Genomic DNA, 121,896 nt, shown 5'->3' on the forward strand with positions numbered 1-121,896 from the left:
GACATATTCCCAAATAAAAGGGACCAGGGGCCCCACAGAGACTGGCTGCTGCCAGGACTGGAGCTGACAATCCAACCTCCCTCCAACAACTTGCAGCAGAGAACAAGAGCACATTATAGGGTTAATGGAGGGGTGCTGAGGTTCAGGGGCCAGAATGGAGGGATGGCCATGACCACATGTGGAGCAGTTAGAGCATCAAGAAGCACAGTGACTGAAACTGTAAGGAAAACACTGATTTAATAAATATAAATTAAATCATTGTGGAGAAGGGGAGAGAGAGAGAGAGAGAGAGAGAGAGAGGATTTGCTACTATTGGATTTCGTTGTTATATGCAATGACCACATGTCTGCATTTGCTGGGCCTTCCTGATCTATGTCCGTAATAATTAATAGTGCTTCGTTTCACTTTTCTGAATATTTGAAAAAATATCATAAAAAGTTGGAAAAACAAAAGACTTAAGAGATGAAATAACCAGATGTAAAGCAAAAGTGCTGATGTGGATAGAACAGCTAAAAAGCACATTTGGAGAAACAATTTGGAAAATTTGCATCTGTGCTGAATACTAGAAGATATTAAAAATTGTTACTAACTTGAGGTGTGATAATGCTATATTGGCTAAATAGTAGGATTTCCTAATTTTTTAAGATGGTTTCTAAAGTGTTTTATGGTATAATGTCATAATGTGTGCAATTTACCATAAAAGAGTTCAGCATAAATGTGAAACAATAAACTTGTGAACATAAGGACATGTATTTGTATTTCCTTGATTTACATAAATAAATTCTTGAAAGGATGTACAGAAAATAATAATGGTGACTACCTATGGTAGTTCATTTTATTTTCTTTTTTTTTTTTTTTTTTTAATTAAATTTATTGGGGTGACAATTGTTAGTAAAATTACATAGATTTCAGGTGTACAATTCTGTATTACATCATCTATAAATCCCATTGTGTGTTCATCACCCAGAGTCAGTTCTTCCATCACCATATATTCAATCATTTTATTTTCCATGAGGGGACTGAGGGGGTGGAAAAAGAAAAGATGGAAAGTTTCAAAGATATGCCTGTATATACATTTTTTAATTCAATAAAGTAAATATCTTTACTATCTAAAAACTTCAGTCTTTAACAGATAAGGAATAAGAAAATAAAATAAATCTTTAGGTGCCTAAATGATTTCATTATAAGGGTAATTGAAATAATATATTTCTAATTTTGTTCCCTATAGAAAAATATATTTTTTTAGGGGGTCCACAGAATATTTATAAAAATTGATTATGCATCAGACCACATATAAAACATATAAAACCCCACTGAATTTCAAAAGGCAGAAATTGTGCAGGCCAAATATTTTGACCACAGTGAAATAAAATTAATCTGTGTTCAAAGACAGATTTATATCCGTAAAAGCTTTTATTATTAAATAAGAAGAAATGAAAATAAATGAAAGTATTCAGTCCAGGAATTTAATATAAGGAAAACAAAGCAGGAGGAAGGAAGTAATTTCTAAAAAAGAAAATTCATGGCAAAAATAGAATAAAACCAGATTTGATATACACATCCAATAGCTCATACTTTGAGAAATAAAAACTAATTAAAATGCCAAACATCTGGCAATCTCTTCAAGGAAAATGAGAAAATATACATATACAAAATAAGGAATGAGAAAATAGCTAGATAGAAGATTAAATTAATAAGATGGTAACCGTGTCATAATAAAGATGGTTAACTCTGATAACAATTTGAAAATCTTGCAGAAATGGATGATTTTTTTAGGGAATGCTAATTTTCCAAAGCCTATTGAAGACTAAGTATATATACCATCTAAATGTATAATGATTATGGAAAAAAAATTGAAGCATTTTTTTATCAAAGCATTATTCCCCAAAAAGGTGCCAAGCCCAGACATTCCGGGCTAAGTTCTTTCCAACTTTCAAGGAACAGATAATTACCATGCTATCTATGTAAACTGCTCTGGAGCAGAGGAAATTACAGGAAGCTTCCCAGTTCGTTTTACAAAGCCAGCACAATTCTGATCCCTAAACCTGACAAAAGTAGCACAAAAAAGATAATGACAGGCTATGAATAGACTTATTAAAATTCTAAATAAAATACTAGCAATTGCATACCACGTCTATATTAAAATGAGAATAGTTCATGATCAAGTAAAATTATTCAAGGAGCACAAGGATATTTTAATATATCCCATTAATAGATTTTTTAAAACCATGTGATCATCTAAAAAGATATCTGAAAAAAATACAACATCTATGCTTAGGTGAAAAAAAAGAGAGAAAAAACAGGAAAAATAATCTTTAGGGAAGCAGAATCCGAAGGTTACTTCACTCATAATGTGTCATCACTTAGACTTTCTCAAATTTTAGCCAACAAATCACTTACATTACGATTGGCTGTGTGTTTGTTTAAAACGTAGACATATAGTCTTTTCTGTTAAATTATTGCGACAACAATGCTGTGTAACAAACCTCCCCAAGACTCAGTGGCTTAAACCATAAATGTTTATTTAGTCTGTGATCTGTGCATGGGCTGTTGAGGGAGGTGCTTCCTCTGACTGTGGCAGGGTTCTCTAGGTCTAGGGCTCAGTGGCCAGAGAGGGGCAGTGACTGGGGCCCTAGAGCTCTGCTCTACACCCCTCCTCCTGTTCCTGGGGCCAGTACCTGGCCTGGGCAGCTTTGCATGGTGATGGCAGAGAAGCAAGAGACAAATACCAGCACAAAGTCCCCTTTCAGGCCTCCACTGACATTGCATCTTCTAATATCTCATTAGCCAGAGCAAGTCACTCGGGTAAGCCCAGTGTGAAGGGACTGGCAAAGCATCCCCCGAGAAGTGCCCTTCAAATTCCAACGGCAAAGGGATAGACAAAGGGGTGAAGAATCAGGCCATATCTGTATTTTCCAAATTTCCTACAATTATCATGTCACTTTTGCAGTCCTTTTTATGAAAAGAATATAGATCACGGATTTGAGAAATCTTAAGTATTTGCCTCTGCAAGAGAGACCCCAACACAGGCCTGATCTTGGGCAGCATGGTCTAATGCCCAGCAGGAGGTAGGGAATTTGAGAATGAATGTGGGGTGTTTTGTTTATCAAAAGGGGAAAGGGACAAGAAAGAAGAATTATGCGTGTGCTCAGATCAGAGGTGTGGGACAGCTTGGGTGGCTGCTTAGAGAAGGATTTTTCAAACTGTAGTTTGCAATTCATTATTGGATTAAGACAACAATTTAGTGGGCTATTAAAAACTTTTTTTTAATGAAGTAGAATAGACTAGAAAATATCAGAGTTGCTTGCAGAGCGGATGGAAGTATGCGGGTGGAATATGTACCATGTGGCAATGTAAAATGTCTTTCTTCTCTGGAAGACTTTCTGTAGAGGAGCGTTAAACGTAAGCTCTAGAAAAGGAGACAAAAGGGCACACGTTGGCTGTGCCAGGGAAGATGTGGACAGCATGACCATGTGTCCTAAATTAAACCTGGTGGAATGATAAAAAACACTTTAGTGTTTCAGTTCGGTCAATAATGATATAGTCACCCTAGCGATAGGTGGGTCCAGGCAGCTTTATCAGGGCCTAAGTGCCCAGAGACAGGGGTAGACTCCTCAAAGCTTTCCCCAGATGGAAGCCCCCAGAGCAGCAGACAGGCCGGGATACTGGTCAGTCTGATGTGTCATCATGGCCAGGCTCTGGTCCCAGTGATTTAAACAAACACTAAACTAGGTGTTGCTGGGGAGGTACTTTACAGATGTGCTTTATGTCTATAATAAACTGACTTTGAGTAAAGTAGATAATGTGGGTGGGTCTCATCCAATCAGCTGAAGGCCTTAAGAGCAAACACTGAGGTTTCCCCAAGATGAAGGAACTCTGCCTCAAAATTATAGCATCAAATCCTGCCTGAGTTTGCCTTGGGGATTGCATACTTGTCAGCCCCATTAAGCAACCCAATTCCTTAAAATAAGAGTATATCCATATCTATGACTCTATTTATCCATCTATAGCTATCTATATAGCTTTGTCTCTGTATATCTTATCTTATCTATCTATATCTGTTTAAATATCTACATCTATATTTATTTCCCATTGGTTCTGTTTCTTTGGAGAACCTGGCTGATACAATGGCTGAGAACCAGAACCGAGGCATCAACTAGAAGAATGTCCAATCATACAGGGAACTGAGTTGAGAGACTCAGCTCAGGTCTGACTGTGTGAAGGGCTGGATTAATTAGACTAGATAGTGGTCATGGGATTCATTAGACAAGATAATGGTCATTAGACCAGATAATGGTCATAGCTAAGGAAAAGTCCTTGGATGAGATAGACACACCAATGGCCAGGCCTACAGCTACTGTTTAACTCTTACAGAGTTAATGGAACTAACAAGGTACAGTGCTGGGTGAGAAAACTCATGGTTTACTTCATGGTTTATTATGGTTTGTATTGTACTCTGCTATTCTCTCATATTACAGTCACAATGTTAAAAAAGCCTGGGTGAACTATATGTGAGAAATAAGGAGTGATAGATAGAGAAACAGAATCAATAGGCAATGGATGGATGGATGGATGGATGGATGGATGGATGGATGGATGGATAGATAGATAGATAGATGATAGATATTAACAGATATAGACAGATAGATCTATATCCATATATCTATATGATATATGGAGAGAGAGAGAGAGAGAAATGGCAGAAATCCTTCCTCTTTGGGAAACCTCCATGTTTGCTCTTAAGGCCTTCAGCTGATTGCATAAGACCCACCCACATCATTGAGGCTATTCTGCTTTACTTAAAGTCAACGCATTGTAAGTGTTAATCACATCTACAAAATATCTTTACCGCAATATCTAAACTGGTGTTTGACCAAACAACCACCATAGCCTAGCCAAGTTGACACATACATGTAACCATCTCAAAGTCACATAGCTTTGGATGCAGGCAGACCTGGAATGTGTGCACCCAAGCTATGTAACCTGGGCCAGAGCCACTTCTATAAGCTTCAGTTATCCTACTTTTAAAGTAAAAATAAGAAAAATTACATAGAACACCTACTGAAAGAATTGAGTACCTGCTCAATAAGTGGTAGATTTTGTTATTTTGCCCCATTGACCACACTGGGGGATGGCAAATGCTGGTGAAAGATGAGAAAACAGGGACAAGCTGTGAACCTGGTATTCCAGCTCTGGAGGAAACCATTTTCTCTTATAACTCAAGGTGGTGGCAGCACAGACTTCCGGTTTGGAAGATGGGACTCCCACTGAGATGTGCCCCTGGGACCTGTCCCACTTTGTCACAATTCCACAAGCTACTAAACAAGTGCCCGATTACCATCTGAGGTCACCGGCCTCTGCCAGCAAAAGAAGGCTGGCTCTCAATGGAGTCAGTTAAGGCCGCGGGTTGCTCTCCCTTTTGGTACCCCTCTCCCAGCACTCTCACACACAGCCTTGTTGTTATTACCTCATATGCCTGGCAGGAAAGAGTCCTGTTTAAACCCTAATTCCTTTCTAGGAACAACCAGTTGACTGAAACGCAGTGTTTTCCTAGGAAAGTAGGTCTACCGAGCAGATCCTATTACAGCACATCCAGGTCAACGTGAATGAAAACCAAAACAATTCATAAAGCAAATAAAAACTAAAATTCTGCTGCTTTAACTCCCTTGACTAGCATCAAAACACAGGTACTGATGAATTCCTCGGGTGACGCACAGGCTATACGCCTAGAGTGTTATGATGTGTTACTTAAGTCATAGCTGACTGTGTGCCAGGGCTGCAATCGTTAGAGCAAACAAGTCAGCATTAAATTTCTTTGCCGTTATGTAACTGCTTTTACTTAAAGGATTACTTGTACTCATACAAGAATGAGCCATCTACCTTCTTAAAGTACCGAGGCTGTTTCCCGAACTACAGACATACATAGATAGACTTCATATGTACACGTTCGCTCCTTTAATTGATGACAGAAATGGGAAACTAACTTCCCTTTGTGACCACATTCAAAGGCTTCCCTTTGCTTTTAGCTTTCTGGATATTTCATTTGATTATAGAGTAATTCTGAGCCCCTAATAATATCATCAATCAGCAAGATAAAAGGGATAACTATGAAATTGTATGGAGGACTCATTTCAGTGCCCTGACACAGATCTTTCCTCTTCTAGTGAGTTGAAAACAATTCTTGAAAAAACATTTCAAAAAGAAACGTTTTTTTCCCCCCAGAGATTTCAAACAGGATGTTATTACTGCTGGTTCTATTACATTAGAAAACCTTTATTAAAACCACCTTTCTCTGGACTTTTAAATAGAGAGGCATGTAGCAAATTCGGCAAGCACAAAAATACTTGTGTAATGCCAAACAGAAATACATGTGCATTTGTAACATAAAGCAAGCTGTTGTGTTTTTAAAATTCTGGCCTCTTCCTGTACCTTGTTCTCTTGGCTTCATGGAAAAATAAGCTTTTAATCAAATTGAGATTTATCACCAAACTTTGGAATTCATGTAACAAAAGGGAGATTGACTCACCATTAATCAGATAATTTCCACCTTACATTCTTTGTGATTCAGGATCCAAATTTGCTTTATTAAAGCCTACATTTGCTAGTTTGATGGCCAACAAGGACAAACCTAATTAACTAATTTATAAATCAGGATTTCAGACTGTGTAACATGGTTCTTATTAAGCTGAGTGCAGCTATAGAGCAAGCTGGGTATGTGCTCTGAGACGTTGCCTTAATTTATTCATTTATTTTTCAACATTTGTCACTTGTGTTGTGCACATAGCCCGGCCCTTAATGAGTTGCCATTATACTGAGTTAACCTAGTGGATCAGTTATCAGTTATCTAAATGCTGAGTAACAAAAACCTATTGAATTACACAAATAAATGCTTATTTAACTCACAATTCCATGGACTTCAGCAGACGTGGACTTCTCTGGGCTAATCTGTGCTGGGCACACTCTGTGTCTCATGTGTGGTCAGTCTAGAGAATTCTGCTGATGTTGACTATACGTACCACATGTCTGGGGGTCAGCTGCGGGTTGGCTGACCTAGAATGGTCTCAATCATGATGACCATGATGGTAACACATCTCTGCTCCATATGTTCTGACTCCTTTGGAAGACCAGCTCAGACATGTTTTCATGGCCATGGCACAGCAGCCAGGACAAGAGCAGCTCTAACTGCTCAAATGGTTTTCAGGCCTCAGCTTACATCATGTTGCTGCCAAGGGAAGTCACATGGTCAACTGAGAATAAAAGTGGCAGGGGTTTGCAAGGTGAATTGGCAAAAGGCTTGGAAATAAGGAGGAGAGGAGAACTGGAGCCATTTCTATGATCCACCACACTCGGTGCATGAAGACATGCTTAAGTGAAGAACAAAGCAATATCCAGGCTCAGAGAAACAAGAGATAGAGAACTCTCTGAGTATCAGAGAAGGCTTCCTGGTGGAGGTCACAGAGTCAGACACACATTGTCATATCACAGATGCCATCCTGGGCACTGCTCTCACTCTGAAATAATAAACTGCAGGACGCCCAAAGTCATGCCTCACTCACACTGCACATGGCCTTGGCTTTGTGGGCCTCCCCACCTCCCTGCTCAGTGTTCTTCCTGTCTCTCACCAACCTCTGTGCCCTCAACTGCCTCTCTTCCTTCCTGTCCCTCTGTAGCACATGAGAAGCAAAATTCCAGCTCCGGGTAGATATAACAACCTGCCTCCTGGAGAAAACCCCTAAAATGGGCATGTTGGAGCCGTGAATTATTGTTCCTCTCCAACTTCAGCTTGACGCTCAACCATATTTAATAAACTCTTTACTTATAGGTGGTCCATTCCCTGCCTGCCTCAAGTGATGGTTGCAAACTTTCACTCAACATGGCAAGCTCCCCTTCGTCCCCTAACCACCCCCTTATTCATCTTCTAGACAGGTTTGGAAAAGTGGGGCAGTCTGTCAGCTCCTATAAATTCCTACCCACTGCCTACAAAATTTAGTGGCGTTCCCTCCTTCCTCTTGTCCACCCTTCCCTCCTTCTTCCCTTCCCTTCTTACTTCTGCTTTCCACCTTCCTTTCCCCCTGCCTCATCTCCACTCTCAGAAGCTCAAACCCTTTCCATTTTCAAGGACAACTCTTTTAGCCTCCTGTATCTTCAGAGAGGTTGGTTCATCAATTACCCCATTTCTCTCCTCTATCATCAATTTCATCTTTTATTACCTCTCTCTCCCTTCCCCCCAATCTATGAACTACCTCTCCTGTTAAAAAAATAAATAAATAAATAAATAAACCACAAAAAACAAATAAAGCCCCCATGGACTCAGTGCCTGCTCTCTAGCTACTGCTGTCTTTTTCCTTCTCTCAGCCAAGTGCATTAAAAACCAGTCTACATTTTCTTTCCACTTGCTCACTTCCCGTTCACTCTTCAAGCCCTATAATCTGGTGCACATCATTGAAACTCCTGTTGCAAAGGTCACCAATGACCTCATTATTCCCAAATCCAAGGGATGGCTTTCCATTCTTATCTGTCTGGTCATGTCTGCCGCCTTTAATCCAGGGTACTTAAAATTTCCCTTCTGCTTGAAAACCCAGTCTCCTTCCAATTCACTTTTTCCTCTCATCCCCTCCCTGATTGTTCTTTTCCTGGCTCTTCTGGGATCCCTCTCTGCTGACCCTTTCACTTTTGCAGTTCCCCAGAGAATTCCCTCCACAGCAGACTGTTTTTCCACATTGTTTATGCCTTTCACGGTCAATTGCACATATTTGTAGGCGTGTACTGTCATTTATGTATGGTTGACATTCACGTTGCTATTTCTAGCTCTAAATGCTTCCAAGAGCCATAACTCTATCTCTTCCACTGTGGCTTCCTACGTAGACACCACTGCCTCTAGGTGTGTCACACACCATGTGTGCACAGCTGAATGCTTCATCTCAATTCGAAGCTTCTCTCTTCTTCCTCTTCCTACTTAGCTTCCTTCTCTTGCTGCTTTTTGGCCTCCTTCTTTCCTTTTCTGCAGACATATCTAAAATGCAAATCCCATGTTCCTCTTTTAATGAATATAATTCCTCTTTCAACGAATACAATTTCATTTCTAAATGGCATGGTTTTTGAATGAAGAAGAAATTTCAATGATTTTGAAAGTGAATCTTCTATCATTGAAATCTTCCATACATCTCTCTAAAGAAATGAATTCCTCATCACTGTTATCATGATTAACTGTCTATGCATCCTGTGCCATGTGTTGCATGAGAACCAGTTAAGGTAAGTCTATTTTCTGTTCACTATAAGCTTATGATGAAAGTGAGACAAACTCATTGCAACTGTATGTAAAATTTAAATGACTATAACATCAACATAAATGGAAAGATTTTCATTATATAATCATTTTTGTGTTATAATTTCCTGTATGGGCAAAAGTATAGGTGAAATTTTATGTTTAGGATTTGTAGCCTCAGCACAGAGAGAGGAAACATTGTTTTTCTGTCATGGGGTCTTAAAGATTTTGAGTAGGTGTGATGGACAGACCCCAAGCTGATGCCCAAGGACCCTGACTTCTGCTCCACACCCTTGTATAATCTCCTCCCCCATTGTGGGCAGCACCTATGATGTGATTCTAACTAATGAGCATGGTAAGGGTGATGGGCTGTTACTCCTGTGATCATTCAATGTTTGTTATTTTCCATCATATAGGACACTGGGACCAGGGATTCTCCTTCTTGGCTGCTCAAGTAGGTAGCCATTTTGTGAGAGGCCTGCATGGCAGGAATTGTGACTGATCTCTCAGTCCTTTAGCTGCAAGGAACTGAATTCTCCTAACAAACAGTGAACTTGGAAGAGACCTTCAAATTTCACATGAAGTTGCAGCCCTGGTCTACATTTTGATTTTAGTTGTGTGAGTTGCTAAACTTTGAGCAGAGACACTGTTAGGTCATGCCCAGATAGATACATTAGGTTGGTGCAAAAGTAATTGCAGTTTAAAAGTTTAAAAATAATTGCAAAAACCGCAATTACCTTTGCATCAAAGGTAATTGCATACATCTATGCATACAGAAATCCATAATCTGTAGTGCAGACTAGCAGACTAAAAACTCAGACAGGGTTTCTATACTGCAGTCTTGAGGCAGAATTCTGCCTTCTCTGGGAAACTTCAGTTTTCACTCCCAACACCTTCAACTGTTTGGATGAGGCTCACATGATAGAGAGTAATCTCTTTTACTTAAAGTTAACTGATATTAAATGCTAGCCACATCTACAAAATACCTCCACAGAAATACCTAGGTTAGTGTTTGATTGAATAATGGTACTATAGGCTACCCAAGTTACCACATTAAATTAACCATCACAACTATAGACAAATGTCAATTCCAAATTGATAAAAGATTTAAAAGCAAAATACCAATCAAAAAATAATTGTAACAAAACAAGTTAAAGACTTTTTTCTTGATTTTTCAATGGGGAAGTCTATCTAACTATGACTTAAACATCAAGGAAACAATTAATTAATTGACCCGACTACAATTTATAAAAGTTTGTGTGGAAAACTCATGCCTTCTTACTCCACAAAACTGCATATGCAAAGACAGACGTCACTTTTGAAATAAATATTTGAGATTTGTATTAGACAAGGCTAATTTTATAAATATATAAAAAGCTCCCACAAGTCAGCGGGAAGAAAGATCAAGAGCACAATGCAGAAATGGAAAAACAATAAGAACAGAGTTTATAGAAAAGAATGAGATTGTAATGAAGATGATCAAAATACACTCGAGTCTATGCATTAAAAAATGGAAACTAAATTTACAGTGAGAAACCATGATTTTTTTTTTTTAATTATAAGATTAGCAAAGATTTAAAACTTTGATGTCACAATGTGCTGGGAGAAACAGCAACTTTCATGTATGGCAGGTGGCAATGTGAGTGAGGACAATCCTGAGGTGACATGCCACTATCTATTAAAATAATCAAAGCATAAGCCCTCTGACACTGTCAGGATTTTTTCTACAAATACAGTCGCACAATGTGATGCTTTCCACAGTCAAGTTCTGGGGAACTGTAGAGGAAGGAATGGGGAGATGGGTAGGGATTCTATTTCATACTTCTAGACCTCCTGGCACCAAGAAGAACGTCAATCCTCATTTTCTCCAGGAGAGTGAACAGTAACGATCACTGAGAGAACCACAAAATATGTCACCCCATTGCATTTTCCAAATGGCCCTCCATAGACACAAATGTCACCAATCATTTCTGATCTGTCTCACAGCATGATCCCCATCGATTCTCAGTTCTCTCTGTCAGCCTCTTCTCTGACCCTGAACCCGATTTTCTAGTTGTGCTTCAAATGACCTCAGTGAAATGGCGACAGTGTCTGTGATCACATTGGGCTTTCTTTACACAAAGACACTTGTGGGTTGAATTGTGTCCCTCAAAAAGATATGTTCAAGTTCTAGGTACTGGTTCCTGGGAATGTGACTTTGCAGATGTAGTTAGTTAAGATGAGGTCATACTGAAGTAGGGTGACCCTAATCTAATATGACTGGTGTCCTTCTAAGAAGAACGCAAAGATAGAGAGGAAAAGACCATATGATGGGAGGGGTAGAGGATAGAGTGATGCATCTATAAGCCTACAAACACCAAGGTTTGCTGGCAACACCAGAAGCTGAAGAAGGCAAGGAAGGAGTCTACCTGGAGTCTAGAGGGAGCAGTGCCATACAGACACCTTGATTTTGACTTCCAGCCTCCAGAACTGTGAGAAAATATGTTACTTTTGTTTTAAGCCTCCCAGTTTGTGGTGTTTTGTTACAGCAGCTCCAGGAAACTAATCTCTACTCAAAGGAGAGAACTAAACTGCTGTGATGAATAAATTAATGCCTTCTGTGTCAGAGATTTGAGCACCTCTGAGAGGTCTAGCCACAACCAGAGCTTATCTCATCTCTCCCTCAGACCCTTTACTCAACCCCAACTCTAAAGACGGAGTCCAGGGTTGGAGAGGGAAGGAACAACTGTGTGAGGAGGAAACGCTGCTTCTGCTCTTTCCATCTCCAGACTGTGCACCCACCCACACGGCTTCTGCCTGAATCATTATCATTCTTTATAACTGTCCACTTCTTCACCTCAGCAAGCCGTTAAATAGGTTGGCACCATATTTAACAATAATAAAGGAAATATGGCAGCTCTATTTTCAGCTTAATATGATGGGTCTCAGGAAAATATATACATTTTTTTTCTTTTTTTTTAGTGTCACCATTCCTTGTATTCCGACACAAATAAAGAAGTTTTGGGGTTTGTTTTTTTTCCCTAAGATGGTTACTAAACCCTGGTCAATGCAGAGAAGGATCATATATCAATACATTGTACTTAGTCTCGTTTATCATCTGCTCTAAACACTTAAACACAAGTGTCTCCAATGCTTCAAAAAATTTACTCTTGCTTACATTCCCTAGAAGGGAGTAGTCTATAACTTTAATTCCACATACAATATCCTACAGATGTTTCCAGGACATAATTTTAAAATATTACACTTCCTGTATGAAACCTTATTCACAGTCAGCTATCACACCTTAAAAGTGAAAGATGTTTATGCACATGCATTTGATAACCAGGAAATTAAGTAATACTGTGAGGAATCTGGGTGCCTAAGAAGAGTATAAAGTATTTTCAAAAGTGAAAAAGAGCCTTGGATAACATAACCGTAATACATGGAGTCATTCCATCAGCACACACTCCTCAAAGGAGCAGTCGCAAATTAGAGGATATTTTCCCACCTTCTGTCACTTTCCTGTGCTCTCTACACTGGCTTTAGAAGAAACTGAATGTCTCAAATCCTTTATATTCCACATTCACACCTAATGGTTCAAAAAGAGGCAGAGGATATCTAAGAAGGGGAAAACAGAGTGTTTCACCCCCCACCACCTCAATGCTGGGGAGGCTGATGTGTTCAGGACGTGAGAGTGCCACAGACAAGAGGATCTCACCAAACTCACTGGGCCACGCTCATCCTAGGACTAAAGAGGCAAAAGGAGAATTACAGAGACAAGACCTTAATTAGTGACAGAAATGAAGTGGGCTTTCTCCTCAAGGCTTTAAAAAAACGTAAGTTTTTGAGTCAACTATCCTGAATGCCATCTTTACTCCAAGGTTTTCGAAAATGGAGTTTCTTTCAATTCATCTATGTTGCATGTCAAATATTGAAAGGCCAGGCCCCATGGCTAGGTAAGCAGAGAGCTGAGGCTCTTATCTGGATAATTCAGAAGAGAAAATAAAAACCTCCTTTGCTCCAAATTGCCACAATCATTTAGAAGCAAGAGTAAGGTGTTGTCTGAAATAGCCAGGAAATTGACACGTATTTCCTTCTCCCATTTGCCAGTAAAGATCTGGCGAGACGGGGCCCCTGCAGTCAGTTTTTCATTCTGGATTAAAATAGAACAAATTGACACTAATAGAGGACTGTCTGGGAATGAAGGAAGACGTTGTCTTCTTTGAAGTTGATGGGAAGCAGAGTTCAATAATTGAAACAGCAGAGCTTTGACTCGACCGTCTCTGCTGTTTTGTCAATAAGCAAAGGAAGCACGTGTGCACTTAATCATTTTTTAAAGTATTATTTTGAAGTGCATTATAATCTTTTCTTATCAATGTGTATATTTCTATCACCGTCTCTTCCAATATGGTCCTTCCAAAATGTTATACGTGTGGGTTAATAGTAAACTTTTCTCTGTGATTAGGTTTTCTTCCACTGATCAATCTCTCTGGGTCACTGAGGGTGCTTCCTTCACATAACACAGCCGAGAACTCCTCTCAAAGGTACTTTTTGTTTGTTTTAATTTTCTCATTTGAGTTGTTTCTCCTTAAAACTAAACAGCCCTTGTTATAAATAATACCTTCCATAAAAGGATATTGAAAAATGGTATCACTGACTGCAGCTTAAAATACTAAGAACAGAGATACATCATACAGATTTAGACAAAAATATGAAAAGGTGTCTGGCTGTAAATCGATTTTATAATGTGGCTCTCGGGCCTCTTCGATCAGAAAGAAGCTGAGGTACCAGGTTATCACATACAGCAGGTTGTCACATGGATTCAATTAATCTGATGTGCTCTTTGTCTACACTGCATGCTAAGTGGGCAACAAAGCTATTCTTGTATTCTTGGGACACATGATAAACCTGGGGGGCCATCACATTGTCATGGGTGGGGGGGACAGGGATTCCTACCACGTACGGAAGAAACTCTCATTTATTTTGATATCCAAAACTCAATGGGGGCTGACCCCAGGCAGGAAAGATACACATAAGAGGTGGGTGGTGGAAAGGAGTGGGGTGAGGGCCCTCAGGACAGATTCCAAGAAAAAACAGTGGCCTCCCCCGCTGTGGGAACTCACTGCAGTTCTCCTTTACAAAGAGATGAGGTGAGAAAAAGGAAATGACCAGAAGCTGAAAGTGACTTTAAAATGAGAAGACAAAAACTACTGTTTATAAAGGAAACAATGCCATACTAAAATTACTGATTAATTTTTCTGAAAACATGAATGAAATGTTGGAGCTCACTGCATTGCGCATTTAAGCACAAAGCAAGTCACGCTCGTAAACAAAGAAATTCACTGCACTCCTGATTTTTTTCGTTCACAACTGTATTTGGATCCAGCTCCCAGCACTAACTAAGGAAGCAGCTGGAAAAGCTAGTCAGTAGCAGAGAGCATACCCAGTTGGGCTTTTGGGGGCCATTATGTTACTCTAGAAAAAGAATTTCAAACATGAAGGTGCATTTCCAAATTTACTTAAGCTTGTTTTCTGATATTCTCCTACTGCAAGAGCTAATGCAGCACCGACTAGGCCTTCCTGCTCTATTCTCACCAAGGAGCTCGGGCCTGTGCTGAAAGTTATTTCATCCAGCTTACTGGAATATTTGAGGAACCATCAAAACATAACTCCAAGGGCTTTACGCTGGCCCTGCTGACATGCCTGACATTTCAAATCACAGAACTATAAAAGTCTAAAAGTCATTCTGCAAAGGTGTCAACCAGCTGCGGAAATGTGTGTCCCCCCAGTCGTGTCATTCTTTATTTGATCAGAGATGAAAGCAGCCAGTTTTCAAATGAAAGTGCATTAAAACATCTGATTCCTGGGACATATTAAAGACTGCAGAGTCTAGCAGAGATCAAGGTGAAAGATATAACCAGCCAAGAAGGGGAAAACACTTTGTTTTAGAGGAAAATTCAAGAACAAAATGAATCTGGTGCTGCCTATACAAATCTACTGTGCCGTTTCCAGAGCAGCGAAATACTGTATAATCCCAGGGTTGCAGTGATAAAGAGAACTTAGAGATCATTTTGCTTAAGCCTCTTCTTTACATATTGGAAATATGGCATCCAAAAAGCAAGGGACATAGGCTGTAGATCTTTTAAAAAATACATACATAGGGGAAAAATTAGAAAATGAAAGTTTCTACTTGTCTTGCTCTGAAATACATGTTGTTGTGTCTTTTTTTAATTGTTTCTTTAATGTGTGAGACCCCCTTTTTAGAACCCTTTGATTTGTAATCATTTTGGATACTCAGAAAATCGTTGATATCTGAAGTAACTGTGAATTTACTACTACATCATTAATCTACACAGTGTTCCAGACTTAAAGTTCTTATTTGTGTTTCTCAGTAATTAAAAAGAATGGCTTTCCCTGGTGCATGATTTTAAAATCAATATGTTTTAAAACTCCTAAATAAACAGTTTGGAAGCCCAGATCTGCTTGTGCGATTTAGATACTCAAAGTGCAACTTTTTTTCATGTTATAAAAATGAAAAATTTCCAAGATAACCTATGTATGATTTAGTCATGTCAAATGGGAAGGAATGAAAAGAAAAGGCTTCTTGGGCACATAATACCCAAAAACAATGTTTTTCTACCTGGAACCATTGACATATTGGGTCAGATAAATTACTACTAGATGCCAGTAGCACCCCGTCCTTCTAGTGTGACAACTCAGAATATCCCCAGACATTACCAAAGAAGTGTTCCTTGGTAGCAAGGGGTGAAATCAACCCTGGTTAAAGAATCACTGCCCTCTAGAAACGAATATCTTGAAATTGATGCATTTAAAGTAAGAATTGAAGTGGCAATTTTGAACTATACAGCGTCAGTCATAGGGATCTCATTTCAATTGAAGACTTGGAGTACAAAATTGTAGGCATGATCACTCTATGAGAGAGTGGTGTTATGGTGATTCAATCCTGGAGAACATGTACACTAATAATAAAATATGGATAATAATTGAGTCTCTAACACTCTACCTGAACAGTGTCATTTAATCCTACCAATGGTTCTTTAAGGGGGTAGTATTTTTATCCCCACTTTTCAGATGAGGAATAGCAGTCTTAAAGAAGGCACAAACAACTTCTCACACAGCTAGGAAGTTGGAGATGTAGAACCCAGATTCAAGTCTAATGAACCCTCAGTTCTTTTGTCTTCCCCACCAACTCACTGTCATCTCTAGGTCTCATTGGTGGCCTTCTGGGAGGTCATTAAAAAGAAATTTCTGACTTAATTGCTCTAAATTATGTTGTTTTGTTGTTATTTTGACCAGCAACAATGATCCAGTCTGTTTTTGTTTTACTGCTGACTCTGTGACTCTAGGGAATTTGAATGTTTTAGCAATTATCATATGGATAAAAGCAATATGAAACAGTCTTCAGGTTGACAAGTAGGATGGCTCCATTTACACAGGTCACAAATAGCATCTCTCTAGAACTTCCCCAAATCATTCATTCCAACCACTTCTGCCATGGACAACTGCTATTTTCAAAGGTATGTTTAAAATATTCTTTCTTTTTCACTTTTATTCAAAATGGAAAAGAAATCTAATGCTGGTAAAGTTAGACTTAGATTCCTGAATCACCAAGGCATCCATAGGACATATTCTTTAAATAAAATCTCAGCAAACTGGCAGCATCCAACCCCAAACAGCCTAATGGCTATGAGGAAATCTGAGCATCTGGCAGTTCAGATCCATAACCAGCTTTCAATGGGGCCTCATGACTGATGAATAAACATTAACATTATAAATGAATATCAATAAATATTATGTGTGGGTGATTAATCATATGACAACAAAAATAATTGCAGGGGCACATGTCTAGATCAGACAAATGTTTGGAACTGAAAATAATAAAATATGCCTTGCCTATTAGAAACTGTAGAAACAAAATTTATGTAAAATCTTTCTCTTCTATCTTTTTCATTAATATTCTAGAAATTATGGAGGAGCAGAGTGGTAGACGAAAAAAGTAAAAATACCAAATGCTAACCACATAATAGAAATTAATCAATGAATGTGACTAAAAGGTCACATGACTAAGTCCTAAAACTGGTCATTACTTTAAAAATATTTTTAGGTACATTTTCTGTACCACATAGTGCTTGACACTGAGATGGAAGTGAACGAGTCAAATATGGTCCTTGTACTCATGAAACTGATAATTCAGTGAGACATACAGTCAGTAAACAAGTTAAGTAAGTGAATTTTTGAAACATGAAACTGTGGCAAGTGTTATGGAGGGAACAAAGAATGACTATAATAAAGGCTAATGGTGGTGGTACGTTTCATGATACAGCCAGGAATAACCTTTCAGGAAGTGAGAGTTAAGATCCAAGATGGCAGAGCAGATAAACACTGTGCCTGCTTCCTTCTGTGAACACATTAAAATCACAACTAGATTATAGAACAATCAACCTGGGGAACCATCTGAAGTCTAACTAAACAGAAATTTTATAACTAAGGATATAAAAGAAGCCAAGCTTGGGAGGAGGGGCAGAGACGCAGAGCAGGCCCCACACCGGCATGTGGTGGATGAGAATCAGGAGGGACATCTCAGCTGCAGAGGTTTCCCCTGGAGTAGCGACGGACCCCAGCCCCACACTGACCTCCTCAGCCCAGAGTACTGGTGCCAAGCAGAGGAGTCCTCACACCATGTGGCTGTGAAAAACAGTGGGGTTTCCAACCATCCAGGTGGGATAAAAGGCTGCAGGAAACCCAGGCATCCCCTTAAACAGCCCGCGGACAGACTCCTTTGCTCGCAGACACTCACCTGGGACTCCAGCGATGGGACAGTGACTCGGGGGTCGTCCAAGGCATCTGGGGAGCAGACTGAGGTATGTGGCTGCAAAGCAAGAGCTGGAGGACGGTTGCCATTTTCTGTGTGGGGTCCTGCTTCCCTGCAGCTAGCAGGCAGGCACCATTATTTCCTGTGTTGAGCCTGCCCTCTACGTTTACGGCCAAAGCTGAATCTGATTGGCCTGGTGAGCTCTGCAGCTCCATTCTGCTGACTCACTGGGACCCCACCCCACCCAGCTCCCTCAATGCCAGAGGCACTTTCTCATAAGCAGCCAGCCCCGCCCTCATTGCACTCTTTCTTGGAAAACTATCAGAGTTTGTGGAACCCAGGTGGGCAACAACTGGCCTCAGTGTGCTCTGAGACTTTTGCAGAGGAGCTCCAGCCTCAGCACTAGCACCAAACCAGAATTTACATTAGCCTGGTAACCACAACTCTTCCCACTCTAGTGAATCCCTGAGACCCTGCCTAACCCAACTTGTGTACTGAACAAGGTTTTATCAGCGTGGAACCTTACGGAAGCAAGCAGGTTACAGCTGGCTTAGGGGTGTCCTGGCTTTTTGCAGAGCTACCCCAGGTCTGGCAGTGGTGGCAGACATCCTTGGTTTGCAGTATGGCTTCGCCCATGCACCTCCAGATTCAGCATAAGCAGTGAACAACTGCGGATCTTTTTGTAGCTCCTATCAGGTAGTCCCCAGCTGATCACAGGCAGTGAGGGACCTGGGCCTGCACTGGAGCTCCTCCCAAGAGGCCCCAGAATCAACACACTTGGAGGCTGGCTTCAGACCACAGCACAGCACCACCCAATTAGCCCCACAAGTGGCCAGAAGGTATTGGCACAAAATATTCAACATGATGAAGAGCAAGGACATACACCCAAGATTACTCTGCCCAGCAAGGCTATCATTTAAAGCAAAGGACAGATAAAGAGCTTCCCAGACAGAAAAAGCTAGAAGAGTTCATCACCACCAAACCAGTATTACAAGTAATCTTAGAGGGATTTCTTTAAGGCAGGAAAAAAAATCAAAATTATGAATAATAAAATGGCAATAGCTACATATCTATCAACAATTATTTTCAATGTAAATGAATTAAATGCTCCAATCAAAAGATATAGGAGGGATGAATGGATAAGAAAACAAAACCTTTACATAGGCTGCCTGCAAGAGACTCATTTCAGGTTGAAAGGCACACAGAGACAGAAAGTAAACGGATAGAAAAAGATATTTCATGAAAATGGAAATGAAAAGAAAAAAAAAGCTGTGGTAGTAGTAGCAATACTTATATTATACCAGACAAAATAGACTTTAAAACAAAGGCTATAACAAGAGACAAAGAAGGAACCAGTAATCCCACTTGTGGATATTATCTGAAGAAACCCCAATTGCTACTTCGAGGGAATGTGTGCATCCATATGTTCATTGCAGCATTGTTTCCAATAGCCAAGATGTGGAGGCAGCCAGGGTGTCCGTTGATGGAAAAACAGATAAAGAGGAGGTGGTACATATATACAATGGGATACTGCTCGGCCATAGAAGTTATTGGGTTCTTGTCTTCTGCGGTGGCATGAATGGACCTGGAGGGTGTTGTGCTGAGTGGAGTACGTCAGACAGAGAAAGACAGATGCAATGTGATTTTTGCTTATATGTTAAATCTAAAGAACAAATAAATAAACAAAACAGAAACTCATAGATATAGAAAACATTTTGATGGTTGCCAGATGGAAGGGGTATTTGAGGTGTGGTTGAAAAAAGGGGAAGGAATTAAGAAGTACAAATTGGGGGTGGCCAGATGGCTCAGTTGGTTAGAGTGCAAGCTCTTAACAGGGTTGCCAGTTTGATTCCCACATGGGCCAGTGAGCTGCGCCCTCCACAACTAGATTGAAGACAACGAGCTACCGCTGAGCTTCTGGAGGGGCCGCCAGATGGCTCAGTTGGTTAGTGCACGGGCTCTCCACAAGGTTGCTGGTTCAATTCCCACTACGGGATGGTGGTCTGTGCCCCCTGCAACTAAAGATTGAAAACGGTGACTGGACTTGGAGCTGAGCTGCACCCTCCACAACTAGATTGAAGAACAATGACTTGGAGCTGATGGGCCCTGGAGAAACACACCGTTCCCCAATATTCCCCAATAAAATTTATAAAAAAAGATTTTTTTAAAATAATCTGTTACAAGGCTGTTACAAAGAAGAAAGTAGTTATAGGGATATGGATTACAGCAGAAGGATTACAGTCAATAATATTGTAATAACTATGTATGGTGTCAGAGGGGTACTAGATTTGTTGGGGTGATAGATGGGAGGGGTTTGCGGGTAGGGTGAAAAAGATGAAGGGATTAAGAAGTACAAATTGGTAGTTACAAAATAGTCATGGGGATGTAAAGTACAGCCTAGGGAATAGAGTCAATAATATGGCAATAACCACATATAGTGCCGGGTGGGTACTAGACTAATCAGAGGGATCACTTCTTGAAGTACATAAATATCTAACTACTATGCTGTACACCTGAAATTAATATAAAATAATATTGAAAAAAAATAAATAAATAACAGAAAACAAAGAAACATTTTTTCAAAACTGAGAGTGTAGGCTTTGAGTCCATTGGGAAATGAACAGACTCACCTGTGAGGTAGTCCAGGCTGGAACCCTGCAGAGTGCTAACACTGAGCAACTGCAGCGGGAAAGAGGAGCTGAATGAGGAGACAAGAAAGAGTGGGGCGTGAGTTAGGAGAAAAACCCCGAGTGCAGTCTTGCACAAGTCAAGCCACAAAACAACATGTCCTGTTTATTCAACAATATTTTTTGCACACCTATAAAGTCAGGCACTTTTTAAACTGTTGTGATACAATGGTCAACAAGACAGACAGGTTCCTGCCTCCTGGAGTTTCCTCTCTAGGGAGAACTTATGTTCCAAAATGTGTGATTGGTTTGTGTTGAATGATTCTGAGATACGAGGCAAAAGAGGACACAAAAGTATTGTTTGGAGTTCGCTACATGGAGGCCCCTGGTGATGCTGACGCAAGCACATCCAGATTTGTATCTCAATCAGTGGCCAAGTAGTGAGGTGATGCAGGCAATATATGTGGATGGGTCTTTTGACAAATTTAGCTATGTGAGCGGTGTGCACAGGTGAGCAGGTCTAAAGAGTAGGTGATGTGGGGCCATGCAAGTATTTATTTAAAGACAGCAGACCCTAGAGCACATGGAAATGCTGATGGAAATGATTCCATGAAGAAAGAGAAATGAACACAGACAGAAAGGACCAAACCATAGCAACATTCCTCTGAGAGGGTGAATGTGGGTGAAGTCCAGATCATCCTTAAAGAGATGGGCTCCTGCTAGGGAGGAAAACAGGAATAAAGAGAGAATGGGTTGATGCAGGTGGATTTATCACTGCAGAGCTGGGAGGATGAGTGTGTTCTCACCTGATGGCTTCTGACATCCTGGTGAAGTGTGAGAGCAGATCGACCGTCAGAGCAAGAGACAGAAAAGAGGACGTAAGAGAATCAACATGGGAGACATCAAACAGGCATCAGGAAAAGTGGAAAAACATTTTCTAAACACAGAGCAAGCCAGTTGTGACTGGCCATTTGAAGGTTTGTCATTGTGAATCCAGAGTAAGTCCAGGTGCCTGGTTGTGTCATTTTCTCCCATCGTGTTTGCCACTTGAGTGGGAGTGGACAATGGCGGGAGTCATACAAAGTTGGTGTGTGCTGGGTGAGTGCGGCCATGGAAGAGAGGCAGGAAAGTCCCAGAAGTCAATGGAATTTGTAAGGGCTCACTTATAAAAGTGAACCATGCAAGATAAAGGGACAAGATAGGAAGGTAAAGAAAGAACTGGGTGCTAGACAGGAAGCCAAGACTCTGTAGGGCTCCATCAGATTCTAAAGCAGAAACTCCGTCTGTCTCTGAAGGGTTTGACCACACTTTGCCCACGACTCCGGTGGTTACTTACTATTCTGTGCCCATGAGTGTATTGCCCAACAGGGATGATCTCAGGTGTCTAGCTGACTTGTTTCTGCTTGATGCCCCACTCTCATTTTTGTTATCTTGGAATCATCCTACCTTTGAAAGGCAGGCAGGGTTGATGGCTTCCTATTAAGCATGACTGGAGACACTGCCTGCAAATTACCTCCAAACAAGCACACTATCTAATTTACCTGGATTAGTACTTGTTATGTACCATCTAAAACATGAACAATTTAGCTGCAATAAGGCATCTGTTTCCTTGAAGAAAACATACATTAGGATGCTGAGAATATGGTACGTGACTGAGAAAAAAGAGAGTGCTATAGCTGAGAGGAAGAGATTCAATTCAGTTTGTTTGGGGAGACGAGGCCAGGAGAGTATGTCTCTGAACAGCCTGAGTGGAACAGCACTGTAAATAAGGCCAGTAGCAAGGGGGCATGAAAGAATGGATTCCACCAACTTCTTTCATCTTGCAGCTTTGATTGGGTTGACCCCCCCCCCAATGAAAACTGCTATTTTTCCAAAGCTGCTCTAAAACTGCCACCCAAATGGAAATACTATGTTTCAACATGGCAGAAACTAAGTTCTAAGACTGACATAATGTTCCTGGAAAGTCAGCAATGCTTTCCTAAATGATCTCTTTTATCCTCCTATATGTTCATTTGCAAATAATTAAATGCACACACGCACACACGCACACACACATACACATATGATAGCAACTCAAGGAATATTAATGTCATCGCCAATGAAAGTAATTCACAGGAGGAAATTAAAAGAACCCAATAAGACCCGGGGCTGGGGTGTGGGTGGGGGGTGGGAAATCTAACAGATTTAATCAGGAGAATATTCTCCAGGTCCTCTTACAAACACCCTTGGTGCCGCTCCCCGCACCCCCAAAAAAAGTGGCAGAAACGGGACAATTCAAATGGATGTGGGAAGGGGGTGACAGATACACAAGATGAAGTAGGGATGCATCTGAACAGAACTAGTAGCCCCAGCAGCATGGAAATGAGAGATTCAAACCTAAACAAGAGTTGTGCCCAGCGCAGAGGAGCAGCACAAGAGGGAGTAATTGAATCTGTCCACGGCTGTATTGCAGGGAAACTACAAGTCTCCCAGGCAGATCCCGTGACATCAGGCATCTTATTGGAGTTAATTACAGGCTCCTCTCTATTGCCATTGTGCGTGTCTGATACAGAGTCAGGATTCTGGAGCTGTGACAAGCCATTGGCAACGATTATTCACCTTGTAGATAGGCAAACCCATCTCGGCCTCCTGAGCAGACAGAACTGATCGTTCGTGTAATGCAGAAAGGGATTAGACAATTTGACTTCCCTATTAGAATACTTATCATGCTCAGTGATAGATGGGCTCTTGACACATTGATCATGGCAGCAAGCATTTAGCAATATTATGAATGCCTGTGTTTAGCGAGTAACTTTGTCCTTGAGATATTTATTAGCGCATGCTGTCGACAGCTTCATATTTGATCACCTAATCTACATGGGGAAAGAGAGATGCTGGGGCTCCCTTCTCCTTCAAACATACCCATCAAATGGTGGCGACATTAATGGAGTACCTACTATATCAGTTCTTCACATACATTTTTTCATTTGTCAATAAATGTTATACAGTGTCTTCTCTATGCTGAGCACTAGAGGGAGCCAGGAAGGAGGTAGGTAGGATCCCTGTCCTCAGTGGGCTTGAAGTCTAATCTGTTGGGCAGTCTGCTGACAAAGTCCTGTTCTTTTGACTACTCACTGCCACCTCTTGTGTACATGTAAGGCAGCATTGTTCAATAGAGCCTTCTGCCAGGACAGAAGTGTTCTGTCATTCTGCACTGTCCAATATGGTAGCCACAGGCTGCATGTGGCTATTGGGCACTTCAGCTGTGGCTACTGCAACTCAGAAATTACATTTTCCATGTTATTTCATTTTAAATTTAATTTAAATAGCCACACTGGCTAGTAGCTACTCTATTGAACAGTGTAGAGGGAGACTATTGACCCAAGATATTCTACCCACAGATAATAATTTTAAAGGCAGGGATATTCAGAAGATGGGGAGCTATGGCAACAGCTATTCAGTACCTGCGTGAGAAGTGAGCTGAGGGGAAGGCCTCCTCCACAGCACACTTGCTACTTCTCCCTACAAAACTGACATCATCATTCCCCTGAAATTAGACCATCATTTAATGTTTTAAAATGTCTCAGGCCTTTGAATCCCCAAGCACCATCTTTATTTTATTTTTAAAGTATATGTTTACTGCTTTGTAAGTAGTCCATGTCCATTATTTTTTAAAAAATAGAATATATATATAAAAGGGGGAGACAAAGCACCCATAATCCCATTATCTTGTCTAAACCTCTGTCAACATATTAAAGACATTTTCTGGCCATCTTCCTACAGTACGTATGCTTACTTACATACTCATGTTACCATCTCCATTTGTTTTTTAACTTTCTAAAAATTAGACTACTCTCAACTCTTCCAGGTCCTGCTTTTCTCAATTATCAGCAAGTCATGAATACCTTTCGAAACATATAATTATTTCAAATAGTTTTCCACTTTATAAAATGTATCTAGGAACATACATTTATTTTAAATTTTTACATAATGTTCTCTTTTCTTGGTGTACCTTAACCTATTTATTCAATTCCCTATTTGGGGAAAGTTGGGTTGCTTCTAATATTTTGCTATCACAAATAAGGGTGCAGTAACTTCTATGTTTATAGGCATTTGACTATTTTCTTTTGAAAAATTTTTCCAAATAAAATTCCTGAGTAAAAAAGGGATATTTTTAAGAATTTTAATTTTTATCACTAAGTTGTCCCCTAAAAAAAAAGGTATCAATTTATACTCAACTGCAGACAGCTAATCTGAAGGTGTTCCTTGCATCGCGCCTACATGTCTTTCTGTAATTTTTCCCCGCGTTTCTACTCTAAGACTCGCAATCAACTGGAACAAATCTCATAGCTCGTCAATCTGACAGGCTGTGACTGTTTGAAGACAGCTAGCACATCTCCCCAAAGTTTTATCTTTTTAGTCTAAATATTTCACATCCTTTAGACATTCCTCATATGAAATGGTTCTTAATCCAGTTTGTTCATGCCTCCATTAAAGTAGTGCCCGGATTCAAATACAACAAAATCTAGATAACTATAATTAGCATTTAATGAGTACTGACCTCCTGTGAGATCATATTCTAAATGCTTTTAATTTGCTTTGAATCTATGATCCTTGTCGTGGACTAAATTGTGTTACCTCAAAATTTATATGTATAGACCCTAACCACCAATGTGACTATACTTGGAGATGCGCCTTTAGTAGGCAGTTAAAGGTAAGCAAAGTCATAAGGGTGGGCCCTGAATCCATGGAATTAGTGTCCTTACAAGAAGAGACACCAGAGCTCCCTCTCCTTCTGCCATGTGGGCACAGTGAAAAGGTGGCCATGTGCCTGCCAGGAAGAGAGGTCTCATCAGGAACTAAGTTGACCGGCACCTTGATTTGGGTCTTCCAGCCTCCAAAATTGTAAGAAAATATGTTTCTGTTGTTAAAACTACCCAATCTAGTGTGTTTTGTTATGGCGTCCTGGGCAGACTAAAACAGCCCTTTAATGTTTAAAGCAATCTCAAAAGGTAGTTACTATTATAATTACCATTCAGCAGATGGGGAAACTGAGGAACAGAGGGGTTGAGTAAATGACTCAACTGTGTGTGAAGACACAGCTAGGAAGTAGTAGAGGTGGGATTTGAATCCAGGCAAACCAACTCAAGAACCCAAATTCTTAAATTCCATGCTGTGTATACTATCTCTTATCTCTAGACAAAATCTGTCTCGTCAAGATTAAATATGAGCATCTCCCTTGGTCTAAAGCTGATACCTTTATTAATGTAGCTGAAGTTGCGTTAGTCCTTTTAGCAACTACATCACATGATTAACATACTTAACATTTAGTCTGTTAAAACCTCTAAATTCTATTTCACATAAGCTTTAGTTAAGCCACGATTTTCCCATACCTGAAATGCAATTGGGATTTTTGTTAGCAAATGCACTTATCATAATTATATTCTATCCAATTATAGAATTGCCCCACATTTCAACACAATAAGACCTTTTGGGATACTGGTTCAAATCCCCCCTTAAGCTCTGTGCTACTCACAAATTAAGCCTGCTTTTTATAAAGCAAGGTGCCTTGTAACTTCTGAAATGCTATGCATATTTGTCATTGTTATTACATATTTTCATCTGAGTCATTGATTAATGTTTCCATCTCAGGGCCAACAGGGAACCCTGGAATATAAAACAGAAAACGTCCTTCTCCATAAGTGTTTTCTGCAACTTTTACAACTCATTCTCCCTTTTTAAAAATATTACAATTTTGTGTTCCCCACCTTTCTTTTCCTCCGTGAAATATTATTTTTTTCTTTAAAAGAGAAAACTCTTGCTATGTATGTGACATATGATGAATTCCACCATACTTGCATAACACACACTGCATAAAACAAAGATTTTATTGCTCTTTGCTTTCTATTTTTGCATTATGAAAACAGTATGTACATGTTTTGGTTTCCAAATATAACTACTCCATGCACCACCTCCGCCCTGAGATACCAATGTTGCAGCTTAAATGGGGAGTTTCCACCCTTCCTGCCTTCATGCCCCACCCCCACCACCCTGCTGGGCTACTGAGAACCACATTCCTCCTCAAGGTGAGCGAGCACTTTGGGTGAGATAAACACTTTCCTAGGCTGCATGTCATCGGCCCGTGCAGTGTACTGCTAGAATAATACGTGAGAGCTGTCAGCTTCCCTTCAAAATGCCCAGAACCTGACAGAGCTCTGAAGCGTGCTGATCGAGTGGAGTTGGGAAAAGTGGAGTTTGGACACTCTCTTTGGTACATTTGGGATCCTTCTGCTGTTACACTCTCCCTTTCTTTGTCCTCCAGAACCCTCTTGCAACATGCCCACCTCTAGAGCAAGCATGAGGCAGCCCTGTGAGAGAGTGAATCCACAGACAGTAAGGTAGAGGCAGGTGACCTCATGTACTCAGGTCGGCACACATGTACAGCCAAAGCCACAGGATTCCTCAGGGGATGCCTGGCCCTGTCCAGTCCAGGGTTCTGTGTCCTCCTCCGGTCTCAACCTTGGGGTCACATTCCTTCTTTGCTGTCCTCCAGGTTTTTAAGCGAGCAGAATTCTATTATCTCTGAGCCCCAAGTCCACCATTTTGGCTCTGCTGCCCACATCAAAGCCCTTACGTTACATTTCAGCAGATCCCCAGGGTCTGTCCCGTGGCTTTCCTGGCAAGTCTCTCTCTTCTGACATATGAATCTGATTTGGAGCCTTTGCTTAGTCTCCAAATAATATCTTCACATTAATTAATCCAACTCTTTCTTTTTCTTTAAAAGCTTTGAGCCAACGTTGGTTTCCAACAATCCAATCTCCATCACGACCCCCAAAAAGACAGCTCACATCCACCAGGCATAGACTGACTGGTAAGTGTTCATCCAAGGCGCACATTCTGTCCAGGAAGGCACGTCAATCGTGGGTTCCCCAAAGCATAAGGGGACATTGCTGATCCGCTACACATCATTGGATCCCACGTTGATGTGTATTTACAAATGCACATGCCATCTCTGCGAATCCTGACAGGCTGGAAGCACTTTTAAGAAACGTAAAGGTGACAAGCTACACACTGCCCTGCATGGTGGAGAGTCTTGATTTCAGAAGTCACCTCAGCATGTCCTCAGACGCATCCTATCGCCTGTGAGAGTGCATAGTCTTTCCCTAATGTCTCTCGCTCTGTTTTGGTGATTAGCCTTTTACTCTTATTGACTTTTATTGGTTGAGTTGTATCCCCTTTAAATTCATATATTGAAATCTGAACCTCAGTACCTCAGAATGTGACCATATTTGGACATAGAATCTTTCCAGAGGTGGTCAAGTTAAAATTAGGTCATTGGGACCTAATCCAATATGACTGATGTCCTTATAAGAAGAGGAAATTTGGACACAGATTGATGCATAGAGGAAACACAAGTAGAAGATGGCCATCTACCAGCCAAGGAGAGAGGCCTCAAAAAGAACCAACTCTGTCCACACTTTGATCTGGGACCTTCAGCCTCCAGAACTGTCAGAAAACAAATTCTGTTGTTTAAGCACCCCCATCTGTGGAACTTTGATGTGGCAGCCCAGCAAACTAATGCACCGATGATTTGTGAGCATATTTTTATCTGATGGTGTGATTCGACAGTATACATACTTTAATGCAGACTCTTACACATTCACAGCCCCCAGGCATTTACCAGTTTCAATAGTTACAGGTGGACCCAAGCCTGTTGTCACCTCAGGATCTTTGCTTGTGATCTGAACTTCTTGGTCGAAGAGGCCAAGTAGTTGCAATCTCCTTCACATAAGGATGCCCAGAAAGTGCCCTGGGTGGATGTTTCTCTCTCCTCTCTGCCAGGGAGCCCTCCTCTGACTCTCAGAGAAAAGCCATTTATAACAAAAGCAGGAGACGCAGTGTGATGACTCTTAAATAATGTGCTGGCTGAAAGTCTTTATTCTCTTGCTGCTGTAAGCCTTGTCCCCCAAGAAGAAACTGTGACACACATAAGGTTCAGAAGTAATGTGTTTGGAGGTGACAGGGATCTTGCTGAGTGGAGAAGATGGCCTCTGAGGCCAAGTCTCACAGCTAGAGTTTCCTCCAGCAGTTTTGTTCTGTGCCAGGAAAACATGGATCAATTCAGCCCTACAGTGTCACCTGCCAAGCCTCTGTCATAGGAACATGCAGAGGAAATCTCAGGCTCCCAGCATACGGTCTTATTTCTATATGGAAACTTTTCTTTTCTTTTTTTCCTCCTAAAAATGGTGGATTTTAAAAATCCAAACACTTATTTTCTCAGGAAAAAAATCAGAATGTTAGAAAGAGGTGGGTCCCTGGAAGCTGACTCCAGCATGGAATGTAGCCTGCAGATGTTTACAAGGCGCGCCCTGGGAACAGCACGGGCTGGGCAGGGAAAAGGGGAGCGGCCATGCCAGCGGTGCCGCAGCCTGGGCACCTGGGGCTCGCATGCCCTTCAGGGTGGATCGGAAGTCCTGCTTCCCCATCCTGCCACTATCCGTTATCAGGTGGATGTGGGCATCCCAGGAGGGCAGCAAAGGGTAGACAACCGAGGCCATCTGTCACCAGCACCCCTAGCAGCTGGGGCAGCAAGTGGTCGCTGACCAGGGCCTGGATAACACTTTACAGGGCTCCACACAGGGGAAACTAGCAGTGGATGATTTACATTACAAAGTGTTTACTGCAGGGTTTTTCTAAAAGGTGTAAGTTCTCAAAGTACTTTTCAAGCCTTTGTTCCCTCTGGTCCACAATACAATGAGAGGGAGCTGCCTGAGTGCTATGCCAACCAAGGGTCAGGATGGGGGCAAGAGGAAAAGTGAGAGGGCACCAGCAGCTGGGAGCAAACCCATTTTCTTCTGTTTTCACATATTAGGTTTTTTTTAATGGAGATATAATTGACATATACCATTACATTAATTTCAATTTTACAGCATAATAATTTGATATTTGTATGTATTTTGAAATGATCACCACAGTAAGTCTAGTTAACGTCCATCACCACCCGCAGCTACAATTTGTTTTCTCATGATGACAAGTTTTAGATCTATTTTCTTAGCAACTTTCAAATATACAGCACAGTATTATTGACTATACTCACCATGCTGTACATTACATCCCCAGGGCTTATTTATGTTATCACTGGAAGTTTGTACCTTTTGCATACTAGGTTTTGGTATAAAATTGTATTTGAAAAACAGGTTCCGTGGTTTTAAAAACATAGTTGAAGAACCACCAAGATTCATTTTATAAAAACGGAAACCAAAGCCCCAAGAATTGAGAAATGACTTCTCCAAGGTCAACAGTGACCCATCCAAGGTTGACGTGGACTTGAACCTGGGACTCATCTTCGGGCTCCATCCAGCACCAAGCAAGGGACCAGCAGAGCCTGAGCCTGGAGGCCTGGCCGCAGAGAAGAGGCTGGTTCAGGATGGGGGCATGGAAAAGAGGTGAGGCTACAAACAGGAAAGACAATGTGGGGGGCCTGGCACCCCTGCTCCCATCCTGGCTCCAAGGGTCATACCTGTGTTTTCATTCTCCCACCCCTTCTGACCCCACTAGCAAGGCGGCAGGAGCTACAGGTGGCAATGACAAAGACACATGGATGTTTTCCAGGCATAGACTGGGCCAATGCTAGTACAAATGTGTGCCTCTGGCCTTCATCTACATACTTTTCTTTGTGGCCTCACTGTTAATGCACCATCCCAAGCACACAGCACCCCCTTTTCTCCCAGGGTGCCCAGAGCCTCATCCTAATCTCTCCTCTGTCAGATAAAGACTGTGCCCCTGAAGTTATCTCTTTAACTTCACTCCACTTTTGAAGTTCCCTCTCTTTAGTCCCTACTTCTTATAAGCAAAATGCAAGTGCAAGACCTCTGATATCTAATTTCAGTGGAAACTGTAAAGACAGTTCAGATTTCTACAACACACACACACACACACACACACACACACACCCCAACTGCACTACATTTTTCAACTGGAAGTCCTTCCTGTGTCACACCAGGACTGACCTGCTGTCATGAGGTCAGCCCTATAACCACAGACTGCAGGGAAAGCCCTGTCTCAGGGCAAGAGCTAAGGTCCAAACAGGTGCAAGGCATAAAACATAAAACACCCAAGGTGTTTGAATCTTGGATGTTCCCAGAAGCATCAAAGTTATAAAAGCAAGCAGGCAAATAAACAAAGCAAAACCCTCTCAGTGATGCCAGAATCTGGGATGGAGGCGGGCAGCAGTTAACTCAGAACTCAGGAAATTTTCCTCAATTTACAAGTGTTTTCGCAGTATCTCCTTCCGGATGACATTTTTAGCAAAAGCAAAATGTGCTTATTTTTCTTTCCCCAGGGCTTTGATTGGGGGTAAGGGGAGATGAACTGAATCTGATTTAAAATTCTAAAGATATAAATATTGGGAAATGAATTAAGACATTAAGCATAGGGTTGTGACTAAAAATGCCCCTCCTTCAGGAAATGCCAAGATGCGGAGGGAGCAGCATATGTTAAATTTAGTAGATTGTTCTCAAGTTACAAAAATTGGGAAATTAATGAAGATGATACTGGTATGGAGGCTAAGATTTCTTGTACTTTGTCAATAAAAAGACAGCTTATGTAACTGAGTACTGGAGATTTTTACTATTCACAGCCAGAGCTTTTGTGCATGCGAGTATTTGAGAAGTGTTATCCCTGGCTGGGATGGGGATATTCAGATGGCTTTCCCATTTACACTTAGTCCAGCCATGGAAATGACGTGCATTCATCAGCTTGGGGCTGAGCAGAGATTAGACCACAGTTGTAAAAGTCGTAACAGTGTTACGCGTAGTTATAGGTAGGATTGATTGGCATACTGTCTTAAATATTCCTAAGTCAAGGAGACATTTGATTTCTTTAGTCCCTTTAGAATGATAAATTATATAAATTTTAAATTCAACTCCAAGAAAGTATGCAAGTATAATAGGTTGCTAGAGCTGCCATAACAAACACCACCAACTGGGCAGCTCAAACAGCAGAAACTTATTGTCTCCCAGTTCTGGAGGCTGGAAGTCCAAGATCAGTGTGTCAGCAGGGTTGGTTTCTTCTGAGGTTGTGAGGGAAAAACTGTTCCAGGCCTCTCCTAGCTTTTGGTGGTCTGCTGGCGAACTTCGGTGTTCCTTCCTTGACTTGTGGGAGCATCACCCCGATCTCTGCCTCCAGGTTCACATGGCATTCTCCCTGCATGCATCCACATTTCCTCTTTTATGGGGACATCAATCACATTGGGTTAGAGGCCCCCACCCTACTCCAGTGCGACCTCATCTTAATCTAGCTAATTATATCGGCCATGACCCTATTTCTAAGTAAGGTACTGGGAGTTAGTGCTTCAACATATGAATTTGGGGGGTGGGGGACACAATTCAACCCCTAATAGTAAGTAATCCTATAGAATAAACTAGCATAATTTTATTCTTACCTGGCATGAAAGTAACTATTTACAACCTAGAATCTATAGCTTCCAGTCCCATTGTCAATAAAACAGGAAATGGGACCTCCATTCTTTTGAGCATGTAACAAATTCTTAGAGAGGCTTACGATCATTCTTGCAGGAACAATTCTTTTGGAAATGATGTGTGGAGAGGTATAAGCAGAAAAGACTTCTTTTTAAAAAGGAACAGCTATCAGAAACATGTCTCCCTAGTCCAGCCTCTGAAAGCGAGCCAGGCCAATGAGGAGCTGTTCATCAACCACCAAGGGCTCTCGGGGTCCAAATGGAAGCTGTGGAAGCCAGGGCACTGGGGGTGTCTCTTCAATGGTTTTGAGGTTACCCTGCCTGGAATCTTGCTAGGCACATGGGGTTCAGGCTGCAGCTCTGCAGGAACTCAATCCTCTATTTCAATGACACACTTCTGTGCAGTTTTAGAATAGGGCCATCTGAATCTTTAAAGTTCTTTTTGACTTTTTAAATATATTTTCTGAACAAGTCTTGCTAACCCAGTAAATGCAAAATGTCAGAAGCTATTATTCAAAGTCTTGAAAATGCAGAACATCTCAGCTATAGGATATAGTGGTAAAGGCTTACGTGAGAAGGCAGTTAATTGAAAATGGAGGCTAATTGGAGCACATTTTATGATATGATGCCGTATGAAATTATCATCTCATTCAGAAAACAATATGAAAATATAACGCAGGGTAATAAAATTATTTTGCACAGAATCTCAAGATAAATATTTGCTAAATTTTTTCATTTCAAGGAAGTCATTGGCAATTTCTCTATAACAGGGAACCTAGTTAATCGACATCTTTCACTTTTAGATAGGGCACTTCCTTATTAAAGGAAACAAAGACGACAATAGATATTAGACTTTTTAAAAACTTTTATGCAAAAAAGTGGCTTATATTATATTATAGATGCTATAGTTTCTTTTCCTTTATACAAGGCCTTTTTATATTTGGTTTCCTCTCTTTTCATTTTGCTTTTTAATTTTTAAAATTGTTCTATATGCTTTCCTTTGCTTGGGTGGAGAACTGGAAGTCTGAGTTTGTGTGGAGCAAAACGAAAATAACAAAACCAGAAATAATCAGAAAAGTTCAAGATAAATGTGTTGGGGGGCACCCAGTTTCCGCTTGAAGATGTAAAGAGTGGGAACAAATATTGCTCTCACTATTATAGGAAGAGAAGTGTGACAAACTGGAAATGAATGACTTCTCATGAGCAAGTAACTGGGGTTACAGAGCAAACAACTAACCTGCAATCTGTGGAGAGAATGGCATCTGTTTAGGGAAACAAGACCCAAGTATTTGCTTACCTGGGGCAGAGACAATGGTGGAGCCATACGAGCCATGGCTATGGACTAAATTGTGTCCCTAAAACCCATATGCTGAAATTCTAACCACAAGTGTGATGGTATTTGGAGGTGGGGCATTTGGGAGATAATTAGGTTTAGATTTCCATGTGTCCATGGGAAAAGTCTGCAAAGAAACCAGCACTTGGGACCGATGAAATGATTCTGATATTCTTAAAATCACTCTAAGGTGTTTTGTTCATGTCATTATTGCCATTTACACTATTGAAAGCACACACCTTTCTTAATACTCAACAAGATGACTGACATTGTCCTAATTAGCCTTTTTTCTAGTAAGCTATAAGCACATTTAAAATAAAACTTCAAGTCCTTCTTCATTTAGCAGTTGGTGACCTAAAGAAGTTTGTTCTTTACTCATTCAACCAATACCGATTGAGATTTGGTTTTTGTAAGCAATACTGGGCCAAGCTGCTTATGGCATCATTTCTCGCACATTTAGATGTGGAATTTAGTCATGATTTGGCTATGTCAGCATTTAGGATGATTAAAACAAATATTGCTACTGTTTTGCTTTCCAACATGGCTGGAGTATATGACACATTATGCATATTTCAACGTAATTCCTTTAAGAAGCAACATGGGTAAAATTTAGTTCCATGTTGAAGGGCATCATCAACTCAATGATTCTATTAGTCAAAATGCCACTTTGCAGTCTCTCTGGTTTCTGCTATTCAGTTCTTTGGCTGAGGCAGAAGTCACAGATTTACCCTGCCTTTCAGCACTTTACTTCAGAAATACCTAGAGGCTGACACCTACGCCGTAGGGCCCATCTGTGAAACACGGGGCCATAGGTGGTATCACAGCACACTTTTATTTTAGTCCTCAGTAATAAGAGATATTTGGAGAGGCAAAGAGATGACCTATGGATGGTTGTGAGTATTTCAGCTGGCCCTACCTAAAGAGGCAGCTGAAAGAAATAGTGCCCGGGGATTGGCTTAAGTCCCAAAGCCATGAGACGAGAGCACTTGCTCATTTAGTGTAATCCCCAACTTGTCAACCAATACCTTACCCACATTGGCAGTAGAAGGAAAGCCAATTTTTTATGAAGAAAACGTGGGCAGAGGACAACAAGAGACTGTTCCATTCAGAGGCTTGAAAGGGACCAATCAGACAAGTCATTTAGCCTTCCCTTCTGAGTATGCCATCTCTTCTTCGGCTTCTCCATAGCTTGTCCTCCTAGATCTGATCAGCACTTCACCACCATGAGGATGGCGGGATGGATTTCCTCCACACTGTTTACACACAGAAAATATCAGTCAGAATTTTCTCAGTGAAAACCAAGTCCATCATATTACTCAGTTCTTCAAGGAATATTCCTGGGTTCCCACCACCTGCAAAAAGTATAAACTCCTGAGCTCAATTTCCAAGATCCTCCATAATCTAACTTCATTTCTCTATCACCCTCTTTTTCCAGCTAGCTATCAAATTTCTTTCAGGAAAGAAGACTTCTTCGATGGACTTCATTGGAAATCCCACATATGAGGATGGGTTTCTTTTTTTGGAGGAGGGTAATAATTTTCTTATTTTTCAATTACAGTTGGCATACAATGTTATATTAGTTTTAGGTGTTCAACACAGTGATTAGACATGAAGTGATCACCCTGGTAAATCTAGTACCCCTCTGACACCATACATAGTTATTATATTATTGACTATATTCCCTATGCTGTACTTTACATCTCTATGACTATTTTGTAACTACCAATTTGTACTTCTTAATCCCTTCAGCTTTTTCACACACACACCCCCAACTTCCGTCCTAGCTGGCAACCATCAAAATGTTCTCTGTATCTATGACTCTGTTTCTGCTTTGTTTGTTCATTTATTTTATTCTTTAGATTCCACATATAAGTGAGATCATATGGCAATTATCTTTCTCTGTCTGACTTACTCCATTAGCACAACACCCTCCAATTCCATCTACGTTGTCACAGATGGCAAGATTTCATTACTTTTTATGGCTGAGTAATATTCCATTGTATAAATATGCCACCTCTTCTTTACAAATTCATCCATTGATGAGCATCCAGGTTGCCTCCATATCTTAGCTGTTTGTAAATAATGCGGCAATAAACATATGGATTGTTTGAAATAGCATTTTGGGTTTCTTCAGATAAATAACCAGAAGTAGTATTACTGGGTCCTTCTTTGTCTCTTGTTAGAGCCTTTGTTTTAAAGTCTATTTTGTGTGGCATAAGTATTGCTACCTCAGCTTTTTTTTTTTTTTCCCCATGAAATATCTTTTTCCATCACTATACTTTCAGTCTCTGTGTGTCTTTCAAGCTAAAGTGGGGTTCTTTCTAAAAAGCCCTTTCAAGTGCAGGTTTGAGACAGAAGCCGAGTTCTATAACATAACCAACAATGTTCTAGTTTGGGTCTTGGTGCTGTCCAAGAGATTGAAATCTTATGCCAATGACTGATGTTGCTTCGTGAATCTTCTCAGAAGTCCCAGGATTAGTGAATTAGGACAGAAAGAAATCATATTACCATGTATATTTAGGAGCAGACTGTCCAGAGTCTAGAACATAGTGGCTTAAGGATCTTCTGTTTTGTTTGGTTCAATCATAATACATGTGCTATTAACAAAGTACTGTACCTTCTTGTCTGATGCTCAAACAATCCCTGAGAAGCTGGCAGAATACACACGATAGTCCTTATTTTGCAATGTGAAGACCGAGTCTCTGATTCTCCGTCATCTGACCAGTAGGAGACAGAATTCGGGTATCCTGTTCCAAACATAGCACAGATATGGGAAACAGGCAGGTGGAAAATCAGCTCTTTAAGATATATTACCAACACCCATTGCCATTTTTAAGAGCAAGGAAAGACTCCAGGAGACACTATTTAAAAGAGTGTGAATTGACTGCTTTTGTAAATATTTGTCACATAATCTCACTTTCATCCCCACCTCCAGATGAAGACTTGTTATTTTTGCTATTTTGCAACCATTTAAGGTTCTTCTGAAAATAATTTCTTTTTCTAGAATCTCAATTCCAGAAAAACTCCCTCTTCTTAATCTCAATTCATGAAATTTCCACTAGAGTTGACCTCAACCCCAATCCTTGGGGTGCAGTGGCTTGTAACGCATTCCTGCCCAATGAGCTCATTGTATCCCTCAGGCCATAGCGCCTGATTCGTGGATGGCCATGACCCATGCAGAGCAAACGAGACTTTTACTAGGACTGTTGAGAAAGGTGGAACTCTCTTTTCTCTGTGAGATTTGAATGTTGATGGAACTGGTGGTAGTCTTTTGCCATTTCATGAAGTCTGAAAATGAAGCTACCACTGTGGAGAATAGAGCCAAGAGGTGTCGAGAAGTTGCATCCCAATAACAGGATTTGGTCTCTGAATCCAGCCATATATAAAGTTAATGTTACCATAAACTAGTTTGTTATAAGAGACAATAATTTCCTTTGTTTTCTTTAATCCAGATCATTTTGAGTTTTTAGTCTCCTGCCAACTTTGATACAGATATTTTGGAAGGAACTACAGTAATACCTAAAGACAGGCATGCTCATCAACCAAAGATACCCCAGGATGACAGTGACAGTAACCTAGCCCACCACACCCAACACAGTTACCACCTCAGCCAATCCCCAAGCCCCAACCACCTGAAATTGGTCCTGCCAGAAAGGCCCCATGCAAAACTCACTATAAAATTCTCAAGGACTTGGAACATATGACTTTATTAAAACATGATTCACATAATTCAGATTCATGTTGGTTCTGAACGAATATATGATCATACAAAGATTGAATTCCCAAAAGTGTTTATTTGAAGAGGCAGAAACCAGAAAGTGGAATATTAAAAATAAAATGAGAGAAAAATGATAACTACTAAAGATCCCTGAAGTCATTTCCACATAAAAAACATTCCAAACCCAATCAAACTCTTTGGGAGAAGCTATTATATGAACAGTGATTTTACCGTGCTGCTTTTTATGATTCTATCTCTTAAGTTATTGTTTATTTATTGTATGGTTCTGTCTTGGTTTCAGGCACATAACAATGAAAACAGTTATTATATCTTAAATATGTGTGGATTGTTTCTAAGGTAACTCTGATTAAGGCTGAAGGCTTTAATTAAATGAACAATTAGCTTTGAGCATGGATGTTTACACAAAAAGAAAATAAGTTAATTAATTTGGATAATTATTTGCTGCTGTGAACATTAGCCTACCCTGGGCTTTGCATGGCACCAGGGGTATTGTGTAGTGCAGTTAAAGACTGAGTGGGGAAATGGCAGGGTCGGGATAGAGTTTCAATTGAGGGAGAGGCTCACGCTTCATTATTCCTAATTGAAAAGGCCTAGCCCGTAAGTTAGCAACCTTACTACCGTCTATCCTTCCCACATTGACATCTAACTCCCAACCTGCGGGCTGACCTGCCTCCTCTACTGCAGGCTTTCACCACTCCACCTCCCTCCATCTGCTGTCTTATTGTATTAGGTGCTGAATTTATGCTTAAGTAGGCAAGGAGAGAGAGAGAAAAAAAACACTGTGGATTTATTCACCAAAGGTAAAACAACATTGAGAAGTGAGGTGACACTTGTGTTTCTCTTCAAAAGACATTACTTACAGAGTGCTAACGTTGACTAGTTTTAAATTTTGCCAGTTCTGAAAGCAAGTAACTAATATAATTTCTTTTCTCCCATATTTGTAGATTAGAGCTTGCTATGTCATCTCTTTAAAAAGTTTACATTTTCTCAATCTATAACTTAGAAGGGAGGGTTTCAAAAAAGGACAGGAATGAAAATTGCAAAAGTAATTTGGACTAGACCATATCTTCCTACTCACATGCTCACATAAACATTTTTACATCCCGGTTTCCCTACAAGTAATGCTCTTAACCTAGTAGAGGCCAGGGAAGCTAATGAGGATTCAAAGTTGATTGCCTCATCGTAGGTTCTCAAATCTACTGAATGAATGAGAGAGAGGAATAAATGAGAAGAATGGTTGGATGGATGGGTTACAGACATAGTAAATAAACTGGAAGATTCCAGTATTCTGTGTCTCAACAATATACTGTTGGACAAATTATCAATATTTAGTATTACTCAAATAATATAAACAGGAATATTCAAGAGAGAATATGAGAAATGTTCTTGAAGAAATGCAATTAAAACAAAAAAAGTAATGTCATTTTCTCAAAATACAAACATTTAAAATAATAATAGTTGTCTATTTATTATCAATCAGTATGTGACAATCTCATATCTTAACCCTCAGCATACAAATTTACTCAAACTTCTCAAATGCAAATATAATTTGATCAATTAATCTCACTTTCATAGGAATTCATCCTATGAAATAGCTATTAAATACGGAAAACATTTAAGGCACAAAAATGTTCATTATAGATTCACAATAGCTATCTAATCTTTTCAAATGAGGATTAAGAGGAATGTATATTAATGTAGAAACACGCACATGATATGATATTAGGGGATTTTGTAAGCAGGATTTAATATGAGCAGAATTGTGTAGAAGAAACATTCATACAAAAAGAAGACTTCAACAAAACACACAAGGTATTTATGATAGCGTTTGCCTGTAGGTGGCAGGGCCATGTCTGATTTATTTTCCCCTTTTCTCTTTTCTAATTTTCAAATTTCTACACTATGTATGTATTACTTTTGCATGGGAAAATATTTTAATTTAGGGTTTTTGGCTTTTTATGCATGGATAATATCAAGAGCTTCCCAATATTCTCCTCTTCTATGCACTCTTTGGACATCTTCCACGTTGCAAATGATGTTAACTATTTACAACACAGATAACATTAGGTAATTCCCCCTAATTAATTAAGAAAATGCTGATGTCTCCCCATTGCTTATCCTACAATCTTCACTCTCCTTAGGCTAATATGGAAGGTCCTTCTCAGTGGGGCTCTGACCGTTAACAGATGAATTCCACTATAACCTACCAATTGTATAAACTAATGCTTCCTGCACTAATGATCCTAGTCAACATGTATTTGCCTTTTACCTCATTTCCCTGATTCATTTTATCCTCTTATCCCTGTGAAGTATTATTTTCATTCCAGTTCCCACTTCTTGAACCAAACCTCTGAGCTGTTGGGTGGCAACCCTCTCCCAAAGAGCAAATCATGGACACAACACAGGGCCATCTCATTCCAAACCAATCCATTCTACTGTCTCCATCATGGGTCTAGAATATGGTGTATACTTTTACTTCTATTTTCAGTATCTATTGTTTCCCTTCCAGGAATGCCCTTGTACTTTCTTTACTACTCAGCAAACCCCTACCTATTCTTCAAGGCGTGGGTCCAACTGCCTTCAGTATCATTGTGTCACCTTTTCAGATCACAAAATAAGCTACTCCTCCTTCATTATTGCACAGCACTTGGATTTTAAATCTATTTTATCACTCACTTTGGTAAATTTTTAAAGAAAGTTCTTTATCTTTCTTATTAGTTTGAGAGGGAGGGTTGATTTCTTATTTATTTTTTTCAGCACCCATTAGCTTCTTGTGATATAGACGACATTTGATAAATATTTGTTGAATTAATTCATTAAATAGGAGTTGGTCCAACTGCTCACTTTGCTTTTCTCTAGTGCTGTCATCATCTGCAAATATGTAACCTACCCACCTGAGTAGGAATGAAACAAACTTTAACATGAAAGCAATTTTTCTCAGTGCTTATTAATATTATTGACAATTCTATTAGCCTACATATTTCAGGGTAATTAAACACTTTGATAGTTCAGGGTAATTAAATACTTTCATATTTCAGAGTAATTAAATACCTTCTTTCTTTTAGAGGTCAAAATCAGACTCAAGATGAAAATTAGTGATGAATATCATGGATGTAAAGGAATTTATACCTCATGGCTGAGTGGAGACAAGATTTAAATCTGTACTTCCCCCACTTCTGTATTATAGGATGAGGTGTATTATTTGTGTCTGCAGGATAGGATTCTTTGTTCTGTCAGTGGCCTCCCAGGAGAAGGCTTAGAAAAGATGTTGTCTAGTCTCATTTAGACTGAAGGCACTCTACTGAGAGAAGGTGCTCCATGATCCAGGGGAGGTGAGCTTCTCTGAGAATAAAAACAAACTCAGGATACTGAAGGAGACAGGCATGGGATAGACAAGGTCTGCTGGGGCAATGCCGATCCTGCAAGAGGGGCAGGCAGGCTGTCTAACTCAAGGGAGAACATTCGTGGAAAGAGAGCATAACTTTGTTTCCCAGCTTTAGCTCTGGCACCAAAAAAATGATAATGCAATGAAGGCTGTCCTGAAAGAGCGGTCACCCTCAAAACTGGACAGGTATTCAGAGATCCACAAACAAGGGAATATGTTGACAAGAACCAGAGAAAAGCTCTTTCCAAATCTGGAAAAACCCAGTTGGAAATACTTTATTAGTAACTTACTTATTTATTTCTTTGTCTACAAAACAGAGTAAAAATGGATTAACTGTTTTTTTAGCAAATGAGGTCTTTACCTAGGGACTGGAGATCAAAGTTTCCATTTCTGGAAAAACCTTAACCTGAGGACCTAGAACTGAAAGTATTTGTCTAGATGAAGAAAACGTCCTCATTCTGATCCATGTTTCACAAAGTGGGAACCTGTGATGAAGGATCATATAGAACCTAAGAAGAAGGAAGAATTCTTCCTGAGACTCTAATTATTAAGTGAAACTTGCTGGAGGCCTTAGGACATGAAATGATTTCTTATTCTCTTTTTATGCTTCAGAGTCAAACGTTAGGAGGTAATTATAAATGTAGTGTATAGTACTATATTCACAACACAGTAATTTTCTTTCTCAAACCCACCCAGTGAATTGGAACTCATTTTCCATACTTCCCTGACATGTCACTCAAGCTTGGTTAGTCTCCACTCTTCTAATTCACATCCTGGGATCCTGCCCTTGAGTTCAGTCTGTTTTAATTCACATAAAAAGGAAATTTATTGATTAACTTCTGAGCTGATCAAACATGCCATTTTCAGGCAATTTGGGAAACTTCAAAAGTCCATGAGATTGACGCGTAAAGAAGCAATGGGAATACCTTCATCCTTTAAAGCACTTTTCTTCAAACCTTGTCCTTTGTATAAATACAAAAATGGTTTTACAAAAGGTATAAGTCTATTTGAATTATTTATATAGTAAAATAAAAACCTCATAATGTATAGTTACTTAACAGCTCTTATTTTAAAAATCATAGCAAACATAGATGCCATTACACTTAGGATCTTGTCCAAGTGGCTCATGGTGGGTAAATGTCAAATCCCCTTAAGGTTAGTATGGGACAGAGGATCTTGCCATCCTTCACCAGTTTATTTTTGTATTGTTTCTTAAAATGTAGGTAATAAATATGATGACTTATGCATGACATTCTATGACATATTTAATATATTTTTTGGCATCTAGTCTTACAAAAAGAGAGATAAATGTCCACCAAATTCTCCCACTTGAAAATAGAAAATCAGCAATAGGTGTCTCTGGGACTAAGAGAGACTGGGATTAACGATGAAGAAGCATTAGGGGACTTTCTGGGGTAGGAGAGGAAATAATCTAACGTAGCTGTAGTCATGTACCAAAAGTCAACACATACAGAGGGCGCCAAAAAATATATACAAGTGGACACTTTGGTCAACTGCTCAAGCAGTAGTTCGCTATAATCAGAAGTGCCTGGATGCTGATTGTAACCACTTTGAGCACCTCTTGTAATTGCAGAATTCAAACGTGACTTATATTCATATTTTGTTACCGGTATATATTGAGTATTACAATTTTAATACAGTTCTTCCTTCTTAAAATGTGTATACATTTTTTGGCACCCTCTGTGTATTAAAATTTGTGCATGTCACTGTATGTAAATTTCACATCAAAAGAAAAATCAGTAAACAAATATTGAACTTAATTGAAGTACAGAGGAAGGAATGTACTAAAATCTAAGATGAATTAGTGAATGGAGATTAGCTAGATAGATGATAGATAGATAGATAGATAGATAGATAGATAGATAGATAGATGTCAAAGAAAGTATAGTCTCATATTAGCGGCAGAATCTAGGTGGTATCTATATAGGTATTGACTAAAACACTTTCAACTTTACTATGTGTTTGAAAATTTTTATAATAAAATGTTGGAAAAGTTATCCCACTTCATCACACCAGGTTTGAACTTCAGTATGAGCTTCTTCTTAACACAGAAGCTCTGTCCATTGTACCCAAAACAAAATGTATTTATTGCCTAAGACATAATATGAAGTAAGTTTACAGAGCATAGGGATATGTTAGGCTCCAAGAATCATACGGCTGAGTGGAGACGAGATTTAAATCTGTACTTCTCCCTTTAAAAACAAACAACAAACTTTGTGTTTGCAATCTCCTACTGGAGTCTAAAATTTCCAATAATCTTTGTTTCCTGAATGCCAAAATACCCTCAGGGGGAAAACAGGCAAGGTTTACTTAACCACTTAGAGAGAAGTCCACTTGGTGGAATAACTAGCCCTGGGGTTTAGCAAACAAACAGCATTCCCACTCTGCTTGACTCACTCCAAGATATTTGTTCAAAGCATCACCCTGAGTAATGTAATTGGCCATATCACACACTTCAGTAGTTTTTCTACCCTGCATCATTTTTGTACAATAGCCTACTGAGAATTTCTTCCTGACAAATCACCTATTAGATCATACCCTGCCCACCTTCCTTCCACCTCATCTTCTCTCCTCAATGGCTCTGTCATTGACAATATGTGTTTGATGAGTAATTTCAATACAGTTTATATATTTATGGCTTCCTTCTCCAACTTGTTAACTAATTCATAAAATGGCTTCCAGTTAATTAAAGATGAAAGGGCTCCATCTAGCTGTTTGGGAAACAGGCGTGTATTCAAAGATGAAGGCAGGAAGGGAATACGTTTGTTCTCAATGCTCCTCCTTTTCTGATGATATCTGTGGGGAACAATAAACTTCAATCCCTTTCTTAAAGCAATAGGAAATGCAGACGTCTACGATCCGCAATAAGTAAATACTAACCCAAGGTATTCTAGAGTAAAATTTGGTAAACGTCCTGAACTTCTTCAGTGCGTCCCAAATTTCAATCATATTTATTCTCTTTCTCTCCCTCTAATCTATTTTAAAATGAGTATTTGGTATGCTCACCAAAATCTGCAAGGAAAAACAGATGCAAAGTTTGCAAATATTTGAGTTCAATTATACTAATTCCTGGTGACTATGTAAAAAGAGAATCAACACTACTTTGCAAAAGAATGTCAAAAGAACTTAGGTTGGTTTGTGCTGTCACTTTCCACAACTTGTTAGGTTACTCTCACCATTGTCAATTGGTAATCACCCCTGTGGGCTAGCTCCAGAAGGCCATAAATGAGCAACTGGGTGTGTTTGTTACAAGGTGCTATGGTAGACAACACAGAAGGCATATAATTGGATGTCCTGCCATTGCAGCGATTGGCTTCAAGTGCAGCTCTGATATGAAATTGACAGTCAGGGACTGGGGTGAAGAGCTGTGATTTCTCAAAGATGTCTTCTGTGGGCACAGAGGCTGCACTGAGGGAAGGAACATCAGCTGAAATGTCCCTGTGCTGCAGGAGGTGAGAGAAAAACAGAAAATTGGCTGGAACATCCCAGTGAGTTTGGAAAATGCTGACTTGAGTCATGTGACACGAGGCTGTTGGACTGTATCGTATCATTCTGTGTCTGGAAATGGTGTGAAGCAGGGACACATGCAGGCATTGGCACACATTCTAAATGTTGTCCTTGAAGGAGAAAAGTAGCTAGAGTCGCTGAGTGGAAATGCCTGTTCAGTAAAGGCTATTTTAGAAGAGGATTTGCAGAAGAGACGCCCAGGAGTTCTAAGAACTCAACATGCATGCTTTACGGCTGCCTCCAGGCACTCATTTCCAAAGAGCGTGGGGCCCAGGCTTCTCTCCAGCCTGGCAATGAGTTAGCTTTTCACCTGAGAAAAAGGTCAGGGTCACATCAGGCCATCTACTCAATGGCTAACAAGCAGCCACTGGGCTTCATTTCAATCATGTGCCCCACACCGGACCCCCTGTATTGTAGCAGTCAGCAGGTAGTGGGGGAACGTCCTACAGCTCCAGAGGAATTATAGAATAGCACAGACTAAGGAGAGAAAGTGAAAGGACACCAACTTGCAGTGGACTAGGAATTCAGATGTGGGAAAGCCATTGCAGGTGGCAGCAGGACTAAGTAAAATACAATTGATTAATTTTAATCAAAAAGTGCAACGAAATTTTACTTGCTTAAAACAATGATCCCAACTAAACACTCTTCTGTTTTTCTCTGCATGCTTGTCTTACAGCAATATTAGGCAGTTAATTCAGTGCGTGCCTCCCCATGCCACAGCACATGGAAGGGACATTGTAGAACAGTCGTTTCAAAGTTAGTTTCAGTGTAGATACATTACTTTGCTGCAGTGAGATAGCTTAGCTGAAGTATATTATTTGACAGATGAAGAAGCTGGGGTGTATGAGCTGACTGACTCGTCAAGGTTACTGTTGGTGACAGAATGAGAATCACAACCCTGATGAATTGGTTTGAGTGCCTTCTGAATCAATTCTGAACCAGTGTGCATGGGACACCTCCGACTTATCCCATTTGGGGGGTGAGGGAGTGGAGGTATTTATACTCCAGCTCCTGATAGTGATTGGTTTCGGGGTGATCTGGGGGTGGAGTGGTGGGGGAGCAGTGTCCCAGTACTTCCAACCTATTGTTAGAAGTTGTGGTTAGAAGTACTAGCTCTCACAGCCAGAAAACGCCCCAGGGCAAAGAGATGCAGGTGCTACCAGGTGGAAATTAAAGCATCATGTACTAAACTAATATGAGCCAAAGCAATCCAGGCAGGTATAACTCAACTCCAGTCTGTATTCCATTTTAATCGGTTAGAAATGTGTTACGGCCACAACAAAACCTGCCCCTTTTTTTTGTCCATACCACCTGAAAGGAGGAAGATCCTTTATTCCTCTAATCTACAGTGCACCTGCTTCTCCCCCACACCAAGCTTAGCTCTGATTGCCAGGAGCTCAGAAATACCTGTTTCCCATAAAGAGAGGATGTTGACTAACTCACAGCATCTCCTGAAATTTCCTAAACAATTAAAGGAAGGATAATCATATAGGGAGAACCAAAATGACTTTGGTTTCAGTGTTGTTATAAAATATTCAATTTCCAAATTCCCCAAATATGAGTTGGGGTGTGCGTGTACCATCAAGTACTATAAGAAAAACACACATTGATGCCCTTTTGCAGAACGTTCCATGGAAATTAAATCAGATAAGTCCCCAAGGGATCTGAGCCCTGGGTTCTGTTATTGTTGTTGGATACAGGAGGAGAGGGAGAAAATGTCCCCTAGACGCCAACGTTGTAAGGTCTTTTAGATCAGTCAGGTCCTGGGGTAAGATCTGTAAACATTTATGCAACGTCAAGTTCCCCAATGCTTAGTAGAAAGAAGAGGTGGCTATTGGGACAAGAAGTAGTATAAATCCTAGAGTTAAAGTGGAGAAAATGGTCCAGAATGATAGAAGAATGAGGGTTTTTTTAGGTCTTCCAAGCACATAGCAAGGGAGAAATGAAGACTTGAGAGGTTTCTAGGAGAAATTCGAGGACAGTTACTGAAAGGGAGGGATACGGCTGTGAACGTGAGGCAAAATGACCTCAAGATGCCATTTCAGAGAGAACTGTGTGTGGTGTTGACCATGGGCTGTGACCTTTGTGTAACGGAGATGTTGGAGGTGAGACAGCACACCCAGCACCTGGGATGAAAGCCTGAAGGAAAATGATGCCCAGGCTTTATAGAAAGAGCTGGCCCTCCCAGAGTCTCCGGTCTCATTCAGCAAAGTTTCAACCCATGTAAGTTCTCCTTCTCTCGGCCATGACAGAAAACTTGATTTCCAAGCTTAAGTTTGCATCTGCAGTAAGCTCTGACTCCCACATCCACATTCTTTCAAAATAGCTGCAAGTCCCAGAAGGGGAAAGACTAAGTGCTCAGAAATGATAACACGTAGGTTCAGGCTATTCAGTTCCCTGCACACTCAGATCTCTCAGATTCTGTACAATTTTACTACCGATCTGACAGGAAAAATAATGTTTGTCTGTGTCTATCATTCCTATAAAAGTATGACAGCACAGTTTCCCAAACAATTACCATTCGTACTGCATGTACAAAGTGGAGTATTAAGGCATCATATTTTTGTTCCTCCCAGCATCCATAAAATTCAAAAGCATATCATAACCAGCAAAGTGTTCTCTCCTATCATAATAATTCATTACATTATTAATAGGCTGGTGCTCTCTGTGCAACAAAATGCAGAACGCCAGTCCCCTACATAACACAATCTGAGTTCCCTCGGTCAGAGAATCAATCAATAATGGCAAACTGTCCTTTCTTTATATATCTGCCACAGTGAAGTGGGGCTTTATGGGTATAACACAGAAATTCCACTCATTTTTTCCCATCCAGGACAAAGTTTCCCAATTAGAATTTTCTATTTGTTTGAACACCAGAAGCAGCATTTGTGTGTGTGTGTGTGTGTGTGTGTGTGTGTGTGTGTGTGTGTGATTCTACTGTTGGTAAGAGACACAGAACTCATTCCATATCTGGAAAATGTTCTACAAAGACGAGTCTGTCATTTTCCTGAGCACACCATCTCTCCATTTGAAAAGCCCCATGGTCATCCCAACGGGAATACTTTCTTAATTGCCATGACAAGACTAGACAAAGTGATTTGGGCCTGAAATAGCTCAGAACAGGAATGTGAGGGCATGGAGGTCCCAGGTGAAGAATGAAAGTGTGTGTGGCCTCCAGTCCATCTCAAAGGCCCAGTGTGATGGTTGATTTTATGTGTCAATTTGGTTAGGCCATGGTACCCATATTTGACCAGAGACATCTGGATGTTCCTATGAAAGTATTTTTTACATGAAAGTAACATGTAAAATCAGAAGACTTTGAATAAAGCAAATTACTCTCCCTGATGTGGGTGGGCCTTATCCAGTCAGTTGAAGGCCTGAATAAAACAAAAAGACCGACCCTCTCCCAGCACAGCATCTTCTTGGACTGTGCATTTCTGTACATCAGCTAACTCCTAGTGAAGGTAGCCTGACCACTGAGTCAGGGCAGGGCCCAACTCATTGCAGTGGCTTCAGGAGATTACGAGGGGCCTGGGAAACAAGTCTGTAAGCAGATGCTCAGAGAAGCACGGTCCTGAGGGTGACCCTGCAGACAGCAGGTTCCCACAGCTGCCACCACAGAAGTCCACATGGGGTTTTCTAAGAGGAAGCAAATCACCGACATGGGAAGCGCCATAGTAATTGCCGACACTGACTGAATGCTGTGCATGGCTCAGGCATGATTTAAAGGCATTTACAGATCACACCTCATTGAATCTTCCCGACCCCCTCTGAGGCACATATTTATTAGGATGTCCACTTTACCTAAGAGAAAAGTGAAGCACAGAATGTTAAGTAACTTCCCCCAGGTCACAAGCAATGAAATGGAGCCCAGAGACCCCCACTCACAACCACCAGACCAATAATAGGTGATATTGGAGACCTAAGCAGGTAGTTGAAAACAGAACCACTTGTCAGAGAGTAGGGTTCAGACTCAGTGAACTCACAGACAGTGTCTGTGCTAAAGGAAGACCGGACCTCAGTACTAGGAGTGGTACAATAATAGAGAAACAAGAAAAGGCCCTGCCCCAGAAAGCCAACCCTCAGAGTTGAAGCCAAGAGAAGGCTGGACCTCGTGCTAGATTTAAGTCCCAGGATCCTAACTGTTAGCATTGAGACTTGGAGCAACTCTTAAAACCTCTGTGAGCTTCATCCGAATATCCAGGATCCTACTAACCACTCACATGGCTACTGTGAGGATTAAGTATGAACATTAAATGGTTCTGGGGAAAGTGGGTGCTCAAGATTGTGCCAGGAACAAAATACAAGGTGGTTATGATGACTGTGGCATGTAGTCACAGCCAGGCACACAGTGAACATCACTTGGCTGGATTTCACAACCACACTAAGAGTTCTCAGAGCACCTGAGGTCCAGTTGGCACTGGAGTCAGAATAGGGCAGAACTAGGGCGAGGTGAGGGAGCTGCCTGGATGGGCAAGTCCAGCGTCAGCACCAGAGAGCGGGCATCTCCTGAAATCTCGCTCCCAACACATCTCACTTCCCTCACTCTAACCTGGGTCCTGGACAGAATAGGCCTGGAGTGAGGCTGCGTCAGATGGGGAGGGAGGGTACCTTTAGGGAGGAACAATCTATAGAGAAAACAAACTGGAGAAACTGGACCGTGGGCTGATCCAAGGATTCCAACAAGCTTCCTGTGATTTGAGCTGATATATATGGTCAAAATAATTCAGTCATGCCTCAAAGTAGACTTTTTGGCTTAATCATTTGAGTGGTTATCTGTACTGTCTTAATAAATCAGCCAGCCATTCAGATTTATGCTACATTAATAGGTGGACTTGACCTATGAGTTGATCTATTGATATAATAAAGCACAGTATCTTAAAGAGAACATAAGAACAGCCTTTGAGACTTGGATTTCCGTATTATATGTTGACCTGTTGGGTAACTTGCTGACACAAATAAATCTTACATTCACAGGAAACCAATCTAAAATCCACTGATGAGTACAAAACAGACTGTAATTAGCATGCACAGTAAATATTTGTAGTTACATATCCATTAAACGTCACTAAGAAATTTGGTGCTTGAGCACAAACACTCTACACCACATTCTAAATTATTCCCACTCAACTTCCATAGCACTAAATCACTTTAAAACACAAGGAAGTTTTTACTACCAGGAAAATTTTACCAAGCTTTAGTTATAAAGGAGTTGAAATGTCTGAGGTAAATTGGGTTCTATAATGGAACAACTAATAGATCCTAAAATGAGATAGCATTGCCAATCCAAGCCATAATAGTTTCTATTGTAATCATCCTGGACATGCTCTGTAACACCTAATGACTCAACAGCTCCATACTGGCAGCACCTGAAGGAGACTTTCTCTCTGCCAGAAAGACTGTGTATTAAGTATTATGCGTATGTCTGGCCTGGCCAAGGAGATGATGACAAGCCTTTCCTCATTTTTGAGCAAATCAATTTCTTCGGTCTCTGTGTCACACACATACAGTTCACAGAAGCATTGTTTCAAGCCCTCTCTAAATAATTGCTATATGTTGTCTACCAATCCCTCAGCTTTCTGTCTCTAGTTTCTTCCTCCTCCCATCCATTTCCCAACCCCATCTTCGTAAGATAGAATAAATCTCCCATTCATATTCCAGCACCCACTCTTCTCGACTCACTGAAGATTCCCTCCCACAAAGTCTCACTTAGATGCAGTGGGTCCATGGGATATGGACATTGGATGACCCTCAAATGAAAATAAAATATCTCAACTGTATTTATTCCAAAAGGGGGCTTAGTGCCTGTAAGATCCATGTGCTCCTAAACATCTTCTTGTTCAGACACTGATTTTGCTTTTTAAGTCGTGCATAAGTATTATGCTTATTGAATGTAAAAATTTTAACGACATGGACCAAATAATTAGTATGAAATACATAAAGCCTCTGATTACACATGCCCTGCATCTAGCATGACAAATCAAATCACATGACAAATGGTTGGTTTACACAAGATTGCATAAAAATTGTTAATTTTATTTGTGATTTTTCTAAAATTTACTCTTGAATTTAATAGTGATGAGGTCATACCCAATATGGTTCTCAATGCCTTCTCATGTTACTCAACAAGCATTATTAGAGTTCAATGATATAGAAATGAGGGTCATTCAAATTAGTAGACCAAATAAGGTGAATATAACTTAGTTGCTAAGAATTCTTTCAATGACATATTCTAAATTTCTAATAAAAATTATAACAGTTCAAGACTGATGATATCAACTTTTATCACATTCATTTAAATTATTCTATTATATTAATAATTAGTTAAGAAATCATCACCATTAAATATGGTGAAGAAATTGAGAGTTGAATTATTCTAGCTAATCTTTAAATGCCTTTTCAGACACATACATGAAAACATACTTTAATTTCTTTTTAGTTTTATTTTTAAGAGCAAATATGGTAAGTTACAATACCTGCATTTTCCACTTCATAACTAACAAGGAATGCCACTTCATAGAACAAAAAAGGAATAATGAAGGCATAGTGAGAAGTCCCAGAACATCCTACTCAACAGCTAATATGCCAGCTACTATTAAGGAAAGAGCAAATGCATAACGGGTAGCACAGGACTCAAGAGTACTTTTTCCTTTCAGAAATAGTGGGTGGAAAGTTCCAGTGAAAAAATTACCAGGGTTACATTATACTGTAACATTTTGTTCTTCTAAGCAGTCTGTTTTAAAAGCATATTCTTATTCCAGGGCTCATTGCTCATGGAATTTCAGACTGATTTGCTGCTTCTCTTTATGCCTGAAATACAGGTAATATTTTGAATTTTTAAAATGCATTTCATTCCTGCATTTTGAGAGGAGGTATTGTATCAGAATCTTTTACACACTTAGTTAATGATCCATAATAAAATTCCATTATCATTCAGGTTTGTCCGTACTCAACTTTATAAACAACTGATAGAAATCTTCGTTAGTAAAAACCTGATACTGGCTTAGTCACTTATAATCCCTGATAAAGGAAGAAGTAGCTAGTCTCAGCCCACAAACAAGGAAATAAAGCTCTAGAAATCCCAAGAAGTATATATGCCATCTGATAGAAGCCATCCATCAACATGGTCTAATTGGGAATTTCTCCAAGGCCTCATGAGAGTTTGTATTCAAGCCTCTCCTTAAGGGCCATAGATCAAAAAGCTACTTGCCAGTTGTTTCCATTGTTAAGTTATTGTGCTTTATCTCCACTTTATTATTTATATGTCAACCCAATATGAGTGGTCTCTGAGGACTTCTGGAATTGGAATGTTGCTCAGAGTAGTGGAGATTGAGATAAAATGGAGATACAGCTACTTCTTACCATGGATGCCTTTGACCATCACTCATTTTCTGCTTCTGCCACCAGTTCAGGTTCTACCATACGGCTAAGATTTGTCCTAAAGATCAAGAGAATACGCCGTTGGTATCAGTTAGAGACCTTTCCTCTTTTAACATTCTGCTAACATTGTTTGAACAGGTTGTCATCCATGGACATCTCACCTTAATGGAGAAACAAAAGAATGAATATGTTTAGAAATGTGAGATAGGTATAAATTCAGAGGGATCTTAAACACGGCAGCACTTTACCAGTCAGTACAAAGACAGCTGTGAAAATCAGTTTATGAATTACTGAAGGGAAAACTGAAAGGTTCTTTTCTGATCTGAAAACCTTGTAACTACATTGTCATACGAACCTGGGACGTTTTTAAGGTAAATTTGGCAGTTTTGGTGGAGGCTGCTTGGTGATAGTCCCTGGTCCCAATTACATGGCTGACAATGGGAGGAAGACATTTAAGAAGTGAATTCAGTAATTCTGACAGAGAATTCAGTTCTGTTCATCCCCATGTGCTAGAAGGGGCTTCCACCCACTTCAGTTATGAGAATTAAAGGCGCAGTGAGTATAAGCTGCCCATCAAAGGACCAACACTCGCCTGGCAGAGGACATGCCAATTAGAAGATCCCTAGGTTCACTAAGGGATCTGGAACCATTTTCTTGATACGGTTTCTGGTACATCTAGAGCTGTTAATCGCTTGCTTTTGAAAAATAGTCATTTATTTCCATTTTTCCCCTAACCCTTTTATTGTTGTCCCTTAAGAATGCTGAAACTACCTTGATTTGTTGCATCCAAACCTCAAAATAATAGTAACCACACACTCATTTAGCTATTGCTCTGAGGCTGCAGATGTCAAGTCATGTGTATGGGGGCTCCGATTATACTCCTAATATAGAGGATACCTGTTTATAAGGCATCATTTAAAAGCTATTGCCACATCTGGACACCAACATCCTTACAGGCACATTTTTAGGAGCCTCAGAGTAGGTTTTCTATAAGCGAAGAAAAGATATGCTCAACTCTCGCAACACATCGAAGACGTGTGCCTTTAAAATCACTCAAGGATGTTTTCAACAATAGCAACAACAAAATTGCTTAGCAAGTCAGCAGGCAGGTGGTAAGAAGGCATTATGAAACCAATTCATTGGGAACCCACAAAGGACAGTTGAAAAGGAGGGTCTGGTCCAATCTTTAAACGAAAAAGAAATAGGTACTTCCTCTCTTCTCACCATGGATGTTTTATGCACTTGATGCTGATCTGTTTTGCAAAGGGTTCCAAGGTTTAAATTACTGCACTCCTCCTCCTCATCAGTACCCTTGCTTAAATCAATGGAAATGTAATCGATCTAAAATGGTTTATTCTCTTCAAAAGCTTGTATTCGTCTTGAATTGCTTTGAACCAGAAAATACCGTGAGGACAGACTGTCCCAATTTTATTCTTCATGTTCAGGAAACAAGCCATTTGAAGGAACAGTTGGGTTCCCCCCCACCCTAAGTAATAAAATATCAACATACTGAGGGAGGTAATGAAAAATGTGACTAACACTCTTTTACTATTAGGGCTATAACCTAGAGGATAATATTCCTGGGGTTATTTGCTTTAAAAGCGAAACACTGGTGTTTTCACAAAACTTAGTAATGGTATTAAAACCAAAAAAATATGTTACAATGCCAACTTAAAACCTATATGGGATAGAAGTGTTTGGGAGGGAGTGTACTTGCTTAAAATAAAGGTAGTTTGGGTCAATCTTTTTTGATCAGTAAAGACTGGAAAATCAGGAACATGATGAAGCCATGACATTCTCCTGATATTGACAATGAAAAGGAAATTACCACCAAGAAAGACCTGGAGAAGAACCAAAATATATCAACATGTCATGCGAGCATTGAGTTTTAATGTACACGGTTGACAATTAAGTCCACAAACTTGTTGCAACAATGTTGTTAACCTTTTTTGATATCAGAGGGATTGCTCATTACAAATTTGTACCAACTGGACAAACAGGTAACCAAGTTTACTATTTGGAAGTGCTAAACATGCATGAAAAGTTAGATGACCTGAACTTTTCACCAACAATTCATGGCTCTTGCATCATGACAATGCACCAGCTCACATGGCACTGTCTGTGAGGGAGTTTTTAGCCAGTAAACAAATAACTGTATTGGAACACCCTCCCTACTCACCTGATCTGGCCCCCAATGACTTCTTTCTTTACCCAAAGATAAAGGAACTATTGAAAGGAAGACATTTTGATAACATTCAGGACACCAGGGATAATATGATGACAGCTCTGATGGTGATTCCAGAAAAAGAGTTCCAAAATTGCTTTGAAGGGTGGACTAGGCACTGGCATCAGTGCATAGCTTCCCAAGGAGAACACTTCAAAGGTGACTGTAGTGATATTCAGCAATGGGGTATGTAGCACTTTTTCTAGGATGAGCTCGTGAACTTAATTGTCTGACCTCATATGCAACAAGTTTATTTAGATAGCAATAACGATCACTCCTCCAAGACTAACAGCCAATGGGTTAAAACATTGTTATGCTTGGAAGTGAACTGGCGTTGGAATTCTCCAAGAAACCTCAGGCTAAAACACCATGTTTTTGTCTCTCAGCACGTGGCTCCTCCAATAGACAACATTTTTCTCAGGCAGTATAGTAGAAGCACATTCAAAAGTTCTGACTGTGGATGATATAATCTCCCACTCCACCAGCAGCACTCTGTAGCAGGTATGTCCTGAATCTCTGATCTATGGTGGCCCATAAGTAGTGGAAAATAGAATTGTTAATCCATAATATGAGTCACTAAATGATGATAGTGCAAAATTCTTTTTCAATCCTTCCTGTGGTTAAACTGATGAGGCAAGTCACAAACAAGTTACCAAAATGTCTTCTCTTCTTGAATTTTTAGCCACAACTTGAAACATTTTGTGTAGCCCTCTTAATGCAGATAACAAATTCTGATGTTTGGAGTCCTTGAAATCCCCTCCCTCTATTTCATATTTTTAGTGCAAAATGAACACATCTCAGTAGAATCCGTGACAAATTTGAGCCCATAGTAATGGATCAGGAACACATTTTTTAAGGGATTAAATGTAGTCTTCTTTACAACATAAAGCATTCTATCAGCTTAAAGCAGAGAATGTTAAAGGGGAAGAAACCAAATCTCATTGCAACTTTCCTTCCCCTGGTCAGAACTTGCTGGCCCTTTTTCCCAAGTGTCTGCTTGAGGATTTCCTTCCCATAAATAACCTTCTATAGGGCTTGGCGAGTAAGATTACTTGTTCCCTCATTTTAAAAAGGATTAAAATTAAACCTAATCCTCATTTTCATCACTGTATTCAAGACACAGGATTGTTCTTTTTTTTCTACTTTGGTGTTTAGGAGAGCTGAATTGAAGATGACAATCACATACCCATGAATAGTGCCTGAAGGAATATTGCATTTCTTGATTCCTGATGGAGCACCAACCAGCCCTGTTCACAGCTCCCAAAAGGCCACATCATTTGGCCTATTGTAGCGCGCTCTTAGCAGTGTACACTGCTCAAGATATTATGTGAATAACAAATTGACTCTGTGTTGCTTTCCATCAGGACCACACTACAATGGAGAATCTACAACATTTTGGAAATAATACACTGTTTTCCTCACTCAGTGCCATAATCTCTTAGAGGATTAAAGAGGATAAAAATAAGCATAGGTGGCCCCACCTATGACCTCATTTATCTTCATAACAAACTTATGAGATAAATCTAAAAGGCTTGAGAAAAATTAAAAGGCAGCTCTTATTTCTACCCAAAGAATATCCACTATCATCAGGGTAAGCTTTGGAAACTCAAAGTAATAGTAAAAAATGTTGAAAACTCTAACTGGTTGGGATAAACACGCGTCTGTGAAACAATGACCTGGGAAGACAGTTCTAATGTGTAATCATGCAACTGACTGAAATGGGAACCTGCTTTATGATCTTGGCAAATTTGATCCAAAAAAACAAAGTGATATTTTTTGGATTACTAGATGAATGAATGAGCATTTAAATTACTTTAGTAAAATAATATATGTAAAAGTGCTGTGTAAACTATTTTAATAACTAGCTCGTAAATTATACTTATTGTTATAAAAGCTATTTTGTAGAATATTTTAATGCACTTTTATTCTAGAAACTACCAAGGACAGACTGGATGGGGATCTTTCTTAAGGATGGTGGTAAGAACAGTCACCAGTTTTCCTTCTAGCACCCTTTTCCCCATGCCAATATTTGACAGTCTCTTTTTATTATTTTCTCTGAATCTCATCTTCTCTTGTTGCCAACAGAGCCATAAAAATTGTCTCATAATCTTTCCATTCTTCCAGCATGTTGGTCTCTTTCTTCCCATAGACCCTTCACCTTGCTCTTCCCTCTGTCTGGAGTGCTTTTCCTCCAGACTTTTCCATGCCTGGCCATGTATTGTTGTAAATTTCTCAGCCTAAATGTCACCATCTCTGCCCAATCCTGCCTAAAGTCACCACACCCACCCCACAGTCCCAGAAATCCTCTCTTGTACCCCAGTGCTTCCCTTCCTCTTCTTGGTCACAGTTCTTGGAACTTGAAATCATCTTACTTTGTTTCTGCTTCTCCCTACTACATCTTAGCTCCACAATTGTGGGCAGGAGCTTCATCTAGTTTGTATCCCCAAATCCCACAACAGCGCTTGGCACAGTGGAAATGCTCAACAATTATTTATTGGATGAATAAATACATTCTGAACTCCAAAGCTAGTGATCTATTCCCTGCACCACACCCACCCCCCAAATAAGATTTTTCTGACTCTGTATCACGCCTCTCTCAGCTAATAAGAAGCTGCCTACATACAAAAGCTTGTCTCATCTTGGGTCTCAACCACCCCTCTTGTCTTCCTGTATCTCATATGGTCACTGTCTCTTTTATGTCCCAGGAGTATGATGGGAAATGAAATCGAGAGATGTATACTGTAATTGAAAAATAGATTAATATGAAAAGTAGCCCAACATGGCTTACAGACATTTTACCAGAAAAGCTTCACCCTTTCACTTTGCTTCCTAACCTATGAAACAGATCGATATTTCACACTGAAAAAATAAGGCAGAGAACTTGGATTCCCTAAAGTGAGTTTTCCATCTGCTGTTCTATTTATTGGGGTAAGCTGGCCCAGGCTCTCAGGACAGAGAACGAGACCCCTGTTTTGGTTACAGGGCTCTTTGCTTGCTGGGAGGGCTGCCTCTGACAGTGAGTGAGCACAGACTCAGAAACACCTGTTAGACCCTTGTGAGGTGGTCCCTTTCAACATGACGTCAGTCGCACTTTAAACGATTCAAACAGAAGGGCTCCAGCTGGTCATGAGCTATAGGACGCCGTTATTAGGATGTGAGTCATATAAATATAGATGTGTACATAACATAAAGATAGATCCCTCTTACAGCACACTCGAGCTGTATTCTCTGCACAGGGTAAAGAGCTCACTCATTTTAGTAAAAAAGGATTTTGCCCCCAGGATGAGCAACTTTTTTGCAGTTTTAATTACAATTGCAAAGGAAAAGATTTCAAATGAAAAGTTTAAAAAAAAAAGAAAACCACCATCATTTTGTAGGAAACAATGAAATTTAAGGTTAGTGTGTGGTAGCATTCTATGTTTTTCATCCTGTTTTTCTGTTTATTTTGCAACATTCTGTTATTCTTTTTATTTTAACCTAGTGTTTTTAAAATTAATAAAATTAAACTTTCAATGAAATATGAAAATAAAACTAAATGTGAAACAGATCAGAGCACATTACTTTTCATCTGTTTACCTGTCTTGAAAGCAAATGTGGATGGTTAAGAACATCTGGCAGGAGGCCAAGTGATTGCTTACCACAAGTGAGTCCTGAACTTTTTGAATATAAACTATCCAAATCCACAAGCCAGCTTTCTGTTGCTTTGGCCCAATTCCATAAAGCGACTCATTTTCTTGGGACTCCATCAGGAAAAGTTAAACTCACCCCTTTACTTTTTCCACAGCTTTCTATTTTTAGATTACAAAAGTAGTATCTGTTCATTGTAGAAACCTTGGAAAACTCATAAATACACGAAGATATTTTTATAATTATCTGATACACATAATTCCACTTCCCACCATTATAATTACCATTCACATTTTGGTAACATCTTTCTGGTTATTTTTCTGTGTTCATATACACACATCAATTTTTTTCCTCCTTGATGGCATCTTTCCATACACACTGAGTGAAGTCTAGTTTCAACTCAGCAATACCTTATGATGTTTTGCCAAGTTTGAAATACCCTTCTCTGGCCTGATGTCTATTGATTATACAGTATCTCTTTGTTTGCATTATTTCTATTTCTCCAAACTCTTAATTTTGAAGTCTTTTGGTTGTTTCGCATGTCATTTATCTATCTATCTATCTATCTATCTATCTATCTATCTATCTATCTATAATACATGCTATATACATTATATGCAGACCACATTTTATTGTATTTTGCTCTATTTTCCTTCACAGATGTTGCATTTTTTACAAACTGAAGGCAAGACTCTCCACCAGCAAAAAGATTTCAAATCGTTGTATTGTGATACTTGCTTTATTGAGGTGGTCTCAAACCAAACTTGCAATATCTCTGAGGTATGCCTGTATATAAATATAATATATAGACCTGACAATTAAGTTCACAAACTCATCCTAGAAAAAGTGTTACACACCTCATTGCTGAATATCACTAGTCACCTTCGAAGTACTCCCCTTGGGTAGCTATGCACCGATGCCAGCATCTAGTCCACCCTTCACAGCAATTTTGGAACTCTTTTTCTGGAATGGCCATCAGAACAGTCATCACTTTACCCTTGATGTCCTGAATGTCATCAAAATGTTTTCCTTTCAGTATTTCCTTTATCTTTGAGTAAGGAAAAAAGTCACTGGGAGCCAGATCAGGTGAGTAGGGAGAGCATTCCAATACAGTTATTTGTTTACTGGCTAAAAACTCCCTCAAAGGCAATGTCGCATGAGCTGATGCATTATTGTGACGTGAGAGCCATGAATTGTTGGTGAAAAGTTCAGGTCATCTAACTTTTTCATGCAGCTTTTTCAGCACTTCCAAATAGTAAACTTGGTTAATTGTTTGTCCAGTTGGTACAAAGTAATAATGAATAATCCCTCTGACGTCAAGAAAGGTTAGCAACAGCATTGCAACAAGTTCGTGAACTTAATTGTCAGACCTTTCATATACATAAAATTCATGTGCAGTCTTTAGTAACTATTGTCAAAGATGCTATTACCTACCTACTCAACATCTATTTTCTCGTCTTCATTGCTAATGTGACTCTGATTTTGTACAATATGGAAATATCCCTGGCTAATTATTTCATGTCCCATATGACAAAGTCTGGTCCATACAGTGTGAGCAAAAGGTGTTGAGTAGTACTTCTGCAACAGCCCTTTGAAGGGGAGCTGATGTGGTTCCCATCATTTCCATGGTCTAGTGCATTTTATTTGTCTGCTTCTATTCTCTTGCCTGGGAAACAGACACAATAAGTTGAGATAAGCAGCCATCTTGGGACCATGACCTGAAAACCACCCACTAAGGAGGGCATGGTTGGAAGCAGGAAGAAGACTGCCTCCCGATGGCTTCATTGGTAATCAACCTAGTCCTGAGCTCCTTACCTCCAAATTTAGTGGTATGTGACAAAAATGGGCTTCTATTTGATGGAAACCATTGCTTTTATTTTTCTTTCTTTCTATCGTTGAAAACAGAACATAAACATCTAACAGAGCTGCTAAGTATGAAATGTTCAAAATGGATTTGTGAAGTCTTGGGGTGTACATCTTTTATAGACTTTAGATTCTTGTTATCAATATGTTTCCCAGAAAGTTTTTATCGACATTGACTCTGAACAGCTATGTCTGAGAATGCTCCTAAGCCATGACCACCGTTGTATACTATCTACCCCCCAATTCCATAGGAATAAATGTACTTTATTGTTGCTTTTATTGCAATTAGTTGGCTTACTGATGAATTCGAGCATGTTTTGGTTCTAAGTGTTTTCTTGAACTTTTATTTCTTTTTCTGTGAATCTGTCATTTTGTATTCTATGCATTTTGCCTCCTATTATTTTTAAATTTAGAATCAGTCTAGGGTTTTCAATTATAAGAATGATTAGAAGATAACATGAAGATAATTACCAAGTTTGACTAGAGGCATGTAACTGCTGGGAATCTCTGTCCTGAGTAAAAGCATGCCAAGCTAAAAACAAGTGGTAGGCAGCTATAGTTGGAGACCCATCCGACGTAAATTCAGCCATCCTGACTGGAAATGCTGGACACTTGCTACAAAGGGAAAGCTCTCACAATCTCTAACCACATCCATGCTGCTGGCGCTCATTTGCTTCTTATGGTCCTTGTTCAGGGGAGTAGGGAAATCTCTGATTTAGAGACAAAGAACAAAATCACCACACTTTTTTTTATTGCCTCATTCCTGAGGTTCCAAATGCTTCTCCTCCCCTCACATTTGTCTTGAAATGTTTGTATCACCTAGCACACGACTGGGACCTTTTTTCCTTCAGAAAAATAGAAATAACTGTGTAGTTTTCCCCCTTACCTTCTGAACGTCCAGAGCAGTTTAGTTAACATCAGCGAAAGATCTTTAGGACCCTTGAAGATCAGAAGGCAAGTGACCATTCCCCAGGGCTTTAATCTAGTATTATTAAAGTATTTTGTGGTACATTTTAGGGCAGCATAAAGGATCATTTGCATTATGTAGATGGAGACAAAATGCCTGTTGCATAACTCAGGTCAACTCAGAGTCAGATTACATTATTTCTCTTACTGTTTTCAACACTGAAGGAACTCATTTATTTGTGTTTTCGATTGTTTGTTTTGGGCAAGAATCCCAAACAAAAGACACCCAAGTGCTCAGGTACGCCATCAGTTATTGAGGGGGTTAGCAAGACACGGGGACGTGGTGGGGATTGCTATTACACCACGTGTGGTGGCTCCTGGGCTGGTGCCTCGCCGTTATTTACGTGGCAATGATCACACTAGCCATTAAGTAGTCTTTCAGCAGCGGCCACTACTCTAGTACACAATGAAAAGGGGTGAAAGCTCTATGACTTCTCAACACCATCAGCTTGAACTAAACACCTACTCTGCGCACAGCGTCAGCCACGTAACGAGCAACAACAGCCTGAGTATGCAGCTTCTGACACACATGTAACAATACTTCTTGGACCTGCTTCTCTTTCCCCCTTCCCAGCCAGGCTTTTGCCATCTCATATATGAATTATTGCAGCATCCCCCTGTCCCCAACCTCAGTGGCAACCATCTTCCTTGTTATTTTCTTTAGCTGTATTTCTGTAATACTGTACCATCCTCATTGGAGGCAGCCCCCTGGAAACAAACAGTCGAAAACACAAATAAATGAGTTCCTAATGCAGAGAAGTGAGGCCACTGGTTTGTTTAATTTTTTCCTTGTTTCACCAACCAATTCTGCTTCTCCCTTCCTTCCAAATTCAGCTAAGGATCCACCTTCAAGAAGCCTTTGGAAGTGAAGTCAGCCTAATGTCCGCCATTTCAGAACTACTTATGGGATCTGTTCAAATTGCATTGCTTTAGACTAATTACGTATCAGTCCCTTACAGAGGTTCCTGCTTCTGACAGAGATAATCTCCATCTTCTCTTTTACTCGAGCTCAACAGCTCCAAATCACTATTGATACTTCCTGCATCTTTAACCTTAGCATTTACCTCTAGAATCACAAAAACATGGACTCCTAGATTTGGAAGGACCACAGGGACTGCTAAGGCTGTAGCTCAATACCCTAATGTTACATATTAGAAGCCAACGCCTGGAGGATTGGAGGCCTTGTTCACTATCTCACTGCTAGAGGAGAGAGTTGTCACTGCAGAGACGTTCATAGATTCCATGCCTGGTGCTCTTCTCATTGTATTCCTAGTTTCCTGATTGCCACTATGCTGACACCATGACTCTGCCTCTGTTCCCAAAATGTCCTCGATACCAATTCTTTAAAAATATGACTGTGTAAGTAAAAACACAACACCTGACACATATGTGGTGTTAAGTAAGCCAAATGGACTTAGCATTCTTCCCTTGTGGAGCTTTTTGTGACATACTCTAGAATTTGTCCTTCTAGACAAAACCCAAAAATATTTCTCTACCAAAATACAAAATTTTTAAAATAAAAATTTCCATCAGGTGGAAGCAGGCACCTAATGTCCATTGCCAGGCTCTTCCAGAGAAAGATAATAAGGAAGATACAATCACTGGAGTGAACTGTGGTCCACAGGCTTGGGAAAACTTAGCCTTGGCAGCTGCTTTCCCAGCCAATCTGAATAAGGTTTTGTCCGGGGTTCCGGTCCCTACAGTCATATACCAACACTGGAGAGAAGGAGAACACTTCCTTCACTCATTGATGGCATTGATAATATATTTATTTTGTGCGCTGTGTATGCCAGGAGAACTCAGAGCTCGAGGGACATGCAATGAAGAAGACACAGCCCCAGACACATTGGGAAGATGGCACGCAGAGGGATGGAAAAGTACCCCCAAAACTACATTACAGTGTTTCTGCAGGCTTCCATCCAGACAGCCAGAGTGTTGGGTGATTCCTGGAGAGGCCAGAACCCACCCTAGCATCGAGTGGCCTGGAAAGGCTCTGCAGATAAAGTAACAGCTCAGTGCAGATTTGAAGGACATTTAGGAAGAAACCAAGAGGCCAAAGACATTGTGCTTTCCATCATTTTACTCCCGGGGTAAAATCAAAATATATAGAAATAGCATCTTAGAAATCATACATAATATATTTCTGCTATTCCTTCCAACTGGTGAAAAAAGTTCATCCATTATACTTTTTGAATGCACCAGGGGGAAATATTTGTGCAGCTTTCGACGCTGAGGCCTAAGTGCTATAATGAGTGAACCATAAAATTTCATGAATCCAGAGTTAAAACCACAGTTTTCCAAGCGTTCCTATTTATATGGAAAAAATAAACATTTGTTTAATTTATTTTTGGTCCAAGAAATAAAGACATGATTTACGCATAGATAAATCTACTTAAAAAGAATTACTTTCCCTGGTATTTGCTATGACCAACAGTGACATTAATGGATTCACACTTAAAGTTTCATTGTATAGAACCATGCTTTTATTCTCAGGGCATTGTTCCCGACTTGGTTCCAATCATTCTTTGAAAAATCACTTTTAAAAGTGACGGGACTGAATAGTTGACTCAAGGGCAGTTGGACAACCTCAAAATCTTGCTTTATTTCCTGGCTTCTGCCTAAAAGTTCACATTGTGTTTCTACAATTTATCTTAAGGATTTGACCCTATTAACATGCAATATTTCCAAAAACGAGTAATGCTTTAAAATCCCACATCTTAGTAAAAACAGTTTCAAACAACATACTCCCAAAGTGGGAAGTGAGAGAACAGAACATAAGGATTTCAGTGGGTTAGAACTAAGTTGGATACAGGAAGGTAAAATTGGGGGGTTCAAAAAATGACTTCTGTTATTTTCAACGGTCTCCCTCAGATTAACCTTGCACAGTGGGTGGGGCTTCCAGTCTGGATTTGGATAACGTTATACATATTCCTGCCCCCGACCACCAATATTTTGGGCTTCAAATCATATTTCACCCCCCACTTCATTGTATTCTCATCTCAAAATGTAAATACAACAGTAATAATAGTAATAGTAATAAGGGTGAGAATTAAGCATTATGAAAAAATAATGAATGCCCCAGAATGCCTCACATATTTAAACTACTACAAAGTACTGAAATAAAGAAAACCATAAATAGCTTTATATTCATGACAAGTAACATTGGCATTGCATGATTTAGCCCTGTTCCAATACGTAGACAAAGTATGTAAATGAGTGATTCACGAAAGAGGACCTAACAAACATATAAGAAAATGTTTAACCTCGCGGCACGTTAAAACAATGAGGTAAGTATTGACTTTTTCTTGTAACATCAGAAAAGTTGAAAGAGAAAGAGAGAGATTGTCTACTGCTGGGAACCTATGCAGTTGTGTATGTATCAGATTTGTACAACCACATTTTTAATATGTTTTATACAACTTTGGAAATGTTGTTTATAAGTATCTCCTAGAAATGGGGACATACTTGGTATATGTAAATATATTAAAATACGTGAATAGAGTGAAATACTGGTGGAACATAATAAAATGTTAACCATGGTTGCCTCTGAGCCTTGAAATTATAGATTTTTCCCCTTTTTTGTGCCTCACTCTATTTTTTCAATTTTCTATAAATAACATTATGTTTATAATTAGAGAAAAAAACGAAATGGTCTCAGTGGCATAGTTCTAAATGTTCAAATCTCTTCATTCGCCTGTCCCAGAACTTCTATCGGATACCATCTTTGCGCCTAACCAGAGTGTGTTAATCAATTTTTATGCCTATCAGTGGAACAGTCTGGAAAACATTATCCACAGTTAAAATAATCAAGAGCACTATTTTCTGTTGTATTTTATCAGATAATATTTTCCCCATTGCTTTGTTAACATTTAGAGATTTGGAAAGTATATTTAGGAGGTAAGGCTAACTATTTTTTAATCAAAAATTTTATTGAAATAACTAGAGATTCACATGCCCATGTAATCTTTACCCAGTTCCCCTCAATGGTAACATCTTTCAAAACCACAGCACAATATCACCACCAGGATGTTAACATTCATACAATCTACTCTTTCATTCAGATCCCCCCAGCTTTACTTGTATGGGAACTCGGTTTATACAATGTAATCACATGTGCACCTTTTGTATATCCACTGCCTTAGTCAAGACAGAGCCCCTCCATCACCACAAGAATCCCGCCTTTTGCCCTTTGGCTAACATGTTTTTAACTCTCAAATTGCTGGTTATATAACCTATCATTGTACATTCATCTCTGTGGTTCCTGTTTTACATTATGCATTTGAGCTTCACAGTCAGAGCTCGTATGAATAAGGCCCTGGTGTCCAACATCCTAAAACACTGAAATCACTAATAAAGGAAATACCAGACTGGCAGGGGGTGGAGAGGATAGAGCGATGGGTCGGGGTGGGTCTCCTTCCCACCATGGCTGTAAAACTGCATACAGTGGAATAGACCTCGCATTTATGAATTCCTCCATGTACCAAGTGGTGGGACTAGAGAATGATGTTTTAACTCAGGATGTGCTTCCTATCAAAAAAACTGGAAGGCTTTGTACCAGGCCTAGTTTTATTAAATTATCTGAACAGAATAAATAGCCTCTGCTGTGCTCTGAGTGAGTTCAACTAGATGTCTATTTATTCACAACCCAGCCTCAGTAATTCCTGATATGAAAATACTGTTGTCTAGAAAGAAGGAAGAACTAAATCCTTAAGCTCTCTATAAAATTGTAAACCACTTTGGACCAGGAACATGTTGTCCATGGCTATTGGTGATGAGCAGGAAAGTCAGTGATTGGTCATAACTCATAATCCAGAACTTCCTGAGCTACTAATAAGTGGCAGGTGTGCAGTCCCAGGATGGAAAGCTCAAGGGAAGATGCAGGCTTAGAGCAAACATTTTCCAGAAGTCATTAAGCCAGGAGCTAGGCCACACATGTCCCCCTGCTGTGGAGTGCGTTAAGAAGGACACATGTCACTAGAAAGTATCTTCATTATCCAAGGACAGCCGGCCCTGACAGTTCTGGAATTTCTCACTCACCTATAAATCCAAAAACCACTATCCATGTGTCAGATGTGAGCCAGTTAATTGACCATTGTTGACCACAAATATTGTAATGAGCACACATAGCTATAGGGAAAGGCAAACTAGGCCAACTTTAAGAAACAGCTACGCAAACAAAATGTGGTACTAAGTCTTTAGTATATTCCAGGCTAATTATCATTTTTAAAAACAAAATAAAAAATAGTTGTTAAGAATATGAGTACAATATCTAAAACTCAAGAAGGGGTTACTCCCACAGAGGAGCGCTAAGCTGCTGGGTAATACCCCAGTGGGGGAAGCTTAGGGTATCCCTCTGCTGACACCTGTGCCAGAGAGTATAATGGCACTCTGCTCAGGTGATGTATTAGGTGGCTAGAGTTGCCATAACAAAATACCACAGACAAGACAGCTTAAGCAACAGACACTTATTTTCTCACTGTTCCAGAGGCCGGCAGTTCAAGATCAAGGTGGCTGGCAGGGTTGGATTTTAGTGAGAACACTTTTCTGGGCTTGCAGACAGCCACCTTCTTATTGTGTCTATTTCCCACTTTTCCATCAGTTTCTCCTTACGGTTGCTACAGAGTTTCACCCCATCATCCACCCCTGCTCCACAAAACCTATGGACTTTGGGGGAGGCTGACTCTACCCCATGTGTGAGGGTGACCAAGTCAGCACCTTTCCTTCCTCTGGCCATGGTGTCTGGTCATTTCACCCACGCAGTGAATCAGGTTGACTGTAAGGAGTGTTGTTTGGAGCTACAGGATGGAAATGCCCTCGGTCTGCAGGATTGGCCTCTATTTTACCTAGACAACAGGGAACCATCTTTCAGATGAAGCAGGGACTCAGAAGGCAGAGCTCCACCAAAGAGGGTCTTGATGACATTAATGAGCCTCTGAAGCAAACAACTCTGAAATTCTCCCTATTCTGCACGTTCAGCTGCATGGGAGCAAAATAAAAATCATTTTTAATACTCAGCTACTTTGATGGGGCTTATCTGTTATTTGTAAACCTAAGGAGTCCTAACTAATATGCATACTATAGGAGGAAAGTCCTGAAAGATTTAAATCAGTTTGTAAAATATCTTTTGAAAACCTAGTCTTTTGATAGACAGCGGTGTTGAGAGGCCTCAACTTGGAGCTTCTGGACCAGTAAAGAATGGAAAGGACTTGACATTCAAAGGAGTTAATGGTCTGGCACTTATTGTTGGGAAACTAAATCTTAGGATGTTGTTTATTCATTTTGAGCCTCAGATTCGTCAGCTGCAAAACTGGGGGTCTGATAACCGGACTTCTCATGAGGAATCAACCCAACAATGAATGTGGTTGTCTTGGTTAAAGTATAATGTACAAGGTAGATACGTTAGTATATACCTGGGCCAATATTCACTTACATAAGTGAAATAATGGAAGATAAAATCAACTTACCCACTTACATGAAACTGTTGGTATATTTGACAGAGAAATCGATAACTTTGCAAAACTTCTCATATAAGCTGGAGCTGTGACTGGCAGCACAAATTTACTTCTCATTCGTTCAGTACAAGGGTCAAGCTGTGAGACACCCACCATGAGAATCATTTTCAGAAGGGTGGCTGGACAACCTCAGCCTCCACTCTTCCCCCTCTGTGTATGTTTTTAAAATCTCAGATAAATAAAAAAACTCAAATGTATTTTTTAAAATCTCCAAGAAAATCAAATAAATTAAGATTGCAACCACCTTATTCAATCCACCATCTCAGTAAGGTAAGAAATTATGAAAACTTGGAATTCTCCTTTTACGGAGGTATGTTTCCACTTGGTAAACATTTTCAGACATAGTAACCACAGAGTTCATAGAGAAGAATGTGAAACACGTGAGACGCCTCAACTGTGTGTTTTCTGCATTCTTGGCATTCAACATCTCTTGTCTTGAATGTTTGATCTTATTTTGTTACTAATGCCAAACGTTTCACTCAGAAAGATAAGATTCAAGAAGATCATGAGGGCTGCTTTGTTTCCCCACACGTTCATTTCTTTTTGCTCCAAAGGGGATCACAACATATACTGAAAGGGGAGAATGCACTCCCTGGTGCCCCAAGTAAGATTTCATATACCTAAATCACAAGGACATTAAAGTAATAAATCTTCCTTTGTGTGGAAACCAAACCATCATACAGTTGAGACCCCAAGGGAAGGCAGGGTGAATGGAGGGGAGGAAAGTAGGAAGAAAGGGAGGTGATGCAGAGCATTAATTTTTTTCCCTTACAAAAAAAAAAAAAGAAAAAGTCATAAACCTGCTGTTTCCTCTATGGCTCATTCATTGCTAACCATTAAATTCTATTGCAAAAGTGTGTCCCTTGGGTGAATCTGCCTCAAAACTAAAAATTGCATAGATAAGATAATTCAAATTCAGAGTTTGAATGAAAACAACTCCTGAAATAAGATCTCAAAAATATTGATGACAATCTCTCACAAAAGTGAAAAAGAAATGGTACAGTTTATATCTTTTTGAAAAGCCAAATGTTTGCTTTCAGGTATTATCATAGAGCAAGGGAACAGTCCTTCTTATAATAGAAAACTACCCACTTCATATCTTTTTCCCAAAAACAGACAGACAATAAATAAATTGAGGTATGAAATTTCCATAACCCAGTGCTGAATATTAACCCCAAATCGAACCATGCCAACATTAAAATATAACATGCCACTTTAAGAGAAAACGATTAGTGCTGGAATGAAAGGCAGCCAGATCTCTCTTAGTACATTTAAAACATCTTTCAACAGATAAAAACAGCAGAGAACAGGATTGTATGCCCCTGGATGCCAGTGCCAACCTGCCCGGGATATCGACAGACCCCAGCTTCATGTGGCATGCATCGGGGGTGTCCCCAAGTATGCCACTCCACACCAAAGGGTTAGTCAGAGGAAATTGTTGCATAATCAAGTCACCAATATTCAATGTTTAGTAAAGCTACAGACCCCTATTGCTAACAAATGTAACTTCTAGGCCACACCCCTCCAGTATTTCCCTGATCCAGTATGCATCCATCCACTCTTCATTCTTGCAAATGCATTTTGATGTTAAATAAAATAAAACACAAATACAAAGCCAATTTATTGCTTCCCCCAAGGACACACTGAAGCCAAAAATGTTCTCTTAATAATTATTCACTTTTTTTATTTTTTATATACAGATAAAGAGAAATTAACGTTTTAAGTATCCTGTCAAAAAAAGGAATGTGTTTAGACTTAAAAAACAAAAGAAATAAAAGGAAAATAAACAGCTAGAGTCAGAAGCTGCTGGTGTTCAAGATTAAAAAATGTTAGAACCTTGTTTAAAGATAGTGGGATACTCTGATTTTGTGATTTCAAGTCAAATAATTTGACATTGACACTTGGGTATATTAATAGTCACAACATGCCAAGAAATTTGATATATGGTGTCCCTTGACAACGCTTAAGAGACCAGATTTTTTATATATAAATTCATTCACATGTAAGCTAGCTGTATATTTAAGGCCACAATAAATTAAACTCAGTGCTTTGATACATGAACCAGATTCATCTGAGCTTTCTAGGAATTGAATTTAAATCAAACATTGCATAAAAAGTGGCAGACTTCCACTTCAAACCCTTCTCTCATCAAGTTTTATTTTTACAAAGTCAAGTGCAAATATTCATCATGTTTTATAAAGTTCAAATGATCTTGAGTAGAGATCAGATAAACAGCTTTATTTACTTCACTCAGGTTCATTCTAAAATTCTAATTCTTTTCAGGGGATATTCAAGTTGGTCAATTAACTGTTTTTTTCATCGAATTTCATTTAAAGTAAAATTTACAATGCTCCAGTTCATGTTTTTCTCCCTGGCATCTGTTGGATTTAGCATTTTAGCACTCTCAAAAGTGTATGGTTTGGAAGATAAACTTACATGGTTACTCTAAAATGCCCATGCGGTGAAAGACAGTGAAAACAAAGGGAGAGAAGCTTGATACAGATGCAAAAGCTCAAAGAATTAGCAGAGCAATACTTGATGAATGCCTGGAGTGTGTCTTCTGAAGTAGGTATTTACATAGCACAGGAAGAGGAAGGGAAGAGGCAAAGCAGGCACCAGCCCCAGGAGGTGTAGGGTGGTTCCATATATTTGAGCAACAGACAAATGGCTTCTTGGTTAACTTCAGTCTCAGCCGTGTTGTGTATTGAGGTCATGCCAAACCCAGATGATGTCACCTTCGGTGTTTCTGCCCATTGATCCACAGAGATGATTCCAAGCCCCTTGAGAAGTTAAGGGCCTCACACAGCTCTAGCCTCTGGGGTCTGACCACACCATGTTCCTGGCCTCTGTTTTCTGGACTCACTAATCCACAGAGAGGGTCCAGGCGCACAGACAATTCAGGGAATTAAGAGAAAATTATAGTGTTCTGGTTAGAGTGATCTGGAGAGTAGTATATGAGAACTGTTACTCAAGGGGACCTGAACTCTCTATATCGAGCCTTTTTCAAGTGTAGACTCAGAATAATTTTTCTAAAAAATATGTAAATAAAATCGATGAGTGAGTATTTAAATCACATTTATCCTCATGTGCACAAACACTGTTCTAAAGAAGTCCAGAAAATAAAAAAGTTCATAGTCTTAAAGGAAATAATAATGGAATTTAAAATAATTGAAGGGAGAACTCTCTGAGGGGACAAATGTAGCATGAGAAAATCAAATTCTTCTCCTGAAATACATTCCCCTTACGTCAGGATGACCAATTGGCAGGAAGTGCCTGGTTTGATTAGAAAGGGAAACTCAAATAGCAAACCTGAAAAGATGGATCCGTCCAGATCCATTTCTAGCACTCATGTGTGCGAGCATACACACACACACACACACACACACACACACACACACACACTTCCTGGGTATTAAGCCTCCAAGCCCATTTTGGCTCAAAGTACGTTTGCTCCTTACTAGACACAGGAGTTCTTGATGACTCAGGGTAAATGGAAGCTATCATGGGCAAAAACATTATGCTAGATTTAAAATCAAGGAAATAACACCTCCAGGATCAACCCTACCAATATCCTTCCTTAAGTCATTGGGTGAGTCAAGTGCCGTGTAAATTTTCAAGTGGAGTTGAAAAATAAGTTAGCCAGCCTTCTGTTCAACAAATGAACTACAAAATTCTCCAAGTTGAGTCAAGACTAGCTAAGGGAGCCACACAGCTTCTGTGGCCTTGTGGCTGCATTTCCAAGTTTGAGAGGAGAAGAAAAACTAGTGATCTCCCACTTCTCTCCAGGTCTAGAGTGCCATAAAAAATCAGATTTTCTTAAAATTCTAACTCTACACATTTGGTAGCTACTCCTCTATGTAAATACAAATACATGTGTAGCTCCCATGATCTGTACCTGTTTTAAGAAAAATCTATGAAAGTCTCAATGGGACGGTCTAGTGAGCAGTGCTGAGAATCAGATTCCTCACCTTTCTTAATATTCTTGTTTATAGAATTGTGGAAAGTCAGTGCTCTCTAGGATATTTGCGTTCCACGAGCTCATTGTACTATTAAAGGGGAACAGACGAGGACGCTTCAGTCAGGGAGGTGACATTCCTTGCCCAATATTGCACAAATGTCAGGGCAGGGGTGGGACTGGTCCAGAGGAGCCCCTGGTGGCTCTTGTCATTTTCAGCGTTATCGTCACATGTGTCCAACATGGGTGAAGGGCTCACGATGTGTCAAGCACAGTGCTGAGCACTTTTACCTCAACTATCTCCCTGAACCTCCATGATTAATCCAGGAATTAAGCATTTTATTGGCCCCATTTTACAGAGAAGGAGACAGAGGATGAGACTGGTTCAGATCTTACAGCTACTAGTTTTAGAGACAAGAATTGAGTGGAAGCGGTGTGACTCTCCCACCCAAATGCTGAATCCTTTCTTGGATTTCTTTAGAACACACAGAGAGGTGTTCTTTTCTCACCTTCACTGGGACAAGCCAAAGATGAAGGAATTAACACCTTCCAGGCACTCTCAAGCCAAAGGAAGAGATGCCCCCCACCCCCACCCCTCCTTGCCTGAGGGAGCTTTCATTTGCCTGTCTGACTCAGACTGGAACACAACACCTCTGCCTCCACCTCCCAAACAGGCAAATGCAGCTCCCTCCTGGGAACCAGAGGTTCCCTGTGAATCCCTCACCTGGGGGATTACTTGTATCCTTCACCCTTGTCCTTGTAAAGAAAGGAAGAGCACTCAACAGAAACAGAGCTCAGAGGGTTAGGCCAAAGGGAGATTTAGTATGGCTCTAGCAAGTGCTGGAACACTCCCCAGCCCCCACTCCCCCTGAGCTCCTGGATGACACATACACACCCTCCACATGGATGGAAGACGCAGGCCTGACCCTGTTCGCTACTCAGGCTCAATGACTTGGGACTTCCAGAGTCGATTACATCAAGGCTTCTTCTGGCTGGAGGGTGGAATCCATCCCCACAGCATCAGCAACACCTCCAAGAAACATTTCTCCTTAGTGTGGGCAGTCCGCCCCTCAAAGAATAATCAGGCCTCCTTTCTCGGCCTCCTCAGAGGAGCATGGCAGCCATTGTAAGCCTTCCAAACATTGTACTTGGGACTGTTGGCTCCTGAACGGCCCTGCAGTCCCAATTTCAGTGTGAGGTCTGGCCTCTTCTCATGGCCTCAAATCTCAGAAATTGCCAGAATAACTAGTCCATTTGCACTTAACCACCCCACCCCACCCTATTCCCACAGACAATTTGAATTTCTTAAAATATGAGCAAGTCATATTAGCTACAGAGGGAGAAATGGGATACTGCAAACATATTATATGAATTTTATATGTTCCCAAAATCCAAAAAAAAAAAAAGTAAACGTGATTTAAAAACTCACCTTTCTAAAGGCAAATAAAAAACTCAAATTTCCAGATATAACTCAAATAAGTCGTGGGGATGTAATGTACAGCGTAAGGAATATAATCAATAACATTGTGATACCATGGTACGGTGTCAGATGGTTGCTGGACTTAACATGGTGATCACTTCTTTAGGTATATAAATGTTGAATAACTATGGTGTACACCTGAAACTAATATAATATTGTATGTCAGCTATATTTTAATAAAATTTTTAACTAAAAAGTAAATAAGTAAAAATTCACCTGTCAATTTGATTTACACATTATTTAGAAAAATCATTCTGAGTCTACCCTTGTAAAAGTTTCAGTGTAGATATTTCAGGTCTCCTTAGGTAATAATTCTTATCTACTACTCTCTAGATCACTCTGACCAGAACATTATAATTTTCATTCACTCCATTACCTGAATAGTCTGCATGATAAATCGTAGAAAACAAATGTGCATTACAACTAAGGCTTCTCCTCTCCCCTGGATCTCAGTATTTGCCCCAGGTCACAAGTATAGGGGGAGCAAAATGTTAAGGCTCTTCTATTCAGCAGCATTGGGAAACATTTTCAGGAAAGGTAAATCCCACATCTTTCCTGAGGAAAAATATCTTCGGACTCTTTGACTAAAATGAAAAAAAAAAAAGGTAAATGGAGCCATCTAGTTAATTCTTACCTTTTTAACAGGATTTTTAAAAAAAACAAAAACAAATTTATCTCTAAGCGTAGTGATCACACACTTATGTTTTGTATGTTTAAGAAAACTAATTATAAAACTCTCTTTGTATCCTCTGTCTATGACCCTCCTTGTTAATCATTTTTGTTACATCTGATGGGGGGGGGGGGGTTCCTTTAAAGTTGTTTAGTCTTTAGAAAATGCAATTACAGAGGTAAGAGTTAGGGACTTTTTAGAAGTCAATCATGTATCATCTAGTGATTCTTTATTTCTCATCACCAAACTTACTAGTGGCCTAGCTGGTGCAAAAACAAGAAGTGCCCTCAAATGTAGAGAAGTATAGGGTTCTGAAATTCCAGTGATGTTTTCATTCAACTAGCCCTCACCTCCCCGCTTCCACCTCTCCTAGTAAAACACTTTCCAACAGCATTCGTTACCATTGGGGAATTTCACTTAGCAGCGAATGCTATTTTCATTATGCGTTAACTTACGGTAAGAACCAAATAGAACTATTTATGTCGGACGAAATCTAACCGAAGATTCACTTAAAATTCTCAACTAGACCTCTACCATTTGAGGGGATTTTTAGACAAAGTAGCTCCTAAAAACATATGACAGTCCCCTCCATCACTTCACAAATTAATGGGATGTTGCAAATCTGTAACATTTGAGACCTACCCTAAGTTATGTATTTAGATAGCAACTGTGTGATTAATTATGCCCAGGTGACTGCTTCCCCAGTCTCTTGAGCTGAATAATAATCATTTCCAGTCTCATTTTGCCGCCTGTGATATGCAGTAATTAAACATGCGATGTGTTTGTCACTCATACCTAATACCACGCTTGGTTTCCCTGAGAGTTCCTGGGCCCCAGAGGAAAGAGTAAAAGCAAGTCTAAAAATCTGCTCTGCAAGGACACTCCTTAAATATTCTGATGGGATTCTAGCCTGCCTCCCCCAACCTGGAAACAATGATTGTAGGAAGAATTAATGACTTCGGTTTTCTTGATGAGAGGCTGATTTCATGATTGTTAATTTCAGGATTAGGGAGCTGTGTTACCACCTTTAAGCCAATTACTATGCTGGAACATGGCACGAAAACCACTGCTCTAAAATTGTAAACACAAGCAGAAAAACAGAGCCAACTCAGCCTGAAAGAACTGGCCTGTGAAAACACAGATATCCTGTGGCAGTCCTTTGACTAATCTGTGTGCACTATCCCAAATGCTTCTTTTAACTGTTCAAAGGGAACCTGTTTGTCTTACTTTTGCATTTCTCTGGTATCGTTCCATGCATAGTTCTTCCCACTACTTTCTAGGAATCCATTAATGACTCTTCAGATTCCCTCCATACCAAAGCACCATGCATTTTATGTAAGGTATCTTTTAAGGAGTAAATAAATTTGAGCACAATAAATTTTTAAACCCGTTTGCAGCTCAGGCAGCTGCACAGATGGAAGGAAGGAGAAACTCAGTTGACCTGTGTCTCATTCACCTGAGCTAACCTCCTGCACCCCTCCCTTGCTTATCACAGAACCGCTAAAGATGTGTGGGGAGGGAAAGAAAGGTTTACCGTGTTGCTGAAAAGCAGTCAGTCAGAATTTAATGCAAACATCACAGAAATGGCTTAGAGGCCCACCAGGCGGACAACACAGGGGGAAATACTGAGAACTGGTGAATTTTTCCTCAGGTCTTCCCACCTTCTCTTCTACCACAACTTCCTTCACTGCCATTCTTCCCCAGAGGCATCAAATCCCCTCTCAGCCCCTGGAATCTGTCTGCCTGGGTGTTCCATTGAATTCCATTCACAGAGGCAAGAGCTTGGATTTCTCAGTTCAAAACTATCTTTTGTTTTTTCAAAGGAAAAGTTCTGAGAATGTCCTTCACTCTCAGGCATTGATGATGGATGAATACAGTTACAATTTCACAAGATTTATCCAATGCAAGGAACATTTATTGGTCATCTGCTACTTGCCAGGAACAATCTTAGGATTCAAGAATTGATCTTTGAGTGAAATGTCAGGCATCTGTCCTGGGAGAGGGAGTTCAAACAGGCAGGTGGTATTTAAACAACGTTTAGGAGAGAGACCACCTTCCTCCAGCATTTGGTGGCTGCTCACTCATAGGCAGGCTGGATGTCAGGCTTCAGAATTTGTCAGTATTCAAGGGTTAGTCTTCATTTTCACTAATGATATACAAACAGGTCTTTATATTTTAAATAACTGTGTAGATTCTAGACGTAACTTGGCCAACTTCCTTCAACAACACTGTATATACATGTATACAAAAAGTGTTTGTCGGTAAGAGTCATATAAAAGGAAGAATAATGAATCTTATTTTACATATGTGATTAAAATCTTGGCTTAGAGAAACTCACACTTTGAATAAAATAGCTTTCTTAGTAAGCTACCTCCATTTCAGCATTCTAGTTTACCCTATACTAACCTACCATACAAAACATATACTTTGCTACTCATAAAAACAGTTGAATCAAAAATTATTTTTTTCAAAATATGTGAATATATGTAGAAATATTTTTGAGCAATGTTTTATATCATTGTCCCTACAAAATAAAAAAAGAAAGTCCATAGTTTCTTCTCCTCAAGCAGGTAAGCCCTGTTCCACGCCTCCCCCCGCCTCCCCGCAAAAAAATATTCAAACAATCCTTCCAAGAACTCCTGGTCTAACTGAGAAACATTGAAATGTTTTTGCACCATCTAGATTGAAAGTACTAGATGAGCCCTTTCATGTCTTGATGCTAGTTCTAGAAAACATTTGTTATAAATTGAGAGCCTAGATTCTACCTAATACCTACATTCTTTGTTCAAGTGGCAATGCCCTCAAAAAAAAAAAAAAAAAAAAACAACTTCTGAAGAGCTAGAAGTGATTGTTGTACTTACTGATCCAATTTCACAAATCAATTTTAATTATCCAAAACTAAACCCCATATATTTTCCAAGGCACAGTCATAATTATCATAAACAATCTTGTTTGTACCATAGTAATTTCTAAAATATCAAATGAACAAAATGTGACTTTTCAAACCTACTTTCAAAAAAAATTTTATATCTTACTCTCATCCCCTACTTCAGCAATGAAGAGGGTATGTAGGTGGGATAATTAATATACCAACTTTGCCCACTGTGCACACACGTATTCAAGCGTCATTTCTGCAGGCTCTCCACACCAATCATTCAAAGTAGTTTAATTTAAAAGATTGTTGGAGTGCTTTATACTTGTGGCCTTGTAGGAGATTTAAAATAACACACACACACACACACACACACACATGCATGCGCACACACACACACAGAGTCAATAATTCAAGCTTTAGAGACAACCATGCAGACAGAAGTTACACAAGACTACAGGAGATAAAAATCCGGGCCTTCATAACATCTGCTGGAAACAGTGAGTTGTCAATCTGAATTTCTATTTATACCGCCCCGGAGCAACCCGGTCCCTTGCTCCTGGCTTGAATTGAGCTGGTAGCCTCTTCCCTTCTTGTTGAGATCTGTGCTCAGCTTTCTGCTAAAGCCCAGTCACAGCCCTTAAGTGGCCTGACTGCAATTTCCCTTTGTCCTCTTTCCCACTCTATTCCCAATAAATCCATTTGTGCACCAGTAACTGTGGTCTTGCCGATTGAACCATTGAGTCTCTCCCTCTGTGATGCAATGTTACAACAACTTGCCTTACAATGATAATGAGGAGCTTCTAAATGCCTCTCACGTGAAGTGCCAACAATGAGTCCAGAGCTTCAACCTCACCTAATTCGACATTTATTGAAGACTTTTAATATGATATCCTAGGCTCACCGCTATGTATAAGACATGTCCTGTACCCTCAAAGGGGCTCCAGTCCAGTCAGGGGTAGATGGAAATGTGAGTGTTCCTATTGCCCCACATCCTGACCACTATTTATTGTTTGGGGGCTTTTTTAATTACTTTAGAAGATTTGGAGGGGTATCTCAATGGTCTTTTTAATGTGCATTACCTGATTAACAAATGATGTTGAACACTTTTTCTTATATTTACTGGCCATTCATATATCTTTCTCCATGAATTGCGTTTTCAAGCCTTTTGCCCATTTTTATTAGTTTTGTGTATTTGTCTTTTTATTCTTGAGTTATAGACATGCTTTATATATTTATTCTAGATACAAATCCTTTGTCAAGTATATTTATTACCAGTATTTTCTCCTAACATGCAACTTGCCTAATCATTTTCTTAATAGAATGTTTGATAAATAGAGGTTTTTTATTTTGGTGAAGTTCAATTTATTAATTATTTTCTTTCATGGTTAGTGCTTTCTGTGTCCTAAGAAATATTTGCCTAGTCTCAAGATCAGGAAAATGCTCACTTATTTTGTTATGGAAACTTTATAGTTCTTGCTTTTACATTTAGATCTGTGATCCATCTCAAATTATTGATGTACATGGCATTGTATCAGTTTCCGAGAGCTGCCGTAACAAATTGTGACAAACTGGGGGGCTTACAACAATATAAACTCACTCTCTCACAGTTCTGAAGGCCGGAAGTCTGAAATCAGGCTCTAGGGGAGAATCCTTCCTGCTCTTCCAGCTTCTGTTCCTGCTGTTCTTTGGCTTGTGGTGGCATCGCTCATGTCTCTGCTCTGTCTTCTTGTGGCTTTCTTCCCTGTGTGTCTCTATCTGAAGACTTCCTCTCATTTCTCTCATAAGGACACAAGCCTTTGGATTTAGAGTCCTCCCTAAATCCAGGATGATTTCATTTCAATATCTTTCATTACATGTGCAATAAACCTATTTCCAAGTAAAGTCACATTCTGAGGTTCCTGGTGGGTATGAATTTTGGGAGGACACCATTCAACCTACTACAGGTATGAAGCAGAAGTTCAGGTTCATTTTTCTCCATGTGGTTAACTCAGTTTCAGTATCACTGGTGAAAGTGACTTTCTTTCTCCTATAGACTTGTTTTAGAAACCATATGTTGTTTGAAAATGGTATTCAAATAGCCTGTATTCTTCCTAAATTTATGCTCTTCTGGTTGTAACCATCACTGAGAGAAAAGTATTGAAACCACTGAACTCCATTTGTGAATTTGTCTATTTCTCCCTTTAATTATCTCATTTTGCTTCATGCATTTTGAAGGTTTGTTATTAGGTGCAGACACATTATTGGGTGTTCCAGATCAAAGGAGCCTGTTATAATTATGAAATGTCTCTATCTCTGATCTTACACTTTGCCTTGGAGTGTGTTCTGTCTAATGTTAATATAGTCACTATAGCACTTCTCAGGCTACCAGGAAGCTCAGAAGTGAATCAGATAATTAAACATAATAAGATATGCTTATTTGCTTGTCTTTTTTTTAATTGGGGAATAGTGTGTTTCTCCAGGGCCCATCAGCTCCAAGTCATTGTCCTTCAATCTAGTTGTGGAGAGCACAGCTCAGCTCCAAGTCCAGTTGCCATTTTCAATCTTTAGCTGCAGGGGATGCAGCCCACCATCCCATGTGGGAATTGAACCTGCAACCTTGTTGTTGAGAGCTCGAGCTCTAACCAACTGAGCCATCTGGCCACCTCACTTGTCTTTTTTTTTTCATTACCTTAATTTTTATTTAATGACGCAGTGTGTAGGCAATGCATCTGATGAAAACCACGAATGCACAAAACCTAATCAATAGAATCAATCCCTTCCGTTTGATTCCTATCATCATTATTTGACTTCACATCCCTGTCTTGTCTTAACTGGTCTCATTGCAACTATCAAATCTTCTTTAACTACACTCTGAATAAATTCAACTGAATGGATGTCTCTCTAACCTTTGCACAAAAGCACTTTGCTCATGTTTCTAACAAAATGAAAACTCTATAAGAGCTCTACGTGCCTTATTCATGTTGTATTTTCTGCAGCGGCCAGCACAATGCCCTCTACATAGTGGGCAGACAGTAAATATTTATTCAATGTGCTGTTGTGACAGGGCAGACTTTAGATTAAAACCCTGGCTTAGTGAGGAAACCACAGTCTCACCAAAATGGCATTCAGTCAACTTGTTCCATTTCAGCACAGTCCTTCCCCTCTGCACAAGGATAGGAAACAGATAAATCAGGGACCCGCTCTGCCATCATGCAACTCAGCCAACAATTTGCAGCAGGGAACTGACCACAGTAAATTATCATAAATATGGCAGCGATATAGTCAAGTGGCTCATGCAAATGTCACTTTTTCCTGAAATTCTGAGCTGGAAATCTAGACCCTGGATTATTGGTATTTGGCTCAGAAGGAATTTGTTAGAGTTGTGAACTATTGTACTTGCCCTTTCTGTATAACCAGGCCATTTTTCTCTTCCAGTGGCAGCCTTTAATTTAGATTCAGGAGTGGTTAAGATACTGGCAGCTCTTTGTTCTCTGAGCTTATAAAACAGCAAGTAATTATGGTAGAGTACATCTGAACAAGGGAGTCTGTTAGTTGATAGTGAAGATATGAGCAAGAAATAGCAGGTATATTTTAGTGTTGTCACAAAAAGACATTCCAAAACTTTCATGCCCGTGTTACACTTCAGGTGCCGTGGAGCTGCTGAACCTCATCCTTAGTTGTGTCAGTCAGCTTCTCCAAAGAAACAGAACCAATAGGAGATGATGATAAATAGACAGACAGACAGATAGAGTTTAAGGAATTTACTCACATGATTGAGGGTCTGGCAAATTTGAAATTCACAGGGAAGGTCAGCAGGCTGGGAACTCAGGCAGGAGTTAATACTGCATTATTGTAGGGCAAAGTTTCTTCCTCTGGGGAAACCTCCGTTTTTGCTTTTAAGGCCTTCAACTGATTGGATGAGGCCCACCCACATTAAAGGGCAATCTCGTTTGCTTAAAGTCAACTGATTGTAGATGTGAAGCATATCTACAAAAATCCTTTCACAGTAACATTTACATTAGTGTTTAATTAAATAACTGGGGGCTATAACCAAGCCAAGTTGATACACAAAATTAACCATCACAGTAATTTCACAACCTACAGAAGTAGCAAAAAGGGTAGCACCTAATAAACTAAATCGTAGAACCATTCTATTAAGAAACACCAGGAGACAATATTCACTTTTCACATAGTCAACAGCATTTACTAAAATTGTGAGGCCTGCATGCTAAGAGAATTCAAAGAGAAAAATCCATTTAGGAAGATTCTTCATAGCCAGGGGGTGGCCTTAAACTTCATCTTGAGAAAACTCTAGGATTCAGAGTAAAGTCCTAAGACCCTTCCTTTAGGTAAGCTGGCGTCTAGAATTAGGATGGTGACTTAGATCAGGAATAGAAGCTCAGATTTTGAGTCTGTGGGGATAGAAAAAAATTTGTAAATAATACTGCCTATTCAGCATAATCTTATTCAGAATAGGAGGAAATGGATCATATTTTCTGATTATGATTTTTTGTAGCATCTATAAGTACCTTACAAGTTCAATAATGCTTCCAAGCCTATGATTGCTTTTGTTCCTCAAAAAAACCCCTTGTGATAACATAGGCTATATGTCATAATGGCCATTATCTACATGAAAATGTTCCCAGCGTTATACAGAGGACAGAGCAGTAGGGACCTGAAACCATGCCTCTGAGTCTTCATACAGCATTTTCTCACCTCTGCTTGCACAATGCACAATTAACACTGAAGTTATACTGGACGAAGAACTGCCTAAGCAAGTGTCCATAAAAACAAATTTTAAAGGGATTGGTTTTAAGTTTCATGGCAAGAAATACAAAAGGTCATTAACATATAAAAAAGGCTTAACCTTGCCAGTCATCAAAGAAATGCAAATTAATACAAGATTCCATATTTTACTTTTCAAATTGAGGAGATGCTGTTCTTTGTCTGGTATTTGTAGGCCTAGTAGCTGCCTCAAAAGTCATGTTCACAGACTGCCTATCATTTTTTTCCATAAGAACATTTCATCCAAAGCTTCTTTATACATGTCTTGATGTGGTATCAAACAAGCTTATTCTTGCTTCTAAATTCATCTTAAAAAGCAAGGGAGAGTGAGTGGGATATCAGTCATCTAGAAGGACAAGGAACCAAGTGAAAAGATGAAATTGACTCTCCTCAACTCAGCTAGTAAACATCATCAGAAAACGGCAGTAACTACTGTTCTGGTGCATTCTGAGGACAGGGAGACAAGAACACGAGGATGGCAAGAATGAGTTTCTTTCTCTCACCCTAATTATTTTTAAGGTTCTTATAGTATGACTATTCACAGAAAGAATATATGAAAATGTTAAATTTTACATAAGCTGCAAACATAAATAGCCAGCCTGAAATTTAATCTCACTGGGTCCCTGAGTTGCATTCCTCCACTGACCACTAATTATGCTGCCCAACCTCTTTGGTCTCTGATAATATTAATTTGAGGATCCCAACAAGGTAATTATGTCTTTAGGAAATCAAAAGTCCACATGAACAATGTTCCACTGCACACAACAGGACTATTTTACTTCTTAAAATTGTCATTGGAGAATAAGGAGTGAAAGAAAAAAAGTGAACAATAGATTGTGTCTTTTGCTTTTTGCAAATAACAAAATATGATCAATATAGCAGGAGAAAAGGGTGAGAGAGCAGAATAAAATCAGTATTAAAAATGTTATCTCCCAGAAGTCAGGAAAGAAATGATTATTATATATGATTACATAAACACTTCCCAGCTCCCCCCCAACAAAAAAAAGAAAAACAGCACTTATGTTAAAATAAATGCCATAAATAAATTTAAAAAAACATTTTGCAAAAAATATTTGCAACGCAGAAAATATACCAAGGCCTAATTTCCTTCCTACATAAATCCTTCTCACAAATCAATAAAGAAAAATCTTCAAAAACCCACCATACATAAAAATAGGTACAGTTAAAAATATAGACAGGTAATAAAATATTGCAATATTCAACATCATAATTATTAAAGAAATTTAAATCACAGTGAGAGTTTTATCTACCAGATTTTAAAAAATAAAGAGCTTGATAAACTTAATTTTTAGAAATGCTGGGAATAGACAAACACGCTTATACTTTGGAAAATTAGTGATGATCTCCCTGGAGGGCATTTTAACAGTAGGAATCAATAATTAAAAATGCGCATCCCCCAAAAATTCCAGTCAAGATGGCAGAGTAGGTAAACACTGTACTCACCTCCTCTGAGGACCACACCAAAATTACAGCTAAACTACAAAACAACAATCATTGAGAATCACCTGAAATCTTGCTGAACCAAAGACCTACAACTATGGACAAACAGAAGAAGCCACCTTGAGACTAGTAGGAGGGCAGAGACCTGGAATGGGTTGGTCCCACACCCGCATGTGGGAGGGATATCTTGGTTTTGAAGGTGTCGCCCGAAGGAGCAAGGGATCCCAATGCCACACCAGGCTCTCCAGCCAACGGTTCCAGTGCCAGGGAGGGAAGTCCCCATAATTTCTTGTTGTGAAAACCAGTGAAGATTGTGGCTGAGTGGGAATCACTGGCTCTAAGCTCCAGTAATGGGGCAGCAACTGGAGAGGTGACAGGGACATGTGTGTGTGTGGGAGGGGACTGAATAGTCTGGCTTCAGGGTGATGGCTAGAGGGGCAGCTTTCTCGAGGACAGAGGAGCCAGTGGAAGCCATTATTCCTTTGTTGAGCCTTCCCCCTCCCTGTATGCAGATGCAGACAGATGCCATATTTGAGTATCCATCAACCGGGCCCTGCCCTGAAGATTCCAAGATCCCACCCCACCCAACTTTCAGGCATACCCAAGCCGCTTCCAGTGGTTATTATGTATAAACCGCCTGCCTTGGCTCATGCTGAAGACTTTCCTAGGGTATCTCAAAAGATTGCAGAACCGAAACAAGCAGCATCTCACTTGAATGTGTTCCATATCTCTGGTTGAGCAGCCCTAAGCACAGCACTAGTGGCAGCTGGCATTTGTTTGCACCTTGGTCTCTCAAGGCACGTCCAAGCACGGTGCTGGCAGTGGCCATATGCAGATTGCTTTGTGGCTCCTGCTGGGTGGCCCCTGGTAAAACACAGACTGTGGCTGAACTTGGCTTCCAGTGAGTCCCCCCCCAGGTGGCCCTGGGGCTGGTGTGTCCAGCTGCCAGCTTTCAAACAAGCTGGAGCATCACCCAGCCACCTCTAAGGATGACATACCCAAGGGGTGGACTGGACAGGCACCAGAGCCCTGCTGAGGCAGATCCTGCTCTGGAGGGTCAGCCCCTGTACCACAAATTCTCCACTGTAGTCACGGCCAGTTATCATAACCAATGAGCCTGAGGCACAATCCCTCACATTGACGTGCAAACAGCAACCAAGGCTCAACTACAAGAGGAGGGCACACACAATCCACACAAGGGACACACCGGGAATGCATGGCTCAAGTGACCAGGAAGACTGTGCCACTGAGCCCCACAGCACACCTACTACATAAGGCCACTCTACAAAGACTAGGATACATAGCAGTCCTACCTAATACATAGAAACAAACACAGGGAGGCAGCCAAAAGGGGGGACAAAGAAACATGTTCCAAACAAAAGAACAGAACAAAGCTCCAGAAAAAGAACTAAATAAGATGGAGACAAGCAACCTACCAGGCACAGAGTCCCAAACACTGGTTATAAGGATGATCAACAATCTCAGGGAGAACTTCAACAAAGAGATAGGAAACATAAAAATGGGGCTAGAAAACATAAAAAAAAAACACCAGTCAGAAATAAAGAATACAATAATGGAAATGAAGAATACATTACAGGGAATCCACAGTAGATTAGATGAAGCAGAGGATCGAATCGGTGATTTAGAAGATAACATAGCAGAAAACACCCAATCAGAATAGGGAAAAAAAAAAAAAAATCCAAAAAACTGATTTAAGGGGTTTCTGGGACAACATCGAGCATATCAACACTCTCATTATAGGGGTATCAGAAGGAAAAGAGAGAGAGCAAGAAATGAAAACCTATTTGAAGAAATAATGATGAAAAACTTCCCTAACCTGGTGAAGGAAATAGATATATAAGCCCAGGAAGCACAGAGTCCCAAATAAGATGAACCCAAAGAGGCCCACACCAAGACAAATCATAATTAAAATGTCAATGGATAAAGACAAAATCTTAAAAGCAGCAAGAGAAAAGCAGCTAATTATCTACAATGGAGCTCCCATAAGATTGTCAGCTGATTTTTCAACAGAAACTTTGCAGACCAGAAGGGATTGGCAGGAAATATTCAAAGTGACAAAAAGCAAGGACCTACAACCAAGATTACTCAACCCAGCAAAGCTATCATTTAGAAGTGAAGGACAGATAAAAAGCTTCCAAGACAAAAATAAATAAATAAAATAAAAGCTAAAGGAGTTCATCTCCCCCAAACCAGTATTACAAGGAATCTTAGAGGGACTTCTTTAAGATGGAAAAAAAAAAAAAAAAAAAAAAAAAAAAGAATAATAAAATGGCAATAATTATTAGATTGGTGCAAAAGTAATTGCGGTTTTTGCAGTGGTTTTTAACCTTTTAAACCTCAATTACTTTCACACCAGCCTAATACATACCTATCAACAATTACTTTCAATGTAAATGGATTAAATGCTCCAATCAAAAGATAGGGGAGCTGAATGGATAAGAAAACAAGACCCTTACATATGCTGTCTGCAAGAGACTCTCTTCAGATCGAAAGGCACACATAGACTTAAAGCAAAAGAATGAAAAAAGACATTTCATGAAAATGGAAGCAAACAAATAAACAAAAAACTGAAGTAGCAATACTTACATCAGACAAAATAGACTTTAAAACAAAGACTATAATAAGAGACAAAGAAGGACCTAGTAATTCCACTTCTGGGTATTTATCTGAAGAAACCCAAGACACTACTTCAAGGGGACATGCTCATTCATATTTTCATTGTAGCACTGTTTACAATAGCCAAGATATGAAGGCAACCTGAGTGTCCCTGAATGTATGAATGGGTAAAGAAGAGGTACATATATATAATGGAATATTACTCATCCAAAAAAGAATGAAATCTTGCCATCTGCAACAACATAATGGACCTATAGGGTATTGTTTTGAGTGCAGTAAGTCAGACAACAAAAGACAAATGTTATATGACTTCTCTTATAAGTGGAATCTAAAGAACAAATAAACAAACAAATGAAAAGAAATAAACTCATAGATACAGAGAACATTTTGGTGGTTACCAGATGGAAGGAGGTTGGGGGTGGATGTAAAGGGGAAAGGGATTTAAAAATGCAAGTTGGTAGTTATGAAATAGTCATGGAGATGTAAAGTATAGGAAATAAAGTCAATAATATGGTAATAACTATGTATAATGCCAGGTGGGTACTAGACTAGTCAGGGGGAATCACTTCTTAAATTATATAAATATCTAACCACTATGCTTTACACCTGAAATTAATATAAAATCATATTGAGTGTCAACTATAATTGAAAATTTTAAAACGGAGGGGGAAGATGAAGGGGAATAAGAGGTTGAAAGTTCCAGGTATAAAACAAATACATTTTGCCATGTATAATGTGCACTTTTTTGCCCAAATTTATGAGGGAAAAATAAGGATGTGAATTATACATGGGTAGCATTAATTCTGTATCTGTGAAAATGTTTTAATTCTTTTATTTATGCTTATGAGTTAAAAGTGTAACTCTAGAAATCAATAATGATATCCATATGCAAAACAATACCCTGGCATGAGATAATCGGTTTTGTTGAACTTATAACGAAGAGTTCTTGGCCTTCTATGATGCATAAATATCATAAATTTGTTACCAGTACATAAAATTTCTCATACCTTGTATCTGTCCTTGTGTTTTGTAATTATTTGTTACATAAAATTTCTTGTACCTTAATATGTTAAAAAAATAAATGCTAAAATTCCATTATAATACAAAAAACAAGCAAACAAATAAAAATTTGAATTAAAAAATTAAAACAAAAGCTTTTTCCCCTGAAAGTTTCGGTTAAAAATGTGGGTGCACCTTATATACAGCAAAATACATAAGTCTTGGGGGTGTGATGTACAGCATAGGGAATATAGTCAATAATATTGTGATAACATGGTACGGTGTCAGATGGTTGTTGGACTTACAGTGATCAGTTCTTTGGCATAGGAATAGAATCAATAACATGGTAGTAACTATGATGTACACCTGAAACTCATACAATATTTTATGTTAGCTGTATTTTAATAAAAATCTTTTTTAAAAATAAATAAATAAAAAAGCACATCCCTTTGTCCCAGAAATTTCACTTCCAAAAATGTATCCACAACTCGAAACAGTATACAGATCCATGTTTCACAATATTCTTTGAAACTGGGGAAACAATTGGACAAAGCTAAGCTCTCATTAATAGATGTCTCTTAGATTTATTCTAGAACATTGTCCCAAACAATATCATGAAGTATTTAGAAAGAATGAAATGTGGAGAATAGTCTAACTGATACTAAATGGGAGGAAAAAAGCAAATTGCAGAAGAAAATGTGTGGGACAGTAGTATTTGAGTAAAATTTCTGGAAGGATGAACACATATAGGGGTTGCAAAAAGAAGAAATTGTACTCTTTTACTTGGTGCCATTCATTAACATTTGAAATTTTGCCCACTAGAAGCATGCCTACATTACTTTTATAATAAGAATTTAACTTAAAAATTAGAAAAATTAAATTTAAACAAGATAATCCTTATATACTTGATATAGTTTAACAGCTCTAAATTTAAAGAAATGTCTTGGCTTGGAAAAGATAGAGGGTCAAAGAGCCCCTTTAATATGATAACTTTAGTAGGGACTCTTGTTAAATGGGATACCTGTACACTTAATTAGGATATAAAGCTAAAGCATGATCTTCCTCTAAAATGCTGCATTATGTCACATTAGTCAATCTTTGTTTTCACATAAGAGCACTCACTCCACTACTGAAGGATCTCTGTCATAGTTATGTATTGACAATAAATTACCAAGAATTTATATTACCATCCTACCTTAAATTTGACATTACTGTTCCCTCTTTTAAAAAATTACATATCTTCACCTCACTTTCAGTTTGCCAAATTTAAGCCTTTTGTCCAAAGTGAGGTTAAAAGATAAAGTTGATTTTTCTTTTTGTGCAAAGCATGTTCAGACGCTTTGGGCAGCTGTCTTGTAGATTTCTTGATGAGAAGCTAGTTCCTTGCTCCTGGAAATAAATGTCAGTTCCTAAGCTAGCCAGTCCATGACACTGTATTAATAAATCAGACACTTTCACATGGTGACTGTGGTTCTTTAAGGAATATAAGAAGAGCAATATCTCTTTCAGACACTTGCCTTCTCTTGCATTTCCTGCTTATAGCCAGGGTTCAATCAGCAATCCACCCCACAACTTCCAAATCAGGAGTCATTAATTTCTTTCTTCAGTGAATCACTTTTTTATTTCTTCTACTCCAATTCCCACTCCCACCCCACCCAAAAAAAGAGTTTGAAATGGAGTAGATGGAAAATGGGAAAAATATCCCCACCTCTAACCCAACTCACTTTTTATAAGAAATCAATTATAAAATATTTTAGGCAATTCAAAACAGAAAACATTATTTTGGAAGAATACATCAGCCAGGACTGGTGTCCTAAGTTTTACTGAAGATTGAAGAGACTGGAGAATATTCATTGTGAGCTCATTCAAATGCCCCCTATCCTATCCTGAGGGAGAAACAATTTTCTGGAAAGGAGACTCTGAAAGAGCCCACTGACCTACCCCAATCCTGCTTCCATGCTGAGAACCACAATTATAAGCAGCAGAATATGAGTAACATTTATTTTAAAAGTTGCAGATATCTCATAAAATAGTTTTAAATATGGGCTTTAAAAAGATTTTTTGGACTTATTTTTTTTCTCCCGTGATTTGGAAAAAATGAAAATAGAAGTTTTCTTCTTTGTCAGAGTTATCATAGAAGAACTCATAGTGTGAAATAAGGTGTACATGCTTTAAGATTTGAGATTGTATTTGCTTAGAATGACATAAATGAGGAAAGAAATACCTGATTACTTGTTCCACATCTAAACAAACAGGTTCGATTAAGACGAAGTATCTACTGACTCTGAGAGAAGTTGTGGGGTGTCCTCAATTACCAGTTTCTATTGATCTGAAACCCAAGAGAGATGAGGTGAGACATGTCCTTTCCCAATTCCCCACAGCATTGAAAATGTTTATTTTTTATAAGGAAAGATGCCTCAACCTACGTTAAAATGGCAAGTGTTTCACAACATTAAAGAAATGCTAGTGAAAGCCACGCGCATTTTTGTTATAACTCAGTGACACTGAGTGCATAGGCAAGCTTATCCATTTATGTCAGTACTTGTTCTATCTCAACTACCTTCCACATTAATTTCTTACTCTCCTTTAGTCCTTATAAGCTATTATTGTGGCCTGTAGTGATTGCTTTCTTGGTAACTAAAATTCTTTGAAAACAACAGTGAAAGAAATCTATTTTTCTCTCTCTGGCAACCTCGCAGGGCTCTGCCTTTCCAGTAGGCTTGACTGTTTCTCATTCCCTAATCCTTCCATTCTCTTCCAGCACCACCTTTTCCCTTCTGTAGTTCAGAGTCCCTGAAAGAGTGTACAGAAGCCTTCAGCGTCCTTGTTTAATAAGAACCAGCCCTGGACAGCCTACAGAGGTGGTTCAGGACCACAACCAGTTACTCACATGACTACAGCAGCCCCTTCCCAAACACCACTTCTTGCTCCTATACTTGTGCCAGCGAAAGCATGTTTCTGAGGTGTGGCCCCTCAGAACCCAAAACCCTGAGATGCTCCCCAACAAGAAGTACTTTAAAAATTGAACAGGTTGAGAGACATTGCACTTTACATCTACCACATTTATACATAAGTTCTAAAAAGTCCTGCAAGAGAGTAACCTGTAATGTTTCACTTTCCCTCAAGTTGACTTCAAGAGTCTTTTTTATATAGCACCTACGAGCATTCCTAGAATTACAGTTTTGGAATGTACACGTTACAAATAATTCTGCATAAGATTCCATCACAATTAAGCAATCTGCTGCTTGTGGGCTAATAGCACAATAAAAAGCCAGAAAGTAGAAAAAGCAGACTATGGCATTTTAATGACCCATGTGCCTTTCAGGCAAACAAAATGTCACCAGGTTGACTCTCACCAAAACACAACTGTCATCAGCTTAAACTCCTAAGTCTGCTAGAATCCATGGTGGGGTAAAAGGCTATTTTTAGATCAAAAGGGCAGTCAAGGAACGGGGTATTACCTTAACAAATAAGCACTAACCACCTGAGAGAGCTTAGGTGTTGGTGGCTGTTACATATTAGCGTGAATGAGCCCATCAGGTAACCCTCCTTACGCTGCCGATCAACCTTAGTGATTTGGAGATGTCTTCATTAGAGAAGTTAGAAAAGCAGAAAACTCTAGGTGTTCCTATGGCAGTGGGTAACAGAGCCTCACAGAGGCAGCAATAGAAGGGTTTAGTCCCAGCATTCTGCTGGGGAGGAGGCAATGATGACACTATAATATAGAGAGATACCACAAAGCCAAAATCAATAGATAATATTTTTTAAGTGCATAGTGTACACTTGACCCTGTTTAGAAGGTTTCACATTTATTAACCCATTAATTACTTACAATAATCCCAAATGGAGGAGAGATTACCTCCATTTTACAGATAAGGAAACTGAGGCAGAGGGAAGTTGAGTGTCCTGCTTTCCCCACACAATGAGTAAGTGGTGTGGTTGGGATTCGAATCCAAGCTGTCTGATTCCAGAATCTATGCCTTTTACCACAGGACACATGCAGGCTATATCTTGTGGATTGTCCCTTCCCAGTGGAGAGTCAGAGATACATGCCAAGGAGACGGCATCTCAGAAAAGATGGTAGTGCAGATCAAATGGAACCACATATTTTCTCCTTTTCCTTCTGCTAATGCTATGAGCCTATTAAAACAAGTTCTCGCTGCCCTTCAGAGAAGTGTAGACTGCAGGATGTCCCAACGAAAGTAGAAAAACTGGAGGTTCCCAAATCTAAACCCATGAGAGTCATGCATGAGACCCCAGAGTCGGGGAGCATGCCAGGAGTACCTGGAAGTTGGACTTCCCAGATTGCACAGACGTTTGTGCAGGCGAGTTTATATGAGGGTACCCAAGGAAGTCCTCAGTTCCCCCAAAGGAGTGGCTCCAATGAGAGCAACGTCGGCTCTGAGAGGCTGCAACAGGGATGCTGTACCTTGAGCGGGCATCAGAATCACCTAGAACACACAGGTTATGAGGCCCCGGGAGTTTCTGCTTCAGGGTGTGGCCTGACAGTCTGCATTTCTTATAAGTTCCCAGGATGCTGATGCTGCTAGTCTGGGGGCCTTATGTTGCGTGCCACTGGTAGGCGCCCCTGGGGACTCAGTAGCCACTCATGTCGTTCCATGTGCCATGATCACTCACCTCCAGGCCTGGAATTTGCTCAACTCTACTCCATCCCTTCTCTTCCCCTTAATTTGCTCTCACTACCCTTTTCTGGGATCAGTGCAAATGCTCTTTCCTGGAAAGCCTTTCCTGATACCACAAGTCTGGGGTGAGGAACCCTCTTCTATGTTGCCGGAAAATACGCTTCTCCTCCCAGAGCACTGGTCACAGGGGTGGGTCCACCTGCTTACTTGGCAGTTAGACCACACCTAGCCACTCATCATAGTATCCCCAGATCTTGGCAGTTGTCTGCCACATATGACAGATTTAATAAATATTTGTTGAATCACCGAACAGGTTTGCATAGCTTGAGGCCATCCCTTAGAAGAGGATGTTTGGGGAAAACTTCTGGATGGAGTTGGCTCACTTTACGGTTTTATGGCTTTTCCAGTCTTGCTACTAGGGTTCCTTCCAAGACTCACAACCTAGATGCCCTTTCTGTGCTGCCCTTCAAAGCTCACAATTCAGCTAAATATAGACAGTGTATCATCTCGCAAAGGCCCATCTCCTAATACCGTCACCTTGGGCATTAGATCTTCAACATATAAATTTGACAGGATGCAAGCGTTCAGACCATAGCAGTCGGGAAATGAGGGCCAAATCAGGGACTTCAATAGTCCTAAGGGCTCCTCCCAAATGTGCTGCTGGTGTGAAGATGACCGAGTCAGGGTGCCACTGGAAATGGAGTGTGGGAAACCTGGGTCTTATGTCACAATAAAGGGTCGACAGAGGCTTGAGAGCCTGGATTTCCAGTGGGAGCAAAGTAGTGGCAGCTGGGATCTGGGCAGAGAAAGAAAATGAACCCCACCTATTTCAACATGCTGTCTAGGCACCTACACAGAAATAGGCAAGCTACTCTCTTTGTCTGTTTCTTCCTCTGCATGGAATAGCCTCTATTCCCAGGTCCTAGCGCTTAGATTGGAACCATTCAAATACACTTTGAAAAACACCCCAGGGACAAAATCATTTATTACCTTGTTTGTCTGAGCAAATCTGTTCCACATTCCAAACAACTGACTTGCACATGAACTATGGGACATACCCCTTTGTTAGATTGGAGCTGACTGGAAAATAGAGTACGAATCTCACCCCAGTAAGAAAACAACCTGGTCTAGTTCTTTGCTGATGGTGATGGGAATTGTTAGTGTTTTAAAGCAGACAGGAATAAGAAGGACTGTATTTAAGACTTTAGAGGAAGACACTCTTTTTCAAGAGAACAACCATCATATGTGCAATAATACGTGTTACTGATCATTCAATGAAAGAAAAAAAATAAAGACTAAGAAAGGCAGCCCAAAGTTGCCAAGAAAAACTAATTATAAAGATTTTAAGCGGATGAACTCTAGATCAAAGCCCAGAATTCTCTGATAAGATCGTGTACTCATTAATAGAACACAGTGTCATCAACTTATTTTTAGCTCAGGAACCTGCATACTCTCAGCATCACATGATCGTAGTGTGACACAGGTGGCCCGTAATTAGGGCAGGTTTTGTTTTTCTCTCCTTGGGAGCAAAGTGCTAGGTTTGTTTGTGAAAAATAAGAACACCTCCTATTTAGCAACGATTTCTTTTTTCTCCCAACTCTGAGACCATATTTTGTTTATTGTATATAGACTGTTGTATGTGATTAAACAGGACCCTTCTGAGATTAAGAGTAAATACAATTCCTCCGTACATGTATTCAAACATCAACATGAACACTACAACATCACCACACTATGTGTTTAAAATGCCACTTAGTTTTCTATTGCTATTGTAACAAAATTACCACAAACTTGGTAATTTGTTCGGCAATACAAATGTGTTATGCTACAGTTCTGGAGATCAGAAGTTCCAAGTGGGTCTCCCTGGGCTCAAATCAAGGTGTTGGCAGAACTTGGTTCCATCTAAAGGCTCTAGGAGAGAATTTGTCTTTGCCTTTTTCAGTTTCTAGAGGCCCCATGTTCCCTGGCTTGTGCGCCCCTTCCTCCTTCTTCTGCATCGCAGCCCAGTACCAGCAGGTCCCGTCCTCCTCACTGAGTCTCTGGTTCTCTGCTGGAGGGTGGGGGGTGGGGGGTCTGGAACCTTACGGAATCCTGGGCCCACCCAGTAATCCAGAATAATCCTCATCTCAAGGTCCTTTAACCTTAAGCATACCTGCAAAGCCCTTTTGTTCCATACTCACAGGTTCCAAGGATTAGGACGTACCTATTTGGGGGGCGGGAGGGGTGAGGTATTCTGCCTACTGCTGCCACTATAAAATTTCTACTAATTTCCCTCTCCCCACTCTAAAACTGGCATGTGTTTTCTTTCATATTAAGGAAATGGTCAAGTAGTCTATGAACTACACTGTGGGAGGAAAAACTACCCTACATCTAATCCCACTATTGCTCCGTTTTTAACGGAAAGGATAAGGAAGAGTACTTGCTCGCAGAACCTTCGAGCTGACAAGCACTAAGAAGGAATCCAAATGCCTGCGCTGGTGTGTGTGCCTGCTGCACTAGCTCACACTGGCCATCCCTGTCCTGTCAGCCAGGCACGCCTGTTGAATCCTGGCCTCCTAACTTCCATGGCATGAGCCCTTCTCCTATCTCTTTCAGACTCTGCCTATTTTCCTTCTATCTTTTTCGGCTCTTTAGCTGATGCCTTATCTAATGCTTTCTGGAAGACAGCACTTAGTCCCACTCAGTCTTGGGCATTTATTTCCCTAGGTGATCCTTCCACCATGATTTCAACTACCATTGACATAGCGATGGCACAGCTGTCTTGATCTGTAACTCGTATTCTCCCACATCGCTCTTGCTCATGTCCATTAGCCATATACGGACCCTGATATCCTTCAGGAATGCAATTTGAGCACAACTACAGAGTCATAAATGCCGTTGCCATATGATTTCTGCCATCCAATCACCTGAGAACTTGGACTTTATGGAGGTTTTTTTTTGGCTTTGTTTTGTTTTTGCAAAAATATATTTACCCATAAGGCATTTGAAATTGCTCAGTGGACACCACTCTCTGCTTTCACAAACCATCATGTATTTTTGTAGCCATCCAAATATTAAATGTCATTAGGCATTTAGCGTTTTGGTCACGAAATCACTTTTTGCTCCCTGAACATGAAATTGTGCATATAAAGCTTTGGCTCCCGCTCCGTACACTGTGCTACACCTCCATTAGCATTTCCGTTTGTGTTCCTAGAACCATCCTTGGTCTGGCAACCCATTTTATTGACATCAGCTTGAATTTGCTACAGTTAGACTTTTTATAACCTGATGTAAATTGGCCACAGTAGTCTCTTCAACATTGAAAAACACCCAAGAATGTCTCATTATTTAAGACAGATTCTGATATGTTCTGTATGTATCTCACACAAATTGATAGTTGCTACTTCATCAACTATTAGTTATCTTATTGCATTCATTTCAGCATATTGAGTAACCTGATAAAATATGGGTTTCACTCTAAAGCTTTGTAATATTTTGTTCTTTACCTAATCTTTATTTCATTTTGAATTGGCATGGTTTTATAGATATTACTTTGAAATATCTTACAATCTAATTCTCAAGATTCCCCAAAATTGTGATTATTTGCTGATGAACTAGATTGTCCCTGTCTTCCTAATGATATTTTTCCAATAAGTAAAAAATTTCCATCTATATATTTCATTGTTTACTATTTTTTCCAACCTGTTTTGAGGTTTATGAGCAACTTTTCTCCACAAAATACTGCAAAGCTAAGGCGGCTTTGAATGCATTTTAATTTATTTTTTTAAAGTCAAAGCTTTTTTACAATCAGGAATGTCTTATATTTTAAATTACGCTTCTCCAGTATGAAATATTCAAAAATTAATTCATTTTAACCATAATAATAATGTATTCATATGGTTTTAAAAAGTGCACATTTTTATCTTTCATTTCTCTTATATTATAATTTTTAAACAACACATTTAACTCTATTGCTTTAGGCAATGTCAATTGAATCACCCTTTGATGTTAAATTAGGCTTATATTAGCGTATAACAATTACATTCTACTCTGTATCCCTCGATAAATCATCCACACGTTATCTAAAGGACTATCTTAAAATTAAAATACTATAAACAGCATTCACAATGTTAGGATTATAAAATATTGCCTTTGCAGAAATGAATGGTGTGATCAGACTCTTGGAGCAGGAAACATCACCATATATCACTGAATCAATATCACTTGCCAGAGAATGGCCCATTCATCAAACTTTTGGGGAACTATCATTTAAATAAGCTTATGCTCTTGTCTGTTCAGTTTTTTTGTTTTTGTTTTTTTCTTTTGTTTTTGCTTCTTTTGAGCCATCCTCAGCTATCACTATTTCTTATGTTCCAGGTCACGTGCTCTCCTGGATTCCTGGTCCATATTCCTCGTCCACTTTACTCATCCATATAGATTCTTGTGTATGTTTTTATATGTACGTGTGTGGATGAAAGACTTCCCAAGTGTGGGCACGTGTAAAATCATGGTCTTCTTTTGCCCTAACACTGCGTTGAGCATTGGCTCAGCATGAAATTCTAGTTTCAAAACATTTTCCTCAGTGCTTGGATAAACAAGCTCCTGTTGCAGGGGCCTGTGTGCTGGTAGTTGTCGCTGCCCAGAAGGTCCTTCTTCCAGAAGCTGCATGCCCACCTCCTTCCATCTTTGGGATCTGTACTCAAAAGCAACTTCTGAGGGAGGCTTTGCCTGGATGCCTTATCTACACTGCCACCTCCCTCCCCAGTCAACATTTCATAGCACTTTACCTGCTTCTGTTTTCTCTCTCTTAAGCTTTTAACACAATCTAACACTGAATATACTTTATTCATCCATCTGTGCATTGTCAGTCTCCCCCCATTAGAATGTAAGCTTTATGAAGGCTGGGATGTGAATCTAGAACAGTGTTTGGCATACAGAAAATACTAATATTTTTAAATGAGTACATAAACTGTGAAGCCACTTTCCTGCTGTCTTCTAGCTCCTCTAAAACAAAGTCGTGTTGAAGTCATCTCTGTTCCTTTCTATTAGGTTGGTGCAAAAGTAATTGTGGTTTAAAAGGTTAAAAAAATTGCAAAAGCCGCAATTACTTTTGCACCAACCTAATAGACAACTTGGGGTGTATTTGTGCTTTATTCACTCCATAAGCTTTTAGAGTTATCGTTTCATCCTTGCTCTTCAAAAATGATGTTATGTTTCCAAGAATGGCTTTTTATTTGTAAATTATCCTTCTTGGCTATTTCCATCAAAAACTTAAATCTTGTTCAGTTCAAGGACATTTTTCTCTATCATTTAATTGATCTACTCTTCCCTTCCATGAGCTTCACTCTCCTCTCTGAAAGTCCTGAATCTGTTTCCCACGTCTCTAAGCTTATCTCTTAGTTTCTCTACTTTTGTTTTCTGAGCTGAAATTTTTTCAAAATTTTTTCCCAGATCATGGTTGGCTCATCAATCGAATCCATCACATCCTTGAGCCCATCCATAACTCTTTAATTTCAACAACCCTGTTTAATAGGAATGCTTTTTAGTTTTCTAGTAGCTCTGCTTTCAAAACAATGTATTCATGTTTTATGAAGGAATTATCTTCGCATTGCTCACTAAACACTAATTAGAAAGCTTTACATTCATTTCTGTTCTGTGAAGTATCTGTTTCCTCAAGGGTCAACTGTGTTGCTTGATGGTCTGCATTGCTTGATTTCATGCTCTTGAACATCTTCACGTATCTGATCTTTGGGGTTTTTGTTTACATTTTGCATGAAGTGTGTGCCAGCCAGTATAGGTAGTTGACATGCATTTCTTTTGCAGTTGTACGGTCTCATTCCTCCATGGATGCCTGGCCCCTCTGCAAATCCTGATAGGCAAGTTCCTTGGAAGGATGGTGAGTCAGTAATGACCAGGGAACCCACAATGGTCATCCTAAAATACAGCTTCCTCTGAGACTTACTGGTTTAATCTATTTCTGTCTTGAAAGGAGCTGCTTGTCTTTTTGGTTTTTTTCCTCTCCTCTCTGTCTTCTGTAGAGAACTGGGCTGACTGTTGTAAGTTCCATTATACCCCTCAGGGACCTTGATAAGCATGGGGTCTGCTTTCTCTAGACAGTTTTCAGGCTTTAGCTAAATATTTTGAGAAGAGCAAACCTCCAAGAGCAGCTGTGCAAAGCATTTTAAACTAATTACTCCTATTATTTGCATATTTAATTCCCACCTTGAAACTTCTCCAAGGCACTCCTGTGAGAAACTGCCATCTTCTGCTGTCTTGAGTTGTAGTTTTCTCTGCTGTAGGTCCCCCATCCCTCTAACCCCCACAGATTTCTCTCTTTCAGGAAGTCCTCAATATTTCTTGCCTATTGAAGATCTTCTGTCTTATTTCCTAGCACACTGTTAGGGTTTAATTCGTTTTTAGCAGTATTTTTTTCTGTCATTTGAATTGGGTATCGATAAGAACAGAAGGTAGCCAACTTCCTCCATTATTGAACATTTATTAGTAGAAAAAAAAATAGCCAGCAGAACAAATGTCATGGTCTTAATATTCCAGCCATCAAAAACTTGTCACAAGGAAGTTTAAAACTTTATAATTACCCTTAAATTATTTAAATTTTATTTTGATATATTTTGCAGCTCTTCAGAGCCATCTATGTATATATACAGGATTTCAGACTGTAAGTACATCATTCTTTACATATCCCAGCAGCAGATGCTCAGTGATTAATGACATATAATGATGACTTACTCAGTCAGACTACACAGTCACAACCAATACCATTGCTTGACTTTTAAGTGAACGCTTAGTTTTTTTATTGTTGTTGTTTAAAAAGGAAATAAAAGAATTCGTTTTGACTTTATTTCTGAATCACAAGAAGACACCCATAACAATTACAGTAGAAATAGCAAAAGACAAAAGAGTGAGAAACGTGCCTTCCAAATGATGCAAAGTTATTCAAGAACTGATATCAACAACAAGTTAAGGGAAGAACATCAGCCAGAGAGAAAGGATGTCATTGCCAAACAAGTTATATCAAGGCTCTTTTAAAAGAATGGAAACATGATTTCTATTTCTCAACTGAAATATTTGTATTTTTTGATAGGTAAAGCATATTTGCAAGAGTGATTTTATTGCTCCAAAAAGTTGCGTCCTCTCTCCAAACCTTTCCTCAACCCCCCAATTTTTAATTATTTGCTTCACTTCATCCTATCCAGACAGCTAACCATCTTTTTTCTATGCTAATGCATTCAAGTATTTTATTTGAACTACGAAATTTTAAAGCAAGTAGTTGCCCTTTAGATTACTAGTTAAAAATCATTCCTTTGATCTACTCTGGATGTTTCTTTTACTAAAGTAATATTTAGAAACACACAGATGCCCTTTTTACTGAACTAACAACATCATGAGGAGTTAGTTCGTGGCTTGAGAATAAGTTTTAGAAATCTCAGATGGAGGTTTCCTATTTAAAGATTTATACTTTCTTTTGTGCCCATTTTAAGCTTGAGACACCAAAAGTAAGTCACTTTACCCTCATGTTCCAGGAAATTTCCCTCAGAAAATTTTAATTTTAACTCAGTAAAATATACCATCTTTTAAGTCGTACCTCTCATGCTTCCAAAAAGATGATAAGGCTCAAAGTCCATAAAACTGGTTAGAACAAAGGAAAAGAAAGAAGGCAAGGATTGACCCCCTGCTGGGAACATTGCCCAGGGTCAGATAAAGAAGGAAATCTCTAACAGATAGTTCAGATCAAATCTATTGTTTTTTGTTGATCATACAAATGTATCTGTGCTTTAGAAATCCAATAATAAAAATATTTTTATGAAAACAAACAAAAATTTAAGATGTGTGAGACTTCTAGTTTATTGGATTATAAATCTCTAATTACTTAAAAACAAGTGTAGAATTTCTAGAATCTTTAGAATACTCTAATAAAAATATTGTCCTAAAATATTATGAACTTCATAGTCTTTAGTAGAAACTGAATTTTGGGAGATCCTTGTTCAGAGCTTATAAAGACACAAAGGAAGGAAAATAATGTACCTTCAGGGCCCTACGACCTGCTGAAAATACCACAGAAAACCCAGTGCCCATTCTGTTCTGTGTCTTACCATTCATGCCCGTCACTGTGGCTCCTGCCTTTGTCTTCACCCTTGACAACTCAATTCCAAAAAGCCAAGTCAGACCCTGAAATTATTTAGGGAAGAATAAATGTTGCAGGAAAATCCAGGCACATCACAATCCTCCGTGCAGGAAAACCACAAGATCAGTGTCTAATCTTTATCTGAACTCAGGTAGGATTTACATCCGTCTAACAGGGCGAATTTAATTCAGCCATTTTTCATTCTGTCGCTCCTGGCCTCTTGCGTGCTTTAAAAGAACTATTATTACTTTGTCAAAGATGGCAAGAGATGAATCCTAAAGGGCTGGCTCTCTCTAAACCCTAGAGATTCAAGGGAAACCTTTGGAAAGTTCCAGTAGTTTTTAAGGCATTGGGTTGAGGCTTCAAGCCCTAAATGCCCTGATGCTGATCCAGTTGTGGAGAAAGCAGCTTCCACGCGGCCCTCCCCATTTCCTGGCCTTTCTTGTTCAACCTGACACTCCACAAAACTCCATCCCAGCACCCCTCCTTAGGACCCTTCACACCTGCCCAATGAGAAGGGGGGGGCATTGCAGGCACTGCCCACTTGCTCCTGAGGGGTCCTCCAGCGGGCCCTGCCTCCGGGACTGCAAAGAATATAAGGACACCTTCAGAACGGTAGGAGGGGATAACTCTTCTATAAAAAGAAAGTAATGCATTTTAGAAAGCAGGACATAGGAATTTTACATGCTTTGCGCATAGGAAGTAGCCCGCAAATAGACCCTGTCAACGCATGTCTGCGTAAGAATTTCAAACACTGAGATGGAATGGACTCAACTGAAAAGATTAAGGGTTCAAAGAGACCCAAAGAAGCAAATGTATGGATATCAAAGCCTGTGTGCCTGTGTTTGTAACAGCTGTTCACCATCCATTCACGTTTGTCAAGTGGTACTGTAGGTACAGAAACATTAGAAAGAATGAAAAGATAATGATTCTATTAAAAGAAAAAGAAACACCCATAGCCTCTTTTCCTCGGATAGTTTATAAGGCTTCCATGGTAGAATTTCCACTGAAACCATCAGAGAAAATTAGAATTCTAACAGGCTAAAACAAATCGCTTCTAAATAGAATCTTGACCCTTTCACCCAAGTTGTTTCAATTCCTTTTCTCCCCATTCACCAGGATCCCTGTAGAGTTCCAAATCTGTACCTTTCTCATGACATAAAGAAACACATATCAAAATGAATATGATATCTGGTATCTATTCTCCAGACTTTCAGAGAAATCAACAAAAGGTAGATCCACTTAGTCTATGATGAGGGAGTATAGTATTTTCTTTTTTATTTTTCTAGGTATGGTAAGTAACCACATTTTTATGATAATACTTTATGGTTTAATTTTAGACATACTAAAATTTTGAATCTCGTGTGTATTGGCTGCAGATCTGATTTTTACAAAGTTCTCCTTTTGTGTTTGTGTTAAACAAGTAATACATGTTCACTTGGGTAGAAAATAATAATTAAAAACACAGAGATGAGCCACTGTTACCATTTCATGTACGGCTGAGTGTGTGTGTGTGTGTGTGAATGGTTTGAGGTGTTTGTGTGTGTATGACCCTGTGTTTGTATATGTTTATGTATATGCTCCCCTTGAATTTGAATGTCCATGTGCCTGTATATTTTCTCTCTTCATTTCTAGTTCTATAATAACTTGAGTCTTTTACCTGTAAAACTAGCTTCTGAGTCATTTTTTCCCTCACTGGATGCTTCACCATTTACTGTCTCCTACCTATGTAACATTTCTGCTGTTTCTTCCCCCTCAGACACTAGGACAGCCATGGGAAATTTGTGCTAATGGGCTGAATCAGTCTTCCAAAGGATGGAGCAGGTACCAACAGGAACTTGATCTCTCTAATTGTGAAGACAACCTGATTTTAAAAGTCTCTATTACCAGTGTCCCAGAAGACACAAGATGGGGGTGACATACCATTATGCATTATGTTGACTGAGTGTACCCCAGGTGTCTGGGTCCACACAAGTATCTGTGTGCCTGTCTGCTTAGACATTTCTTTGCCTCTGCTTGTCCCTTTGTGCTTCTCTACATTTGCCTACCTTTCTTTCTTTCTTTTATACTTTTTTTTTTCCATTGATCGATCATATTCTATAACTACAATATATTTTTATTAATTTTTGCCTGGTCTTTGTTCCCTATCCTTAATTTAAATTTGTGATGACGAGAACACTTAATTTGCTTTTTAAAAAGCAAGCAAAGGGAAGTAGCTTTTTATTACAAGCACTAAGTGGTTTTTCCTGCAGTGTGCTCAGTAGACAAGCAGCTCCCCTGTCCCTCACATGTGGCCTGTGATGAAGACAGCTTGGCCCTACTGTCTCTCCTATCTCTGCACAACCTGACTGAGCACGCCTTTCCTAAGGAGAGCCCCTGGTGACCCACCAAGGCATAGGGTCTTCTGGTGAATGAGGGAACTGATACCATCGTCCAGGTAACGTGCAGGAACACAGATAGTCTGGATTTGTAAAGAAAATAGAAGGAGACCCAGGGAATCCTGGTCTCTGCTGTTGTGATTTTTCAGAGTTCTGTGTGCAAAAAGAGTCATCGTTTTCAGTGGCATAAAAAAAAAAAAAATACAAGGCAGTGTAATAGGATACCCAAAGATGATTGGCAACACTGGGAGATTAAAAATCAACAGATTTCATTGTGATGATACATCTTCTAAGCATCTCATTACAAATAAACTCAGACAAAAATTCACAATGTGTTCACCTGGTAACAGCTACTAGAGTATTTGGCCTTATTTAACAATCTATCATAATGTTTTCAAATAGGAGGCTTACTCAAAAAAACAGTTGTTGGTATACTCCAAAGGAAGGAGGAAGCAAAAACATGATTTCACTGTGGGTTTTAACTTCTGTTTAGCAGAAAATTGCATGACCCTTAAACTAGTGGCTGGTAATGGGGCATATGATACTTTGATGCCATAAGATAAGCATGGGGCAGCTTTCTGAAGCATCTGAGGGAAAACTTTATTTTACATTTTAAAAACCTGGAGGTGTTTTGCCTTACAATATACCATTCACATTACATGATAAAGCCTAAGATTGCAAACGAAGTCTCGGTTTACAGCAAGGTGGTTCGGGTGGTGACGCCAGTTCTCTGGATGCCCCTCACCTCTACCATGAACACTGCTGGGGACGCTACTGCTCTCCTCCTCCCCTGTCTCACATCAACACCAGTCCTCTTGACCTGTCGTGAGCTTGATATGTTTCCTTTCAGCTACTCTTTATTTACCTCTCTCCACCTTATAACGAAACCATTGAATCTCTGAACTGGAAAGGATCATAGATATCATTGTCTGATGCTTTCACTTAAAGGTAGAGAAATAAACCTGAATATCTGGAAGGTAAAATGGCCCAATCAAGGCCACACAGCTAGTTAATGCAGAGAAGTGTCAATAGTTAAATGTCCTAATCCACATCACTCAAATGCTTCTTCTGAGATGGTTTCCAGAAAGGCTCAAATGCTCCACTAACTCACAAGAAATCCATGTACCTATCACCCACTTTTGGAAGATATATATCGAAGAAATGAGATGGGAGGGGGGTGGAGATGAGGGAGAGGGTGAGGGGATTAGACAGCACAATTGGTAACCACAAGATTGCCACAGGGATACAAAAGACAGTTTGGGGAATGTAATCAATAATGTTGTAAAGATTTTGTAGGGTATCCGATGGACACTTGTTTTATTAGGGAGACCACCTCAGGGACAGTGTAGATGCCTGATTACTACGCTGTACACCTGAAGCTGAATAATAATGAATGTCAACTATAATTGTATATATATATGTATGTATGTATGTATGTATGTATGAGTATATATATACAGTCACAAGAAGTGGAGTACAGCATTAGGAATAGAGACAGTAGAAATGTAATGGCTGTACGCGATGTCAGAGGGGTAGTAGATTGGGGGAGGGAGGTTATCACTTTGTGAGGGGTATAAATGTCTAACTATTACATTGTTTTGTACACCTGATACTAATTTTTTTTTAAAAGAGGAGCTATTTCAGGTAATACCAATACTGTACTAGCAACATTAGACAAGTTCCCAGAAACAAACCTTTCACGTGGATAAGTGGTTCCTTTCCCCTGAAGAAACCTGGTGCAACTAACATGACACCAAATGAGAAACTACCTAATTCAAGAGCCAAGCCAGGGAGTTTGATGTGTCTGATCAGTTCACTACTTCAAAGATCAGAGACCAAATTGTCCTTCTCTGGGTCTGCCAGAATGGGCACTCTTTGATGCTCTGTTCTATTTATTCATTTAGTTTTTCATTCAATAAGTATATCCTGGAAGGTGATCGTATCTCTGTCTTTGGAGGGCAGTGAACCATCAGGTTTTGCCCCTTTGGATGGGGTCCCAGCGGACTGTACATCAACAACCTAGACGCCTGCTTTCCTGTGATGGGATTTCAGCTATCTGGCCTTCCCCGTCAAGTCACCATCCCAGAGCATGATGTCCAGGTAAATAGCCCTTGTTCACGTCCTCCAGGAATAACGTAATCAAAGGGATTTGATCTTGTTGGTAGCAGACTCTTAACTGGTTATTTATGGATCAGACACTTTGTGGATTTTCCATGGAGAGCTCCTTTGCTTCTTCACTCAGCATGGTTCTGGGTCTTTCTCCCTTGCTATCTATGCTCAGGAGACTTGCGTGACCATGACTTACATGCTTACTTATGTTGCAGGATTATCAAGCATTATTTGTTGTGCTTTCCATTAATAAAATAGGTTTAATCCTCAAATGAGACACTGCAATTCACTGATGTGTCACTTTGGTGTGTCCTCATGGGATCTTATGTGTCTTTTGTGATGTAAAGTGTGCCCACTATAAGGAAAATTTCTTTCCTTTTCATTTGTAATGCTGATAATTAATAAATTCTAAATACAGGCAAAAATACTTTTAAAAATAATATAATAACTATGAAATTGATGTATGTATATACAAAAAAATGATAAAATGCAGTCACTAGTTTTCTTTTTAGGTATTTCCAATTGGCCATTTTTTAAAACGTTCCAGGACAGCTTAATATTTGGTAGAATTTATCTCCTTGGAACATATATCATAAAATTTGTTGGATTTTATGATAAGAAGGTGTTTGGTTTTGTAAGAAACCACCAAATTGTCTTCCAAAGTGACAGTATAATTTGCATTCCCATCAGCAAAATGACTAAGAGGTCCTATTTGTCCACATCTTCACAGTATTTGGTGTGTCCTCACCTCTCTCCACACTTCAGTTTCCCCATCAATGAAAGAGCTGATTGAAACAAAACATCTCTAAGGCCAAGTGATAGCATCTGTGAGCCTATATTCTGTAGCATTGGTCACGTTAGACTGCTTCATGGTGTGTCGCCTAATACCAGTCAATGCCCCCTTGTCATGTGTTTGCTGAGAGTTGGAGATAGCAAGGGTGGCTTGGGGACTGCTATGGGCTGAACTATGTCCCCACCAAATTCGTATGTTGACGTCCTCACCCCCAGCACCTCAGAATGCAGCTGCATTAAGAGATAGGGCCTTCAAGAGGCAATTAAAGGAAAATGAAGTCATATGGGTTGGCCTTAGTCCTGTATGACCAGTTTCCTAATAAGAAGAGGTTAGGACACAGTCACAAACAGAAGGAAGACCACGTGAGGACACAGGGAGAAGACAGCTATCTGCCAGCCAAGGAGAGAGGCCTCGGAGGGAAGCAACCCTGCCTACCGCTTGGCGTGGGACTCCCAGCTGAGGAGACGATGTTGGATTCAAGGCTGCCGTTAGCTGACCTCTGGCTCCCATGGTCAATCAGTCCTTTCTCTTGTGGGAGGACTAGTGAATCCTGCCCTTCTGCCAGCCCCAAATCCTCGGAGCTGGTTGAGATTACACAATGCTTTGTCCCTTGAGCCCTTCGCAAGGCCAGCCAGGTCTGTTTGAAATGGTAAACAAACCTCAGCCCCACACAATAGTGACATTTACCTCCCTCATGTTCACTCTCAGAATCTTCCACCACACTCGGAATGTATTAGTCAGAGCCCTTTGAAAGCTGATGCAATGTAGGCCTGGAACTCTCAGAAACAAGGCGTGATTGTGCTGGAACTGGACCGCAGCTCCTGAAGGCTGAGAGCCAGTCACCTGCACGGTGGGCTGCTGACCTGAGGACAGCAGGCTGCCATTCTCTCTCACGCCTGCCCTTGTCAGCTAAGCATCGGGATCTCACCGCATGCACAGCTGCTATGCCCTGCACTCACTTTCACTTCCCATCGTCTCTGGTGTGTGCTTTCTGATCACTCTTTCTGCTCCGTCCCTGGGTCTGGAGACTGGGGCTTACATTCAGAATTGGGCACCCGCAGATCGATTGGCACCATGAATGGAAGCTGATCTCGTAGCTTTATGGGCGTCCGGATGTTTGGAGTTTGGTTGCGTCCTCACAAAGCCCCAGGCAGTCAGTGAATGGAGAGACTGAGAGAAGACAATCCAACGCACACAACTCAGGACATCGTCCTGTGCTGGTCTGCTAGAATGCTTATTTTTTCCAACCCGTGGGATTTGATAAATAGCTTAGAAGCTCCATTGCCTCCCTGTAAAACCCCAGGCTCAGAATGGGCAGGTGGACGGAGAGCTCTCCCACCGAGAGAGGAGGCTTTCAGAGCCAGGATGCCCAGGGCTGGGAGCCTCACTGACATTGTATCCTTCAGCTTTGTGCCACGCGTCCTGTCCCCATCTACCCTCCTTTCCTCTCGTGCACACACTGTCACTGTATTGAGACTTCTCATTTCCCAACATCTTATGAAAATTTTCAGACATCAGAAAAATGGAAAGAATTATGCAATGGACCCTCATATACTCACCACCTGGAAGCCACAATCCATAATTTCTCGTTCATCTATCTGTCTATTCATTTCTCTATCAATGTGTCAATCTATCTTATTTTTTATGTATTTTGAAGTGGTAAACATAATCACACGTTACCCCTAAACACTTTAACATGCATATCATTAACTAGAATTCACTGTTGGTTTATGGTTGTCTTTTTCAAACCCTACCATTCAAATTTAATAATGTGCGTGATGATTTTTTTTTTCTGTAGAATTTCACAATACTTCTAAGAACTGGAAGTGTTTCTGCGAAGAGCAAAACCAGTGCTGGAAACTCCGGTCTTTCTAGGCAGGAATCTGTTTCTTTTCTTCATTTACAGAAATCAGAGTTGGAACTGAATTAGATACATTGGGTTCAACTCATTATACATGAAAAAAGGAAAACAGAGGTTCTGTCCAGGAAGTCCAGGGGACTAGCTCAGGGCACAGAGGAAGCTCACTGCAGAGTTGGGGGCTCGAACCCATGTATCCCGACTTCAACTCCTTTAAAGTTTCTCTCTCTCTCTCTCTCTCTCTCTCTCTCTCTCTCTCTCTCTCTCTCTCTCTTCCCCCCTCCCTCGAACCCTCCTCTTTCCCACTCTTGCTTTCCCTCTTAGGCCCTCACTCCCACCCTCACAAGCATGACCAACAGGCAGAGCAGTCCTATTCTGTATTGCCCTGCCCGATCTCGGACGGGCTGCTTCAGCCCAGCCACAACTAAAAGCAGGGTAGATGACCCGTTCTGGGTTCGAGGCCCCGCTCTGCCTCCCAAACCACCCCAACCTGCCTGCCTGTATGGGGAGAGTGGCATTCCTCTGATAAAGTTGTTTCAAAAATTAAATGAGATAGCATTGAAAGTGAATAAAATTCATAAATAATGAAAAATAAGCCTTGTATAAATAATGTATCTTACAGAGTGACGTTGCAAGCCCTTGTTATTTTACAAAGAAAAAAAGTTGGTCATATATACCCGAGACAACTTTTTAAAAACTGAAGCAAATGAAACAATCCAGTTCTAAGACACAATGAAACAAAAGAAGATATACCCAAACCCCAAATAATTAATAACTTTAAGGGGCCTGGGGGATTTCTTAAAAGTGGGTCACAGTTATGATCCCATTTCCCCGAATCCTGTCTATCAAAAATAAGAGAAATGATCCTCATACTGTGGAGAAAGAGGGTGAGGTTGCTTCCTGTACAAACCCTTTACGGTGAAGGTTGCTGTTCACACACCTTCCTCTAGAGAATAAGCCAGTGTGAGTTCCTCCAGGTGCTGGATGAATATTGTGTGGTCACCGCAATGTCCCCAGCCCTTGTATTGACTTTGACGCCTCAACAGTAATGTAAAACCAGGAGGAACAAAACAGAACAGGGAGAGTGGAGAATTCCCGCAAATAATGGTCTGCTTTGAGCTTTCTGGTTATTTTAACTCCACATAATTTGGGGATATCTGTGCAAATTTAAAATTGGCACTGGAAACAATAAAATCTATAAAAGTGACTTCACTAGATACTAATTTTGCTTCAGGAAAACCACAACAACAAAAGAGCTAGACCTTGTAAAATCTGTTTTCTGCTTCACAAGACCTTCTTGCAAAGGGTTGCATGGTTACAACCTCACGTTAAGATGCTAAGAAGACTAAGAAAAGAGAAGACAAAGTACACCTCTTTATCTTATGCGTTCACCGTACCTGAGAGAAGAACATCATTACTAACACGTATGTTATTCTTGGAAAACCTTAGTATTAAGCTGCATAAAACCTCTCATTTTTTCACATAGGAGATCAAATCTTCAGGAGAATCATTATGAATGCTCTGGCTTCTGGATTGCATCTAGAGCATCCTCTGGTACCAAGAGTGGGGTCCAATGATCCCACCTTTCTAGCACAAACTGTGCATGATCTGCCCAGAGGCATTGAGTGTTTCCCTCTTACAGGTCACTTTTTCTCAAAGCGCCACCCTTCCAAGCTCAGGATGGAGGGGCAGTTGGGGGTAGGGGCAGGGAAAGTTGGCAAAGCAGATCCAGACCCCTCCCAAGTTTTACTGAATCAGACTATCTGGGAGTGACCACTAGACTCTTTAAAGGAACCAGGGACATGAATAGGAACATCTGAATCTATATATAAATAGCAAAGAGAACACATGCACTTATTATCAATATCTTTCCTCCTTTACTAATTAATGACTGAGTTAGAAAAACATCATCATTATAAAGCATTGAAGGAGCTATAGATCCACGCTTTTCAAAGTATCTACAGTAAAGGATAATTGATATATTTATAAGTTTCCAAGTTTCATAGACCAATATACTTCCAGGCCACTAAACAGCTTATGTCATATTCAACCTATCACACAAATTCAACAATAACTAACTCGATGTACATTGCTTGGACCAATGGTTCATGTGCTAGGATGGTCGGTGATGTCAGATTACTGAAAATGTTTCTAAATGCTTACTCTCAATTTCTGTACTTGTATCTTGTTGTAGAAAGACTGCAAAGAGTTCAAGAATCCACACAGGTCCACACACCCCACGTTGAGAAGCACCTCTATAGATGTCTTACATGCAAATGAAGAAACTCCCACAGCACTGAGCCAAGAGATGGGGCTGAGAAATAGGGATGGTGGCACTCAGGAGATGCCCACATTTGCATCAGCACCAGACAGGACAGAGCTCCCACCAACCTCTGTAGCAGCCACAGCCATCAGCAAGACTGGAAATAACTGACCAGTGAGGTAATAGATCCCATCACCATCGTATCACATGTGGTGGATGGCTCACCCTTTAGATATTATACCAGTGTAAGTCATATGACTCATGCCTGACTCAAAACTGTTCTATAAAAGTGCTTCCCTCTATTACCCCAAACCCTTCCCTGGCATGCTTTGGTAACTTTTCTATGGAACACAATCTCCCTTATAATCTTAACCAAAGATCGGTATGTCTCCTTCTGTCCCTGAAGAACCAGCTATCTGGAACTCTGACAAGAGATTGCTGCCCCCTTTCCCTCACACTTCAGGCTGGATGTACAGACTGTGTTTTCATGCATCCTCTTCCTGGAAGCTCTGTGAATATAGCCTGTCCAGTCTCTGGGAAGAGTCCATGTGCCCTTGAAATTCATGCCTCTTTGATCCCATCACCCTCACCACTACTGTTTATCCATTATTCTCATTCATTGAAGCACTGAACGGTTGACCTTCATTGAGCTGGATTGGACATGGTCTCCATCTCAGGTACTGCTGGGCTTGGAATAACTTCAACTCCGTCACAAACGTGCCATCCAGCACCTCAGCCACTGCAATGCCTCATCTCTACTCACCTCACTCTACTCCTCTTCTCCTTCTTATGTCATCGCCACAGTTAAGCCTCTACAATCACCCAGGATGTCGCACCTCTAATATCATAAATTAAAACTTGCCTTCCTGATCATAATCTATTCTTCTAGGTCATTACCTTTATTGTTCCTAGTTCTTCGGCTTTCTCTGAATGTCCCATCTTAAATGCTCTTCTTCCTTACTATCGAGTAGCCTATCTAGAGTCACTTCTCTTCTTGAGTCCATGACCAGACCTGCTCCCCACCTCCCCAACTATGCCTCTCCTCCCTGTGTCCTTGTATATCTGTGCCAACTGCTTCACAAAATCCTAACAAGCTCAGTTCTCTGGCTTCTTGGTATTTTTATACTATAGATTATGCCAGAGCAGGCAAGAGCATCAAAAATTCAGTCACCAGCATGGACTGGAATCCCAAATGTGATGAACAGCTCAAGAGTTGAAAGGTTTAGAAGATGGGGAGGAGGTTACATCACAGCAACACAAACCACTTAAGCTGGGCGTTAGAATCCCTTGTTATTAAATGCCCTTTGGCACTTCACCTTGGTGCCCTTCCTAGCAAAGTATAGTGCCCATTCCTGCTCACTTCTTCTACAGAGCAGCTAACCATCCCCTGCTCTGTAGTCTTCCTGTAGTGCTTTCACTTGGTAAGCCCTCAGGGGCTTGCTTTCACCTTAAAACGGACTATCTACTTGGCTCCTAAATCAAGCAAAGATCATTGCCCCTGTAAGAAACAATTCTGCAGGCATTAAAATGTATTTTTTAAATCCTACTATTCTTGCTGATATCTGTCTAACCACTAGACTAAGCTCTAGGGGTGGGTGGAGAAGTGAGGGTAGACTTCCATGTCTGCCTCACCTACAACTTACCTCTAGCATGGTGCTTAGATCTAGCAGGCACTCACGAAAAATGCATTGGATAAATGGAGAGATGGACAGATAGATGCACAAACAAGTAAGTGATGGAGTAAATGTGACATTCCATGGAGGCTGCAGTGGTTTCAAACTATGCGCACAGATTCTTCAATGCCCCTCCCTTCAAAAGGAAAACCTGATTCGTTCCCCTTGAATGGGGACTGCCGGGAAGGACTCACTTCTGACAGACAGGATGTGATAGGAGCCACGATGTGTGACTCTTGAGATTGAGACATAAAAGGCCATAGCTTTTTCCTTCCTCTCTTGTTTGGATCGCTCACCTTGGAGGAAGCCACGTCTGAGGACACTCAATAACCCTAGAGAAAGACCCATGGGGCCAGGAACTGAGGCACCCTGCCAACAGCCATGGGAGTGAGCCCCAGCAAGCCTTCAGATGCCCTCGGCCTTCCCTGCAACCTCATGAGCAACCCTGAGCCAGAACCACTTGGCTAAGCTATTCCCAAATTCTGACCCACAGAAAATGTGAGATAATTGTTTGTTGGGCAAGCTGCTAATTTGGGGGTAATTTGTTTTGCAGCAACCAATTACTAATACAGAATCTAAGTGCAGAAACCAAGAAAGGATGATGCAGAGAACACAGGAGGACCAAGAACAGGACCTTGCCTCAATCACTAGTGGCTAGGAAATGTTACCAGTCCCCGGGGCAGTGGGGCTTGTCCTGGATTACACACTGTCCACAAGCACGAAGCAGGTTGGGCGCCATCATTGCGCCATGGTATTAATACATTTCACCACAGTGGTGCTCTGGTACTTCACAGTCCTTTTATTCTTATTTTGCCGAGTTTCAAGTTAAAGAACCCCATTCAGAAGCTATTAATTTGGAACATCTGCCAAGCTCCATTCTGCAGAGTCAGGATCCAAAGGAAAACTGTCCTTGGCTTGGATATTTCCTGGGAAACTAACTCCTATCTGCACATTTCTTGTTTTTTCCCAAATAAAATGAGTAAATACATCTTTTGTGATGGGAGAACTTAAGACAGAATGGTAGAAAGAAAAAAATAAATCACTGACAGACTTAGAATACCTTCAATCACACGTGTTCCTCCCCGAGTGTCATCCTTTTCTCTCTCATGCCTGCTCTTGGGACATAGGTGTACATACAGGTATGTGTCCTTGTCTATCTAGCTGGTTATTTCCTGGCCAGAGAAGACAGAAGTGGTTTGGTTGTGGTTTTGATCGTTTCTCTCCTCTAAGTCTTCTGGCAGTATCTGGAAAGCTGGGTAATCAGGGCTCCTTTGTGGGGGCAGCTGTCCCTGTGGGTGCTTTGCAGTCCCAACAATCAGAAATTAACAGATGGTCTTACTATCTTATCAGCATGGATGCCCCCATCACAGAGGGCTTTGATCTCCAGGCCCCTACGGAGGAAGCCTGAGGCATCCCCTTGCACGGCTGCTTTGTGTCAGAGCAGTTTCTGCAAGTTTCAGGGTCAAGGGCTGATAATTGAAAACCTCTATATTCTCTCTCTCTCTCTTTCTCCATCCTTCGCTCCCTCCCTCCCTAATTTCTCACATTCCTTCATTCACACTACATTTTAAATTTTACTTTCCTTTTATCTATTAATCGAATATCCCTCAGCCAATGATTACAAAGAGTGTTGCGATCATAATTAACCGTTGGTTCATAACTACCCTAATAAAATTAACCTATCTGGGGAAATTAATTTTGCCTAAGCCTGACATCTCCAAATTGGCACAACTATAGACAGTTCCACAGAAGAACCTCAGAGATGACTAAGGTTTTCTGAGGAGAAATTAGACAGCAAGATTAAACTATTTAGTCTGGAAATAATGTTATGAGGCTGTTTAATATCTTCAAGCATCATGAAACCTTATATCTCGGTTTCCATGGAAGACAGACACAAGGAAATGAGCTGATGTGTTAGTCTGATGGGAATAATAATAATAGCCGTTGAGAGGATAGGGGTGGTAAGAGAAAGGGCAGTACCCAGAGAAATGTTGTGAGTTCTCTCTGCGTAATTTTTTGGCTTTCATTTCTTTTCACTGGGGGGTTGTTTTTAAATTATTAAATTAATTCACACTCACGTTGTATATTTTCCAGACACAAACTAATGTGTTTACATGTATACTCATGTTATCTCCTTTTACAAATACAAATAGAATTACATTTGGTAGATTGTTGTGCAATTTCTTTTTTCCTTGAACAACAGATCTTAAGCATCTTTATAGACTAGGTTCCTCATTGTTAGAAAGCTTAGACTTTCATTGTATGTATGTGCCATCAGTGATTTCACCATTGTTCTGTTAGAAAGATCTTCATGATATTTCCATTGTTTATAAAACTCATGCCCACATCTTTGGGCACTTATATGACTGTGTCCATAGAATAAATTCCTAGAAACAGAATAGCTGAATAAGACAAGTTTATGTTTAACCCTTTATAGCTTTGAATAAATATTTATCTCTTCACACTGATGTTTAAATAAACCAGGGGTTCTCACATGTGAGCGTACCTCCCAACTTCCTGGAGGGCTAGTTAAACATGGATTGTTGGCTCCCCCCTCAGAGTTGCCTGGGCCCCTAGAATCTATGTCCAGAATATGGTCCTGGGTGATGCTCTTGCTTCTGGTCCTTTGTGAACCACTGAATTAAGCCATCTGCTTGCTCTCGGGAGAGGGGACATAACAACATCTGATCTCTGGAAGCCAGAACTGGTGTCCTCTTTCATCCGAATGCACTGAGACCATGCATTTCAGAGTATGCACGTCAAGCTTCCTTCCCCGCCCCCTGCGAGGAGAAGTGAGAAAACAGGTCCCTGGCCAGGGGGCAGCCAGGCCACTGCCCGTTGCACTGTACCCCAGCACTCTTGCATTTCCAGCCACACTACTCAGGCCTGTTCCTTTTTGGAGGATAGCCTCCATGCCATCTGCAGTGGTATTTAACATGCTCTCTGTGAATTTCTCTTCCCACCTTTTTAATGGTGCCTAAGATGCATAACCACCACCACCACCAAAAGTCTTGCATCCCTGACACACAGTTCCCATGCCATTTTAGAGAGAAATCTTTCCCCACGATATGGCAGGAAAACTTTATATAGTGCCCCCTTCGACTCTGTACTAAAAGCTACCTCGGGCCCTACCAAGAGTATCATCACTATGAGAACAGCCCTACTATTTACTAGCTTGTTTTCTTTTCCTAAATGTCTTATTTTAAACTACAGGAGTCACGGTGCAGGAGAAATGTGAGGCAGTCTCCTGGGACCCACGCTATTTGGTCTCTTGAACACTCACTAAGTGAGATCGGTGGACATTGACTCAAAGTAACTCCATGAGAAAGGGGCACAGCTGTTCACTGGGATGTTTAAATAAGAACGAGCCACTAGAATTCAGGCCCTAAGTCCCAGGTTCTCGGCCAGGCTCTGCTCCTCGTTACGACCTAACCTGGAAGTCATCCGTGTGATCTTTCCTCAGCGTCTCCGTTTAGGCACCATTGAGGAGCCTTACGCTGGGTAAAGCTTAACAGACTTAGAAGGATGTCAGCATATGTGGTCTCATTCGCTCTATGTCTCAAGAATATACAGACCTAGAATTTTTTTTCTTTTATTATTTTAACCAACACTGGAATAGCATTTCCAGGTCTTATCACTCATTGAAACCTCATGGTACCTTGGGAGGGAGTGTCACTGTTATTCCATTTTAGAGATGCAATGACTCAAGTTGGAAGTTAGATAACTTTTTCTGAGAAACTCAGAAACTAGAACTAGAAAGTGGAAGAATCCAATCTTTAACTTAAGTTCTTGGTGTTTCTATCATTTTGTCCTATTAGCTGGCTTTATTTCTGTTAATGAGTGTGATTATTAATAAGTAACCAACATTTATTTAGTGCTTCTCTGTGCCAGGTACTATGGTAAGAAATTTTACATGGATTACCTCTGGGTACCAATTTATAAGACAAGTTCTACTAGTATGTCCATTTCACAGATGATCAAACTGAGACCTTGGATGGGTTCCCTGACTTGCCTATTACCACAAAGCTGGTAGGTGAAGGAGCCAAAATTCTAAACTCAGCAGTCTGTCTTCAAAGCCCCCATTTTACTGCCAATTTCAGGTCCAATAGCTTTATGGTAGCAAGCTCTTCTCGCTTGACTATCAGCTCCTTTCATTCTTTCCATACAAAAGGCCAGCTTTTTAGAGGAAACAGCATTAATTACTGACACATTATATTCGAGCAGGTCAATGTATTTGTTGCCTTTCTTACAGAACTTGGTGGTTGATCTCTCCACTACAACAATAGCTGTAACAAGTATTTTACAAGCTCATCAGAGAGGAGACACCTACGTTATAAAGATGCCTAGGTAAGACGAAAGTGTGGAAATGCCAGGTGGAAAGCCTGTAAGAGCCACCCAGGGGAAAAGATTGAAGGTTGAAGACTGAAAATAACAGTGTTTGCTTGTAGATGTTCGATGAGGTACAGGACAGCTGGGTGTTCACATAGGATAGGAGGAGCTTTATTCCCAATGCCTAATGTTGGGAGGGAGCCTGGATCATGTGGGCTCAACTTTATGGGATGGTGCAGACTCCATCAATGAGTATCATTGATGGTACATCTTCAAGAGGTCATACTGACTCTGAGAACTGTCTTTGAATTACAGGGCACAGAGAGGCAGGACTGGGTTGCTGACCACACTCTTAGAGCGTAAGATTCTTGGTGCTCTGAGGCAAAGTGTTGCAATGGGCTCCACGGCCTGGGTCAGCTCCAGAGCTCCAGGCAGTTAGCTCCTAGAAAAGAGGCAGAGTGGCTCCACTGCAGGGTCTGTCAGCCCTGCAGAAGGAATATCAAACGTCTGAGGGTCCCTGAGAAATTGGAACTGAGCAGACCCCAAAATAGGACTGCCATGCCTGAGCAGCTGGAAACCAGGTGAGGTGCTGGGACTGCCCCAAAGGAAACTTCCAGCCAGCTCAGAAATGTCCTCAGGACCCAAGGAGCAGGCAGTGGGTAGCCCTCCAAGACTGTGTTTCTTTCATTTATATCATTTATTGTGGTATTATTGAAGCTGAGACAGTAGGTATTATATCCCTCATTTTCCAAGTGAGGGTTGTAAGGCCCAGAACATTTCATCACTACACACACGTGGCACTGCTGGGCTAGACCCGAGGCCTTTCTTCCAATGCCAGCCCTTTACTCTCCAAGCGGTGCCCAGATTCATAAGGATTTTACACGCATCTCCTGTCTCCAGGATTCACTTGTGGCCCTGCACTAAGGATCACTTTGTCATAGGACCGGCAGCCACCCAAGACGTCCCTGTAAGGATTGGGATCGGGAGCCTCCTGTGTCAGATGCCCATGGCCACATGCTTCGGGCATTTGCAGGTTCAAAGTGTGGTGCCAAATTCCCTGATTGAGTGGTTGGCATTTCAGGCATCCCTGGTTACTCTCTGTGGACGCAGGGTGAGTCACCAAAGAGGGCGTCCCCGCTGTGAATGTCAGGATTATGGTTTGGGAGGGTGGGGAGGGGCAGGGGTGCAGTGTGCCTTAGGGACACAGCCCCTTATATAGACCTGGTGTGTGGGCTCAAGGCAGGCAGATCACGTCAGCACCCCCACGTCACTCTGACCAGCTGGAGCCCTCTGGGCTGGGGATTACCCGGGAAAGCAAAATACACTCTCCTGTCATTTAATATGCTGAGGAGTCATTAACGAGATGGTAGCAAACAGTTAAGACTAACCCAAGGGCCGGGAAGCCAGAGCTGCCATTTCACTGACCTTCAGAACTAGCGAGAGCAGAGTGACCTCAGGGAGGTGCTGTGTGTGTCTGTGAGTGTGTGAGCCTGTGAGCACGTACATATGCATGCTTCTGCGGTGTGAGCTTGTGAGCGTGCATTCACGTGTGTGAGTGCATACTGGGGAGGGCCTTAGTCGGTTCAGGCTGCTATCACAAAATACCACAGACTGGGTAACTTATAAACAGAAATTCATTGCTCACAGTTCTGGAGGCTGCAAGTCCAGGATCGAGATGCCAGCCTGGGTGGGTGAAGGGCTTCTTCTGGTTGCAGATTTTTCACTCTGTCATCGCCTGGAGGAACGGACAAGAGAGCTCTGTGGAGTCTCTTTTATAGGGACGCTAATCCTATCATGACTCCATCTGATCAAAGGCTCCACCTCTTAATACAATCACATTGTAGGTGAGGATTTTCAACATGTAAATTCTGGAGGGGGGAGGGTAGCACAAGCATTCAGGTCATTACACTGTGTTTGTGTATGAATGTGTGTGCATATATGTGTCTGTGCATGAGGCAGTGTGTGAGTGTGTATGTGGGTGCACATGTGTTTATCCATGTCCAACACTCTGGGGCGGGGCGGGGGGGGCAGTAGCACGGCAGGATGACCGAGCAGCGACAGGCCGAGAGATGAGGCAGGGCAGTGACCTGGCCTTACCTCTGCAGAGCCATCCTCCTGGGAAAGGGCATTTCTTTGGCTAGGACTCTGCCCTGCTTTCCGCGGAGTGTGCTGCCACCTAGAGGAAGGGGCGGCGCTGGAGAACGACGTGCTTCCTGTGCGCGCTTGTGCATTCAGGCCCTGGCTGTCAGTTGGCTTTGGTCGGAGTGTTTTGTCTCTGGACTTGGACAAGGAAGGAAGGCTTAGTGAGGGCGGAAGGTTGGCAGGAGGTCCCCGAGTCCACTCAGAAGTGCCCCTGCTGTGTCATCCATCCCCAAACCATCAGACCTAGTCCCACCCCCGTGAGTGAGGGGCTTGCTGGTTTAGTGCACTCAGCGGGCAAAGGGGACAGTAAGACCCATCTCCCTTGCTCTTTTTCGCTTCATACATCCACTGGTCCTCACTGGAGATTAATCCTCCAGCAATGTGAGCAGTCGTGAAGAATCAAGCAAATCCTCTGAATATAAATGAAACTTCATTTTGTTGTTTTGTCTGAAGCTGCCATGTTACATCTCCATGCCCTACAAATATGCCTTGGAAATTACTGGAGCCTTTTATAGGAAAAAGGAAAGCCACGAAGCATCTTCCTGGTAGATCTGGGTCCCCTCAGGGTCTTGGGACTGTGTCTGAGAGACAAGTTCTCCAACCTCTGGAATCACTAATCCGCACATTTCTATCTTGCTCCAATTCCAAGAATATGGCATGGTATTATTTTTAAATCTAATCAATTCTAAAAGCATATTTCTCCCTGCCTCCTCCAAGAGTGCTTACAACATCAACTGAATAACTTACTATTATTCTTTGTTTTAAAACAGTCTGTTCAGATTTGTTTTTCTTACATAGTATAATACAGGTTTTAAGAAATCATTAGAAGTATGCACGGGTTATACCTTCGGAAGACCATGATATGAATATGTGGACTGTTATTGCTGAGTAATTCTGCTTTGCATGGGTGGCTCCGTGGTCATCATAAAACCATTCCCGTTTCTAAGCTCAGTCCTGCATGCGGGGGATAAGGCCCCTGTCACCCTGTTCTTTCTTCTATGGAGACAAACAGCTGACCTCATCCCTGTCCTCCACAGAGGAGCGAATCCCATCAGACACATGACAAAGTCTGGTGCAAAACTAATTGCAGTTTAAAAGGTTACAAATAATTACAAACACCACAGTTACTTTTGCATCAACCTAGTAAATCAACCCCAAGCCTTTTCCTTCCAAGCACAATAAACCCCAGTTTCATGCTTCTCCTGCCAGGTCTAATTTCCCTAATCTCTAAGCTTTTACACAAATGGAATGTCCCCCAGCTTTTAGCCCTTGGGTCAGGTCTTCTGATATCATTAAACTAAATAAGCAAGGCAAAAGCCACAGGAAAGGAGAAAGTCACAGGTGTTTTGGACTCTTCAAACAGTGGGGAAAATAAGGTAAGAAAGGAGACACTTGTTAATACTAGATCTTTCTTAGGATGGCCCTCCCAGGGAAAATAAACACTGCCAAAAGAGGCATTGATAAAATAGAATGCTTTGGAAAATAGCAAATGAAATAAGTCAAATCCTCCATACATTCTTTTTTTTCTTTCCTCTGTATGTTTTTTTAGTTATAATCTAAGACGACAAGGTCTAGGATGGATTAACAAGATAAAAGGGTCAGACTTGTCACATTGGCTAGAATAGTGGAGGGTCCAATACATTCGTTTCTCTGTACTATGGCCACTCCCTCTCTTACCATCCCCAACTGCTGCCATCAATGCCTTTTTTAATAAAAATTGAGCACGCTGCTTTTCTTCTTACAAACTATGATATTTCCCTAATTTCTAAATCTGAAAGTCTTCACAGGCTGCATTACTTATCTATGGCTGATAACAAATTACTGCTTCAAACATTTATTATCTCATAGTTTCCATAGGTCAGAAATTCAAGAAAAAAGTTTATAGTTGGGTGGGTTTTAGAATGTAGGTTTTGTTTTTATTCAATATAGTGATGCCAACAGATCTGGAGACAACGGCTACTGGAAAGAGTTTGTTACTCACAGTTCCCAAGAGGAAGGGGGACACCATGCCACACCATGCCATGCCACACAGGGCTACACGGGGAAGCAGCAGGACGCAGGCCCTCACCAGACATCGAATCTGCTGACACCTTGATCTTGTACTTCCCAGCCTCCAGAACTATGAGAAATAAATTTCCTTTGTTTATAAGCTACCAGGCTATGGTAGTCTGTCATAGCCGCCTGAACTAAGATATTTGCTGTCTGTGGGAATTAGTTGCCCTGGGAGGCACAGTCTCTCCAGTGTCAGCAAGGCCTCAGATGTCAAAACATCAGAAAACGCAGAAAATAAATGGCATGATAAATACAAATATTTCTGGCTCATGGCTCGAGGGAACTGGAAGATCCATTTTTAACATCATTTTCATGGCTGTTGATTGGAGGCCTCCATTTCTCATCACGTGGCTCTCTCCATAGGGTTGCTTGAGTATCTTTACAACATGATCTGGCTTCTTGCAGAGTGAGAGATCCCAGAGAGAAAGCAAAAAGGAACCACGGGGACTTTGTACGATATTTACACACATCATCACGTCTGCCTGTTTCTCTTAGTTAGAAACAAGTAACTGGGTTGGGCCCGTACTCCAGGGGAGGGAAATTAACCTCCACCTCCTAAATGGAGGAGTAGCAAAGAACTGTGAGCCTATTTTAAAACCACCACAGAGGATGAGCCAAGCTGTATTTCCATTCCATCTCTCTGCCCCACTCTTAGACTCTTAACCTTTCAACCAAGGACTCACATCGGAAACACCCAGGGAGTTTTTCCAAATCCACATGTCCAGGACGTATCTGGTCAAAACCTTCAAAGGAGGCGTTCTGCTCCCTCCCCAGGTGAATTGGGGGAAACGTCCGGTGTAATTCAGACTCACGTTTTGACTGTGAAAATTGCCCTGGAGCCACATGAAGTGTCCACCATTGCCCCCAGTGTGCCGTGCACTTGGCAACTCCATGGACATCGTGGGTAGCTTTCTTGGTCTGCCCTGCCCTTCGTCCTCACTTTCTGAGGAACGCTATACTTATCCTCAGACAGCGTCCATGACACCTGCTACGTGAACCCTTCCCAGAGCTCTTGTCTGGCACGAGGAATTGTGCCTTTCTCAGGGCCCCCAAATCACTCCAGACTTACCTGCAATGAGGTCCAGAGCACGTGAAGGTAAAATTAGAGTGTATGTGCTTTTCCTTCTAGCTGGCTGGGAGCTTCTCCAAGGGAGACATGGTACCATATTTATACCTGAATCCCCAGCATCTATCCCATTGGAGAAGGTTGAATTATGTTGGGTAAATAAATGATGAAAAGAATAAGAAAAGGTGGGCCTCTGAAAGGAACTCTAAGAGATATCTGGGGAGAAGGCATGTTTCCTTCCTAAATGTTAGCTATATCCTCCAAACATTCAATTTCCTGCAATTGTGTGCTTATGTAAAGATCTTATATAAACTCTCCCAGCACTGATTTGTTCTAATTCAAGGTGTAGTTTTTATTCCCCTTATGTTCATATGTGCCAGTTTTATTTCTCTTTGTTTTGCAGCTCAATTTCCCCCCTCCAGGCCTGTTCCAGGCTCACCTTCCCTCTACAGCCTTTCCTGACCTCTCCTGTCTGGTGCTCAGGCCCTGGGTCTCCGAAGCTCTATTGGCCTTTGGGTGATTTATTCTCCCTTCGGTGGTGTCTTCTATTGCCGTCTGGTTGCTTTATGTGCTTTGTCTGATAGCTCAACTGTTCCATAAATTCCTGAAAGCAGGACTGTGTCTTCTACCCATTTTGTCTTCCATACACCAGCATTGGTTTTATGCTTAGCATTCAGCAATTGTGTGAATTGATAGATGTTTTTAGCAGGTTCACCTCTTAGAGTAACACATTCCGCATGCTGTGTAAAGAGGTGATTCCAACTTCGTGAAGTTCTTGACATTTTTCAAGAAAAATATAGATATAGGATGCCCGAAATGTGATATCCAGGCGGTAGAAGATAATAGTCTCACTCGATTCTGAACTGGCTGGACCACTTCCAGGGCAATGAGTTTAGTTCTGAGTGCCATTAGGAAAGGTTAAAAAACATGGTATAGTTCAGGTAATGGCTTATATTTCTCTTTAAAAAGACAACATATTTGTAAGTCTAGTACCCAATTCAATTGCATCATGTTGTGAGGTAGGCAGGGCAGGACTATTCCTTTGTTAACAAATAAATCTAGGCCCAGATAGAGTCAGCGACTTGCTCAGGTCATAACGGGACTCTTCTCTTCCCTTCACTCTAACGTGGCCTCTATTTGGCCTGAAGAAAAGTGGTCAAGATTAAGAGATGTAAGCTGTCTACAGATGCTTCAAGGATGTGATAGAAAGTAGTGAGGAGTGGATGTGTTCTCTGTTCTGTAGGGCATATCCAGTACCAAAAAGGCACAGGAAGGGAAGACTGGCCCACAGAAGGGAGACATTCTAAAAACTTGATTTTCTGAGCAATATACGAGGCTGCCTTATACCAAAGGGAGTTGCCTGAAATTTTGAGCATTTGAGCATTCAGATCATCTATCAGAAAACCTACAAGTGCAACCTAGAAAAAACAACTGGAGCTGATCACAATTTTCCTTTTATGCAAATGGCAGAGTCCTTGGAATCTTAGAAGGTTTCATCCGTTATGGAATACCATAAAGAATTGAAATATGTCTTTCCATTATACGGCATGTAATTAGTACTAGCATAACATATCGACATATATTTGCTAGTGTATACCCATACATTACATGAACACACATTTGTGATAAGTGGACTGTTTTTCTATTAATGCTTATTTTCTATTCAGTTTTTTTGATTTTGTGGTATGTTAGTAGAAAAGAACGAGCAGTCACCAAAGATTTCAGGGAGAAACTTTTTAATGAAAAACTTCTATCCATTTCATATTTTCTTTATGTATTTTTCTGACACCATCTGATGTTTTACTAACTGAAAATGCAGGTTCCTGTGGGGCACAGCTCACAGCTCTTGGGGCAGGTGCCCTCTTAGGTCTCATCTATCACTTAAATTCTATAGTTTTATGGTTTGATCAATAATTATTTCTTCCTAACTTATAGAGTAATGATTCTCAACATATGTCCACAGCCCAGCTGTAGGCCAAAAAATCTTCCTGCAAAGCTGAGAACTAACCCTTTCTTGTGTTGAGATGACAACTACACCTAGGGCCATTGCTAGAAAATTTTGGGAGTCCAGGAAAATCATACTGGTGTTGCCTGCCTCCAACCCCAACAGAATTTATGAAGAAATTTGGCCTAAACAAAATATAAAGCAAAACAGCCACAGAAGGCCCTTGGGCAGTATGCGGTGAGCATGAGAAAGAAAAAGAAGGATGTGTCCTTGCCGTCTCTTCCCCTGTGCACAGAGAGATGGAAAGGAGGATGTCAGAACTTTTCAACACTTTTGATTACTTCTCAGCTGGCTGCCTTCTTGGTCCCACTTGCCTCAATATCAAGGAAAAATGAGGGTTCCCCAAGAGTAGAATTTGAAAAAAATCAAACAATTGATTATACCCTGGGATCAACCTTTCCTCAACTGTTAAAACCATGCATGTAATGGAATATGTGCAACTGTAAAGAAGAATGGAGAGAATTCTCTGTGTAGTGATATTTAAAGATCTCAAAATCAATCTAATAGGTCAATTTAATAATAAAAAAGCAACATGCCAAAGTGTGCATGTTATGCCAATTTTGTATTAAAAAACAAGAGGTAAAAATTAAAGCATGTTTTTTATTTCCTTTTGTGTGTATTAAAAAACACTGGAAACATGTGAGTATAGGTTGGTACACAAGTAATTGTGGTTTAAAAGGTTAAAAATAATTGCAAAAAAACACAATTACTTTTGCACCAACCTAAAAATTAATGACAGTGTTTTCCTGGGGTGCTGGGTAAGGGACATGATGAGGAGCTGGGAAAATTGGGGTAGAAGAGAGATTTCTCAATGTTTCTCTTTTCATATATTTTAAAACTATGTGACTATGTTACTTATTTAAAAATGTATATTAAATAGTTTTGTTTTGTTATTTTAATAGT

At 40.3% G+C, this 121,896-nt stretch overlaps 1 long non-coding RNA gene across 1 annotated transcript; it reads right to left on the reverse strand.

Moving 5' to 3' along the window:
- Window positions 1-33,663: 33,663 nt before the first annotated feature.
- LOC141571298 (uncharacterized) lies at window positions 33,664-115,572 on the reverse strand. Its single transcript, XR_012496059.1, has 3 exons — window positions 115,374-115,572; window positions 36,113-36,242; window positions 33,664-34,748 (listed from the first exon to the last, which is right to left on the reverse strand). It is a non-coding gene; the product is annotated as an uncharacterized LOC141571298 (long non-coding RNA).
- Window positions 115,573-121,896: the final 6,324 nt, after the last annotated feature.

The sequence above is a fragment of the Rhinolophus sinicus genome, linkage group LG04 (genome assembly GCF_036562045.2).
Source record: "Rhinolophus sinicus isolate RSC01 linkage group LG04, ASM3656204v1, whole genome shotgun sequence".
NCBI classification, from domain to species: Eukaryota; Metazoa; Chordata; class Mammalia; order Chiroptera; family Rhinolophidae; genus Rhinolophus; species Rhinolophus sinicus.